The 135,138-nt window shown below is 43.5% G+C and overlaps 3 protein-coding genes across 8 annotated transcripts; 1 reads left to right on the top strand and 2 right to left on the bottom strand.

Annotated features, from left to right (window-relative positions):
• Positions 1 to 12,368: 12,368 nt before the first annotated feature.
• On the bottom strand, positions 12,369 to 29,547 carry TRMT61A (tRNA methyltransferase 61A; the record flags this gene model as incomplete). The annotated part of the gene is made up of 3 exons (XM_079536774.1): positions 12,369 to 12,697; positions 20,962 to 21,228; positions 29,217 to 29,547. 3 exons carry the CDS (start codon positions 29,545 to 29,547, stop codon positions 12,369 to 12,371), a joined length of 927 nt encoding a protein of 308 aa, XP_079392900.1.
• Positions 29,548 to 36,117: 6,570 nt separating this feature from the next.
• On the top strand, positions 36,118 to 42,840 carry CKB (creatine kinase B; the record flags this gene model as incomplete). Its single annotated transcript, XM_079536890.1, has 7 exons — positions 36,118 to 36,310; positions 37,392 to 37,546; positions 38,416 to 38,548; positions 39,385 to 39,556; positions 41,054 to 41,177; positions 41,910 to 42,099; positions 42,662 to 42,840. 7 exons carry the CDS (start codon positions 36,118 to 36,120, stop codon positions 42,838 to 42,840), a joined length of 1,146 nt encoding a protein of 381 aa, XP_079393016.1.
• Positions 42,841 to 59,030: 16,190 nt separating this feature from the next.
• MARK3 (microtubule affinity regulating kinase 3) lies at positions 59,031 to 117,857 on the bottom strand (the record flags this gene model as incomplete). Of its 6 annotated transcripts, XM_079537873.1 has the most annotated exons (18): positions 59,031 to 59,376; positions 61,256 to 61,300; positions 65,971 to 65,997; positions 68,368 to 68,625; positions 74,018 to 74,121; positions 78,767 to 78,984; positions 79,920 to 80,073; positions 80,829 to 80,941; positions 81,196 to 81,295; positions 82,000 to 82,119; positions 82,219 to 82,455; positions 83,620 to 83,676; positions 88,601 to 88,671; positions 91,769 to 91,834; positions 92,492 to 92,540; positions 99,215 to 99,268; positions 105,189 to 105,380; positions 117,807 to 117,857. In XM_079537873.1, the coding sequence occupies 18 exons, from the start codon at positions 117,855 to 117,857 to the stop codon at positions 59,031 to 59,033; spliced, it is 2,262 nt and encodes a 753-aa protein (XP_079393999.1). The 6 variants fall into 6 exon arrangements, with proteins under 6 accessions (XP_079393999.1, XP_079394000.1, XP_079394002.1 ...); XM_079537874.1 differs by lacking the exon at positions 65,971 to 65,997; XM_079537876.1 differs by lacking the exons at positions 61,256 to 61,300; positions 65,971 to 65,997.
• Positions 117,858 to 135,138: the final 17,281 nt, after the last annotated feature.

Genomic DNA, 135,138 nt, shown 5'->3' with positions numbered 1-135,138 from the left:
CTAAATCCCAGGCATGGGTTTATTGAGAAAAATACTTCAGCCTTGGAAAGTGGTCTCCAAGCCGCTGTCCTAAGTAAAAAGGAAGCATTGCTGATGAGCCACTTGCCACAGTAGCACCTTCTATCACAGCTGTCCAGTTTTATGTTATATATACTCATATTATATTGCCTATCTCAAGCACTTAAGGTAGTATTAAAGCCATATTTCCCCATCCTGATCCTGGCCTGGAGCATGTAAGCTCAGCTGGAGGGTCTGCTCAGAGGTACTCTGCACAGCAGTGAGCTGAATGGGTTATTTTTTGCTCAGTGAGTCATTCCTTGTAGTTAGTACAAGTAACTTTCAGGCAGAAGGAGTCCACCTGCTGTGGTGCATGGTACCATGTACTGCCACTGTGTCACCTCGAGCTCAGGCACCGTAATCGCATGCGCCTGGTGGTGCAAGTGGATTTATCTGCTGATAGGAAGTATTTGCATAAGGCAGAGAGATTTTCTGTATACATCCTGATATATGAGGAAATTGGTTCCTGAAATATTGGCAGAGAAGTGGAGAGATACCATAGTTCCTATGTCATCCCACACTGACCTTTAGTCTCTATCAACGGTACTGCCACTGTTGGAAGGGCTGGAAGGCATTTCAGAGAGCTTGGGAGGAGGGAACAAGCAGCAGCTGAAGGTTATGAGCTGGTAATGGCAGGTCTAGCAAACACTGCACGTCACGTGCTCACTTTGCAATTTCTTTGCTGCACGTGAATTCAAAAGCCTTTGAAGGTCAAAGATAGAATTTTCTGGTAGGCTGAAGGTGAAGGACTGTCTGCAGATAAAGTTTTCATCAAATGCAATGCAACTATAATATCAAAGTCCTCAAGGACAACAGGCATATAAAGATCTTATCACTGTTAACGATACTACTGTTGCTCTTCAAAAGCACTGAGCAGGGTGCCCAAGAACAGAGGAGTGACATTAAAACCTACAAATAATATGACAGTTCTTGCTTAGAAAAAAACTAACTGAGAATGCCAATTCCTCATCTTTTTGCAGGCAGGCAAAATGCAGAGAGCTGTCATGCAGGCAAAGTGCGTTATCTGTGTTACATGATGATGGACTGAGCCTTAAAAGCAGAAGATGAGAGAGAAAGCCCAAAATGGCTTAGTGTGAGCTGAGTCCCCCAGGTATGATTTCCAGGGGTCCCATATGGTTTCCATTGCTAGTGCAAACTGGCTTTCACCTTCTTCTGTGCGCTCTTCCCCTGCTTCTGTGTAGGTATTTCCTCATAGCTGCTGTTTGGTAGTTTGTTGGATTTGCCTTGGGGTGAGGTAGGTGAAAGGCTGTGTTCCTGTGCTCCAGGGACTTAGGAGGGAGGTGGAAGGAAAGCAAGCTGCGTCTCTGAAGAAACTCAAAAAAAACGCATTAAAAACTGTTACTTAAATACGAAGTGCCCAGCTTTTAAAAACAAGGCATTGCTATGAATGAGAGACGCTCATTACGATTTTTTAACAGTACTAGCTCTAAGGAAGGGACATTTTCATTCACCTGTGTGCTGCAAAGAAAAGTGCCTGAGGTTCTTGACACGTAGATTGAGAACAAGCTATGTCTTAGGAAGATCTGGAGATAAATGACCAAACAATTTTTTACATTTTTTAGCATCAGACATCAAGACACCTGGATGGGTGAGCCAACCATGTGAACTCCTGCCTGGGCAGTGGAGATGCCATGTGCCTGTGCCCATCACACAACCAAGAGCATCAGAATCCAGGTTGGACTTTAAGCTCTTTACCTGGCCTGACACAGTGGATGGGGCTTGCCACGCTGTGCTTTACAGCTCAGTTTTGGTGCTGCAGCTCTGCTTCAGAGACCTCCGAGTGCTTTGCTTTCATGTTGCTAAGACTACAGAGTATGGAGAGCGTATTTTGCATGGAGATGGGGTTAAATTATAGTGGATCATTCCCTGGCTTTTAAAAAGCTTGAACATAAATCATAGGTCTGAATGACGCAATGTATGGCAAATCCTTGTTTCAATGTACAGAGGCATTCTGAAAGACATTAATTTACTGAAAAAAGCACCAAAAGGCTAGTTTTACAAACTACCCTTCTCTTTGCCTTATGTATATTATCTGTCATCAGATCCGTGAGGCCTTTGCAGAGCAGAAAGCAATATTATAAAACAGCACTTTGGAAGCCTTAATGTGAACAACAGCGGTGAGCACACGGCTCCTCCAGCAGGACAAAGCCACGTCCTGCTGTCCCCTGAGGTGCCAGGGCACAGCACCCTGCTTCCCACCCTTAGCTTTGCATGGCTGTACCCACACTGGAACACGTTTATTTGTGCGAACCTCTGACCGCTTTGTTTTCCCCAAATAAAGCCTTCACTGCAAAAGCCACCCTGAAATCATGTCTAAAGTGGCAGCATGTGACGTAGGTAGGGCTGGGGAGGTGATTAAGGAGATAAAGTAGAGGCTGCTGACTGCTTTGCCTTCGTACGCCAAAGTGCCAACATGCCTCTTGGGGCACAAACCGACCTGCCCTGCTCTTCGAGGACACGCAAAGACATGAGGTCATTGGGGAATCTGTCCCTGAGTTGCCGTGGCCACAAAAGCCCCACAGGCCCTCCTGTGCCTGGCAGCAGCCTCAAAGCACTGTGCTGCCTGTGGAGGGGCACATGAAAACGAGCCCTGAATGAAAAGCTATGGGTGAGCTTTCAGTTAATGCTTCGGAGTTGCTAGAGCTTGTGCTTCCAAATAATGTGAGATGGGGTTTTGAGCTCTTTGCCATGTTGCTAAGTGGCTCTTTGGGTAAATGGAGATGAATTCCAGACGGGGTTTAAGTATGAGGATCAGGAATCTCTGCTCAGCCCACAGACACGCAGCTGTGCTGCCTGATTTTGCTTCAAGTCCCAGAGAGGTGAAGGAGGGATGTGTCCTGCCAAAGCTCTGGCCAACACGATGGTGAATGCTCTCACCTCCTGGCAGGCTCTGAGGCTCTTGGGGAGGATGGTGAGAGAAAGGAATAGCCAGGCTTAGTGCCAGCAAGCCCAAGCTGGAGGTTTCACATAAACCTGGTGCTGGTGGGAGTAGGTGGGCAGTCTGTGAGTGTTGGCTGGCACCAAACTGCTGCTGCAGTCCCACTGAGATTCAGCAAACAACGTCACACTATGCATGATGGATGTGATTCTGGAGAGATCTTCCCAAGGACACTCATGCTACTCCTTCAAGCAAAGGGATGGGGAGCAGCATCCCCCAGGACCAGCACTGAACCACAGCATTTGTTAGGCACTTGGCTTTCAGTAGTAGCTGTAGGACAGAGCTTAAGTGATGGGGTCATGCGAGTTTACTCCCAGCCCTAATGCTACTATTGCAGTCCAGAGGCTGGGTTTACTTCTATTCCGAAATTCTGTGAATTTTGGACTTGATTCAAGACTGAGCAAATCAACTGGGGACTTTCCATTGTTTGCAATGGTCTTCAGAGCAGCTGTTATTGTTCTTCATCATCTCCTGGAACATTTGGTGTAGAGTTATTGTGGTCTCTTGAGGAAACTCTGAGAAAACTCTCAGAACGAAGAAGCCTTCACATATTGGCAAAGCAGTTTTTGGGTTTGTTCCCAGTGCAATTGTCATAATCTTTCCTTTTTGCTGTCGTCACAGCTTTCAGATGCACTTGGACTGGCCATGGCTGAACTCAAGATTCATCTTCACAGCTTCTATATTTTCCTTTTTACCCTGGGGTGGTTTATGTCTACAAGTTCTAGGAGAATCACGTCAAATTTCCACAGAAGAGTGAATTAAAATCACAAAAAAGGTCTTTATTCTCAAAATGTGTTAGGAAAACACAGAAATGAATTGCTGATGTTTATTATCTCTATTTGTTGTTGTTGTTCTTTTTTCTTTTGCAAAGACTTTTCACACATAGCTACATCTGTAGCCATTTTGCTGGTGTGTCTGGGCTTTGTCTCCCTCTCCATGTGGGAATGCTGGTGGCCACTGTCGGCTATTTCCAATGCTGTGCACTTACGAGATCCAGAAATCTACTAATTAGTTCGTGTTTAATCTGCATGATCTGCAGAGCACTTCTGGAGTCTTGTAGATTTGTTCCAGCACAGACAAATTATGCTGATTAGATTGGTAAATTGCCAAAAAAATGCATAAATAGCAATTATTTTAAACAAATTCCAAGCACATAAAGACTGGTTTTAGTCTCGGCTGTGGAAAAAAAAATCATGTAAATTGCAGTGTGTGTTTATTGCATTTTTTTTTTCCTTCCAAACCAAGTGTAAAAGCCGGACTTCGGGCTGCTCCAGCTGCCTGGCAGAGGAATGGGGCTGCAGACACCTGCTCACAGCTGAGCCCCGTGCTGGTAAACCAAGAGCCAAAGGTACATGGCAACCGCATTTATCCCAGCTCTGCATCGTCAGCTGAACTCTGCTAGGAATGGGCTCTTTTTGGGGTGAAGAAAAGAATTGCAACGCAGAACTTAAGAGCCTGGCCCTTTGGTTCATCACAGATTCAGGGGTGGGAGCCAAGAGGTTTGATCCCACGCTGCAGGTAGGAGGCTGCTCCCATCCTGGGATCGCAGCATCGCTGCGTTGGCTAAACAGCAACAAGCAGACTAGGAGGGTAAACATGGGTGAAGAAAACAAATCAGGAGCAATTTGAATGTTTATGGACACAGCTGAGCAAGCCCTTTGCTTTTCAAAGGCTTTCCCATGTTTAGGAAACAAAGTCATAACAAACACCTCCCATCTCACAAGTGGGCAAACTGGAGTTTTGCAACATTAGTCTAATCACCGAGGTCAAAAACACAAGTGGAATTGAATCTGATATGCACCCAGCAGCTCAGAGGCTCAAAGCAGCTCCCCAAGCAGGAAGGGGCTCACCCTGTCCTCTGTCAGGATGCAGGGGCTCATCCTGACCCAGGCTATAGTGCTGCTGAGTTCTCATCTTCGTCCTCCCAACACAGTGTTGGCATTTCTGTATGAGCAGATAGGGGTACTGCCCTCACCTAAGTAGCACTTTCCATTTACCCCTAGTGCTTTGCTGTCCAGTCAGTGGTAACAAGGTCTCACCTGTAAGGCTTTTCTGTACTTCCTTACAACCTGTCCTTCCCTAAAAATAGCTCTGTCCTACCACCAGACTTCCTTGGCCAGCTGCTCCCCCCTATTTCTGCGTCATTTACTTTGAGTTACACCAGGATGGATGTGGCAACGCCCGATGCAACTTCTGCTCCCCCCCAGCACTTCTGCTCTCATCCCCAAGGGCATCAGTCAGCCTTACTCATCTCCCACCTACTGGCTCCAAAAAGCACCTTAATTCTATTAGATCCCCTCATGTATGCAGGGCTGGCTCTACAGCCTTGCTTATGTTCTTTTAATATTATTTTGGGGTTTATAATTCAATCCAACACTGGTATGTGCTCTGTAACAAAGCGGGGCAAGGGAGGAGGAAACCATGTTTGGAGTAATCAGCAGTCTATGAGCTATGTCTGCTTTGTTAATTCTCACTTGAGGAAATCAAGTGCTGCCTGTTGTTGTATGGAAGCATAACAAAATGTGACTGCCTACTGCTGGCAGCACAGCACTGGGCACAGGCCACCAGAAAGCTGTGCCACTTGGTCTGGCTGGGAAACAATACAGGAGCTACCCACAGTCACTGATGCCCCTAATTCACAGAGGACTTAGGGGTGCTTTTTGTTCAGCTCTGATAAAAGCAATGCAGCACATAAGCCTCTTTGAGTCATCCTCTGCTACAAGATCAGCCATAAACAGCTGATTTCTGCGAGGCAGACATATTTATAGGCTTGGGACAGAATATAGATTTTAAAATGCCACTTTTCTGTTTCGAAGTGATTGACTTGAATTTTTAATCCGTATAAAATTAATTCAGCTAATAAATGAGAATGGCTACAGAGTAAAATGAATTAAAGTTTCAGAAAATCATTAAGATTGATGTGGCTGCATGATCTGATTGGGCAGTGGGTTGTCACTCGGTGAACGCTGTTATCTAACTGTACTTGCATCCAGGTGCTGTGAGGACTTGTGGGCCATGATGTGTTGCCAGGCAAGGGCAGGAACAGCTTTGCTTCAGAGGAGCTTCTTGCTGAGCATTTGCAGAGCAGTGCTATTTAGGAAGGAGCCACAGCCTGCGTAGCAGTGGGGAGGACATGGAGCTTCAGGGCTCTGCTCTCCATCTTGCCTCTGACTTGCACAATGCTCTCGTGCGTCAGTCACTGAGGGCTCATAGTATGATGACTGCGGGGCTGTGTGATTCCCAAAGGCTGAAATGAGTAAGGAAAGCCAATTGGTGCTGGGGCACAAAATGCCTTTGCCTTCTCCCTGCTGTGGATGCAATGAGAACTCACTGGGGGTACAGTCCTATTTACGGTCTCCAAGAAAGAAACCTTAAGGAGCTCACTGTGGCCATCCTTGCTCTGACGTGTTCACAGGCTGATCATCAGCTGCAACCACGTGCATTTCTGATCTCCCACTGAAAAAAGGCACTTTTCTCTCTTTTTTAAGTGCTGCTAAGACCTTTGAGAAAATGTTAAAAATGAATGATCCTCCTGTGAGCACTGGGTAATAAAAACTTGAAGTCCATCTCCCAAGAGGCGCAGTGTGCTTCTGGGTATATACTGTACTCAACTTCTGCTGATTTTCTTAAATGCTTCCACTGTATTTGACAGAGGACACAAAACCACAGAGAACGTGCAGGGATTATAAGTGGTTTCTAAATCCAATTTCTCACCCAGCTAATCAAATATCTTGTGCCACGCTCTTGCCTGGTTGTATACTGAAGTGGGTGATTCTTTTCTGTACTATATATAATTCTATTGTATGAGACCCCCAGTTAACTTAGACAGCAGCGTGGCTTTGCTAACAAGTGTGACACAACGTACATGTAATTCAGCAGGCTGACATGAATGCAGACACTTTCAAAACCTCTTCTGCTCTCTCCCTCTCCCCTTTTCACTCCACAGGTTCTCGAGCTCAGCAATGCCCCTGCCTGTGTGCCATGTTAAAACAGCCTGATTAAACTGACTCAGTAAAACACCAGATTATAGACATCCACACTAATAAGCATTTCTGATCCATGACTTTTACAGGGAACATCTGGAACCTTCTGGAAAATTGCCTCTTCATTGCACAAGTCCAGGAAGCCTTCTCCAATAAATCATTTCTACCTTGCTACCGGTTCTTTCGTTTCTTCCTTTGGGCAGAATTGGTTCTCAGATCCCTACTAATAGCTTGATTCTGACTTAATATATGGAAATAGTGCCTTATGGACAATTTCTAAGGTCATGAGAGACTAATGTAAAAAGCAAGATAGAGCCTATAACTTCATCATCTTCCTCATCCCTCAAGTGGAATAAAAGAACATCTGGCTCCGAATATTCTGGCACCACAAACTTTCATCCCACATGCCCAGCAAGCAGCTAGCCTGAGTGCACACACCTGCATTAGAGGTAATGACTGCCGAGCTTCTTTTGACTCAAGGAAGAAGGCGTTCTCAGTTCCCAAAGCAACTGAAGAGAGGAATTCCGTCGCAGACCTCCCTGTCCTGCACAGTGCCTGATACAAAGGGAGGTTGCTCATACAGCAGTTTCTCTTGGCTCAGAAGGACTCATCACATTTCACGCTGAAACAGTGTCAGTGCTAGCTGGACAAAGATGCAAAAAGCTCTCTCTGCTTGGGTAGCCATGTCTGCTCAGCCAGCATCTCTGGAAGCCCTTGGTCCTGGGCTCTGACAGCTCCTGCAGTTGTCTGGACCCCCTGAGAGTCATTCACAGTTTCAGTGGAACCATTCATGCAAATCTCCCTCTCAAGAACAATAAAGGAATACAAAATTTAGCATCAATCTACTCAGCCCCATCTGAAATAACTTCAGGCTGAGGTCTGTAACAGCTTAAGCGAGGCTGTGCTACTGCCATAGCTACACACCATCTCCATGGGATGCTCAGGGGTGAGGAGCTTTGCAACAGTACACACAGCACCTTGCAGCAACTGTGTCTGTGGAGTCTCTGTGGTCATGTGCCTGAGGTTGGGGTGTCAAATGATGCCTTACTCCTCACTCTGTGGGACAGCAGTTTTAAAGCAAACAGGAAAATGCTGGCGCTTGCCAAAAACCTGGCTGTGCTACCTGAGTTGCTTTGCAGCACCAGGAGGGGCTTGTGCATGTATGCTCTGCTACCTTTGGGTTTGAAGGCAAGTGGGAGATGAGGGGAACAGACCACTTCACTGTATGGAAGGTGCAGCTGTATGTCATCTGTCCTTGGAACCAGGTGAGAAACATGTAGGTACAGTGATCGCTCCCACAGGCCTGTGCTCCCAGCTGCCTTCTGCAGTCATTTCTATCAGCATGTCAGCCAGCTCACCTAGGAGTTCAGAGCTGTTGCCCTCCCTAAGAGAAGAACAGCATGTCCTGAGCAGTCAACAAAAGGACAGGGAGCTCATGAGAGAGATATTCAGGTAAAAGCGAGGACAATTATTTTTATTTGACAATTTGATGCAAGGTCTGTTTGTTCTCTGCATTGATACCGTTGCAGATTCATTCCAGTTCAGAAGCTGTCACACAGGGAAAAGGGAAATAACAGTCTGGCTCCTTTCTCTTGGCATCTGAACAACGGTTCCTCAGGAGCACTCAGGAGGCCAGTAGCATGTAAATGCTTTTCCTCATGGTGACACTGACAGAACTTTCTGGTAGTAGAGCAACCCCCTTCAGCTGCTCACAGCTGCACGTACCTTTGGTGCAACATCATTATGCAACACTAGCTCTCCCACTTTTCTCTCCTTGTGCCTCTCATACTTGCGCAAGCAGAAGCTGAGATGGAGCCCTGCAAATAGTGTCTGAGAGCCCCAGCCCTCCTTTTCTGAGTGTGCCCTGCTCCCAGCTGCATCAGAGGTGAGTTTTAGGCACTGGACATCACTGAACTGCAGCCCAGGAGGGCACAGCTGTCTCCAGTCTATTCAGAAGGAACCTATATGGCACAAACATGTGCTGCCAGTGTGCTTGAGCACCTAATGATGCAGGCGGCTGGGATGTGCACTAGTATTTACAAACAGATCTAGACTTGCTGCATCTCTGAGCCCCCTGCCTTTCTGGGTCACTACGACTTCCGCAATCATCCCGCTCACCAGGACTAATGGAGCACAGATGTACTCTCGAGGGAGTGTGTGAACCAGAACCCTCATCTCTGGAACACTTCCAAGCAAGAGCCATCTCCTCACCATCACGTAGCCCAAAGTACCTAAGGAGAATAGAGCAGGAAATTAGGCAAAAGAGGAAGTTCATACTGCTTTTGCTACATGATCCCTTTCAGTTTCTCAAGCACAATTTATATTCACATCTTCTGAGGAAAAGTTTTGTGCTAACAAGTAAGAAGGAAACAACCACAATGAGATATAGATCTGCAATGCTTTAATTAAAGCACAGCAAGACAGTGAACAACAGCAAGCCTCTCGAGTGTTTCACAAGCCTCACCTGAGTCATTATTGTTTGCCTTGTAGGTTGCAAGGTGTCTGTGACTGCTGGCTTGGAGGGCATGGAGCACATGGGACAAGCTGAACCCAGCTGTGAGGCAGAGGCGTGTATTGGTGCTTGTCCAAAGCCAGGGATGCAGGTGCACAGCTAGCAAGGAGAAGGTGGCCTGGCAATGTGTGACTGAGCTGTGGTAGGGCAGGGAGAAGAGGCGTCTCATTCTAGACTGAAGACTAAAAGTGTCTTAAAAAGAAAGATGAGTCATTGAAAGTGTGGCCCAAGCAGATTCAGCCACTGTGATAGGAAAAACCCATACTTCGGATTTACTACTTTTGACAGCAAAGATTGCCAGAATGTTTAAGTGGATAATCATAAGCAGAACTAAGAGGTGGTCCGTGCTGGGCAGAGAGAGTTCTCCCCATGACCCTGCCAGCAAAACACCAGCAGGAAGCAGTGTGGTGATAGCCATGGCCAGAACTGGCAACAAGGACACAGAGGCCTTTTTAATATTGCAAAGACAGAAATTAAATCCTTCTCCTGTTACGCAATGCTTGCCTTTCCTCAGCAGAGATCAAATCAATATGGGCCATGCAAAGTCAATGGTTTATTTCAAGGGGTTTTGAATTGAGCTTTGTAGGCAAAGAAGCATCAAGCCTTGTTTCAAACTCCGTGAAGACACATTGGTATTTCCATTCCATGTCTATTTGTAGGACAGAAATGTGACTTTGTTCCTCTTTAATCCTGTTGGAATGTCAGAAAAGAATCCCTGAAGTTATTTGGAAGAGGCTCAGAGGAAACCTCATTGCACTCTACAACTTCCTGAAGGGAGGTTGTGATGAGGAGGGGTTTGGCCTCTTCTCCCAGGCAACAAACAGGACCCAAGGAAATGGTCATGAGTTGTGCCAGAGGAGGTTTTGGGTTAGACATAATGAAAAACTTTTTCTCTCAGAGAGTGGTCAGGCACTGGAATGGCTGCCTAGGGAAGTGCTGGAGTCACCATCGCTGGCAGTGTTCAAGAGGCGTCTGGATGAGGAACTATGAGATATGGGTTAGTAGCTTGCGGTAGCAGTGGTAGTGGGAGGATGGTTGGACCAGATGATCTTGATCTATATACAATTTGCAGGTTGTTTCCAACTTTGCGATTCTATGATTCTATGATTATCCCTGGTGAAGGCTGGGGATCCCACTTGTTAGAAAGTATGAATCACCTCCAGGTAAGCAGTCTCATAGCATTAACTTTCTAATTCCTCGTGCCTTCTTCTGGTTTATTTGAGTCCCTCAGCACCACTTCCATGGTGGCAGTTCAAGCACACACAAACATGTGCATATGCACTTATATGTATATCATTACAACACAGCCACCAAACCACACCAACAGTGTTAGCAGTTTAGCACAGATCTGTCTGAAGGAAGTTAACAACAGCAGAAACAGAACATTCACATAATTTCTGGAGAAAAGCTACAATGGTAGGCCTGCTTACATAACTGATTTAGTGCTACAGAATTGCTTTCTGCCTTTAATCTGCTCAACAGTTTATCTTTGCTGTCGTGATCGGTTGAGCTTTCTTTAAACCATTATGGATTAGCATTCTGCCATAACATGTTAAAAGCTTAGCTTTGTTTATTTTTGTCAAGAATGGGGGAGGGATATCAGGTTCAATTCCTCAGGCAGCAGGTTATGGATGGTTATTTTTCTTACAATCAACAAATGAAAGTGCCAAATGCAAGGCACAGCCAAATATTTCCAGAGATGGTACCGGTGGCTGGAATATCTGTGAAATTGTTAAAAAAAAACAAAACCCTACACATTAAATAAAAAGAGGAACTTCAACATTTTTCATAATTATTTTACTCTGTAAATAATAACACGTAATCCAGCATTCAAAAAGTTCATCCCACCCACCAGCTTTTATGGAATACTGAAGAGTAAATGGTCTAAAAACTTAATTAATAAGGCTGATTAATGGTTTTACCACGTTTGCATTATCGTTGCCATTTGGAGACAAGTCCTGCCAAAAGCAATCTTACTGTCATTCAGCTGCAGGAGGATAACTCACCATCGTGCACATAAAACATCAAGCAAACTGCACCTCAGCCACACTGCTCACAAACAGAAGTTCAGGTAACATTCCCCACCTGTTCATGTGCATTTTCACAGTGGGTTTATAACACTGACAGCAGACCTATTAGAAGATTATAATATAAATCTATGCCTGATTTTCTACTATCAATTGACAGCAATACCATTTTAGACCAAATCCAACAATTAGCACACTTATTCAAACTCTGTGTAATCCAAGTGATTTGCAGATGCCAGAATGGAGTAAGAGGCTGTGATCCTGAGTGCTGCCAATAACCCTCTGTGCAGCTCTACATTTTCCAAAGAAACACTAATACTGTGACCTGCCATGCAGGCAACCGTACGGCTCTGCAACTTCCACACCCAAAAGGAAGCAAAGAAGCACTTCCACATTCCTAAAAGCAACACACATGCGCCAGAGAAGTTTGAAAAGAGAACTGTCTCGTGGTGCTGTGATAAAAACATAAAATTGGGAAAGTCATTCAGAAAAGAGGAGGAAAAAAATCCATCTTGTTTGTGATCAGTGTGCTGTCTTACTTTCTTATCAGGAGGAATCTCTATCCCACACATTCCAATGAATGGCCACTTGCTATTACTTTGTCTTTCTGACGGCAAGCGGAGCACCGCTCCAGAGTTCCAACATTCCCTTGGATGCTGCTCTGGTTAATGCTTGCGTGCTATTTAAACAAAGCATATTCCAACTAAATCTGACTATATATGGAATTCCCTGACAAGGAAAAATTTGGATGCCCTACAAAAAAGAACCACGAAAACGGCAAATGCACACAAACACACAAAACACTCCGAACTTCCCCAAGTTGAAGTGTACTAGAAGAGGCTCTTAGTGGCAAAGGTCAGGTACCCAGTGTGACCCACCATCTCCCTCAGTGGCACGCCGCTTTTGAACTGCACCACTCCTTGCTGCAGATTAGTGCCTGGGCTACCTTGGTTTGATGGGTTGCTGCTGTCAAAGCCAGCGCTAGAATTATCCTCAGCTGCTTTTCCAAGGTCAGGGATTTGCAAGCTAATTGTCCTCACATTGTATACTCGGAGCAGAATTTCTAAGGTGTTAATCTCTGTAAAACCGTACTCTTCCATTGCTAGGCAAGTTCTCTGGACTTGTTCAATGCAGGGGGAGAAAGAGCAGATGCGGCCACCTGCAAAAGAAGACAGGTAGTAGATAAGAGGGCAAGAACACAAATGAAGCACTTTTTCTATTTTTTCAAATTCTCCTAGCTGCAAGTAGAATTACAATTAGGAGCTGGATTCGATGATTCTTATGCGTCACTTCCAACTTGGGATATTCTAAGATTCTGTGAATTATACAAAAATAAAAACATTCTGAAAGAAAATCTTCATCAGGCAACTCTGTGGGATCAAAGCGTCAGCATCAAGCAGGGATGATTTCACAAGATGCATCAGACTCTTTGAAAACTGCAGTGGCAAACTCACTCATCTCCCAAACCCAGCGTTGCCCACCATACTTGTTCATGATAAAACTCTTAAAGTCAATCCCCTCAGGGCAGTGCCTCTTTCGGAGTCACTATCCACTGTTCTGGGCCGAGGCACTGCTCTGAAGCTGGCAACTACACAAAGCCAGAAGTCATTCTCCACACACTGTTCAGAGCTGCCTTCATTAGAATCTAAGTGTGCGTGCACACACGCTCCGACAAAAGCGGCTGTGTTTATTTGGGAACGATGGTATGCGTGTACAGAATAAAGTAATCTCTCCAGGCCATAGATGGAGTGCTGTTAAGACTTTACCCTTTTAGTCAAGCTGACTAGCGTGTCTCTTGAGCATTAAAATTTACTGAATACCACATCGGGCAGTTTCACAGCAAATGCACCAAACCACTAGGAAAGGGCTCTTAGTGACAAACTAACACTCACCTCCTCCTCTGCGCATGGCTCAGTTTGGATTCCACATTCAGAACACTAATAGGTTCCCTACAACTTTCTGCTGGCTACAATGTCACCTTAACAGCTGAGAATAGAACGATTCAGATTTACCCTGAAAAGCCACAGCCAAATCAGATCAAAGAATTATAAGGACACTGTCTGCCACAAAGCCAGGGCATGTGCTTTCACCCAGGACACAGTGTCCCACGAGGGACGCTGCCCTTCCTGAAAAGCTTTTGTGCTGGGGGAAGGAGCTGGACAATGCAGCTTCAGCCAGTGTTTCACTTCTTACAATTAGATGAAAATGCGTGCTGACCTAATTTGCATTCTTTCCCAGCCCTCTCCCAGGCTCATCCCGTTGAGTCTCCCAAGCCCTGTTGTCTAAGCAGTTAAAAAACCCGTGCAGCTGAGAGCAAAGCATCCTGCTAAAAATAGAGGCAATGCAGGGGCTACACGAGGCCTGCTTTATCTCAAACTCACTCTTTTTTTTTTCTCCCCCCTTCCTCATTTCTAAAGTCACATCTCTAAAAAAAGAAAGCATCAGGTCTGAGAGTGTCACTATAGCACTCCAGTTACTGCACAGCAATGATGTGCCGGGCACTGATTGGGGAAGAACACCTTCCATGACCATTAATCCACCACACACTAAGCAGGATTTAATTTTAGTCCTGGGATAAAGTCTCCACAGCCAGCAGTTCTTATCATGCATCTTCAGAACAAAGTACCCCAGACAAGCAATTCCCCAGAGTGACAATTAAAGAACAAATCTAATAACCACCTGCAAAATTAATGCTGGTTTGTGTCACTATTAACCAACTCTCGGGATGCCAATTTAATTGCGCACCCGGTCTGTTAGATCCCATGAAATTAGATTTATATGTTTATCAGCACGGTCAGCACTACCAGAACTGCATCCAGCAGCTCTTCCCTTCTGGCCAGGCAGTACACTGCCATGGTTGTAGAAATAAAGGAGAAAAGCTCGAGAAGAAATTTCAGTTACGTAACTAGAAAGTTACTATAATGACCATATGCCATAGAGAACGATGCCATGTTCTTATTGCGCAGGGAACTGAACAAACGTCTAACTTAGCTAAATGTCAGCTCACAGTAACTCTTTGTCTGTGAAGAAAGAATCTGCACTGAGATCTGAGACTTACTACGATTTCATTCAGGCTTTTTATTTTTTGCATTCATATTGAAACAAAAGATGGCAACATATTTACATTTACAACAAACCTGTTCTCCTCATTTACTCTGACTGCAAAGATTTCAAGACGTCTTTAGGCACAAGCTGTGGATTCACAGGGGAAAAGTAAGAAGCCTGCACACAACTGCGGCAACACAAGCTGCAGACCCGCCTACGGCTTTTGTCAAGCCTCCAATTAAAGCCAGAGCAACCTTCATTTTGCCTCAGGATGGTCAGCTGAGCACAGCATGGCAGCACCAAACTTGGTGTTAATTTATCAGGCTGCCTCCTCACAAAGCAGGCTGCTTAGGGAAGCTGGGCTACAGAAAATGGGCTTCTGAGCCACTGCGTAGAGAAGGTGCTTGTGATAGCTGACATCCAGATGGCATCTGTCAAACAGGCGAGGAGGTCTTCTTTGCTGTCTCCTCTCAACATCACCCTACAGGCTGGGTTGGACTCATGGGCTGAACTTGTTTCATTAAGCAGGTGTTAAGAAAAGGTTGGAAGGCTGCAATTAGCAGAAGGCTTGAAGGTAGAAATGAAATTGCAGCTCCAGACTTACAGAGACTGCCTAAAATAGATTTGGGATGCTTCATTTGCCATGGTGTTTTTAGCTGCAAAAAAAAAGTGGACTCTGAGCAAAGGAAAAGCAGCACTGAGAAGGACATGCTCTTCTGCTGAAGAAGCAGGACTTCCAGGTGCAAGCCAGGTTCATGTTCTCTCAGAGCTCTCCTTTTAGGAAAGCTACTGTTCCTAAATTTGTTTAATGAGACCTGTGTGTCATCATAAATGGATACAGCAATTATCTGAGATTAATCCTGTTCACATTGGGAAGCCATGTGAGCTTTTTGATCTGAAGAGCTGTCTAAAAATGTGTTTATTCATGTATAATGCCTCTGACAAGTGCTAAAGTTGAAAAGAAAATAATGAGTCTGTATTAAAGACTTACATTTCTTTTTCCACCTTCAATTTTACAGAGAGTGAGTTTATTTGAAACATTTAATGGAGAGGTTAAATCTGAATGTGTAGGCTGGAAGGTGCCCACACAGTCCTGGCAGCCACTCTAACCAGCAGTGGGGTCAAGAGCCTATGAAAATTAAAGTACAATTGGAACAATTAGAGGAGAGAGCTTAGGGGAAGGGGAAGAAATAAAAGAGAGCATTTGCATCTACAAAGCACTGTACATTTTTTTTAAGCATGGTATTGAAAGTGTCTAATTAATAATCAAGAGACACACCTTGCTATCTTTACTAGAGATCAGTGCCTTGGAAATTGCTCCTCCTTCCAGCACAGCTCTTGGTGTGCTTCTGTGCAATTCCACCAAGCAACTGCGTTTCTGGTTTGTGTGAGCAGAGTAACACCTCTACCAGTTCTACTTACCTAAAATCTGCATGAGGTATCCAGCATGGAAAATCTGGCAGTGCTACCCAATGGACACAAACTCAATGCATCCTCATGATATGAAAACAACATGTGTCCAAGTTACGTGCCCTCTCTTTTGCAGGTTGCTGTATGCGTCACAAGTACTCTGCTAGGTTTGCTCATCATCACAGTATTACTCAGAGGATGTGAAAAGAACATATGTAGTGCAGCACTGCTAAGTTCCTGAGAAAAGGGCCCATAATTTTGGAAATGGTTCTGTGACGCAGAAAATGCAGCACAGCATTTTTATTTCTGGTAAGAGAACACAGCTCTGGGTTTTGGGATTTCAGAGCTTTGTGATAATTGGAAGATTATGTTACAAAGATCCCATGGCATGATCATTATGTAGGGGCGAGGCAGGAAAGTCACAGAGCAGCATCACTATGGCATTTACTCTGTGCTAGCAGGACACTAAAAATATTGCCTCTGCAAAAGGGGACAAAATGTCCTTTAAATGAATGTGCTCGTGGGCGATTTGATGCAGCTTCCTTGACAAGTGAAATTAGAGGATTTGGCTGTTGTTAGAAATTAAAGGATGTTTCTTGATTCAGAAAAGAAAAATTTTTCCAAATCAATTGCCAGCTCTTTAATGGGAGCTTAATGCCATTTTCTGCAAATGTGACCTTAACCTGTGTTTGTAGGTGCACCCTTCCAAAGGAATTCATTCCTACTGACTGCTATGGAGCTGGCTAAAGCATGTATCAAAAATGAAAACAAAAAAAACAAGTTGGCACCAAACTCGTGAAAAAAATCTAACAACTTCCTTTAAGATTCCCTTCATCCCCAGCTTCTTTCTACAAGCTGTGCAAAGTCCAACAATTTTGGACAGCATTCCACAGCATGGATTACAGTGCAGGAAACCTGCTTAGCTCACAACAGGTGAGGGAATCATTTCTGCTTAGGCTGCTGGGCCAGACCCATTGTGTGCAGCTGAGCTAAAAATCCCTGCAACCTCAGCTAGGTTAATGCCTTCCAACAAGATACGCCAGCCGTGCTTAGCTCAGCAAGTACTGCTTGGGAACCAGATGGAATTTGAGAGTTAGCACCTACTTCTGATCCTAGCAGGGCAGCTCTGCGCTATACCAGATGGTCCCTCAACACTGGGAGGTTGTTTCAAACTATCATACAATTATAGAATTGTTTGAGGTGGAAGAGACCTTTAAAGATCATCTAGCCCAACTCCCCTGCAATGAAGAGGATCACCTACAGTTAGATCAGGGTGCTCAAAGACCTGTCCAGCCTGACCTTGATTATCCTCAACTTCACCTTGAGCAAATTCTCCTTCAAATCAAAGCAGATGGCACTAATAAAGGCTGGTGATGATGTTTTACAGACACATATGGCTTCATTCATTTATTCCAAAACAACCTCCTATGGACATGAGAAACATTGATACCATCTTGTGTACCACCTGCATGGGTGGAGGAAGAAAGTCTAGACAGCACACTAGACTGACAGGCTCCACTTCCTGCCCTAACACATTCCCTGTGTGCTCCTGAGGCAGCTGAGGTTCAACCAGCAGCAGCCTCACGTTGCTGCCCTCTCAGCATGGTTCAGCCCGGGGGGCTCCCAACACAGCTGCCATGAAAGTGGCTGAAGATTTCAGCTGCTCCTCAAAGCCATACCTGGGTGGTTTGAAAATGGGACCATGAATAACCTTTAGGGCTCAGGAAAAATAGCCAGTGAGAATTTCTGCACGGAACTGGTATTCCCTGAAAGCACCAGGGAGGAAGGAAGCAAACCTGAATGAAAATTAAATCCTTTACCTACACCACAGGCTACTGGGAGGTTGGGGCGTTATTTATTTGCTTATACAGCAACCGTAAGAACCAAAACTGGCAAGTTAGAACAACAATCAATGGCTATGGTAGAGGAAAGAATGCAAGCAAGACCTGTTTTAAGTCCACTGTGAACTAACAAAACAGACAAAAGACTTTGGAAATGAAAAGCAACTACCTCTAAGAAGAGCAGAGTATTCCTAAAAGGTTTCTTCAATGGAAGAAACACAGAGGCCCATACAGGGAAGTGTTTGGAGGGAACTCCCGCTGCAGGGCTTTTTGGGGAGACCTGAACCGTGTCACTCAATTCAGGTGAGATCACACAGATCACTATTTGACAAACTCATAATTTAGGGGCTTTATGGAGAGAGGAGATGAAGGTTGAACATAAGAAAGAAGCTTCTTTACAATAAGGGTGGTGATGCACTGGCACAGGCTTGCTCAAAGACGTGGTGGATGCCCCATCCTTAGAAACAGCCAAGGTCAGGCTGGACGGGGCTCTGAGCACCTGATGGAGCTGTGGGTGTCCCTGCTCAGTGCAGGGGGGTTGGACTGGATGGCCTTTAAAGGTTCCTTCCAACTCTAACAATTATATGTATATATGTATGAAATAGGCAATACTTAGAGAGCAGAGTAGGTGGGTACAGAATTATAACCAAAGCACTACAGTATTCAGCTGGGAGACGACTGAGTCAAAAGTTTCAGGGTATTTAAGCACTGTAGGATGTGGAGGATATTTCTGTTACCTCTCATTTTTTTCATTCTGTTAAATTATTCTTTTTTAAAAAATCTAGCCTCAAGGGGTTAACAGCAACTTTGCAAAAAACCACCAAGGTCAGATACTGCTATGACTACAGAAAAGCATTCATCAGCAGATGCTGCAAAAGGAAAACAGTGCAGGTCTGGAAATGAAAGCAAGTTCTGCAGTGCAGCAGTGCCTGAGAGATATTACAAGCAGCATTTCTGCTTGAAAGCTTGACTGGTGAAATGAGCACAGAAGGATGCAGCTGAGATGCAAGCCTGAGCATCAGCAGAGCATGTCACCAGAGAACAAGAACCTTCGAGTCAAAAACACTCTGTGCATTTTTATCCCTTTAGCTCTTCACAAGTTGGCAGTGCACTAAACAGGAGGCCAAGCTATCGTAAGCAGCATATTTGCAGCCTACTGGTAGGCATAACGTGAGCGATAAATGTACTCTGTGAAGAGGATCATTAACACTCGGCCTACTAGGAGCTGCAAGACTCAGGATCTTGAGCATAAGTAGGAGAGAAAATACTGATTTGATAAGCATTTTTTAAGGTCGAGAACTCTCTCTTACATGCAATCTCAGCTGAAAACTCCATAAGGAATATTGTGGTTCTAAAGAGGAGGTTAACTGGGTGCTATATATTGAATTCATTCAGCCCTGACTTCAACCTAATTACCTTACGACTTCAGCAAATGAATGACCACTACCTGGCAGCACAGATGCAATGTTTACATTGTGCATCACAATAAAACCTGCCACGTGATCCTGTCCAGATGCATGAGAGAGGATACAGAGGGAAAAGAGTGCAAGGGCTCATTCCCTCCGGTGATGCCTTATCACCGAAATGGAGGTGAGCAGCAGCAGTACATGCACAACCTGTTCTTACTGCAGAAGAGCTGTAACTATTTGAAAACAGCAGTAAGCAGCTTCACCCTCTGCCTGATGAAACGCACACGACGTCACTTTACAGACAAAAAAAATAAATAAATAAAAGCAGGGTTTTAAATATTTTTAATATTGGCTTAGCAGATTAACCTTGTAGCACAGAAAAGTGTAGCCAAAGAGTACTGTCAGTTTGGTACTATGGGACCTTTTATCTGTTTTTCAAATGCTGGAGTGAGACAGGGCTTCAAACCTCGGAATTGCTCAAGCAGCCCTGCTCAGTATTCTGAACATGCACCACTTAAATAATTCAAATTGGGCTGCGCAATGCAGCGCCTTCTAAGCTGGGAAGTCAGCTGAGTGTTCTGCTCACTAGATTAGATAATTTGAGCATGGGAAGGGCATTGTACAGTGCAGTGAACATTATTTTTTTCCCAGGACACACTGGAAAGCAGCTACAAATTCAGCTGTTATCCTTGCAGGTACAGAGTGCTAATTAGTCTCTTTTTATTTATTTACTTTTTAAAGAATGCGTTGTATTGGAAAGCTTCCTTGAAAATTTTCCATGGTAGTGGGGGGGAGCCTACAGCCTGGCTTGGTCCTGACTCAAACACACTCAGTGACCTTTAAGAACAAGCTTAAATCCTGTGATTTAGACCAAGCAATTTACCTAAAGTCAGTACGCTGCTAAAGTCGTGTCCCAGCATGGGCGCTGTTCTGCACTCCATACTCTCTTGATTAGAAAAGTCACTTCATAGCCTGGCAGAAGTTAGCTCAGATTCACAGCAGTGCAGCTACATTGGCAGAATAGCAATCAGGGGAAAACTTATTTCAGGATAGGAGAATGGTTTATTCCCTACTTTTGAATAGGTAAAAGATTTATTACAAACAGACAAAACCCATCCAATCCCGCAGTAGCAGTCTCCACTTGTTGTCATCATCCAGGAGCAGCTGGCACAAGCTGGAACACCCTTTAGGTTCAATTCCTACTGCAGCCAATGTCATACTTCCCATTAGCTCTGACAGCAGAGATTTAAGGTAGAAATCAGCATGCATATTTAAGAATAACCACATTTTCTTTAACATTATTGATGTGGAGCATTGTTAAACTGGTCCAATCTGCAATGATTGATGTAAAGTGATTCTGAATACCTTTTATACAAACACCTTTCCACTGAAGTGCCAAAGAAATTTGCTCTCAGCATTTATTGCTGCTGCTGCCTCCCACACACCCTCAGATCTACAAAACGCACTAGACAAAGGTTCAAACATTGTTTTCTTTTATAAACTGCCCATTAATTGTAGCAGCTAGCACAGACCTGTAGGAAAAAGTTGTTCTGCTCTTTTCAAATCTTTCCCTGCAAACTGAAAACCTCTTTTTCATCCTTTGAAATGCTTAGAGACTTTGAGATTTGAGAACAGCAATCACATAATGGAAAGGAGCAGATCTAACATATAGCTGAGAGGCAGAGATGGTACTTCCTATAAAGAGCTAGTACAGTTACCTTCAGCTTTTAACGCTGCCTTTGCATGTCCAATGGCTTCCCATGGAGATGGAATATCCAGGAACACAGCGTCTGCAATGTCTGAGACACCAAATCCATTCTTGCAGACATCCTGGTTGGTTACCGTGACCAGATGCTCTACTCCATGCTCCCGAAATTCCTCCTTGGCCTTCTCAGCTCTCTGTTGGTGGAACTCCACTGTGTACAGGTGCCCCGTGGGAGCCACTGTCCTGATGAGAGCGTGGGACAGGGATCCGCTGCCTGTACCTAGAAAAGAAAAGCAGCTTGTGAAATGCATTTTGATAGTGCTAGGCACTGCTAGATGGACTAGATGACCCAGGAAACAGTTCTCAGGGTCCTCAAAATGTTAATTAAAAATCTGTGAGTAAAAAACAATGCCAAGGACCAGCAATATATATAGCTATAGCTCTAACAAGGACTACAGAAGAACATCAGGAATTAAATGCAGTGAGAAAATATAAAGAAAATTAACATAGATTTTTTTCTGCAAGACTCTTCTAGGGTAAAAAGAGATGAAGTTCAGCATATTTTCAAAACCTTACACTTCATTAAAACAAGAAAGAGATGTTGCAAGAGCCTATGTTTGAAAACCCTACTGGGATCTATGCAGACAGCCAACCTTCATGACATGGAAGCTGTTTTGCCCAGGCCTCTTGTCACACACCGGCCATCCTCAGCACACCCTGAAATTGCCCAGAGTGGAGGCCCCTGGGCTCCCTGCAGTCACACCAAGTGACCTGACTGCACAGATGGCTTACCTGTACAAGTCTACACTGTCTAGCGAAGTCTAATGAGATCCGCCACATACCCAAAATTGAACATAAGTACGATTACCATGTACAGTCACAGACTAACCATTAGGATACAGACTTTTTCCTGTTTGAGCTTGGTAATTTGGGAAACTTATTTTTAATGATCCATTGGCATGTTAAATACATAATGACTAATAACCAACGTTTTCACTGAAGAAAACAGCCATATACTGACTCGTATTGCAGATTACTCACTGAAGTGGCATTTAGCAGAATAACCCACCAAACTCAAAGCCCCACAGCAACCCCAAATTACCTGTGTTTATTGATTTATAATTCTGTACTTGGAACACGCTTTTCCTGTAGAAAGAAAATCTATTTCTAGCTATCTTCAGTGACTGTTCAGGCTAAATTTCAGCCTGAAGCAAGTTCTTTTAACTCCGCAAATCATAAAAACTACTGCTGAAGGACAGAATCTAAAGAACAGCAGTGGTGGAGAAAGCTCAGAAACCAGCAGAAAGGAAATTAATTAGAAGACTCAGAAGTTGGTATGCAGCCTAATTGGAGCAATGCTTTCCTGACTCGGACAGGAAGTTAGAGTTTAGTGACAGATCTAAGGTCCTTGCCCTCTAGTCACATAAGGGGTGAAATATTGCTAAGGCACTGGATTTGAGCTGACAGCTCTGAGAAGGGAGCCATTCAGACCATGAAGAGCTCAGGGCCCACATTTGACAAGACCAACTGAATGCTCTGCAGAATGGGCACCACTTTCCTGCATCCCTCTGGGAAGGCCCTGACCCTGGCAGGCACAGCAGCACTTTCTCCAGCTTTAATGGGAGGGAGGACCTCAGATTTTAGCACTGGCCCCAAAAAAGTCCAATAGGAGAGTAAAACTGGAACATGAACAATTACTTTAAGTGAAAATTCATGCATCCACACCAGTATTACAATAAAGCAAGCAAAAGACAGAGGGCAGTTACCTGTGCACACGTGACAAATTACCCACTTGCGGTACCAGCTGGCTCTAAATATTGACATAAACTTTTCACTGGTCAAAACAATTAATGGTATCATGGCAGCCACGTGGCTGCAAAAACTCAATAATGTACACACATAGCAAAGAAACAGCATTTCACTTTTTTTTGTAATGACAAAAGCAGGGATGCCCATAAGATTCTACAACGACTGAAATCTGCCATTGTGTTTCACACCAGAAAGCAGGACTGCATGACTGACAACTTCTGCAATCCTACAGAATGTAATTTTTTTACCTTCCTAACAGGCAGTGCTGCTGACTTTTTGCATTGTTCTCAGCTCATCTGTAAGAGTGAATGGGAGGTCTGCCAGCACAGCTGGGATGGACACAGAAGAGAGGCAGCCTGTGCACGTATCCAGTTTCCTTGTTCATATCTTTTACATTTTTAATCTGCTTTTCAAAACACCAGAGAAGATACAGTTTGTCTCCTTCCTACAAAATCCTGTTACACTGTTCGGTTTGTTTTCCAGTACTTTTTTTAATTCATGAACACTCCAAAGCCAAACCCAGCACCAAAAACAGGATGCTGGAAGTCATCGCTTGCGGGCGTGTATTACAGACTGAGCTTTTGTCAAACAAGGTTGCCAGGAATTATTTGTTGTTGACTGGCTACTGCAAACATCAGAATAATACAAACACATCACTAATGAGAAGAGTATTTCTGAAGATGCTGCCTGCCTCCTCCATGACAACACTCTCCAAACTGCAGGAAACAAAGAACAAGGTGGTGAATCATCCACCATTGCAAAATTTCTTCTTTTCTTGAAGTGATCACAGAATCTGAACCCAATCCCGTGAAATGATGATGACCCTCGGCTCTCATATGCCTGACAGTTAACACACTTGTTGTGGTTCATCAGTCCTCACTGGGGTCTGGCACAACTCCTAATGCTGTCTACAGAAGGCAGGTTCAAACCTTTATTTCTCTTATATTATAGAAGGGGAAATTAATGTTTATATTCACCTCCTCCCCTGCAAATCTGCAATATTTAACATCTGAGCTTTCTCAGCACCTTCTCAACTCCTTTTTCATTTCTCTCCATCCATCTCTGACACCTCTAAGCTCAGAGGAGTGCTTCTACCCTCTCCCAAGACAACAAAACCAGCACAGATTTAGAAGGATTTATATCCTAACGAGTGGACACCTAGATGAAACATTAAGGCTGAGTACCTATTGATACCTGTTTCTGATTTACAAACAGCAAAGTACTGATCGCATGAACAACCCACCAATTGCCCTGACCTCAAAAAGGTTTGTTCTTTTCACCTTCTGCTGATTCAAGAGACGTTTTCCACAGAGAAGCCTCCATGCACCTCAGCATCATGAGACAGCGTCCACACTAAGATCATTCCTCATTTCAAGGCTGCAGCAGACAACATCTGACCCCTTCAGAAATAACACCTGCTACTTCAATACTGTGTAGATACACATCAGGAGAGCAGCCGAGAGAAACACAAGCACTCCAACAGCATCAAATACAGCACTTGAGGGCGAGCTGAATAAGAGGGAACACACTTCCACTGTTTTCTGTTTAGTCTGGTTTTCTAATTTGCTTATCCTCCTGGAATCCCACCCATGCTGCAAACACAAGAGACCTGATTTTATGTTCCACTATGTTTTCTCTATGCTTGCCTGCCCCCAAAGTTTCCTTTCCATGGGCTTTCCCTTTTTAAGAAAGGAAGTAAAACTGTGATTTCGAATCCATAGATGTTTACAGCTGCGCTTATTCAAAATATTTGCCAGGTTTATTACGGCAGGTTTGTAATCCAAACTAAAGCTGAGGAAGCTCTTAAGTGCATACATTGGTTTATATAACACAAAAACAGGAAAAGTGGTGTCATTAATTTCTGGATCGATGCAATATCTAGTAACATTTTAATAGAATTGAAGTATCTGCTGCAATATTTGGCTACACAAGATACTATAAACCGGTCAAATAGGAGAAAACAATCAGTGTTGCTCTATTAGTCTCCTAGCTACCGCACTTAAACCTAGCAAATAATAAGACGGGTCATGAGTCAGCCATGAGAACGGATGGAGCCTCAAAACCAAAGGAGAATTAATCTTTAGGCACAGCTAAAAACTCCACAGCCAGTATAAAGAAACACAGCGCAGAGGAACACTGCTCACTGTACATGACAAGTTTATGTAATGGGAGAAACGTTTTAGTGAGTATACGGTGAGATCTTAAGCATCTGATAGTTGTAACTCAAAAGTCATTCTGTGAGGGCAGTCAGGCACAAATCATGGTGAAAGGTGAGAAACTGCAAGATCAGGGACAGGCGGAGGCAGGAGGAGAGGGAAAAGGAAATGGCCTGGCTACTGCAGGAGGAGATGGTGCATGAAGCACTTCCCCTTACAGATGACCTCCTACTCTTGCATTTCTGCTGTGGACATGCTGCCCAAATGGGCATTTTAGGAAGCAGGCTGGAGCCCAAAGAAGGCCACTGTTCACTGGATGCAGGAGCTGGGGAAGGATGGCATGGAAGTTTTCAAGGCTGGCACTGCCTACAAAAGGAATGGGAATGTGAAGACTGAAAAGAATTTGCTCTTAAGTGATTCAAGAGGCAGAGTTCTTTAGGGAGGGATCTTCTGCAAAATGGAGGTGATACTGTGAAGTTCAGAGCTGCATGAGAAATGCACTTTGTGGTCAAACAAAGTGGTAAGATGAAAGGAAGCCCGGAAAGCCTGGAAACAAGAACTTCAGGGTACCAACAGCATTCCTCAGCCACAGGGCTGCACCCAGCACAGAGATGCCTCATGTGGCCACAGTTCTACTTCAGTTCTTGGTTATGCCGAGAGAACACTGTACTCTCTGATGTTAGTACAGATGAGGCTTTTCTTCTACTTCAGAAGGTGTTATAAAGAATCACATATTCGAGTTCTTCTCTTTCTTACCTGCTAAGAGGCAGATATGGGAGACATTATAAAACTTAATTAATATGAATATGTCCCAAAATTGAATTAATAGTTACAAAGCTTTGGTGTGTACACAAAAGATACAGCTGTAGAGTTTACACACACTTATGCCAAAGAGATAGTGCAGACATGAGCAGTCAGAAAAGTCACAGCACTACAACTGACTTGCTGGGACTCCACAATAATCTATTAATCATTTATTAAGTATCAATTAATCATTAAGTCCTCCTTAATTTTTTATGAGTGTACTTCTAACAAAATCTACACTCAGACCATGAGTTTGAAAATTTCATAACTGTTCTGGAGGAGCTGCAGTGTAAGGCAAGCTGGCCACAGGCTCTTGTTACCCGTCCACAAAGGAGCCATGGGAACCTAGAGGACTGTTCTCAGTCTTCACAAATCCCATCTGTGGCTTTGGAACCCCATTGCTGTGTGGCAATGAACAGGGTTTAGCAACTTTTAATTTGGGACTTAGCTGAAGGGAAACAAAAATCCAATTAACATTTTTGCTCATGTGAGTCTGATTTTGTCGAGGGCTGAAGGATCAGTGGGATACTGGTCAGAATACTTTGGACTAAATTACATTTTGTCTAAATACAATGCTCTGTTGAAAACAAAATATTTCTTAGATTTATCAGATTAAACGAGGTTGCACAGTACTGCACTACATTCCCTGGGCAATTCTGAGAGTAAGGACAGATACTTGTTTAGGCTTCACCAGGGAGAAAGGACAGTAAAAAAGCCCAGATAAGCAGGTGCTGGAATAAAAAAAAGAGGTATTATGTTTAGCAACAATATCAGAAAGGTTTCATATTTATTCCAATGTAGTTTAAATTTTAAAACAAGCAAAAATTAATTGTCAAATGGAGTCATTACTCTGTAGGCAGCTGCAATCACAGGACTGAAAATAGCCTTGGCTTGGAAGATGGTATAAAGTTAGTTTTGGAGCTTTGGAGAGTGGTGAAACAAAAAAATTGAATGTATTCCTTTACTTAAACAGTGACTGCACATGCAATGAGCACAGGTGAGATCAGAGTTACCTGATGAGAGTGAAAGTTTCACACTACCCACTGCAGGTATTGCAGCAGCTCTCAGGTGTCCTTTACTTCTGGAAAGATCGGGCTGCCAAAAACTCTTTTCAAACTGGTGAATTCCTCAGGCCAGGGACCAGTACTTTCAAGAGATCTTAGCTCCACCAGCAGTTTGTGAATCTCAACGTACTTTCATAAATTAGAGATTAGCAGGAAATGGAAAAAGGATCATATTCCTATGCCTCTATCATGAAACAACAGGCAAATGCTGAGTCTCCTTACAGCCTCAATAGAGTTTGCTGGGATGATTTTAATTATGCATGTGCTGCTTGCTCTTTATGTATTTATTAAAAACGATTAAAAATGGTAAAATCTGTATTAATATGCTTGTATTGGTTATGACAGATCATTATGAATCAATTTAAACTGAACAACTCAAGTGATATACAATTAAGCCTTACTTTTTAAACTAATTTTTCCTAACGACACATGTAAGATAATACATACCAGTATTCACAACTTCAGAACATGACGCAGAGGGCATTTCATCTTACTTCACCCATTCTTTCTATGTACACTTGTGCAGATTGCTCCCCAGTTCTGCTTGCTCACCCCAGCTAGGTGCAGGACACCTGCCACAGCCCAGCAGCAAAGAAAGGGGAGCCTGGCCTGTTTTGCCTCTCCAGCCCCACAGCAACTATGTGTATCAGTTCATGGTCAAATAATAAAAAGACAGACTTCCATGCTAATTAATGCTCAAGATACATCTATAGACAGCACTAACAGGAAGCAGACTCAAATGCCATTACTAGACCAGATTTCCTGCCTAGTTTCTGTTAATCACCATTGGCTAGCTCCTCCTAAGCCACACAAGGTTAAACAAGCACTACTGATTTTCGATTGCTGAATGTGGCCTAATTTTGGATGGCACCAAAGTAAGTTACATCATCACACTGGAGGCTCGAGTTGTCAATACATGTAACAGTTTTTAATTCAAATCACCAATTCTGGTCAGTTGTAAGCAGACATGCAGTAAGAACTCTTGCTTTAAGATTAACTCGTGACTCAAGCCACAATACTCCCTCTTTCTTTGTGAACAGTGAATCTTTCAGGCAATACAAGCACAATGTTAGTAGTAGAACTGTTTGCTTTCCCTAGAAAGCTGAAGTGAAAACACTAATTAGGACAGCACAGACATTAAAATAAACCTGGAAAGAATTTTTCATTAACAGAAAGGATTGTCTGTAGCTACAAACAATGGCTTTTGACTCACAACATTTCTGAGAATGTGGATCAGTTAGCTCATCAAGCATTTCCATTTCTTAGCTATTCAGATAAATCAGCTTTCAAAGATCTTCATCATTCATCATTACTGACAGCAGTAATGATGCAGCTCTGTCCTTTAACATTCACCTACCCCAAGAAAGGGGTCAGGAGCTTCTACATGGCCTTGCCAGCTTCCAGCATGCCCATTTATGACTTATTATGGGTACAACTGGATGCAGATAAGCAGCACTTCAGTTGTGTTGGAAAGCAGCCACAATACCCCAAAGTTGCCCAGCATCATGCTTGGGTAGGCGCAGGAAATGTTAAATGCAAGTTAACAGTGCAGTACAACCTTGTCACACTGATCCTCTGCCATATCTATGCTTCAGAAGGAAGCACATAAAACTGCTTCCTAAAGAGACTCAAAGTAAACAGGCAGAAAAAATGAGGACAAACTATCTACAGTTCACATTTTTGCAAACTACTCAAACGAAATCAAGCAAGCCTCATACTGCCTGCAGTAATAAAATCATGAAAGTGTTATTATAAACTGTATCTAGCCATGAAAATGTATATCTACATGAAATGTAACTCCTCCTTACTTAAAAATTATGTAAAACTATGGAAATGGTAATAAGTTAAACCAAGTTTTGAAACAATGCACAGCACTGTGATGAATGCATCATCTGTTATACTATGCCACTGCAGTGAGCTCTGCATGAAGTTGAAATGCTACAAGTGGATCACAGCTGGGAAGAGAACAATAAAATGTACATAATTCTATATCACATGATAGAAACACTGACACTTGATTCCCCATATTACTCGGTCCAGTCCCTCGCCATCTTTCACTAATTCACCTCAATGATGTTCTTGCAGACTGCTAATCCAATGTCTGACTTTTTATTCAAATCATGTTCTCTTAAAAATACGTCTGAATAACTTAGCAGTTTTAGATAAGGGAAAGAAGATTGTTAATATATTTAAGATGAATTAATCATGTACTCAAAGGTATGTGTACAAAAGGCTGGCATACTGAAGCAGCGTTGCTTGTTGGAGAGGCAATAGTTGATAGCATGTGCAAATGAAAGAGAATGACTCCTTGTGTGGGCTGGGAAAATTGTATCACAATGGAAAAAAAAGAGATTTTGCAAAATGTAAAGCTAAGTGTGTTTTCCATGGAAAGTGTTGGTGTTAGTTCTTAATAACAGATCTCAAACTATTATTACCTGATTCGCATACTATGGAGCCTGGCTTCAGTTCTAACATCATGGTGATTACAGAGATGTCAGTGGAATACAGGATCTGTGTCCTGTGTGGAAGATTCACAGTCCACAGTTCTGGAGTTGGATGAAGAATAAAAACCCATCCTCCTTTACTGCAGGTCACTTTGGAGCCATACTTCTTGCCTATGAGATCTGTAGAATGCCGGATGACCCCATATTTAGTCTGAGTTACACTGCCTTGCTGGACTTTCACAGGAAACATGGATTCGTGGCCCAAGAACACAATAGCTGTGTCACCATCCTGGATTGTATCGCCATATTCAACAAAACTCATTGCAACAGTCTTGTGGTTGGCTGGTGGTCGTCTCCTAGAAAGGGACAAATCCCAAGACAGTGTTATGGTGTCACGATGAAGCTGTAAGTACAGACAAGTTATTTTATTTTCCCAATATTAAAAAAAAAAAAAAAGACACACCGTGCAAGTAAAATGTTAGCAAGAGAATCCCTCAAGAAGCTCAGGGACCTCCCCTCGATGCACTCCTCACCCAATTAAAATCAACAAAAAGATCTCACTGACTTGAATATAACCACTATTTGTATCATTGTATGGTACATTTACAAGCAAAAATTAGCGAATCTGTTAGCATTTACTCAGCCTGCTCCGTAATGCCACTGGGAAACTTGCAAGGCAGTATTGATTTCAGCAATCTGTTTGGTTCCAGTTCACAAGCTCTCAGAATATGTTGTTAAGCAGTGACTTTTATTTTCTTCTGGTGACTTATCCCTTGGTGATTTTACAGTATGTGACAACTGTGACCTGCCTGGATCTCAATCACCAATTATTAGGACCACTAGCAAAAGTTTACCTGAAAGTTTTCCAAATGAAGCTTTAGAGATAAGATAAAGGTAGTATCCGCATTAATTTAGGTATAAATTTGACTAAGTACAAAGAAAAAACACTGTGGCCTTTAATTTGCCATTGGGGGTGTAATGTGATTGTCTGGGAAGTGATCCATGCTGCAGCTGAACGTAAACAATCTCTTGCCAGCTAGTGCAAACACATTGTATTGTTTTAGCTCCATGTTCTGAGAGCAACAGTCTTAAATGTTGTTGTCTTAGAGAAGAAAACCTCGAAATGAGAAGGCAGCTTACAATAAAACCTGGCGCTGCTTTTCAGATAAGGCAGCTAACAACCTAAGCTGCAGGCTGATCTATTCATGGAAAGAATTGTGTAATGTGGTGATCCCAAAGTTAGAGATTAAAGTCTATGACAGAAGGCTCTGGGAGTTTGATTCCCGGTAGCTGGACAAGGAAATTAAAAGCAGCATTACTTTTCACAGAAAAATAGAATCACGGAATTGTTTGATTTAGAAGAGACCCTTAAAGGGCATCCAGTCCAACTCCCCTGCACTGAACAGGGACACCCACAACTCCAGCAGGTGCTCAGAGCCCCATCCAGCCTGACCTTGGCTGTTTCTAAAGACGGGGCTTCCATCATCTCCCTAGGCAACCTGTTAATGATTTGATTCCAGTGCTTTCATATTGAATGTGTACAAGTTTTGTCCTACTTCTCTGTTTTTACTAAAACCAAAAACCTTTTAGTTCTGAAGTTGTAGTCTATTTTTCTTGACCAAAATTTGTGTTCAATCTGCTGTTCAGCAGCTAGATTTATAAATGTGCTGCTACAATGAGAATGAGAGGCAGACATGCTGGTAGGCCATGATTCCAAAGCGTAAGGCATGCGGTGTCGGTGCTCGTACAGTAAAGCACACCAGGCATGTCTGGACACAGGGTGACACAGCTCAGAAGTGTACACACACCGGACACTGTCAGACGGCAGTGATGAGTTTTATAGCTTGCACCATCGGATTATATCGATGTTCTTAACTCTCCTGTAATAAACACTATTCACGAGTTGTTGTTTTCAGCTCGTATTTAGAACAATACCATTTGGAAGCAGCTCCGATTCCACCTCATCTACACGTCTTCCTTTGAACCCAGCCCCGCACTCACCGTCCCCCACGCCCGGCCCTGCAGTGTCCCCTCTCCTACAGTGTCCCCAGCCAAACGCCTGAGGGCCGCGCGTTGCCGACTGCGAACAAAAGATAACACGCGGTGGCCGCTCGGCCCGCAGCAGCGCAGCGCGGTAACCGCCGCGCTCGGCTATACGCAGCGCCGCCGGCCCGCAGGGCCTCCCCCCGGGCGGGGGGCTCGCGGTCCCCCAGCAGCGCCGGCTCTGCCCGTCCCCACGGCCGTTACCTCCCGCGGCCGAGTACCGCTAGCAGGCCCGGCACGGCTCTCCTCACACGCGGTGCCCGCCCCGCGCCTCCCCGAGCCGGTCGCAGGATGCTGACGACGCTCCGCCGCCTCCGCCCCCGCCGGCCCTGCCCGTAGCGGCCGGTCACCGTGGCCCGTACCCGGCTCGGCCGGCCGCGCTCCCGGCGCCGCTCCCTCGCCCTCCGCCGCCCGCCCCGGCCGCCGTCCGTCAGCGGTGGCTCCTGCGTGGGGGGCGAGGGGCGTGCGGCCGGACCCTGCCTGGTGCAACGAGAGGTCCCTACGGGCGCTGGGAGGCTGGACAGCCCTTCCCGGCTTCTTCCCTCCGAGCACCTCCGCGGGCGCGGATAGCTACGAGCCCGGGGAGGATCTCTCGTTCGCCAAGTGCGGGCGATTGACTTCTGCCCCTTCCCCACGGAACGGCCGTGCCTTTGCCACCCGAGCCTCCGTGCAGGCGGCTTCCAGAACGTTCCAGCTACTTCCCCTGCTGAGCCCAGGGAAAGGCAGCTCGAGGCCAACCGAACTCCTCGTGCCGGTTTCTGGAGGCTGGAGGAGAAACCCACAGCAGAGTGTGGGCTCAGAAGGAGCGGAATCATCGAAACCCCAAATAGCACGGCTCTAACTCCTACTTGTGTCTCGTGTTTAGGATTGCAGTGATGTGGAGAGCCGGAGGTGCCCCGGTGGCGCGGGGATGGAGTCAGGAGATGCCCAGGAGGAGGATATCGCCTCATCTGCTGCTCCAACAAGCCCAGGCCACCTGGCATGGGAGGGCGCAGGCACAGCAGATCTGAGTCACCTCGGACACGCAGGTAACGTTCTGTCTAAATCAGATAATCCTCTGCTGCTGCGTTCACCAGTGGCTTGAGATGCACAGGAGTGGAGAAAAAGTCATTCCTCCATAATCAAGAACACCATCAACGTATGCTTAGCTGAGAGCTGTGTAGATGACCGTTTGTGAGTCTTTTTTATCCATGTGATTTTATCAACTGTGAGGGAAAATTTGCCCATTATCTTCAGTGAGAACATTTTTATGTTACGCTATTGACCCGCCCGTATCATAGTTGCAGAAGTCTTTGTTATTTAGTTATGAAACTCTCCTCCATCTCATCTAAACATAATGTATGCAGTTTCAGAGGTTTCTTAAACTGCAGACTCCTACTCAGCTGTTTTTCTGACTGGCAATCACAGCTCTATTCTGCCTTTATATCTGCACCTACCTTGTTTTTTTTTATGTGTCATTTTTCCACGTCATTTGCCGTAGTTCATATTCTTGTGTCCTTTCTTTCCCTTAAAAAACTGCTGTTCAGATCACTGTGAGCCTGACTGTATACAAGACCAAACAACTCCTAGTCTTCAACTAGGAGTTGAAGCAATTTTCAACAGGACGCTCAACCAATGTGAAAAGGGATAATAACAAGGCAGATATACAGAAAGCAATAAATGGGAAGGAAATATTTGGGAATTTAAGCAGATGCAGCTACAACCAGTTCACCTGTTGATGCACGAGTGTTACGTTTCATTTTCAAGTGCTGTTTACTCAGTAAGTAAGGCATTGGAAACAAGGCAGTTATATGTAGTAAAATGTTTTCTTTTGCTATTTCCTGATTTGGAAATATCCTTCTAGATTTTCAGCATGTTTCCCCTGAATTCTTCAGGTTCATCTTGCTATCACGTGAGCAATTTCAGAAGACACATTCCCTAGCTAACACACATCTCCTTGCAGTTGTACACTGCACAACATTTATAATTAAGCCTCTTAGGAAGTATTCACTGCACAGCCCATGATTAACTTCCCTTCATTCTTCATTGTTGAAGCTCAGCACGCAGATCTCTGGAGTAATCACCCCACCTTTCCAGCCTAAAATGCCAAACTGCATCATAGTTTACATGTCAGTGTGCACTACAATATCGTCCCATGGAAAGGACATGTTGATGCCTTTATCACAGTCTAACAGGCAATACAGGCTGATCCAAGGAAAGTATTCTCTCAGCAGATGAGCTAGATAAAGCAGTTGATCAGAGGCTGTTGACACACAGTACTGCATCTATAATTAAGCCACTAGGGAAGCAGGGATGGGATACCGTAACAGAGGTAGGATCCAGTTTGCACACAGCTTTCAGCAGATCTCAAAATATAAGCTAAGTGTGTATTATAAATTTGTCAAATAATGGGGAGGAAAAGGGCATGAGGGTGCAGTGTTCATTTAACATGTTTGCTAGGTATATTTTGATGGTGTCCCACCATGGCTCTGCTCTGTCTGCGTCTTCTTTCAGACAAAAGCTGTGTGAAGGAGAGATGTCTGTGTTGGAAGTGTGATAATGAATGGCACATTGAGAACACAACCGACTCTTAATAACTGTAACAACTGGTGTTCCCTGTTCGGCAGGATGGGGAGGGAGAGTGTCTCCAGTGCAAAGAAGTGAGTTATTGAGGTAACCTTGATTCCACAAATGTATAACACAAGTAAGTAACAGTTGCTTCTTGTGTGCGTGGCAGTAGATTATGGAACGAGACAGACGGAGCCTTCAGTACCTCTTTAGTATGGGTTTTTTGGGGGTAAAGAAAAACACCAGAAAATAAGCTTGTAAGGTTACAATATGTTCTTAGTATTACTTGTGTTGTTCTTGTGTTGTTCTACATTAAAAATAACTCTGATGAGTGTTTTACATTAAGAAAAAAAACAAAACCACACAACTAGAACTTGGCAAAAAGAAGAAAAAGTGTTGTAACTCAGATCATCCATGAATATGACATGTATTTTGACAACTCTGGGAATGATTTTTACGCTTACGTTCATTGAATACTTGCATAGGAGGGCTTTACCTGTAGTTGACACTGTCCTGAAGAACGAGCATTGCGTGGAACTAGTGAGATGTAGGGGAAGATTTTGTGAGGTTAAAAAGGCAGAGGGGACTTAGAGAGGATTTGTTCTTTGATCCCGGAGATAAGAGACCAGACTTGCACAGACGCTCAGCCCGACTTCTGCAGCTCGTTTGCTCTCACTGTACCTGGGATAACTGGGAAGCCTGGATGGCAGCCAAACACAGTGCATTTTTATTCGAGGCAGTGTGAGCTTTTTAGTTTGTAATGGTTTCCTGTGCATTTTTTTTTCCTGAAGCTGGACAGTTCTGTAAGCTGCATTGGTATCATGGTGCTGAGGGCACTGGTTGCGGTGCTGGAAGAATCACGGTGGGGACGATTCCTCCATCTCTCTGACACAACTCTAACACAGCAATTAAATGCGCAGTCCGGGTGTGGGGGATGAAGTGTGAGATAAATGCACTACAGAGAAAGATAAAGAGACTGTTATGTGAAGGGCAGCTCCAGGTTGCCGTTCACTTCTCCAAAACTGAACTCTGGGCTGCATAAGGTTTTTGGATGAGCCTTGCGCAGCAACAGTCACCGCTGCCTGAATGTGAGCATAGGATGGCTCAGATGACCTTCTGCTCCTGTCCCCACAGGAAAATCAGCCCTTCTTCAATAAAATTCAGGTACTTTCTTTGCACACGACAAAAAGAGACCTTCAGTGCGTTACACAATAAGCCTATGTTCAAATCTGAGCAAGGGTGAAAGCAAAAAGCCGTGTACGCCCGCCTCGGTGCCCAACGGTGCCGCCATGTTGAGGCTGCCGGTGGAACGGATGTACGTGCACGTCTGCGTTCACGAGGTCACGACGCTCACCGCTCCGGGCCCGAGGCAAGCGGGCCGCGAGGCCAGCGCCACCGGCCGCCCAACCGCCGCGCAAAATGGCGGCACGCCTTCACCGGCCAGGAGGAGCCGCTGGCTCCGCCCCCTCGCGGCTCGACCAATGGAATGAATGGGCTATAAATAGCAGCCAATGGGGCGGTGGGTCGCGCTCTATATAAAATGGGCGCGGCGGTTGACTCGGGGCTCCACTCCGGCTTGGGCAGCGGGTGGGTGCGGAGCGGGCGCTGAGGTCCTTGCATTGACTGCGGAGCCCTCGGTAAGTCCCGGGGCAGCCGAGTCGCCTGCAGCTTAAAGAAAAGAAGGAGGAAGCGGTTTAACTTTTATGAGGAAAAAATGTATTTTTAATGGTGCGGGTTGGAGCCGGTCCGGCCGGGAAAGCGTCGGGGGGAGCGGGATGGGGCGGTGCGGGACAGGTGCGTACCGGGTGCGGCCGCAGCTTGAGCCGGAGCCCCGCTCTGAAAGCAGCTTACCCCGGTATTTAGCAGGGTAGTTACATACGCTCGCCCCAGCCACGTCCCCCGAGGGAGCCGTCCGTTGTGTAACGGCTCGGTGAGCACTGCCCGCTCGCCCCGGTCTCCAGCTTAGCGCTGTCGGTACCGGCGCCGGGCGCGGCGCTCCCCAACGGCTGCTCCGGCTGGGGCTGCCCCGCCGCTTTGGTCGCCGCCCTGCGTCCCGGCCGAGCCCCGGAGCGTCCGGACCGGGTGCTGAAGGATGGGGCAAGGCCTGTGGAGCTGGAAGAAGTTTTTTTTTTTTTTTTTTTTGCCTTTTCTTCCTCGCTTGGCCTCGAGGAAGGTGTTGTGGCAACGAAGGTGTGGATTGTGTGGGGTGGAAGCAAAGCCAAGGTGACCTTGTTGGTGCCTGGTGGCCTCCCCTGGTGATAGGCTTCCCTCTCTTCCCCCAGTGACTGCGGTAGGGACAGCCATGCCCTTCTCAAACAGCCACAACCTCCTGAAGATGAAGCACTCTGCTGACGATGAGTTCCCTGACCTGAGCGCGCACAACAATCACATGGCCAAGGTGCTGACCCTGGACCTGTACAAGAAGTTGAGGGACAGGCAGACTCCCAGTGGATTTACGCTGGATGATGTCATTCAGACCGGGGTTGACAACCCAGGTAACGGCTGCACCCTTAGGACTGCAGGGCGGTCTGCTCCCCCTCCTTCCTGGAAGTGCTCCTTGACAGCAAGCCCCGCACGCAGCCAGGGACGGCTGTGCTGAGGAGGCCACGATTTGCCGAGCCCTGCTCCTCGCTGCAATCTGACACAGCGATTCCCAGGCGTTCCTATTATGTAACTGCTCTGCTAAATACTTCAAATCTGAACTAAAAAAAAAAAGAAAAGCAAATGCTCAAATGTGTTCTAATTTTTATGCAACCGGGGGGAAAAAAATTCTCTGAGCTGTGTGGGCTTACCCGGCTGTTCTAAGCTCGTCCTATTCCAAAGTGGTTCTGTAATGTTCTGTAGCACTTCTATGAAAACAAGGGGGAACAGATGCATATATGTGTTAACATTGCAGTATTTATTTTTACTCTAGCAATATCAAAATGGCCCAACTAAATAATCAGAGGCTGCCTCCCGATGAGGAGTACCCGGACCTGAGCACCCACAACAACCACATGGCCAAAGTGCTAACCCTGGATTTGTACAAGAAACTGAGAGACAGAGTCACGCCCAGTGGCTTCACCCTGGATGATGTCATTCAGACTGGGGTTGATAATCCCGGTAAAATGCGCTGAGATATTCTGTGGGAGCCAGCTGAAGTAACCGGTGCTTTTCAGTATGGTGACTTAAGCTAAGCTCGTGGAGGTGGTATTTATGAGCCAACTAGGAAAATGCAGTTCTGTCTGTAGCAGAGCGAACAAAGCGATGCATGCTTGCTCACAGCAAAGCATGGTTGTTTTAAGTGTAGTTCTATCTACGGGTTTGCATTAGCTAGTAAAATTGGATGTGCTGTGCAAAATTGCCCTAAACCAAAGCTTGACAAGAGTGTGGCTTAATGGCAACTGCTATGGTTTCCCATAGCACTGCATTTGACTAACTGGATGAAATGTAAAGTGTAGGGTCTCCCACTGCTATTAAGTGAGTGCATTTCTAAGTGACTAGATCTGCTGTGGAGAAACTTGCCTGGTTAATGCTGTGCTGGAGTATGGCTGAGCATCACCCAACTAAGCTCTTCTGCCTTTGTTACCACTCCAGGCCACCCCTTCATAATGACAGTAGGATGTGTAGCTGGCGATGAGGAATCTTATGAAGTGTTTAAGGAACTCTTTGATCCAGTTATTGAGGACAGGCACGGTGGCTACAAACCAACTGATCAGCACAAGACCGACCTGAATGCTGATAACCTGCAGGTATACGTTTTTGTTCAGTTACTGATACTCACTGATCTGAGGCCTGGGGAAAGCTGTGAGCAATTGACAGAGCCTGAGCAATCTGTTTAGGCCTCTCTCTTTTGCTGTGCACAGGCTGACAGGCACTGTGCCCAGTGCAGTCTTACTCAAGAGCCTGCTGCAGTAGGTTGTTAGTAACTGGGTAGAACCAGGCAGCTGACAAGCAGGACTTGCTTCATGTGCTCTGCAATGTAAGTCATGCCAAACACGTTGAGCATGTATTTCTTTGGGATGTGCTAGTTGTGAAACAACCCAGTCCCAGGGCTGTTAGAAACATCAACTCTTTCTACTGTATGATGATGTAGGCTAAAAATCAGCCAGTGGTCTCATGTTATAGAAGCCATCGTTACGGTTGGAAGTAGAAACTTCTAACCATAATACAGATTTCAAATGTTATTACAGTCTCTGGGAATTCCAGCTGCTATCTTGGTTGGCAGCCATAGGACATCTCAAAAATTAAAATGCTTTGACAATAATAATTCTCATTTTCAGGAGTAAGCACCTACCTAAACGAGGATTTGTCATGTTAATACCTCTAGATTGCAAGTGAGAGGAGTAACAGAAGCTGAGATCTGGGTCTGAGATGGGTGTAAAACTGATGGTATTCTTGTCTTCTAGCACATACTTAAAAGCCCTAGTCTTAACCTCAAAACAGGGAGTTTGTTACTCCCAGCTTGTTGGAAAGTTGGAAAAAATGGTCTTAGGACCATCATGTGTATCATATTACAGCACAACTAGTCAGTGTCAAATAGAAGTGCACAGGACCTGTGTGTATTTAGGGTAAGCATCTTTGCAACAAGGCAGTACTGACTAATTTTCTGATCTTGTAGGGTGGTGATGACTTGGATCCTAATTATGTGCTGAGCTCTCGTGTGAGAACTGGCAGGAGCATCCGTGGATTCTGCCTTCCCCCTCATTGCAGCAGGGGAGAGAGACGGGCTATTGAGAAGCTCTCTGTTGAAGGTAAAGTGTTGAATCAGGCAATGAAGGGAAACTGACCTTGTCTAGGCAAAGAGGCGCTCTGTGCAGTTGGAGAATGGAGGTGTTTGGCAGAAGCTGCTTTCTTCAAGGCTTAACTTGAATGTGGAACCTTCCCTGAAAAAGGCAGCTTGGATTATGGTTGCATCAGTGTTGCAGTTTGTAGCTCAGAGCAGGAGCGCACGTCAGGGAAGTTGGGCTGTATTAAGTTGACCTTTACTGATCTTGAAAGCTTCTTTCTGTGTGTGGGGGAAGAGGTTGGTTCATCACAGCTCAAATCTGAGAAGTAATAGGTATGGAGCAACCCTAGGGCTTGAGTCATGGTTGCAGTATTTTGTGGCTTCTTTTAATTGACTTTCATTAACATTCAGCTTGCTTAGAGGTGTAGTCCAGCTCTGAGTGAGCTCTAGTTCTCAGTGGAACTCCTCAGCTGCAGTTCCTTCTGTTGCCTCCCACTTACTTTAAGCCAGGGAAAGGATACTTTCTCAAGGTGCTATCCTGTCACTGTTCCAAAACTTCTCAAGGGCAGGGTAACAGTCCTTGATGAGAATGCTGCTTGTTGTATTTGTGACCTTGATTCTCCTTGGGAGAAAGCACTTCACTACTACAGTTAAGCAGCAGTAATGCTCCCATACTTTATGTAAGGGAACAAAACTGCTTGTTTCTGCCTGGAAGGTGCACACAAATCAACTGATACAGCCCTAAGTTCTGTAATGCCATGCAAAGTCATTGCCATTACAGATGAAACAAGGGAGGAACTAACAAAAGCAGATAGTTTGAATGCAATCTCTGCTCCCATCCTAAGAGTGCCTGTCTTTCAGCTCTGGGCAGCCTGGGAGGTGATCTCAAGGGGAAGTACTATGCTCTGAGGAACATGACCGATGCAGAGCAGCAGCAGCTGATTGATGATCACTTCTTGTTTGACAAACCTGTTTCTCCTCTTCTGTTGGCATCTGGGATGGCACGAGATTGGCCTGATGCCAGGGGTATCTGGTGAGTATATGCCCAGAGGGGAGAGTTGCATGAAATCCCTGCAACAAAAAAAAAAAACCTCTTGAAATTTTGGTTGTGGCTGATATAGTTGGACAAAACAGCATGTTGTGAACTTATGCTGCTGAATCTAATGAAGAACTTCTGTGTGGTATCCCCTGGGGAAGTGATATCTGAAAGCAGAACTTGCCCCAAGTGTTAGTGTGTACTGCATTGGGCTGGGTAGGAACAAGCCAGCTTGGCTGGCCTATTTCTAAAGCCTGTCCATCAGCACAGGTTTGCAAAGCACCAAGCAATAACTGGAGCAACTTAGGGAAGTAGATAACTTCTAAAAGAGTTAACATTCTGCTATGTTCAGCTCTTGTACCGTTAGTTTAGAATAACTAAGGTAACAAACCATGGCGTGAACTTAACTGAGTCTTGACACCAGATGCGTAGTTGTTCCTTTGTAATCTCATTGCTTCTGCATGCAGAAACTCACTGATGCCAGACTAATGTGGTGTTACCTTATTAGTGATATTTTTTCCCCCCCCCACCAGAGACTCAGTGGCATCAGTTGACTGATGCAGGGGTATAGGGCAGAAGGATTTTCCTTGTAACATGTAGGTCACCTACATAAAACCGCATCTCAGGAGCTTCTGCAGCATAATTAACTTGCTCCCCTATAAGCCAAGGGTTGGTTCTTAGCTGGAGTGCTTCGAGCTCATTATTGTAGCTGTTTCAGTAAACAGCAGAGGAAACATGCTTTGTTTCTGTAGATCACTTTTAAGATTGCATCATCTAGCTGCAGATTGCTAGCATTAGATAGTGCTGTCATCTGAGCATGGCTAATGTACAGGTTTGAAGTGTAGAGTCTCAGTCTGTGTAAATAGCTTTCATCAGATACTAGTTAATTCTTACTGTAATCAAGCTGAGAAATCATCAGTGTGATACATGTTGACCAGCTGCAAGCTAGTGCAGAGGGACCTTTGGTATTCAGAGGTTTTTATGGTATCTCTGAAAAGCCCCAGATCTAAATGAGTAGTGGAAACTCGCCTCAACTCTCTTACAAGGTACAAAGGGCAGCCTAACAATATGATAATTCTCATCAAGTTCTGCTTATTCACTGTCAGCGAGGTGTCTGTGTGAACATCTGTCTATGGGTCTGCTTCAGTGCCTATATTAATTGCCCTTCTGCAAACTCTGAACAGATTAAATCTCCTAAATTTGTGGACTTGAACATAAATGAGGTGAGAAATGACTCCATTTTGATGCTCTAACATTGGCTAATGTCATGCTATTACTTTCTGACATAGATACAGGCCACTTCCAAATACCTCTTGAAAAGAATAGGGTAAAAGTAAAAGCTTAATTTTGTTAGTGCTTGCATGGAGAACAGGAAGATGAATTTCTTTGAAGAAGCAATTATATGAGACTCTTGGAAGCTACAGCAGTAACTTGGTGCTTCTAAATCTGTCTTGAAAATTGCAAGGGAGACAACAAGTTTGTCTTGTTTCCTAGGCACAATGACAACAAGACCTTCCTTGTTTGGATCAATGAGGAGGATCACCTCAGGGTTATTTCCATGCAGAAAGGTGGCAACATGAAGGAAGTGTTTACCCGCTTCTGTACAGGGCTAACACAGGTAAATCAAATACTGCTTGAGCTCTGGGTCTAAATATTGTTAGAGCTGACCATACAAGCTCTTCCAGGCTGGGAGCATGCACACAGGAGATGACATCCTTCTCCTTTGGTTTGTAGGGTGCTGCTTCATGGTTTGGGTCTCTGGGAACATCCTGATGAGATCCTCTGTTGCGAGGGCTCTGAAATGCCTGTACTGGCAAAGCATTATGGCTAAGAAATCTGGAATAAATCCTAATGTGACACCTTTATCAAACTATACTTAAAGGATCTCTACATGATTCTACAAATCACAGCATTTAGAGACCCTGGGTGGGAGGAAAAATTGCTTAAATGTGGATGGATGACATGAGACAGAAGTTTCTAGGCTGCATGCTTTTCTCAGCTTCTGGTCTTGATATCAGCTTGTGCTTTACCAGCCCCTTCCCTAATCCTAACAGGCACACCAGTTTGACATTTAGTAAATCAAGCTTCACAGTAGATAGCAATTTCAGGCTTTGTAGTGTAGCTTGAACTTAGGCTGTCTCGCTGCTGGGAGCAAGATTAAGGCCTTAAAAAGCCCCTCACTGGTGACCCTCTTCTGCAGATGGAGGGGGCCTCTGTAACTGACTGAAATAGCTGCTCAAACTGTTGTGGCTGTTGCTATGCAACTGAAGCTGTAAATGAGCACTTAATGGATGACCTACATGGTTCAGACAGAGAACAATCTCTAAACATCCATTCTCTCTATTTATAGATAGAAACTCTCTTCAAGTCCAAAAACTACGAGTTCATGTGGAACCCACACTTGGGCTACATCCTGACCTGCCCATCCAACCTGGGAACAGGGCTCCGTGCTGGTGTGCACATCAAGCTACCAAACCTTGGGAAGCATGAGAAGTTTGGAGAAGTCCTCAAGAGGCTTCGGCTGCAGAAACGAGGCACAGGTGAGAGGTGGTGATGAAGTGATGCCCCTAGAAGGCTGCCCCTGACCAGACAGCAGTGAGAGCCTGGCTACAGCCGAAGCTAATCTTGGTTTATGCTGACAGTGCCTGACAGACCATCCAGAAGGGACTTTTAATGCTTGGTTGTCCCCAAAAAAGAAAAGTGTAGTTTGGAAGAGGTGGAGATGCTGGTGCTTTGCTTGAGCCTTATTATATCCAGCTTCTGAGCACTCTCAGGCATATCTTTCCATGTGGTGTTGTGAGCATCTGATAAGGTGAACCTAGTGGCCTGTTGTAATCAGGGATGGGATTTCTGATTTTTAACTTCTGGCTAGGATATAGCTACAGCAAGTACTTCTGAGTGCAGTTAGATTACTCATGAGTTAAATTAAAAAGTGGTTCATGTTTCATCACATTCAGCTTTATCTCCCTGAAGGGAAGAGGAGGTGGTGGTAACTTGTATAGAATTGTCTTTCTGTGCTCCCACCTCTTTCTGGTGGGGGCAGAAAGGCAGACTTACTGGCTCAGGCAGTGGTCAGTGTACTCATTAAATCTCTTGCTCCAGGTGGTGTGGACACAGCTGCAGTCGGAGGGGTGTTTGATGTCTCCAATGCTGATCGTCTTGGCTTCTCTGAGGTAGAGCTTGTGCAGATGGTGGTAGATGGTGTGAAGCTGCTCATTGAAATGGAAAAACGCCTTGAAAAAGGCCAGTCCATTGATGACCTCATGCCAGCTCAGAAATAAAGCACTTTATTCTCATGCTTCCTAACTTATTGGATGAATAATAAAATGTCACTCCAATTTCAAACCCCTTGGGTCAGAGCCCACCTAGTTACACTGTAGAGAAGTCTTCCATCCATCTGTGTTAGAGTTTATTTTTTGATGGCTGAAATGTTGTTGAAAACGAAATAAACTGTTGTTTTGGCCTGACCTGTCTTAGATGTGTTAACTGAATGTTTTTGAGGTGCAAGTGATTTGCTGTTCCTGGTTAGCTGAACTGTGCTGGTGTAGTCTACTTGCTGGAGTTAGAAATGTGCTTATAGCAGTGGCAAAAGAGATTGCAGCTGCTGTAAACCTGAGAACTGGTGCTAAACATGAGTCACTTTAAACCTGCCCTACCTTGAAGGCTTCAGCTTATGCATCTGCTCATGATGAGTGTATGCTGTCATTATCCAGAGTAGGGCAAGCCAGACTGACTCCTGCAAGGGAGGGGATCTGGGTACAAAGGGCTGCTGTTCAGAGCCATGTCCTCGTCATGCTGTAGGGCAATGCTCTGAGGTCAGACTTCAGCTCATAATGATACCTATGCTCTGCTAGTTTGTTGGGAAAAGATCAGATCGTAACCTCATGCATGGGGATGCGTAGAGGGTTGAAGTAAGCAACTAACTGGTTCTTTTGGGGGCAGAGTGGGGTAGAGCTTAGACTAAAACAGTGCTTCCAACTAAGCTCTTTAGGTTTGTCTGTTGAAGCGATGAGGGCTATGAGTGAGTTACAGGAAAATGTCATAATTGCTGCTTTGCTCAGCTTGTTCTTGGTGCTCTGTGCTCCAGTTGCCCTATAAACCAAAGAGGCAGAAGCAAGATAGAATGTACCAATTTTTTTTTTTTTTTTTTAGCCCTGGCCTGGCTTGCAAACTCAGGCTGTTCTTGGGGTGTGAGCTTACAGTGTTGCATCGAGTAGATCTGTTCTCTAGGATGACTGTAATTTGTGCACGTATGCTTGCCATGGGGAAGATTCCCCTCATTAATCTGCAGGAGCCTCCCCTTCTTCCAGAAGCAAGCAGTACTGGGCCCTTAGTAACAACACCTTTTGCAGCTCATACAACCTGAGAAGCAGCTAACGTCTGCTCAGCAGCTTTACCCACAGCTAAAATCTGGGTTTTATGGAGAGAACGTGATGAAAGGTTGATGCATAGCTCTGCCACGTGCAGCTTTATATAGCCTCATGTAGATAACTGAAGCTTTCTTTTGTAGAAGCTGTGAGATTTCCAAGGCTGTGATTGCATGCTGTCACTGAGTTCAAGTGATGGCTGCAGTTGGGATAAGCTGAAGGCTCGTGAGAAATCTCAGAGGTGACTTCTTTTAAATGCAGCTCCGTATATTATTCAGGTTTAGGTGGATGGGGGAGAGGAGGCTTGTGAGAGCTGGGGGGGAAAATGGTGCCAAAAGGAGCTGATGAGTTGTGTACCCTTCAGATCTTCCTTGCTGTGCTTCGTGTCATTGTTCCAGACACCATGCAAACAGCTGGTACTGCATCTTGTAATCAAGGAGCACTAATTTAGTGATGCCTCTCTCTGAGATGTTGTTACAGCAGTCAGCAATTATCCAATGTAAGGAGGTGCCTGAAAACTTGTCTATTTTTTTTATGTTGGCTGCACTAATAAGGCTGTGTCTCTGCCTTTGTATCTTGTTTCTCTTACGCCCTTTGCCTATCAGAGCTGTACCTGTTCACCTGGTTTTAGCAGACTGAGGCAGGACCAGTAGCTAGCTGACAAACTGTGGGAATGGCTAACTAGTCCTTAATGCCTGTATCCAACCAGAAAATACTGTTTTTTTAATTGATTTTCTTTCCCACCCACCACCTTAGCTGTGTTTCCTCCTGTCACTGCTGAGAGGAACAAGACCGTGTTTTTGTTTCAGCTTGCAGCAAGCAGCTGGGCCCAAACTTGGCATGGTGGAAGGCTGGACAAGATGTCCTGCTGTGGTTGGTGCTTGCTAAAAATCTATGCTTGAGAGAGAATTAAACCTTCCACCTCCATGTCCTGATGCCATGAGGGAGCAGTGCCAAGAACCTAGCTGCAACTCATTGTGCCCTGTATCAGGGAGGCAGTGGCCTCGTCCTGGGGGAGCAGGGGACAGGCAGCAGTGGTTGGTGTGCTTGGTGCAGGGAGCTGCAATTAACTGTGCTGGCAGAGGCACCTGTCAGCCCAGTGCATGTGAGAGCGGATGGGGGGCTGCAGGCTGTAACACAGCGCTAGCTGTGTTGCCCTGTTGCACAACTTGACGTGTTCTCCAGTCTCAACACGCACAGGTCTTTCAAGGGAAATTTCTTCCTTTTAATCCCCTTCTTTATCCAGATGCTCCTGCCTCCCCCTAAGAGCCCTTGCAGCTGCCTGCTGCCTTCTCAGCTCCTCGCCCAAGGAACTGAGCTTTTTGGGATGCCGTTTACTTCTCACCTTACACTTACTGGCAGCAGGCAGCCCATAAACCTCCTTTTATTGTTTTTATGCCATTTACTGGGAAATTATTCACCGTGTTTTATTCACGTGTGGGCTAAGCCACTTGGGGGGCAGCGATGGGATATCGATCCCGGGCATGGTGCCATGGGGCAGGAAGCTCCCAGCCCTGCCACAGCCTCCCTGGGGCGGCAGCTGAGTGTGCAATAGGGCACAAGCTGCAAGAGACCCCAGCATCCCACAGCGAGCTGCTCAAAGTGGGTGGCTCCTCTCTGTCCTGAAAACAAGGCCTGGGGACAGGTACCTTCACCTGCTGGCTGTACAAGGCTGCAGTGCTCAGCTGTGCCCTATCTACAGCCCAGGGCAGGGCAGCACTCAGCTCCAGCTTCCAGTTTTGCTTAGAAAGAAAAGGAGGCTGCTGTTGCTCAATGGCTCTGACACCCATATGGCAGGAGGGCTGTCGGCACTCAGCCTGCATCCAACACTTGGATGAGTGTTCCCATATTTTACACAACACGGAATAGCTCGAGTGGGAGCGTTGGAGTGATTTTGCTCCACCCACACAAAAATGTGGTGGTGTGGTGGGCAGGGCACACTGCTGGGAATAGAGATGGCATCACAGCCTTTTCATCTCACTTTGCTTTTTGCCCAAGCAGCAGCTGGGAGGCTCCTGTGGCTTCTCTGCGTTCCTCTGGTTGCTCTGCCTTCCCCTTTCCTAAAAAATCCCAGTTGCTATTGATGAACGCAGCCCAGCCCAGCCATCCACTCTCAGTGTGGATATGTCTGCCTCCCCAGGGTTTTGCACATTGTTATTCATCCAGGGAAGGGGGAGCCAAGCCCCACAGTGGAGGAGAGCACCCCACTCACCAAACCTTGGTGAGACTGATGGGAATGAGGGTCCATCAACCCTCATCAAGGAGGAAAATGCATCTGTTGCACCCACAGAGCAGGTCTGATAGGTAAATAGGCAGGAAGGACTTGGGCTGGAATTAGAAATTAATGGAAAATCTGCATTTAGCAGACAGGGTAAAGATAGGTATCCAAACCTACAAAGCTGTTTGCTTTCTTCTGCAAGCACTGCCAAAGAGCTTGAGATACCATATACTATATATATATATGCATGCATATAGAATTCCAGATGGCAAAAGGTCCTGTGCTCAACAGCAGGGAAATGGATAGCAAGAGTACCTGGCAATCCTCAGACAAATAGAAACACTGAAGTGGTTTTTTTTAATCAAAAGTCAAAGGTTTCAGCATAACGAAACTTGCCTGGATTACTCAGGAATGTGTGAGACCCTGGGAGGTGAGCAAACGTAACCTACCCAGAAATCCATGTTTGTTTTCCTTCTGTTCTGAGCAGCCTGTGTGCTCAGAGATCCCCAAGCCATGGCAAATGAATGCTGGGGCTGCTGGCATGGCCAGCTGAGCCCTGCCATGATGCAAGATGGACAGCAGGACACCAATGGGACATCCTCACAGAGGGACGGCGTCGGGTCAGATTGCTGCTGTGCAACTGCCTCCAAGTTGGGACTTGTCTGGGGAAAGCCGACTGCAGAGATACTGTGGGAACCTGCATGGGAAGAGGACTGCAATGGGCACAAACACCCATGGCCCCAGAAAGTCTGCTCCTCGCCCTGGAAGAGTAAAAGCAGGCTTTTTTTGTTTTGTTTTTATAAGCCTTCTTTTTAAGGCAAAGCAGCACCGAGCATCTCTCTTCCGAGCACCCTGCTTCCATCCCTCTGCCTTTGGGATGTACCAACAGCGAGCCGCGAGCTACGTGTTTTCCAGCACTCAGTGGTTTGATCTTTTTTTGGTGCACGTCTTTATTTATTTGTTTTTGCAATGAGCCCTGTGGTTTGCAAAGAGACCGGGCAGCAGGATGGAGAGCGTGCAGCTGAGCGTAGTGGAGCTGCCTGCCATGGAATGCAGCAGCTCGCAGCCCTCTTGGTTGGAGCGTGGAGCCAGGGGCAGCATGGAGCCAGTGCCATGCAAGGGGCTCTGCTGCTCTAGCAGCAACTTGCAGAGGAGGAACTTCTAATGGTTCACCCGTGACTCCTGCAGGCATAGCATACCCATGCTGGCAGCACTGGGGAGCAGAGTGTCATGGAGAAAAACACTGCTGCTTGGACACCAGGAAGATGGGGATGATGACAGACTACGAAGCTGCAGCAGGGCAGTATCCCCAGGCAAAGCTCTCCTCACCTGTGCACGGCTCTTTGCACTTTTTAGAAGCAGACAGAAGGGCAGTCTGCTTTTCTGACGAGGAATCGAGACCCTGGCCCTGGGGCAGTGGCAAAGAGAGGACAGGGAGCAGGCGGTCAGCTGGAGCCCCCGGAGGGGCACGGGGCAGCAGATGGCCCGCATGCCTTTTCCAAATACTTTTACATAATCAGTGTTAAAAACAGCAACGACACGTGTTCACATTTAGCTCATCACACTCAGCCACCATTTCCTGCTGTACCTGTGCACTCTCCTTCTCTCTCCCCACCGTCTCTGTTCTGTTTGCCATTGCCATGGCTGTGTTGACAGTTTCCTTACCACTTAGCTCCAGATTGAAGTCTCCACCCCAAACAGCTCCTCCAGAGAGCCGTCACCTAGATTTGTTCAAAACGCCCTGCTGATGGGCCTTTCAGCTCCCATCATTCACATTAAATTAACACTAACCTTGAGCAGGGATCACTGAAAACACATAATAATTTACGTAAAGGGATTTTGCATTAAGAAGATACAGAGAAGCAATGAAATGCATTTATAAAACCAAGAGCTATTTAGCTGAGCATGGGAATAGTTGTTAAAAAGCTTCATTCGTAACACCAGAAGTGGGATAAAACACTTTGTGCCTGCTGGCTGGATGCTAGGAAATACCTGCTGGTGTCTGGGGAGGGAAAACACTGATGCATGCAACCCCCTCATCCCCACCACTCTTCCAAATACAAGTCCCCACCCCTCAGCCTTGGTTAACCCTCATTTCTGACTTCTGCGTGTGCTGCTCAACACCAGTTAATACTGAGCTTAAAAGAAAACCCAATAAGCAAAGCAGTAATCTTGGGAGCTTGGCACATCGCAGCCCTTGGTGGCTCACTCAGATGTGGCCCCCTGCCTCCCCGCTCACCTCTGGAGGAGAGGATCGCTCTGATCCTCCAGAAGAAACAGAGGTAAAATGAAATGAAGTCCTGCTTTGGCATGGAAAGTTCTCCCCTTTGCAGAGCATCTCTCGTGCACAAACCCACTCACAACCCTGGGCAAATGTTTCAGCCACACACTTTTGTCCCAACAAGCTGCATTTTTTTTATTTAAGCCCCTTGTAGTCTGTTCCTTCCTCAAGATTAAAGAAACAAAAACAGAAGTAAAAATAAAGTAGAAAGTTCCCAAGGGAGCTCAACCTTTCCTTTCCCTGCTGCCTGCCCTTCAGAAATAAAAAAAAAAACAAACCTGCCTGCAGAACATCTCCTGGGACTGAGAAATCTGTATAACACACAGTACGGGAGGTGAAGAGCCCGCTGTGGTGGTCTACACTCTCCTCCCAGCTGGTCCCCCAAAGGTCACCTCCCACTGAAGTGGATGTCACCCTGCAGTACTGACCTTTGCTTTGGCCCAAGGGCTGACGGCAGGCAGCACCAAAGTGGAAGACGTGGCACTGAGGGACACATTTAGTGGGCATGGCGCTGACGGGTTGGACTGGGTGATCTTAGTGGGCTTTTCCAACCTTAATGATTACAGCCCTGGAGCAGGCTCTCTCCCAGCCCCAGCTGCTTTGACCTCAAAGTTTTGTTGTCTTTGGGCTGTGGGACCCCTGGTGCCTCGGTACAGGCAGTGGCAGCCTGGGGCTTGCAGGATTGCTTGAAGCAAGTGGGACAAGCAGCTGGAGCCCATTAAGAACAGCCTGCAGGAAAGGAGGAAAGAGCAGAGACGAGGCAAGGAGAGAGCCATCAGTGGGTGACAGGGCAGTAGGAAACCAATAGCTGGAGCCAGGCTCCCCATCATCTTCTTTCCCTTGTTCTCATGGAAACGGGAGCCATGCCCACCTGTTGTTGCTGCTTGCATGTCTGTTCACACTTTGGCACCTCCCTCCCTGGCCCTGCTGCTGGAGGGAGCAATTTAGGCCGTAGGAAATGGATGGGCAGCAGAGAAGGGGTTAGGCCTCAGTAAAGGGGATGGGCAATGGGGAGAGGGCTGCAGCCCCAACCCCACACAGAGGCCCTGAGGAGCTGGCAGCAACTCCTGCGCCTGCCATAGGTCATGGTCACACTCACTGAGGGCTGGAAGCACAGGCTGGAGCCTCTGCACTGAGCAGACACGGAATATTTCCCACTGAATAAAAATATCTCCCTTGGCTGTGGCACACGAGACAGTCGCCTTTCTACTAGAGACTTACTTCCAAATCAGGGCATTTCGGTTCCCCTTCTGCCTTCCTGCTTCCCCCGTGCAAGCTCTGAATGGGGAATGCTCCTTTTTGCCTGCACAGCTGCCTTTAAGCAGCTGCCCAGTGTTCCTATTAAAGGATATTGTTTACTCTCCAGACTGCCCTGGTGCTCGCACACGATGGAAGCAGAAACCCTTGGCAGCACATCAGGAGCTCGGGAGCGTTTGGAGATGCTCGTGCTTTTGTGAAGGGTGGGGCTCTGAAGCAAAGCAGGGCTGCCCACAGCAGATTGGGGATTCAAACCCCCAACCCACTGCCTGGAGGTGCTTCGCTGTGGCTCAGGCACAGCTGGGCCTGGCCAGCACCAAGCTGGCCACCTCCACTCCTCCTTCCCCTCCTCCCAGCTCCCCGAAGGCAAGGAGAGGCAAAGACTCATCACAGCAACAGATGACTTTTTCCACGGAAACAGATGTCTGCTTCAGTCAACGGGTTGTCTCGGAGCTGAGCTTGATCCCACCTCTTCTGATTGTCACTGCTGCTGTTATCTCCATAGCTGCTTTTCCTCCAGACTTCCGCTGCATCCCTGCTGCAGGAACTCCGCACTTCAGCCCTGCCCAGTGCCTTCAAAAGGCATCCCTGAGACCCGTGCTTCCTGGTAACAAGTGCTCCTTCCCTCAGATCCTAGAACCACAAAATATCCCGAGCTGGAAGGATCACTGAGTCCAACTCCTGGCCGCACAAGGGACCACTCCAAATCCAAACTCTATGTCTGAAAGCGTTGTCCAGAGGCTTCTTGAATTCTAGGGACTCCCTCTGCACTGTGTCACACATGGGAAGCTGCCCAAAGGAACATGGCCATGGACGCACCAGCCTCACAGAGCTGCTTGCTGCCCCCTGAGACCCAGCTGGCACCCCTGGAATCCTCAGGGACAAGCAGAAAGGGAAGCAGAGACCGCTTACAAAGCAGAGGGTGGCTTCACTCCTCTGTCAAAAGAGAAAACATTGGTTGAATTCAAGCGTGTGACAGTCCAAGCAAGAGCCAACGCTCTGTTTTTCCTGGCTTACTGCTGGGAAAGAGATTCACAGAAAAGCTTGCTGTTTCCTTCTGCAGTGGTGGTGGGATGGTCACAGTTATCCAGCCAGAGAGACTTCAGGACACGTCTCCCAGCTTCAAACACAATAATGCCCGGTTTCTTTTCCTTGCCCTCTTTCCCAGCATGCACATGAGACACATCTCTGGTCCTGCAGACACAAGTGGACATGCTGTGGCCATAGCCCAAGCTGCCAAGGAGAAGAACAGCCCGTTTTAGCATTGCTTTCAGCAGCTCCTTAAAGTGAGTTTGCAAGAGACTTTTTGCTGCCTGGAGGCACAAGTGGCCAATGATCTGCTCGAACTGGCTGCAGGTTTACAATCTCCAAAAAAGATAGCTGCAACTGGCCCACGGGGCAGATAAGCATGGAACTCATGACTCATTCCCAGGGATGAGGAGAGAGATGGTGCTTCCTCCCAGTTCTTTGCTGAGCTGCGTGACAGTAATACGAGCTTGAAAGTCCCCCTGACAGTATCCTTGGATTCTGTGAACCTCCTTCTCTTCCCTTCTCCAGAAGAAAAGCAATTTCAGCAAAGTTCACACCACGCCATGAGAAGCTGCTGCTTTACTTTGCTGAGAAGAAAATTTTGCATTTTCTCAAACAACTCTGCTCGCACCTATCAACACAGAGCTCTTGTTGTCCCCCACGCCAGCCTACCCACATTCATCCAGATGACTGAGGCAGCCAGGAAGAGCTCTAACTTCAGACTTAGGAAAGTCTGACTCTTCCTGCCTTGTGACAAACTTGCACAAGCATCACCAATCACTGTGTGTGCAGCCAAGACCTGCCCTTCCTCTTTTGCACAGTCCTTGCACAGGCCAGCACAGAAGGCCCTTCCAAGGCATGGCCACACAACAGCCCTTGGAACAGCATACAGCCAGCAAAAGGAGAAGTCAGTCCAGCAGCTAGACAAGAAACCACAGCTAGGAAATATGCTGGCCCCAAGCCAGCCTGGCCTCGAGCCAGAAAAGAGAAATGAAACCAGCTGAGATAGGAAGAGGCAGCAGCAATGGTTAGGCAGCATCCTCCATCCTTTGGCACTTCCATCACCAGTCAGCTCTCTCGTTACACGCTGTAGGCAGGCTTGTCCTCCACATACCGGGATCACACCGTCTGTGTGCATCCTCCAAAGCGAGATGCCCTGCTCAGAGACCTGTCACCCTGAAAGACAGATTTTAGTGCTTTTCTGAATCCCAGCACTCTGGGATTTTCCGCAATGCAGCTGCTGAGTGTGACTGCTGGCAGGTCTGTGCGTCTCTGATGGCATCAAGGCATCACAGGGCTGTGTTTTAGCTCCTCCTTTAACACCTACTCTCCTTTGCTGTGTGCCCCAGAAATGCAGGTAAAGAAGGCCGCGTGCCTTTTAGTCTCAGTAGCAAATTGTACAACAACATGCAAGTGCAGACGACTCGCCCCATTAAGATCTGAAGAACTGGTTTGGGAGCTCCGTCTGCTGGTGACCACACTATTGGTGAGCACTCCAAAGGCTTCTGCATCAGCACAAGTGATTTGCCAAGGTGCCAGAGAGCGGGCTGAGGTTCTCCTGAGCTGCACAAAGGGCACTTTTACTGCAGAAGCTGCCTGTGCTTTTTCACTTGAAAAGACTGTGTTCCCTCCAACACACCGAAGTGGATGCTGAGAAGTGGAAGCTCCTGAATTTGCCCCCGCAGCTGCAGGGTGCTCAGGCTGGGCAGGGGACACAGCTTTAGGCCTAGGAGTCCCATCAGCAAACAACTGGATATCATTCTCCAGAGCTTTGGCTGGAGCAGGTTGCAGCTTAGCCTTGCAAAGCAAGGGTAAGACATTATTATTTTCTGGCTCCAGGCACACAGTCCTTTCTCTAATGAACTGCCAAGGTTAAGCAGGAGAAAGGAGAGTCCCTGCACAGTGCCTGCACCACCCGTTGTCTATGATAGAATAAGAGGAAATGGTTTTAAATTAAAAGAGGGGAGATTTAGACTGGATATAAGGAAGGGGTTTTTCAGAATGAGGGTAGTAAAACACTGGCACAGGTTGCCTGGAGAGGTGGTGGATGCCCCATCCCTGGAGATAGCCAGGGTCAGGCTGGACGGGGCTCTGAGCACCTGATGGAGCTGTAGGTGTCCCTGCTCATTGCAGGGGATCTGGAGCAGATGACATTTTAGGATCTCTTCCATTTCAAAGCATTCTGTGATCCCTACCAGACCCCTTTTTGAGGTCAGAAGTTGGCCTCGTTTGCCCTCATCTTCTGCAATGCCTTACCCACAGAGTTGCCATATCACCAGTGAATTCAGCAGCACAAACCTCCATTTCTCCACCCCCAGCCAATATTGCATGAGAGCTAATAACCCACACATCCCCTGGCAGGACATTTGTCTGAGCAGTACATAAAGGCACAAGGACGTGTTACAGCCATAAGCACACAGCAGTACAGCCAGCATAACCACTGATTTCAATGCAGCAGCATGGTGATCCAGAGCCTTACTTTCAGGATTTTGGTTTTTCATTAGCAACATGTCTATGTTTGGCTCATTCCAAATTTAGGACTCGTTTTCATGCCCTCACTTCCCCTAACTGGGCTGCTAAGTGAACGACACTCAGCTGTGCAGTCTGAATGCTGCCCAAGTCACACAGAGAACTGGAAAAAGTCATCATCCAAGTGACGAAAGAAGGGAGGGATGAAACGTGCATGATTCTCACATGCAGTTGGACAGGAGGGGAGGGCAGAGGTAGAGATATATGAATGAGATAAGCTGAGCTGGATGTAGGCAGCAGCTGGTTTAAACAGTGCTCCCCCTAAGCTTAGTTCTCATTTTCTTTTTTTCCTCTGCCTTCGATATTTTAAGTCAGCAGGTGCACAAGTGAGCCCTCAGCCCCAGCCCTCTGCAGAACCCATCTGTATTTTACCAGCATCCACCCAAGGGCAGCTCTGCGCTGCTAAGCGGCCTTTTAAGGAGAGCTGCCAGCACCAGGGATCGGGTCCTGCTGTGAGCTTTAGCACTTTCCTGGAGAAACCAGCTTGTGTAACACGCACCGTGTGAGCACACGTGTCCCTGGCTGCAGGCTCTGCCCTCCCTGTGACTTAGGACCTACAAGCTGGCCATTAGCTCTGAGTACGCATCCCTGCACGCCCTGTGAGCCCAGGGAGCCCGGAAGAGGAAAGAGCCTGCTGTGGTGCAGCCCTAAGAGCTGTTTGCACCACCTCGAAGCGCATGGGGAGCTTTACAGCCCAGCAGACGGCTCCACGCACACAATTCATTGCCGTTTCGCACTTCTTTGAGTACCTCCGTCTTCCAGGTGGAAGGAATCACCGCAACAACGGGGGGAGACGCCTCGGTGCTGTGGTGGCGCCTCTCCCGAAGCCGAGCAGAGCCGCCCCTCACAAAGGAAGGGCGCGGAGCCCGAGCTCGGCTGTCAGAACCGCTCCGCACCACCTCTCAGCGGAGCCGAGCGGCACGGCCGCAACCATCAGCCGCTGCCCGAGGGCGACCCCGCGTGGCCGCCGCGGGTATCGCAACGGCCGCCGCGCCCCCACCCCGCGCAACGCCGCCGTCACCGCGCGGATCCCGTGCCTCAGAGCACAGCTGCAGAAGCAGACAATGTGCAAAAACGGTGTCCTTTCGAAATCAGTACCTTACCTGCTAAGCCACAGCCCCTGCAAGGTGTTAACGGCACATGCAGGCGAATATGAACGCGCAGGTGGCAAATAGTGGCATGAAAATGGCTCTAACACACCAACACGGGCTTCGGTGAATACTGAGGCATCTTCTGCTTGCAGTAGTGCTGGAACGAGAAGCCCCGGCTCATGGCAAAGAATAGAACAGAATCAGAAGGCAAAGAAAAAGCAGGAGTGAGCCTGTCCCATTCATTTGCTTCACATGCAATACCGGTTCAGCTTCAGAAGAGATTTCTCCAAGGTTCTGCTCATGTTAGCTGGCCATGGCATCCGGGGGCAGCAGTGCCTGATGGCACGGTAAGAACAGACCAGAAGAAGCAGGAAGATGAAAGCCACAGTTATCCCAGTGACTTCAATGGGGAGTTCGTTCCCCCATTCCAGTCTGTCAGCAGAAAGGAGCTCATACACAGCAACAGCTTACCTGTCTTCTGATCACAATCATAGAATCGTTTTCAGTTGGAAAAGACCCTTCAAGGCCATCTGCTCCAACCCCCTGCACCGAGCAGGGACACCCACAGCTCCACCAGGTGCTCAGAGCCCCGTCCAGCCCGACCTTGGCTGTCTGTAGGGATGGACACCCACCGCCTCTCTGGGCAACCTGTGCCAGTGCCTCATTGCCCTTACTGTAAAAAAAATAAAAACCTTTTTGCTTATATCCAGTCTAAATCTCTCCTCTTTTAGTTTTAATTCATTTCCCCTTGTCCTATCACAACAGAACTGCTAAGGAATGTCTCCTTTCTTACAGCCCCCCCTTTAAATACTTTATTCACTTCTCTAAGCATCTACTGCTGCTGTGAAGCAGGGCACTGATGTGCTTTCAGTATTAAGAACTAATAAATAAGATTATTTCGTTCTTTGAAGCAACAAAGCCTTCAAAAGAAATGCTCCATGGTAAAATCAATGCAGCCATTGACTGCAGAACGGAAGAGATCTGGTCAGATGTACAATGTATATAATGTACAATATATATGAATGTATAATATATATGAATGTACAATATATAGAATGTACAAGTACCCCTAACTTCAGGCTGAGGTTCAGGCGGTGCTGTCTGCTAACACAAAGCATCTCCTTACAGGAAAGGTCCTGGCCTCTCCCATGAAAACTTACAAGATCACGCTGACTTTGGAAATACAGAAAAATTGTAACACTGCATGCTTAAAATTAGCAATCAGCTTTACAGAACTAATAAATGTTTCCTGAACATCCGCAGCATGGAAGTTTTACAACAGGATGGTCCTCCACACAGTAGAAATTACCATCTGCCAACAGGTCTAAGAGCATTTGAGCTTATCGCTGAAGTGGGGAGGTCTGTCTCCAGATCTGCTACAGTCTTCCCCTATGACTTGAAGAACTCCTAAATTTCTGACTTCTTTAACATAAAGATGCAAATACTAATTGTTCGTCCTAATTTACTTGAAGCCTAGTTCATCTTGGCAAAACGTTGCAATTAGAAAGTCAATCTCTTACTGTATTTGATCGTAAAGCTTTACCACAACAGGAGAAAACAAAAGAGCCCAAGTATATTGTAAGGCTCTACATCTCCAAAGTTCGTTCCAGGGGCCACAGCTTGTAAAAAAGAAAGAAGCACTGAGCACAGCAGTCAGACCGCAGCACCCAGTGCCCTTTAACAGACCTCTCCCCATCTCTCAGCACAGCCCAAGGCCTTAAAACTTGCCTCACATCTGATCCACGACATAAAAGAGATGTAGGCATTTTAGAAAGCCTAAGTACAGGCATAATTTGAGACCAACTGTATCTGAATCCATTTGTTCCTTTTGAGTGTTCCGTGGTTGGCTCTGTCCCCTCACCCCTTCCTCGAATGCATCTATTGAAAACCAGAACCCTTTTATTTAAAGCAGCCAACCTCTCCCATAACTCTGAAGACATTGTTCTTAACTAGACCAGCAAGCAAAGGCATCTTCAGAACTGGATGACACGGGTTTTAGCACAGCAGAACTTCACTCACGAGCCTATGACAAACACCCTCCACCACCACGCTCAGACCACAGGGCCCAGGACTCCAGCCGTACGGTTACAGCACACTGCTTGGCTGCCACACGCAGCTCAGGATGCCGAGATGCTCACCATGCGCCGGCCTCTGATTAATTGTAACGCTCGTCTCTTAATGCAGAGAGAAAACAGCCGCAGTGCTGTGAAGCTGGATCAGGAGCAGCACCAACAGACCTCAAAGGAGACGAAGAAACGAAAGGCAGGGGTTGGTCTCTGGTTGCAGATCTGAAGGAAGGAGTTTCCTTTCCAGGCAGCTGCTGGAGGCCTGCACAGTACGCGTGCAGGATAAGGAAATGAGGGTATGTTCTTGCAGCCTGGCTGTTTTGCAGGGCATTGAGGAAGCAAGCTGGTGAAAATCTGTTTGTGATTATCTTTTTTTTTTTTGAGAGAGAGACCTTGAAGACAGATTAACTCTGTAAGAACCCTCTGAAAACACCTTCATACTCAAATACCAATTTTAAATATCCAAAGTATGACACTGGTGCACTTTTTAGAAATAACTACATACTTCAGAGGTGAAGTAGGAACAGAGTATTTCAGAAAACATTTAATATGAAATCTTTTGGAACTTCCATCGAATACAGATTTACATAATTTATCAGAACACTGTTTCAGTTCAGACAACAAAGTGCACTGCCAGGTGAAAAAAAATACATTTGGAGGAGTGCTTGAAGTGTAGGAAGTGAAAGGATAGGTGACTCTTCACCTGAGAAAGTACAACGACTGCCCTGAAATGTTTTATTGCTATTACAAAATGAAGTTTTTTGTGGAAAAAACCATACTGAGCAGCACAGGCACGGGCAGAGCACTGAAAGCCAACTGAACTCCGACCCAACACCGGGAGTTCCAAAGCCATGGCATGACACAGAATATACAGAGAATAAAATGCAAATCCAGGAATATTTACTACATTTAACAACTACGATCATCCTTTAAACTAGCATAGTCAATATCAATGCTCAGGGAAAGAGGGGAAGTCTGCTGCCTTCACAGACCGCGGGTCACAAGAACTAACTTGCAGAACACCACGGATTTTCACCTCGTGTCAGACCTGAACTGCGCACTATGAATAGCTATTAGCTCACTGCAAATTTAAAATGCAAATTTAGGCTCCAGTCTAAAGCACGCGTGAAGTACATGCTGAAGTGCTTCACCAAAATATAACCATAAAACATTAATACAAAAAGTCAAGTAGATAACGCAGGGTTTTATCTACAGAAGTCCTCGATGAAATGAACTGAGTATCAGCAGGAAACAACGCCTGAAGAAAGCTCCTGGTTCTGGTCTGCCAGCCCAAATCCAGCTCACCACAGTGGTGGTTAAGAAGCGGGGACCATCCGACAGCAGCTCGGCGTCCTACAGAAAGCTAGCTGGCCACCAGCGTCCATCGGGGCAGGTTCCACACTGCACGGCACAAGAGAACAGCGGACTCCCTCCTCAGCAGAATCTGGAGACACAGCCGGCATGAAGCCAACAGCAACGTGCCCAGAGCCAAGCAGGAGCATGCTGAAAGAGAGCTGCAAGGAAACTTTCAGCTGCCACTACCTATGGCTGTAGTTAGGCAAGCTGGATGTTACAACAGGGGACATCAGCAGCCGAATTTGACTGGGTTTTGATACTGTGCGCACTCAGAAAGCAAAGGAAAGCACTGCCGTGGCCGCAGCAATACTTCGGAGCAGCACAGACTCGTGTATGGCGACTCGCATCAGAACTATTTGAGAGTCCTTTTGTGCTATCATCAGTCTGACCTAGCCTAAGGCGGAGAACTCTGAAAGAAGAAGCCACTGGTTAGCGCTCAGCACACCACACTGTTCTGCAGAGGGACTGTGGAGCAACGGAAGATTACTCTTAGCTGCAATCAAAACTCTTAAGCCAGAGGGATAAAGATACAGTTTTAGTAGTTTAGCAGAAGCAGAAGAATGGAAGCATTTACCCAAATTTTAATGCACAAATCAACTACATTTTTAAAATTTGATTCAGACTTAAATAATAAATAGGTGGGCAAAATATAATGCAAGACTTACTCGGTAGAAGTGAATTTTTAATAATTTCATGAGCTCTACTTAGAAAACAGGACTAATAATGTTCACAACCGTAAATCCAAACCCTTCACACCCTTTTTTTCCTTAACACAGCAGTGAATTGTAAACCTGCATTTACTGGTTATCTCTTCAGTTATTTTAAATATTAACTCAAGTGTTTCCTCCTTGGCCATTTCAATTTTTAGCACCAAAATTAGCCCAAAAAGAGGTACTGGTACAGCTCCATGTGGTAAATGAATTGTTTACATATAATACTTTATATATTATACACACATACTGTACATTCACACGTCCACACAAACAGGAGGCATATTTAAATGAATATATTCTGTGTTTCAATTTGTTGTCAAAGACTTAGGAGCAATGGAAATAAAGCAGAAGGGGTAATATTTTACATAGTAGGCAACTTTAATGCTGTAGTGCACTTATAAAAAAGTCCAACTCTCCCTCCCAGCTCAGCAGCTTTGTTTTCTTTAATATCACTATTCAGAAGGATGCAGAAGTTATTGCCTAAATGTTATTCTATACATTTCCATCGGAATTCTCAAAACACTTGAAATTGCTAACTAATTTACAACTTAACTATTTTTCTCGTTACAGCTTTAACTCATTGGCAATTTTGGAAGCAATGTTTTTAAAAGCTATGGATGTTCCCGATATCCGCTTAAAGCGAACTCCGTTCAGGGACAGTCTTGGCAGTTTACACACCTCCATCTCCCACTGCACGAGGTTTTCCGCGTGCCCATCTCCGTGGACGCAGAAAAGCAAGAAACGCTCTCTTTGTTCATAGTCACAATTATTGGCATCCAGGACCTTCCGGATTTCCCTCATCATGTCATTGGGATCCATGGAGCTGGTGGTTTTCATGCTCCACGTAAAACGCAGCGAGCGAGGCTTGGCTTCCTTGTTTTCGTCCTTCTGATCCACAGCTACGTTGCGGCTGAAAGACAGCAAGGCATCAGTTAGCAGGGCGAGCCACTTCTCCCGGACAGGTGTCAGCAAAGCAAACTCACAGGCAACACACACTACGAGAGCAGTGCCTGGGGGCCCTGGCAGCACCCCATCTCTCTCACTGCTGTGCAAACACACAGTAAAGATAAAGCGCCAGCCTTCGGTGCTGAAACAAAGGTAAGGCTCGATGGGAGAAACGACTGGAGGTCACTGCAATTGGGAGCGTGAGGGAAGTTACCTCACTGAGGAAAATCACACACATCAGCTGTGATTCGGTTTTAAGTCAAGTGTTGCTCCAAGTCCTACTCTTGAGTCAAGTGCCACCCAGTTCTGGGCTGGATAGCTTTCACGCTACGAGATGTTCACTACAGAGCCACCATACTGTAGGACATTGGGGCTACCTTCAACAGGGAGGAAATATTCTGTCTTTAAGCTGGTCAGTAATTTGTTTAGTGTCAATCAAGTAATGTGATGGAGTCTTTTGCAGATAGAATCTATGCATGCAAGAGTCCTGGAGGCCAAAATGCAGGAAGGAGAGCTGGAAGTCACTATCAAACACAACTTAACATGGTTAGTAAGCAACCAGGGCAAGAGGGTTGCTATTACTGCCACAGTTCTAAAAGACAGCAAAAATATGCCTTTGTATTTCTCATTTCCCAAGTTTGCAAGGTTTTTTTTTAGTTTTTTCTTTAAAGCTTTTCCCTTGGTAAGGAGAAATAAGGTTATACAGGAGAATGGAAAAGAAATGATCCAGAAATTTCTGGTTCACAATAATGCCTCTTCTTCCATTAAAATCAGCAGTCACAGAGCTGAAGAATAAGGAGCTACATTTAAACATTTAAGAAAAAATGGGACAGATTTCCGTTTGGAAAGTCTGCATGCATGGAAAGTCGTACCTTCAAATTTACTTGTCCCCAGGGCAAGTGACTTTAACATACTGACCATGATGCTTTCATATTTTCTGAAAACACATAACCTTGTTGACCCTAAACCACACAGTTCAGGTCTCACACTGAACTTCAAAGCTCAGTTTACAGGTAAGTTAAGCTCTTCTCTATGATATTTGGCAGTGAATTTCTGCTTGCACAATGCTCTCTTCCCTCTCTGAGCATTAAGCAGGCAATTATGAAAAAGTTACATAAAAAACAACAAGGTCAAAAAAAACTATTGCAAAGATAACCTGTTCCATAATTTTATATTCTATTACATTCTATTATAAAGACTCCCAGTAACTGCAAGAATAAAAGGATTATGCTGTCAAATCCAGCTATATGGTTTCTCAGATGCTACATGCTCTTTGATTGCTGATGTATCATGTTTTAACTGTCATGTGTTAAATGTGGTTTTAATTTAATGAAGCTGCAGGAGCTGGCGAAAGGGACAGGAGGAGTAACACCAACTTTTATTCAATGCCGATTTTAGAAAGCCTTTTGTACTTGAAATGGTTGGCAGAACAAATACAAATCCAATGATTTCTAGTATTTTTAACACAAAGATTTGAGGAAGAGTTTAATATGGAAAATATTTGTGATTTTGGAGAAATATATCTTAACACCCTTCAGTGGTTATCCCACACATGTGCAGTCTCACTAGACACCACTTACCTACGGATCTACAAGACAACAGCAAATCATAAATACTAAAATGCAAAAAACACACGAGGGAGAAGGCAACAGGAAAGATGAAGGTTTAGAAACAAGCCAGTCAGTGCTTTAATAGCTGTTCTGCAGACAAAAACGCTTCTTTGTTTAGTTTCAAAGCCTTGAACAAAACAAAAGCTGCTGCCTGAAGCCACTGTGCCACATAATCAAGGGAAGAAAGGTTCAAACTCACCTAAATAACATTTGAAACAAAAATTTTACCCTCACCTTGAGCCCTCAAATCTCCCGTTCCTCTCATATTCAGTCGGGAGCCTCATTGAAAAGAACGCAGAAGCAAAAGGAAGTGGGAAAGAGAAGACAAATCTTACACTACAATATACAATATCTGAGCAGTTGCTAAAAGACACTGTAATCATACCAAAGTCGTGTTAAAATACAAAGCAACAAAGATGTAATGAACTTTCTAGATTAGAACAAGTTCAGAATATAACATCTTACCAAAGTCTATTAGCTATAGTTTTTAAAAGACCCTCAGCTATTTTTGACATCGTGTGCTTACATATTTACACTGTAGAATTCATTAAAGTTTAATGTCTGAAGTGGAAAATGTCAAATTAAAATTAAGTTATCATTTAATAACTAAGTCCTAATTATTTCAAGGTGTTTTTGTTTTGTTTTGTTTTAAAAAAAGTCATCTGGGAATGGAAGAGTACATTTGAAAAGCAAATTGTTTAGGAACTAGTCCAGACAAACTGTGTTTGCACACACACCAAATCTGAAAAATTGGATATTTAAACAACACCAAGCCATCTAAAGCAAATGATCAACACACATATACATTTTAACCAAAATTTAGAGGTAAATCCAAGATTTCCCATGCTGTGCTATTAATTCTCACACTGATGCATCTTCTGTAGCCAAAGCAAGTTAAGCTTCCTATCCTTTTGCACTGCTTAAGGCTACATTGCTGATTGCTAATATCCCAGCATCAGGCAGATTTAAGAGGAAAGTCATCTTTCTTTACCTTCCCATTACTGCAGTACCATGGCTCCACATTATATTTATGTTAGATTGTGTGAGGTGATATAAGGCTTAATTTCCTCATTTTTTTCTTCTGAGGGGTTGTGATGAGGAAACAGGGGTCTTTGAGATCAGTGGAAACAGATAATCCTTGGTCTGTGCAGACTTGTCACAATGGAACATTACAAGAGTACCATGAGGAGCAAAATGACAACACTTATTGTGCAGCACGTGGAGGACATGGACCTGAAAATCAATGCTGCAATGTAAGTATAGGTAAGAAGATGCTGTGTCACTCATCACATTGTTCACCATAAGAACATCCAGCAAGAGCCCTGTACAACAAGGTCCTGCACAGCACACTGTAAGATGGGATCTCTTGTAGGAGACTAATGGACTAATAAAAAGCTGTAACAAGCAAAGATGATAATGAAGATGATGAGAGCACAACTGGCAAGTTCTCACCCAATTCTAGCACTTCAAAGTGTGCTTTATTGGTAGCTATTTTCATCGTAATTTTATATTCAACCTTCTCAAGGGGAAAAATTTCCACTTGTTCCTCTCAGTCACACAGGAGGGCAGCTGACCCAAAGGCTACAGCCCTCCCAATGTTCTTGAGTAGACTGACTGCAGCCCATACTTATTTTCCATTTCTGAAACTCACATTAAGTTTAAGACATCAATAGCACTGATGAACTTCTAGGCAGATAAAAATCAAGTGCTACTCTACTACGATGAACACTGGAGAAGGTAAATACAATTCACAAACCCAAGCTTTACAACAATACTCTAAGACTGAAATGGAAAAAGGCTGGGAGAACCCCTATACCAGCAGAACACAGCTACTCCTTTCATATGTGGGAGAGATCTGCGATAGGCTTGTTTTACTGAGGAAGGCAAACAAGCGTGAATACACTGCTCAACTGAGAAATTAAAGAGTATTTGAGCTTTAAAAGAGACTGCCGTGCTCCTAGAAAGTAAAAACTCATTAAGAGCTGCAAGCATTTAGAGATAATTTTACTTCCATTTTTTAATTTTCACGTTAAACTTGCCAAAGGTTGTAGAAAATGGGAGGGTAACCAGTATTCCCAACAGTGAACACTCTTGTTAATGGAACCCACCCAGAAAAGTTTCAGGAAAAATCCCTGTCTTTTTATGTTCTCAGACCTTTCTAGACTGAACTGTGCAGGTTCTGTAGTTTCAGAATCAAAAATAGCAAAATACACACCACCTTGAAATGACAAACTCTACTTCCTTGAAACCTGTTTGGAAATCCTTCCGTTATTACGTTGTTCCATGCTCCAGTATCCATCCATTCAGCACCAAGAACTGCACTCAGTGACTTATGAAACGCCAAGCCAAGATGGGGAGAGCTGTGCCAGTCTCTCCAGACGCCCATTCTTTCACGAAGGAAGCTGTTACAGTTGAGTTCTACAGCACAGCACTCGCACACTGGGAACATTAACTAACTGTACTGCCAGTATTGTTTGGGTAGCTCTGCAATTCCAATGCAGCCCCTTAGGCCTTCTCACCGCTGACACAAACTCCACTTCTGTGGGAACTTTTGGTGGTTTGTGTTCACAATCTTCTGCTTTTGCTTGTGTTTGTACAGAAGTTAGTTTTATGGGCCAAGATGATCCTTGGTCTTCAGAATGGAACGAATATATTAAAAAAAAGTAGGCTCTCATTTGTCAGGCAATGCCTATGCACAACCTCCTTTGTTTTTTACTTCCTGTTACACAGTTTGTGAACTGATTAATAAAGTAAGGCTATTTCCATATATCTGTCCTAAGTCATACTGCTTTCTGTTCTTTACATCTTTGTACATTCTTTGTTAGAAATTCAGCTAAACAGAAAATTATCTAAAAAGATACTGAAAAACAGCAAAGAAGGCAAGACTAAAACAGGAACTTACGGAAACAAAGAATAGATGCTACATTCAAATTCAGAATACAGGAAGTGATTTCTGCCGTCAGAAAAAAAGTTAGTTTTCCATGATACAGATGTGCAAGCACAGTGCATGGTGTAAGACAAATACACACATACACACAAATATACACACATATATATAGTAGGTCCATGTAGTAGGCAAAATATTAGGAGTAATTTTGAAAAAAGTATGACTAAGAATCTGCTTTTGTTCAGAAGGGTGGAACTAGCTGACCTTTAAGAACCCTTCCAACCCCATCTATTCTAGGATTCCTCGACAGTGACACTGCAGTAATGCATGCACGTGGCTTACAGTAGCTCTTCCAGTACCAAAGAAAGTGAATTTAGGTAAGACTCACAGCATATGAAGTGAGAAGAAACTACCAAAAATATAACATTTTGAGTTTAATACATCAGGTGCTGAGGAATATGATGCACATGTGAAACAATTTAAAAAGCACAGTCTGGTCCTGCGTAGGTGGTGTAAGACTCTGCAAATCTCTTATCCAAAAGACATATTCAATAAAATCTGCAGCAATTATTTCCACTACAGTCTAAAATTCCTGGCCAGCAGTCAAAGGAACTTTTTAAAAAAATAATTAAAGTTACTTTTTTAAAGTCTCAAAGATGACGACTGGCCTTCTAGCTTCAATCTGAACTTCCACTAGCACTTTTCATTTTAGTTCCGAGCAACTGAATACCGAGCTTACAAGCATTCAGTTGTGGAGGTTACACAGACCACAATCCTTTGTTTAAAAATGAATGTGACTACAGAGACAAAAGCTCCTTTTATAAAGTGGTATGTGCTCCATCGCTTGTTACGCATGGTGAGCGAGAACTATTGCCTCTGTTTAGTCTCATTTGTATACCATACTGGATGGTTCCTTTCCGTAGCTACCAGTCTGTGCATGTTCCTCTTCTCAAGAAAGCTGTGACAGTGTTAGCCGATCCAATAGCATCAGTTCTAAACACAGTCATGTTTGGAAGTGCCCTGATAATTATTAAAGCGGAATGGAATTTACTCGGTTAGGCAGGGATAAACCTTTAGATGATGTATAGAATAAGCCCAAACTTAAGTAGCTGTTAACATAGCTGAGGTCTCCTTATTCGAAGCACTTCCTTGAAATGGTCTGACTAATTTCAAATTGCAGAAACATGCGTAGCCTCATAGTCTGGAAGTTAAAACAGATGACACTTTTGGTCAACTGTCGGAAAACGGAAGAAACATTCTTTAAGGAACTCCAAAGCATAATACTGAATATCACAAGATTCTACTGGAAAAATCTGTACGTGGATCACAATTGTATTGCCAACGTTAGCAACTTCGTAATGGACTTAAAATACATACAGAATTCCCAAATTGTAAGCCTAAATTCAATCCTTTGGACTCTAAATGTAACACTTTTCAGCTTTTTCCCTTAGTTAAAAAATTAACGTAGACGTTACAGTTTATTTGTAACTCAAGTGCTCTGTTTGCAGGTCAGCTGCAATTCACTTCAGCTAAGGCATCCCATCTTAAAATAAAAATGCAAACATTTCACCTTCTTTCAATCTTCCACACAAAACAAGCTGCTGGATTCACAGCCACATTCAGTTTGCTTTCTCCTGTATCAGCTACAGACAACACATCACAGTGACAATTTAAATACCACAGAGCAGAGAATGTCAATTTCCCTTCACTTACCTTTATTTGCTTGTAACCTTACGTTTTGAAACTTTTATCACTGTTATCAAACACCTCATTTTTCAAACATAAGCATGCTAAGTGTATTAGTACATAGAACAGAATTACTTTGGTGCTACCAACTCTATCAAAGAAAGAAGAATTCATAAGGCATGCTTAGCATCTTGTTATTCAGGTGCTGCAGACTCTTAGATATCATCACGAGTTAATGCATTGATTTATGCTTTCCTCTCAAGAAAGACAGTATTTAGTTCTCAGCAGAAAGTTTAGTTGTCAGAAAACCAAGGCTAGAAAGCCAAATCTGTTGTTAATTGCAGGAGCCACTTTTTTAAATATAAATAAATCCTACCTTTTGATAAACCTGAATGACATGTTTCTAAAAGAAATTAAGCCAAAATAATAATTAACAAAGTTTTGTACAAAGTAAACTGAAAAATCCATTTAGAGTGAAACATGCAACAGACCTCATTTAAATGCACAATGAAATTACACTTCAATACATTCTGAGATTAGGCACATGACTTAAGGTCTGAAGAACTTTTTGTTTTTTTTTTAAAAAGCATTAATGTTTCCAAACTTACTTGTTTCTGGGAAATGCACTGCCAGCAGTTACTATGAGTTACTATAGCAGTTATGAGCATATACACTAGTTTCAGAACACTTGAAAACCAAAAATATGCAAGGTCACATAAAAAGATGTTTCTATTTAAAAGGAGTTTAAATAGAAAGCAAAAACTGCAACTCCAACTATTAGTAGACCTTCAGAGCTAGGTTTCTTCCTCCCTTCATAATGCTGCCCCCCATACTGTGCTAAAAACTGCCTCAAATATTTGGCTAACTTAATGACAAAATCTGAAGCTAGTGCCTACATCAGGACACAAGCAGTTAATTATCAAAAGGATTCTGATCTCCTACAGAGGAAACAAGAATGAAAAAGCACACTTTAATGTATTTATTTCTATTTAAAGAGAAAAAACAACTGTGTTCTTTGATGGCACTGTCTTCTCCTAGTAGTTTGTACCTAGCATAGCAACACCAACTGCAAGAGGTCCTCCAAGTGCACATGTAATCGCCCGTAGCAGGGCTATTGTGTTAAAAATGCTTGTTATTTAATCAAGTCCAAATGGAATTCCAACTATTGTGTAAAGCACTTGGGGAAGAACTTCTTAAAGCAAACTGCACTGCAAAAGTTGAAAATGGAGGTAATGATAGAAGTTGGACTGCTGTCTGAACAAGTGAGCGTCACACTGAATGAAAAATAGTATGTTGCAGCAGCACAAGTAAAAAGCTTTACATGTTCACAGTTTGAGTGTCCACATTTGGAATGTCAGAATGGAAAATTTAGAGTATAACAAACAAAAGTACAGAACAATGTGCCAAAAAGATGTGTCTGATTTAAAACCTCACTTGACAAAAAGCAGAAGACTTTATATTAAAAAAGTAAAAATCAAGTTCATCTTTAATCTCTAAAGAGAAAAAGAAAGGAACTTTTCACAGCACACAGTCTCCCAGAGAAGCATTAGCTAAGAGTGCTGGGCAGGGTAAAACATTTACCAAAAGGCAAGGCTGTTCTGTTCAAATTTTTCCACGCGTTTATTTATTTATTTAAAGAAAATTCATTCCTTAAATTGTAATCAGCCAGCTGTGAAAAACTGGAGTTTGGCTGGACATTATTTTGTATGGAAAACTATGAAGAAGTTACTGGGGAGCAGACACGTACAGTCCCACAACAGGAGGGAAATGGTTCAACACCATTGCCATAGACCTAAAATAAAAGCAAGCGTGCCAAGATTAGAATGATATATTCTACAAAATTTCATGAGATGAGGAGGGTACAGAAGCATTGAGATCACCTTAAAACAAAAGTAAAGAAATCCTCACTTCTGCAAACACAACTGGTGTGGTACCTGAGTGGTCTGAAGTAGGTAATATACGAATCCACAAGTTTTAAATGCTTAAGGAAAACACATGATATTTTCTCCCCTCCTACTCCAGTTCTAGCATTTGTGGGAGCTAATTTCAATCCTACACCTGTTTGAAACTAGGAGTCCAATTAGAACAAAAACAGTCAGTACAGGAACAAGCACCTGCTTACGCCAGGCTTTGGCTGCAGTAGCACATCGTCACACCAACATCAGAATCTGCATGAGCTAAGTGGTGAAACAGGATTAAAGCTTTCAGGCCTAGCAGACTACTGCCTAGACAGAAACTGCAGTACTGCCATTGCTTTAGAATGACCTGTGCTAGCACTGCTGCTAAAATCAACTGCTCTTTTCTGCCTCTACCCTTTCACCTGTGATATTTCTACCTGTGTGGAAACAGCCAAAGAGAGAAGGACCCTGAGCTCCTAACACTGCATTAAATATCAGGACTGATATTCTAGTTTATGCCTTCTATTGAGAGATCATGCACAGTGAGCAGCTTTTGAACTGAGCTGCAACATTTCGGCTCTGCAGCACTGGTGCCGCAGACATGAAAGCAGTGAGCCCAGAATAATCAGCACAGATCGAGCCTGCGTCAGTTTTTATTCCCAGCTGATTCAATTGCTAAAAACAAATGGCTTTCTGCACTGAAAAGAACTATGAAAAAATACACCATCACCAGATGCATCTTAAGTTGCAGACGTAGTTAAATTATTGACCAGCAACTGCCGACAAAGCCTCCTACATAATGAACTTCTAAATGTTTCCATTCTCTGACAATAAAAAAGCGTTCCTGTGTAGCATCACCATTTTAAAAGACGTACCTTCTTGTGAGTTTTGAAGTCAGTTTGCTGAACAGGTTAGTGGAACCCCTGGTTCGAGTCTGAGAGAGCGGCGTTGCCTCGTGGGACAGGCTGGGGGAGGCCGGGGGCCCGTTGTAGGTAGCGGTACGTCGCTCACGGAGCTGGCCGTGGAAGGTGCTCCGACTGGCCGTTCCTCTGGGGAAACGAATACGGTCAGGTGTGGTTGCACTGCTTATGCTGTGAGTTGAAGCGACAGGCGTTCTTTGATCGGGAATAGTGCTAGAGCAGAAAACAAAAAAAACCACGCTAGGACTTCTTCACGGAAGCACGACGGTTTTTGCAGGATACACAAAACACTACGTTCTACAGTAAAGCATAAGCAGACACTTCTACATTGGCCAGGGTTGGAAATATCAGCACTATTACAGCACTGTATGGAATCAAAATTCATAAGTTAGGATTAAAAGGCTGCTGAAACAGAAACCTACGTAGGCAGAAAAACGCAACATAAGTATCCTGGAGAAGACCAGATAAACTAGGCATTCAGTGTTTCACTGAGAGGACTGATAAAAGAATAGATGAGTAAAGTTTCCTTCCAGGAAAAAGAAGCAATAGATAACTTCAGTATCGCTCCCTTCATATTCTGTACATCTTCCAAAAACTCGCTTATTTGAAAATGTCCTACAGGAAATTCTATACAAGCGAACGGCTCCAAGCAGTGAAGTCCTCCTGAGTACAGATTACAGTCTCCCACAAACATTGACAATAGGGAATGTCCAATATGCCTAACACTAAAATAATTAGCATTTATTATTGCAGGATTATGTCACAGACAGCCTGACACACCACAAGACAAATGTAAACAAGACTAAAAATAAGGAAACACACATCTTGTGGGCAATATATACTAGAACACTCTAGGACTAAAATTCCACAGCACAAAGTTAAGAAGCAGTGGGTATAAGTTAGTTTCACAATGATTTCAGGTTCTTACATAGGCCTGAAGTTATCTGCGCCATTGTCTATTGGAGGCAACATCATCTTCGTGTGCACAGAGGCTGACATGGACATCGACTTCTGATGTCGCAGCCGAACACTGGAGAAGGATGTAGTACAAACTGAAGCAGGGCTAGCTGCGTAAGCGAACATTTCTGTCAGGCTGTGAGGGGGTTTGGGTTCAGGCAGAGGCAGAAAGAAGAACGTGATGGACCAACAACAAACTACTGCATAGAAAAAAGCAAACTTTTCCTTCTATTAACCAATCTGTGAAAAGAACATGAACTCTAATGACCCTCTTCTATGTAAACAACAGTAACTGTCCTATGTTCCTCTTAAATCACATCCTTATTATACAGAGCACTCGACATCTCTATTAAGTAATAGTTCTTACCAGTAGCATTAGGTAGTGATGACACCCTCCCACACTGCAGTGAAATGCCCGCTTCCAGAAATTATCCATGTTTACAGAAATCAATGCAAGTTGGACACACATTCAAATCTTGACCTACCTAATAACCAAGGAAACTTCATGGCAAAAAAGAAACAGTATCATGACATTTAGCAAGTCCACAGAGATCCAAACAAAAAAGCTACTATTCATCAGCTGGCACATATAAGAAGAAAAGAGTAATGCTTAGTGTTCTCTGAAAGAAAAGGTGTGACTACTAGAGAGCACCTCATATTGCCTGGCTGTGAGCATCAAGCTCTTCAAGTAACCATTCAGGATTTGAAGGAGGCTATAGAGCTGGCCAGTCATCTATCAGCCATATAGTATGTTGAAATATAAAGATTTAATCTTCCTTTGGGCTGAAACATTCTTCTCAGCTTTTGTATTATCTAGTAACGATGGGAATGGGAGAAATCTGAGAGGCACATTATATATTGGACCTGCAGGGCTACTGCACCATAAATCGTATAGCTTACATTTGCTTTTGGAGTATGTCAATTGTAATTCCAAAATTACGTTGGAGGTTAAGAAATCAGCTTCATGACACTGCATGCTCGTTTCCAAGTGACTTCACTGCTTTATATACTGACATTCATGTCCTGTTATCTCATTCTGGTATGTCTGGCTTTGGAGAAGATAACGTTAAGTTCAGCTACAAGTATAAGATAACCCATTTATTGGGCTTAGCTCTCAAGGTTCTACTGGAAAATGCTGTAGAATTCAGACATCAGAGCTTGCTAAAACAGCAAAATTTACTGCTTTGTTGAGTCTGGAAAAGTTAAAACAGAAGAGGAATTTCACCTGAGTCATGTATGCATCTCTTCGCACTGCTGAATCTTGTAAGATGCCAACTACAGTCTGCTAAAACCAACCTTGCAAAACAGTCCAGCTTTTACATTACACCAGAATATTAAGAAATTCTGAGGAAATGAGCATTCATCCCAAAACAATACACAAAACTGAAGTAATCCCCAAATGCGGTCACGAAGCACTCGAGCACTGCACCGCTCTACCTACTTTCCTCCTGCTCTGTTGTAAACAATGAAGGAGAAAGAATCTTTGCAACATGAGACTCGAGTTTTATTTAGCTTCATAGTTTTAGTCATCTGCCTCCAAATAAGTGGTAACTAAAGGTATCAATCGGGTACCAGAGCACAAACTAAATCATGAGAATTCTTCATCTGAAGCTATGTTGGAAATCAGCTTCCCTGGATTACCAGCCTGGGAACATAGAAACAGCAAGCTAAAATTCATCAATTAGTGCCAAGGCTTATTAAAATCTGAGGCTGTTGTAAAAGCAATTGCCTATCATTATGAAGAGTGTTTCATGAGTCCCTAAGTGCATTAATTAATGCTTAGGGCTTTGGAGCAGAGCCAGAGTCATCTCCATCAGAATGCCTGTGTCAGCCACACAGTGTGTGGAAGTAGGGATGTGAGATTTGAAAACTCTTTTCTATCAATCTGGCTTGAGGTCTTCAAGCCTGTTTTCTTGGACATGAAATCCACTGACTATTGATTCTTGAAAGCTACCATGCTTTCAAAACAGTGCCTCCTAAGGATTATTCAACATCTAAGATAAAAACAGAACAGCTAACACTATTATTTTCACTACAGAAAGAACAGAGAATTTAAAACTGTGCATCTTGCATTTTAAGGCAAATCTCCCAAGTCTTCACCAGGTCACAGTCAATATCTGCCTGGCTACAGAAAATCCAAAATCCAATCTGAAACAAATAATTTAAAGTAACTACTCTTGCCTTTACTCCACAAACAGACATTTTGAAAGCACAGATATTTTTTTTTTTGTTAACAAAAGGATTTTGACAAAGCATAGGTCCTACTTCAGGTATTACTTCAGAAGGAAGAAAAAACATTACAAGTTTCTGAAGTTACTTTTTGCCAAGCTGATACAACAATGATATTAGAGATATAACAAAAACACACCTGAAGAAAGGCAGAATTCATTCTGAAGAGCCAGTCTCATCAACAACCATGCTTGTTTAACCTGCATTAAAGGTCTGCATTCCATGCTATCAGCCAAGCCTTTACCCAGTTAAAGCAACAAATGTCAGACTTAGTTCTGTAAATCTCCACAAAAACTCAGAAACTGAGTCAAAATTAATGTGCACTTCAACACCAAAGCATTTCAGACAATGAGAAGTCTCTGGTTCTAAAACAATTAGCAGTTCACTCTCACGCTCTTATCTTGTTTAACCCTATATGAAGAGTCGAGGAGGTAGTAAGCAAAATACTTGATAAAACCTGTGATGACCTTTTTCCCAACAGTCAAAACATAAATGCTCAGACACACCAAGCGATCCAAACAGAGGTAAAGTTTGCAGGAGAAGCAAATGATGTTTTAAAGCCATTTTTTACTGTCAGTACAGTATATAAGTTACATAAGGATGACCAAGTATGCAAAGAAAACAGAATTAAAGGAAATGTCAAATATACAATGTCAACTCTGAACTTAAAACCATTACATGACAAATTAGAAAGACAATTTGCTGAGAAAGTCAAAGCTAGAGAAAAAAAAGCATCTCCAATAGACAACTCCTTCACACTATAAAATCACTCTTAAATTAAGGCGATACCTGAGTTTCAAGCATTCCTGGTAAATAATTACTCATAAGAATCATAAAGAATTTTTTGACAAAATATTGTAAAGATATCAGTTTAAAGATGAATAAAAGCGTTATTAACAAACCAAGAAATCAAGTAACCAAAACTAATCAAAGCTATCCTGGACAGCAAGATTTATTTCCAAAGTGAGTTGGGAAAGAAAAAAAAAAAAAAACATTTCAAATGAAATGAAGGATGGTGAACTTCAATCTAAACAAACTCGGTAACGTTAACAAGGACTAACAGATGAGACAGACACACTAAGAGACAGTACCAAATAGCTGGGCTGTACTTCACAAGACAGTTGACTGTAGGCCCAGCCGGCCAGCTAGACTTTTGGCTCTCTTGAAACTTACACTTGACTTTTTCCTTACTCACTTTCAGTTTGCAGAAAGCTAGGAGGAAGAGACAGGGTCAATGTCATGTTCTTTGCCCTAGGCTACATGGGTCAAACACGAGACGGACAGATTTTGCATTCAACATCACAACTTCACCACTCTCCCTAATATGCTTTCAAAAGAAAAGGGAGAAATTCTGTGCAAAAATTGCAAATCTTTCACCAACTTTAACATGAGCTAGAAGAAAAAAAACCTGTTTTCTCCCTATATTTCATAATGTATCCTAAAACTGGAAAGAGATAGGGAAAAAACTGGTAAGAGTAGGGGAAATGTTATACGCTCCTCCAAGCTTAAGCATTTTTGTTGGTTACTAGCAATCTCAGTGTTCTCCTGGCAACAATCAACTACTGAATTGTTACCACCTTTCAAGACTAGCAAAATTCTGTGAAGAACAGTTGGCTGGAACTTAAAACACTTCTGCCAGCCAGGAAATCTAGTAGTATTCTTCGTAAGTGTTACTCTGCAGTTTATGTTCACAGATACTTATTTCCTGCAACTCTCTACAGTCATCAATACACAGGAAAGGACAGCACGAGACGTGGCTGTGGTGCTGACACGTGAGTTAGGTGACTCCAATTCCGTTGCATATTCCAGTTAGGCTTCCAGTAAAGTAATGGTAAGCCTGTTTTCACTCCAAGTATGGAGATGTCTGTGCTTCCCTTTTTGAAGATGAATTCCGTAAATACTGGGAAGCAATGAGACTACAAGGATATTGGTACTGAATATTATCAGTCCAAGACAATGGCCTGCCACTGTTTTCATCTTTGCTTAGAGAAGATTGATTATCTCCCTAAAATCTTACAGAGGAAAAAGATATTCCAAACAATCACACCTGCAAGTGCAGTTTAGAATGAAATATAAAAACAGAATGGTTCGAGAGATATACTTTTATAGTTTGCAAGTAAATAAGCCTCTTCTGCAAGCTGATGATATTTAACCACAGGAGTTGACCATCAATTCAAGAAGAAAGCTGCACAAATATGAAACGTATTTAACTGGACATTGCGATCATTCTGTGCATAAAGACAATAAGTATTAAGCATAAGGAAAAACAAACACACAGGTATTCCACAACCAAAGATCTGTACTCACCTTTCTTTATGAATTACACTACAGTATTACTGATTTTTAAATTAGGCATTACATTTTTGGGGGGGAAATGTGAAGACAAGGGACGTACACCATAGGAAGACATTTCATATACCTGTTCTCCTTGCCATTTTGTATCACTGAATGCCTATCAGCAGTGGTTCTTTCACTACAAACATAAGTGTTGCGCCGTGTCATTGCTCCAGGGGCAGTATTATTCTACAATTGAAAAAAACATAGGCTTGTTACTCCCCACAAAAAGACTTTTCTGGGATTAAGGCTACATATACTTGAAGGCTGTTTTATGTAATGCTACTTCTACACAGTTCTAACACAATAATTCAGTAAGTTAACTAGTTAATAGACAAACACATCCAAGAATTTTTAAAGAATATTGCAATTAAAAAAAACCAGTTCTTGTATTTCATGTTGATGTCTCAAAATTAATATACCATTTAAATTACCAGTGTTCTGAAATCCAAATTTTCAGCATGTATATAATTCATAACAATAATTCATAATCATTCATACTAGAGAGAGTACTACATTATAGCCTATTTTTGAGGTACTTTACCATTTGGATAATGTACATTTCCCTTTAAGTTAAAAATAATATCCTTAGACAAGATTGGAAAAGCAAAGATTTAAGAAACAGGCACGGAAAAATTCAGTGGGAAGGTAAACATGGACTTTCAAATATTCAAATAGTATAGAACACTAGACAAGTTTTGAAAAACAGGGAAGAGCAAGTCAAATTAAAGAGACAAATCGTAGAGAATTTTAGTAAGACATTTTAAAAATACACATATAAATACAAGCATAATACATTGAGGACAAGAAAACCAGGGGAACTTAAGCTACAGACCTTATTTTAGAGGGGAGAAAAGAAATAGAATTACTTTGCCTCTGTCTTTACAGAGAAAGAGGGTGGAGATATGCCCAAGTTGGCGGTCAATTTTCCAGGAACGACTGAGAAGCTAGGTAATTCACAGATAACAGAATTATAAAACGTTAGATGCAATTTCTTTAGGAAAAGCATGGTGGTCCAGAAAACATGCACCCCAGGTTGTAGAGGAAGTACAAGCTGGCAAGCCTTATAGCTTTTCCCCACCCCAAGAACAGAACATAACACAAACTGCATACGATTGGAAAATAGAAATAAACCTTTTAAAATTTTTCTTTAAAGAAAAGGATCACAGGGTAAAGCAGGAAGCAAAATACACTATTGACTTTAAATGTCACTGCTGGGGAATATCTTGGAGGCTAGCTTAAGGGAATGACTAGTCAGCACCTGGATAAGCACGTGTTCAGTAAGGATGGCCACCAAGAGTCAGGCAGGGGGACTTCATGCTCAACTAACCTTTTGGAGTTCTTGAAGAATTACAGCTATGATAGGCAAGGGAAATTCAGCGGACTTTTAAAATAGCATTAAGAAAACATGTCATGAGCTGGTCACAGTAGAGCATCACGGGAAGAATGGTGAAAAAAGAAACTGAGGGAAAGGTAGTTTGAGCACAAAAGGAGAGGAGCCAAACCTTTTTTGTTTCCAAGCCTGAAATAAAACTGTTAAGTAAAATACTCTCAAGCAAATGCTCTTCCAGTGCTTTCTACACAAATGGCTTTTGCTGCTTTAAGGAAAAAATACTGGCTCATACAGTCAGTGAGTCTCAAACAGCACAATTCCTGAGTTGCAGATTTAACAATGAAATCATCTTGTCAACTTAAAAGACAAGTGACTCGTTAGACATCTCTGTGAATGTACCAATAAAAACGTAGGGCTGAACCATGCAATCACTTGGCATGAAAATGTAAGAAGAAAGACTATTTCAGATGAGCAGAAAAAGCTAGTAGAAGTCATCATACGTATTTAGTTGTTTCTTGGGTTTTGAAGTGTTCTTCACCAGGTATTCCTTAGGGATAGGCACATGCCAATCATTAGAAGTCCTCCTCCTATTGCTGGTGCTTCCCTTTATATTATCCCTTATATGTCCCTCATCTTTTTTTTTTGTAAAATATTGATTCTTAAACTTTGTGCAGTCACAGATGTGGGAAGAAACTCCTCCCTTCTTCATTAAACTAGCCAGCAATGAAGGCTGTACATCTACCATGAAGTTCCATTTGCACGTTCACAAGGAAACGGAGTGCAAGTCACTTTGTGCGGCCCCCGCCAAGCTATGGTACATTCAATTACTGCACATTATTTGCATATTGTTGTTTCTGCATTCCTGAAGATATTAAAGGAAGCACCAAGAATAGCTGATGCTTTCTGGTGGGAATTGTGCACAATAATGGATAGCTTCCTTCTATCTACCTGCTGCCTTAGAACATTAAATCTTGATTCCCTTGAGAAGACATCACCGTGCATTTTAACGTTACATGACGTTGCACATGTGGAAAGTCACAGAAGTCATCTGTACTGGATCAAACCTTAAGGAAATGCATTTTGAAGTTTCAGAGTGGGCATTTTAAGTTTCGGTTTTCATAACTGAAATTACAGAGATCTAAAAAAGCACTCAGATTACAAAGGTCCTGACCGAATACCGGAACATTCTGAGCTTCCACATTTCAGTTTCAGCAAGAATGCAGTCCTGGTATGGGTGCCATTACCCTTTCTGGCGTACAGCTTTTATGATTTGATCTAGGGAGTTCTTCAGCTACGATTTTTTTGTTCGGTCAGGCTGTATATTGCTGTTCTCTTTACACAATTAAATTGCACAGGTGCACGGCACAGGACATCTGAAATTAGTGTCAACAGCATCACACTGATAGACTGATGAGACAGAATTGAGCTAAGTTCATCCTGACAGCATTGGGTGCCTTCTTTTCAGGTGATGCAAAGTGCATTTTGAGGCTTCTGAGCATACACGAGGTCCCATACGCAGCATAAAAGATGCATTTGTGGTACAGAGTCGTCCTCTTTTCGCATAGCAAGTTTTGTGCCCACTGTTTAGATGGGTAATTTTCACATTAGGAGACAGCAAGGCGAGGACTGATGAAGAATTTTCCAAGAATCAGCTTCTGACTAACAACAATGAACCAACCTATTTACCAATCTGTTTTGGCAGGTGTTTTTTTTTATTTATTTATTTTTATTTTTATTTTTTGGTTCTAAATAATTTTCCAAACATGCCATGCATTCTCCTTCCACTTTTCTAAAAGCTACACCAAGGGTTCTAGGGCAGCCTTATGAGGAAAAACCCAAAGCTGTGAGTAGTAATCAAGGAATTATTAGCTGCTGCTAACTATGCATCCTCTGTAGCAGGTCTTTGTTATTAATTTGGTATTTCCCTAATGAGCCTGAAGCTCACTGATGCACACTCCCTCAGTTTGCAGGACTATTTAGTTTGCAAGAGTTCCATGCTTTTTCAGCTTCAGAAGAAGAGCCTGGAGTCCTAACTTCAACACCAGACTTGGTTACCTACTATAAGAGAGTAACTCTTCTCCTTAAGTGCATACTTGTAAATTTTGTTATTAAATGAGAAGCACAAACTGCCTAAAGATCTTAACAATTCAAAACAGAACATGAGTCTCCAGCGAAGACCAGTTCTACTACTTCTGCTGTATCTGTGAAAGCAGTAATTATTTTTAAAGACAGTATTTTTCTGTCTGTTCAGTAATTTTCTCATCACATTACTGATTTTAGGACTTAAATGCTCTGCAAGAACATAAACTCCTTCCGCCTCAAATTTCTTTTCTTTTTCCTACTTCAAGACAATACGGTAGCTCTAAAATCCTTTCCACTCATCTCCCCCCCTTCTTTTAGACACTTATCAATGCTACAAGAAATAACCAGTTCCTGGAACTGTGAAAAAGGACTTAGTGCTCCCCTCTATCCTCAGTAGCCAGAAAGCAAAAGACTGAGCTCTAGCTGGAAAATAAAACTAAAATTTTGCACAGTCTGACATAAAGCACTATAAGTACAGGGACAATTTTAAACTGACATCACAAGTCGGGTTACATGTTCATTTTGTAGCACTGCTCATAAAAGATCAGAGTTGGAATTACACACTAAATCAGAAGAGATAATATCTTATTGCTGTGAGCTCATTTTGCTGCCATTGCAGTAGAATGAAACTGGAAATTTGGGAGTGGTGCAGCAGAACAGATAAAATACTGAAGATGCCAAGTGGAAAAACATAAATAATAAAATATATATACATTGAATGTTACAGAGCTCAGGAAATGCTACTTGAAATGAGATTTCCAATTTTGCTTCACAGGGAGGCACCAGACTATACAAAACTAAAAAACTAAAACCAAGCTAAAACAAAACTGAAGTCAACAAGAATTTTCCTAAACTTTTTATCCTTTTTACTGTCTATTACTTGAGACCCCATAAATTCATGCTTTTGTTTTCTTGCTGTTGGAGGAACGCCCACATTGACAAAGGCTTTTAAGCATATATTGAAATTGACCTCTGAACACTTTTTTTAGAGCTGCCTCAATCTGGAAATCCCACTACCTGCAACTATGACTTGGAACAGCTTGTTTGGGATTGAAGATAATCTGGCTCTTTCAGCATACAAAGTATAGAAGTGCAAACTGATTTCATTCTTCTGTACAAAAGGTGAAGAATTTCATACTCATATATTTCATATTCATATATTTCATTTCAGGAGATGGCCTTCAATTTATTTTTTTCCCCTTTTCTCTAAAGCTATTAGTGCTAATTACTAATACCTACTAACTACTTCAGGAACAAATAACTGAACAGCTGATGGATGCAAGGAAAAAAAAGCCATTATATGAGATACCTAAATTTACTCTATGTGAAAAGTAAAATCAACATCACTGATAAATTGCTAGATCAGTACTCTCTCTCAAAAACATCTTGTGGTTTTGATAAATAAGTGCTTCTACTTACACTAGGGACAGCTGAACTTTTCTTACGTTCAGGAATATCAGCCTTATTTGGATTGCTGGCATTTCCAAGCATTGGACTAGCTGGTGCAATTCCTCTTCCTGCAACAGCGCTACTGCTAGATTTTCTTGATTGAATTCCTTCCTCTTTTAGGTCACTGTCTGTAGTACTAGTTTGGCTTCTTTTGGGATATGCCACTACTGGGGGGATGGATGGTCCAGCTTAAAAAGCAAACAAAAGAAACAGAAAAATGATTTTTCTTCTCAGAGGTACAGTTGCTATTTTTCCCTACAATAGAAATGCATTCACACTCATGAAAATTGAAATAATGAACACTGAGAATCAGAGATGCAAAAAGGTCATTCTTGAATTATTAAACTATGCATACTTTAGAAGACAACAATATATTTAGAGAGCAATAAACTCTTACTTTTTAAACACTTGTGTCTTCACATCTGCTTTTTCCTCTTTGGAAGAAAATATGAAGAAAGCTTCACACTCCCCCCCCCTTTTTTTTTTTTTAATAAATCTGGCAAATTTGACACTCAAATCACCTCTGGTAAGGTCTTCCTTTGTATAACAATTCAAAGATACATAACACTCTTCATTTCAGCTCGCTAAAGACAGGGAAGGTCATAACAAACAATCATTTGAATTTAGTAGATGAATTTACTACTTGATTTCAATGTAAGAATTGAGAACTTAATGGAGTCTTGGGGTTTAACTACTGACACTGGTTTAGCTTGCAAAGAAAAAAGCCCCACACCCTGAAGAGTCATCTAAGGCCACTGAACAATTAACTGACTCATTCGGATCAGAGGAGACCCTTCACTAGCATATACCCAATGTACACTGTGCAAGCTAGTGTCTGATAAAAACGGATTTCTGAGACACATACCTGGAGACATAACCCCATGCTGCCAGCAGTACTAATGGCCTGCAGGCTATGTTCAGCCTGAAGAGCCAAGAAACTGGTTCAGTTTGCCACTAACCTCTATTAAACTATTAAAGTGATAAACTATTTATCACTGTACAATTAACTACATTTCATTGTCAGGTCATTGTCCTCTTAATCTTCGGGGGATGGAGACAAATTCAGGAACTGAACAGCTAGCAGTCGTTACATGCCACAGCACTGCAAATGAGAACTGCTCACCATGATCGCTGTAGCGCCGCTGTTTCTGGCTAGAAGATATGCTTCTCTGAACTTTGTGGTGGGGAGATTGTCCAGTGCTATTATTAAGATCACTACTTGGCCGAACTTTAGCAAGGGAAAGATTGCTGCTGGAGCTTGAATCACTTGCATCCAACTGCAACATAAATGAAAATGTGAAACAACACGTGCAGACAAAACAAACGCCCACCAAAATGCCTCCAGCTTGCAAGAAATTTTGTGACAGCAAGAACCTGCTTAGAGGGGCAGGCAACAATGCTTAACTATGCCCAACATCGATTAAGTTCTTGTGCAACTGCCTTAGGTGAATCTCAGCAGAATTTGAAGCCTCTGAAAGGACAAATGAAAATCCATCTCTATATTTCCAACCCTCTCCCTCCCCTCAGTTCCATAAGATTTGAACAAGAAGATTCGAACTTTTTCAGCAGAAGCCAACTCCTCCAGCAGAGGAACTGAGAGCAGTTCACTGGTGCCTTGCTCACTTGGTATCATATGGGAAAGTACTCTGCAATGTGAGAACATTTTTAGACTAACAGGCCCTATTCCTCAATTCTCTTAAAATATTTACAGCAAGCACATTTGCACTTGAGCTCTTAGACTAGGCAGGATAGTAACTGGCATAGAGCCCTTACAAGGAGTCACTGCTGATCAAGCAGGATAGTTCTTGGTATCCTACAGAAACTAGTTTACTGAATCAGACCATGCTGAGATCACTTACAGCATCATTCAGAGAGTTCAGCTGACACTGATGATTAGAAAAAATTGATCTAAAATGTACTAGAATAGCATGCAGGAATGCAGTGCCTATAGTTACTGATTTAATATTTGCTTCTGATTTTTCTACTGACACTAATACATTCGGTTCTTTGCATTTAGAAGAGTGATCCTCACCTCTGATGATTTCCTTCCCAGCAATAAGTATGTAGCTGTGATTTCATCATACTTCATTTTACTAAGGGATTCTTGAATTTCTTCTTGAGAATATCCCATTCCTACCATAATATCTAAAAACAAATACACGCTGTAAGCAACAAACACTTCGATGCTTACACTTCTTGTATGTTCAACTTGAGAAAGAAGAGAAAGAAAGAAATATTCAAAGAATGAAACAAAACAGTTAAATATGAGAACAAAAAAGCCTAATAAGACATCAAATTAAAAGATTAGTTACTTTGTCCAAATGGGAAAGAAATACAGTGTGGTGCAGAAAAAATACATCATGAGAAACAGTAACATATTCTGAAAAATACTCAATTACCTATTCTTTTCTGGTCCGAGATGTCTAGTTCTGGTTCAACAAAAGGTTTAAGTTCATCCTCCTCATGCCCTGCATTGATCCACCTGTCCTTCATAATTTGCTATAAGGAAAGGTTTTTGTTACTACAACATACTTAGTAGCGAAGAAAGTGAGCTGTGGAAAGAATGATTCCCCCATCTAACAAATACTAATGCTTGCTCACATTTGTCTTTTTCAGAACAAGCCCCAGCACATACTCAGTTTTGCCGTGCTCCTGTTACAGGAATCAACTGTGCACATCAGGGTGAACTACTGCCCAATCAGCACTATTCTAGCACACAGCTGAACAGTGAAAGTCCAGTACACAGACAAGGAGCACCAGCCACCTCTGACAAGTCATAGTTGGCTACAGAAGTCTACGGAAGCCAGCATTATTTTGGTCTTTCTTCTCCACAATGGCACAAAACGCAAGAAGGCAGCAACCAGACCATAACCTAATAGTGAATATTCCCACATCCCTTTTGTTCAGTTTTGGTTGATCATCCATTAGCACAGGAATCAAAACGCTTGCTATCAGGAAAAATTTGTCTGATGTGTGCAGTGTAAAGTCTCATTCATTTTGGAAGTAATGAAGAGTTGGTTGTCTTGTAATTCCTGCAAATGAAACTGTAAATAAAAAAAGCTGTGTCTTCTACTGAATTCCCCTGGAACCCACTCCAAATAAACTATTCATGAACAGCATGACAACAAGTTACTGACCAGCTCAAAAATAAAGCTTGCAAAAAATGACGACGAGCTTACTAAAACAGTTAATTTTGTCATTACCTCTAGAGTGCCTCTTTTTGTTGGGTTTAGCACCAGGAAACGTTTGAGGAGGTTTTCACAGTCTGTGGACATGTAGAAAGGAATCCTGTATTTTCCCCTTAGTACTCTTTCTCTAAGTTCCTTGGTAACAGAAGCAGAGACAGTAAGTCATAAGCAGCGCGTAACCAAAACATTAGGAAACATGCCCCCTGAAGGCCAACACTCCTGCACAAAGCTCACCTTTAAGTTCTGTCCATCAAAAGGAAGAGATCCGCTCACGAGGGTATAAAGAATAACACCTAAACTCCAAACATCTACTTCAGGTCCATCATATTTTTTCCCTTGAAAAAGTTCTGGAGCAGCATACGGTGGGCTGCCACAAAAGGTGTCCAGTTTATTTCCAACTGTAAACTCATTGCTAAAACCAAAGTCAGCTATTTTAATGTTCATATCTGCATCTAGCAATAGATTTTCAGCCTGAAAGAGAAAGAAAGGTTCATAAAATAAAATACTAGATTTAAGAGGCTACTGCCCGTTTTAACTCATTCTTAAAATGGAAATAGCTGGAACATCTGTTAACATTCCCCTTTCCTGCAAGGTCTTTTGATATACTTCTGACTGTTCAGATATTCTGTTTTAAAATAGTCTATACAATGGCTTCGGTCTATGGCAGCTGTTGTGATAACTGAAAACTGTGCTATTTTTTTGCCATCTGTTTTCTCCATGGAAGTACCGCAGCTAACATTTTTAATCTATGAAGATTAAAAAAAGAATTCTCTCACTACTCCTTATTCACATGGCACTCCTGCAGAAGTTTGATAGTACGCACAACCTTTAAATATTTTTCAAGTTGGACTGGTGCATTTTGTTGTGCTTTTAATTTAGAAAGCTATGATACATTTAACATGTTATGTAGCAATATATTAATACAAAAGGCACAGTTTCAAGAAGGGACAGGTCGAGGCAGTATGGTATTAAAGAGGGGAGATTTAGATCTGATGTCAGGAGAACTGACACAACAACTGATTTTTTACTCAAGGGTGGTGAGGCACAGGAACAGGATGCCCAGAGAAACTGCGCCAGTTGGATGGGGCCCTGGGCAGCCTGAGCAGGTGGGGGGCAACCAGCACACTGCAGGAGTTGGAGCAGAGTGGTCTGCAAAGTCCCATCCAACCTAAGTCATGTTGTGCTTCTACAATCACAATTTTGTGTCAAGTGACAAAAAAAAAAATTCATTTTTTAGTTTTGTCATCACGATTGATCATTGATTCTGTCCAAAATCAACACTTGTCACAGCTCTATCAAACTAGGTTTGTGGAGTGTTTTTCTGTTTGTTTGTTTGCTTGTTTTTGTTTTTAAGACCTTGCAGCTAACACTGACCTCTAACAGACTGAAATCTGATCAGAGAGTAAAATGCTATCTTTCAAAAGCCATGAGATTTCAGTATTGAGAAGCATAACAAATCCTTTTATTTGAAATAGTTCTATATACTCTAAACATTTACCAAAATCTACTATAACGTAAGCAAAAAGAAACCCTACACCCCAAAGTATATCCTACATTTTATAGGCACCATAAAGATCACACCCACAGGTACAGAAACCAGTTGTTGCAGACACACACACACTTTTCCCCACTCACCTTGAGATCTCTATGAACAATATGCTTTTGATGGCAGTACTGCACTGCAGATACTATCTGGATAGAAAACAAGCCCAATTATATAAGTGGTATCTCAAAGAAACAGTTTTAATCAAAAAGTTCAACATTTATTAATTACTAATGTGGACAGGTACTTATCAATTCAGAGCTATATATGCAACTACTCCAACATATTTACAGGAAAGCTGATAAATAACTTAGGTTATTTAGGTGTTTGTTATTTAATCTATTTGGTTTCTACTACATTTGAAAGAGAATTTTGTTTTCTCCTGTATGACTAATTATAGAACAGTAGAAGCAATGTCTTACAGAAAGGTTACTGAAGTATTTCCATTCCACTACCATATACAGCTATAAAAACTTTCCCTTTAGACTGAAGTTTTCCAGCCCCTGTCCAAAGGTGATTTTTCATGCCATAGTATGGAGAGGAAAGGCTAAGAAATGGCATGGCTACTGGAGAAATTACTGGGGGAAAGCTTGTCTGGATAAATTTCAATTCTGCACTGAGAGACAACCATGTATCTGACAAGAGCTGCACGTGCTGTTTCATACACTGTATGAGAGTAGCAAACAATAGAAAAACTATATGCAGAATAATCCAGAGTAATTTCTTCCATCATAATTTCCAAATATCCTTGGTTTTTCCTGCTTTATGTAACTAACTATATAAGCTACTTACACAGCTGTCCCAGTATACTGCTTTAGAGCTACAGGCACAGAACTTTACACGTAGAGAAAAGCTGGATAAGGTCATACTGTTACATGATCACAAATGCTGTCAAAATACATTTTAATGTAATGCACGTATGTTCAGAATTGAGGCAGATATTATAACTTAAAATATGTTAATTGCATGTAAAAATAATACACTGTAATAACTACACTTAAATACATGCATTTCCATTCTGTGTTGCAGATTAACATTTCCAGTACAGAAAGATGAGATGACATTAATGCTCCCAAAAGTAACTCATTAGAAGGTAACCCAGCTTAACATAACAATCCTCCTGCATCTGTAGGAAGCAATGTTGTGCACTCTATTTAGAATAGATGAAAGCAAGGCTCTTGGCAGGTCAAAGAAGTGTTCTACCAGTCATTTTGCATTTCAAGCTTCAGTAACTTGTCTTAATCTTTGTGCCCCTGCATTACTGAATCATGTATATCTACAAAATGTCACCTTAGAAACCAAGTGTTCGATGAAAAGTTGAAATACTTCTGTTTCCTGCACTTCCATTCTGCTTTTGTTCCTTTGTGCACTGACAAGACTCCCACTTCAGCTTCTGCCAGCCACTAAAGCAGGTGAGCTCTCCAATGCCACCACCTGCACCACCCATGAGGTTCTCCCTCTCCTCCCCACTACCATTCCCTTGCACCAGTCACAAGCTCCCCTTCCCCAGATGCTCCCAGCCTGCCAGCACCACAAACCCCTCATGCTTTATTCAGCACTGCAGAGAGGCAGCACGATACTGCTCGCTTCTGAGCTGCTTTTACTCTAAGAGCAGGAAGTCTAGCAGATTATCAATCAGCTGCTTTCTCCAGGGATACTTCTGAACTATTCTGCACCGCAACAGGATAGCACAGACTGCAGAAGCAAGCCAAATCCAAAAGGAAGGGAAATAATGTAACGCATGTAAGAAAGATTAACAACAGTCATAACTGAACAAGGAACACAAAGTATGGCTTCACTGGGTCGAATTCCTTGCCTTCCACGTTCTGTCACTCATTCATTAGCAGCCCCCTCATTCCCACCTATTAGTGTGAGAAACTTGCTGATACTTGGTAGGTGGAGATAACAGGGCAAGAAACAGAAGGCTTCTAGCTGCAACAACAGGAGCACTTCAGTGCATTTCTCTGGAGGAATTTTTAAAAAATCCATATAATCACAGGATTTTAAGAACAAGATGGCACACGTGGAACTATTCTTTGTAAGGGTTGGCTGATTGAATAGAACAACAAAAGGACAGATAAACAACCTCCCCAGGTCTCTTCCACAGTGCTAAAATGAGCATTTTGTTTCTTAACTGGAATATACAACAGTAATATGGATTTTGTGGATTTTTTTTATTTTCTAAGACGATGTCCTAATATATACCACTAACACAACTCAATGAACTGCTTCACAGGAAAGAGTGGGAAGACTGAAGGAAGCCAGATCTACTCTGATACAGTAGAGGAAGAGAGGGACGTAATACATATTCATTTTCTATTTTTTTGGTGGGAGGAGAACACTCATTCACCTTCCTCTTTACCTGACTCCCCATTTTTGCATCAATTCCTAACCAGACAGGCAGATTTCTGTATGGAGTAAGGATGGTGAGACTGAACCAGAACTGTCTGGAAATCTGTAAAGGGGAAATTAAAACTAGGTGACATTAAGAAAGCAAAACATTCTGGATTTGAATTTCTCATACACATTTCTCATACACAGTTGCACAAAAGGAAACCGATATGGAGAGCATTGAACAGAGAAATGGACTGCAGAGCATGGCTGTATTTTCAGTGTTTGCACCTTCTCATGTGTTCCTTTTCAAGCATGACTGGAATAACTTGATCACTGTCTTTGTTTTTTTTTTCCCCCTGTTAAAAGGCCCAAGTATGCATAACAAAATGGACAAAAGATATATTTGTATATAAATATATCTTTAAACAAGTAAAGATGGGAGAACTACCAAATCCTGCTTCTTGTCTGGTAGAGAGAGAAGCTGAAATGCTGCTTCTGATAAAACACAAATGTTTTATGCCTAAATTACGTCTATTGAAAGAAGAAATAGGATCTGAAAATAAGATATAATATAATGTATTGTAAGTACTAAGCTCAATACCATGGCACAACTGTTTCTGCAGTTTAAAGAGGCCCCTTTCTGTTAAACTAGTTAGTGAATTAGAAAAAAAAATCCCTATTATGTCCTAAATCCATCTAACATTAGGACAGCTGCACTGAATCAGATAAAAGTCCTACACAGAGCATTCTCCCTCTAGCAATGGCTAAAAGCTATATGAAGCTATTGTGAGACTTCAGTGAAGTAAAAATGAATGGTTTTATGACCCACAAACCCAGTAAGATCTAGTTTCCTCTCACTGTCCTGCAGTCAAAGTCCTGGTGTTGGATAAATGTCAAGCTTTGATCAAAGTTTTCTGACTTCTGTCCCACATGCATGCTCTTTTCTCCAGCAAAGTGTGATGAGCTCACACTATAGCTTCTATCCTTAGGGTATTACTATGGTTCTCTTTTTTCCCCAGACACTCAAGCTTTTGTTGCTCTCAACAACCTATCTTTGAGATCAAGATCCTCTACAATTGGCTGAATTCAGTAACCAGTAAAGTCAGCTATTGAGGAAAGACAGAGGCAGCTGCCTATTCCAGGTTTCTGAAAGGAAACAAGACTTACAGAAAGAGAATTAACACATATTGCAGTAGACCGAAGTGCAGCCACCCATATATCTTTATGAACAGCACTTATCCTACTGAATTACAGAAATAAAGCAGGGAAGAAGTAAAACACTTAATGGGTCAAACATGCAGCTTAGCAGTTTTATCTTTTCAATTCTTTTCCTTTGTTTTTTGAAGAAGGTGGGGCTTTTTTTTTTTGGAAGTTGCTTATATCCCACATTATATGTCTATATTTCATAGACATATTATATTTATGTCTATATTATATAAACACATATATTATGTTTTTTCACAAGTTCTCACATAAAGGAGAGTTGAATCCTTGAGAGAAAAAAAAAAAGGTAAATGTGCAATGGAATTACTGCAAGATTCATTTCCACACAACTCCTGCTAAAAGAAAGGTAGCACGAAGATCAGAGAACCAGTTCTCAGCATTCACATGTGAGAAAGAACAGCAAATTCTTCGAAGATATTCTGAAGAACTTCAGGTGACATTACAAAGACAAAGGAAATGGTTTGGGATTTAAAGACAGCTAAAGTGGAAATGACTGCTCCACAACACAGCACAGTTGATCACACATATCCCAATGCACAGCAAAGTACATAAGAAGTACTTAATCACAAAGGAAAGTGCTCTACCTGAAGGAATACTGAATTTAAAGGTTTTGTTACAGAGGTAGAAAAATTTTCCTTATGCTAAAGCTCTATATCAGTCCAGTAAACACAAATCTCATCTCCTGAAGTCTGCAGCTGCCTTTTTTGTTCTTCGTTTCTTTTAATCTTCTGCAAAACTAAATACAAGACTTCTTTATTAATTCTCACAAATTCATCTAAGTTATCCAATGTGATCGTAATCACATAAGCACAAGTTTCTGCACAAGAGCAGAAAAGAGAGTACACTAGGCCAGTGAGATCTGCAAATGAAACACCAGCTACTGCAAGAGGATCTGGATCTTTCATTATGCAAAAATATTTATGTTCAACATTGCTTTATTGTAGAACAGAAATGCCTTTCTAAAGATGAATGAAATTCCAGCATTTTCACAAGTTCAATTTATCCATCATAAAGAAAACTATAAACTACCAAGCCTAGAAATTATTCTTCAGTGATGTTTTAGAGCAGCTGTTAAATTGCATCTTTTCATACAAGTGCACGGGTGTGAACGGGTGCCTACTCCAGGCACTGCCCATGTTTGCTCCTGCTCTGGTTTGCAGTGTGTTATACTTGAACAATCTCCAAAAGGTTGCAGACCAGCTGAAATAAGGACATATGAAATCAACCCAGAGGAAATGAATTTTGGAACAGAGTCCACCAAAGCAGTCACTGTGTTCTGGCACTCCCAGACACCCTGGCACGAACACTAAGGAAGCCAGCACTGCTGAATGGACTGCTAACCCCTCCAAAATACTGCTGAAACCCAAGTTTCCTCTCACTGAGTGTTACGAGGGCTACAAGTCCACACATCCCAGTGAACATTGCTAGGAGTCAAACACAAAGGACAGCTGTTTCATCCATTTCAGCATTAAAAACAAGGTGGAAAAAGCTGATGTATAGGAACGTTATACATACCTGTCTAAATTTAGCTCTTGCTTCCTTTTCCTTCATTCTTCCATGCGCAACCAGATAGTCAAACACCTCCCCTACAATTTAATAATGAGACGCATTAAAGCCAACTCAGAATGCAGAGTTCCTCTCTAGCAGTTACCCACAGCAGCTTCCCTGGAATGACTGTATCACAAGTTGAACTCGAGGTTAAGGTTGTAGGTTAGCCCAAGGGAACAAGGCAGAAGAGAACACAAACAACATCGTCTCTTACAGAAGAGAACAATAAGGCTTAATGAAAGACTGGATATAGACAAAAACATTTCCTTCCAACTGTTCATGACAGAAAAGCAATGGCAATACTTCTATTTTGTAAACACAGGTGACTTGTACTTCACAGACTTTGTCACAAGGATACCTTTTGCACTGCAAAAATAAGCTTCATATATGAAAGCGTCTGATGATACCTATAAATATTGTTACACCAGCACCGTAATTTTTCTTTGCACAGGCAAATGAAGTATCTTAACCAAAACAGAAATCTTAGACGTAACCTAGGCTTGAAGGAGACATTCCCAATGAAAGCTGTAATAACGAACCTAGCAGGATACTGAGATGACCCATCACACAAGCATGAGGTAAGGCAGCAATGTTACAGAATCACAGAATGGCCAGGGTTGGAAGGGACCTCAAGGATCATGAAGCTCCAACCCCCTGCCACATGCAGGGCCACCAACCTCCCCATTTAATACCAGACCAGGCTGCCCAGGGCCCCATCCAACCTGGCCCTGAACACCTCCAGGGATGGACGGGGCATCCACAACCTCTCTGGGCAGCTGTTCCAGCACCTCACCACTCTCTCTGTAAAGAATTTCCCCCTGACATCCAACCTAAATCTGCCCTCCCTCAACTTAACACCATTTCCCCTTGTCCTGCAGTTATCTCAGGATAAGGTATCTCAGGATACCCTCTCAAAGAGTTGATTCCCCTCTCCTCTGTAGGCTCCCTTTAGGTACTGAAAGGCTGCAATGAGGTCACCCCGCAGCCTTCTTTTCTCCAGGCTGAACAAGCCCAGCTCCCTCAGCCTGTCCTCATAGGGGAGGTGCTCCAGTCCCCTGATCATCTTTGTGGCTCTCCTCTGGACCCTCTCCAACAGCTCCCTGTCTTTCTTGTATTGGGGGTTCCAACCTGGATGCAGTACTCCAGAGGGGCCTCACAAGAGCAGAGCAGAGACACCTCTCTGTCCCTGCTGGCCACCCCTCTTCTGATAGTGCTCAGGATACCATTTGCTTTCCGAACTGAAATGTACAAGCTGGACTACCCCTGAATGTACAAGCCCAATGTTGTATGGCTAATGGAGTGGATGTCTAAAGGAGACTACCAAAGTAGCACAAAAATCTGTGCTTTTTTAAAAACTTTGTTTTTCACTGGTTTTAAGCCAATCTTGCCATTTTGAAACATGTCAGTACAGTCTACATTTGAGCTCAAGGCACAGCCAACAGGCCCATGGAACACTGGTGTGTTGCTGAAAGCACAAATCTTAACTAAAAACTGACAAATTAAAAAAAAAAAAAAAAAAAAAAAAGAACTCCCAACAGCACAAGTTAGCATAGTTTTTAAGATTCTTCATCAATATGCAAGATTAATATTAATTTTAGAATTTAATCAAATACTTAAATATTCTCTATTGAGCAAGATACCATTGTTTTGCAGATAACCAGCTCACAAGGAAACTGCTGAGTTAGAGAAGGAACTCCAGCAAACTGAAGTAATAAAAAAAGCTAGAGTTATACAGCAGAAAAAGCAACAGCTGAGCATTCTGAGGGAACGTGAGGATTTTCTACAGAAATCCTTGCTTCCCTCATAGCATTACTACTTAACACCCAAGTCAGAAAATTCTCTCGGGTACATTTCACAGCCATTTCTTCAGAAAATTTGAAGCAGCAAGGCTGAAATGCTTTCAGAATTTAGGTAAAATGATGCCAGATAAGGAATTATAGTCAATTTACGCAAAATACTGCAGTTACTGGAATACAGTTCCCCTCATCCTCCAACCAGGGTTCACACAGCTCATGTGAGAGCAGTCTCTTGAAAATAGAAAATTGATCTTTGTCACTCAGAAAAGTGGCCATGCCTGCTTTGAACAACAGCACATGTGCACAGGGCACTGCTCACAGCCTGTCAGTGCAATATGCATTTCTCCATTACTCTAAGATCTCATTACTTCAGAGAACTGTTGGCCCTTCTACCTTGTGGAAGCCAATCACTAGATGGCAACAGGACTTCGCTTTTAAGTGTAGCACCATCGAACTGCAGAGATGCCTCCACAAATGTGTACTGGCCAATATCACAAAAGTGTTTTATAATGCTTGTCTCTGTTTAGACAAAGCTTGGCTGAACATTCAGGGAATTGCTAGAAAACAACATGGGCAATCTGGGGATTCTTTACACATTTTATAATAATTATCTAACCTTCACATAATCTAACAGAATTCAATGTCGAAACTTATCTGAGACGGAACTCTATTTTCCTCCCAAAGCTGAAGAAAAGGCTCAACTATTTGAGATTCCCAGATGCTGATGCTAAAGGGTCACATTGACAAAGAAGGGACTATCAGGTTTTAGCCAGCCAAGAGTAACTTAAGCCCAAATACTTTATCTAGCTCTGCTGAAAATATCTGACACTGCACGGTGCAGACTTTTTCCCTCCTCTGCAATCAGGAATAATTAAGTTCCTCCAAAACTTCCCTCCTGAAATGGACATAGGTAGTATAGTAATATTTGACAGCAGAATGTCTGTGACGAAGGTATGTCAAACACCACCACCATCTAAAAAAACTGAAGTTGCAAAACTCTTACTTTTGACACATCCCATCCATGTTTTTACCAAGTATCTTATGCAAAAGAAGGCACTAGTCCTGGGGAGCTGAACACAATAAAAGGCTGACATTTGTTATAGACAAAATTTAAGTTGTAAAACAAAGCAAAAGTTACTAAATTCCAGTAAGCTCAGAATGAAGGTTTTCAAGATATGAAGACTGAACAAGTTCTTGAGACTACTAAAGACTGCTTAAATTTGTATCCTACCACGACATTAATATTTGCTAAAAACAAAACCAAAGCATTAAACTAAAAAGTGCTTTCTGCCACTTGGCAATTTGTTTACCTCTTGGCTCTAATAACAAACTTACTTACCCCCACTTGCATATTCCATTATTAAATAGAGAGTTTTTTCAGTTTCAATGACTTCAAATAATTTCACTGGAAAAGAAAGCAATTTATTAATCAAATAGCTAGTTGCAGAAGTATTCAATTAATTCCATAGGGAATTCTGTTGGAGAACAATAATTTGCTTGCTGCTTGACAGTATCAGAATATTACTCTAGAGATGCTTTTTTTCTCCAATATCTCTAAGTGGAAAATACTCCAACATATTTGCTCATGTCATAAGGATCAACATTTTGTCATGAAACAAGACTGTTGGCTACGAGGAAAAAGCAAGTAACTTATGCAGAACTTCCACGAATTTGAGTGTCAGCACTGAGCATCACCAATAGCCATTTTTACACACTGTCCTGGAACACATTGACAAGTCAGTTATCAATCAGTTTGCTGACAGTACTGTAACAGCAGTGCTTCAACTAAGCAATCCTGAACAATTTCTTGACCATTTCTTGTGTTGGTATACAATTATTTTAATGAGAAATTAAATTCAGTAAAAATCATTATTCTACTCAAAAGATGTGAGTTATCAGTAAGCTATGGAAATTGCAGTTTCATGTAAAAGGGTCAGCATTTTTTGCTTTGTTAAACAATTATGACAGTGTATTTTTTTTTACTGCTATGTAACAGTATATTAACCCTCTAATGCAGAACCTTCTTTTAAACTTAATATATTACATGAAATAAACAAGGTACCTATATTTGGATGATTTAAGATCTTCATTATTCTTACTTCTCTAAAGAGCTGAAATAAACATAAAATATGAAATGTTAATGAAAGTAATAGGCAACATCTGTTCTTCCTAAAGCCTGATGTGATATACTTAGCTAATTTTAAACACAGAGAGCAAACATTACTATTAGCATTTCAACAAAGGTCATTAAATTAACCATGTACTGGAGGGAAGAGCTAAGTGCCTCCTTGTTTTAAGCCTGCCCTAAAAACCTGAAAACACCCGCAAAGTGCTGCAGGTAGCTCAGGAAACAAGTGATCTTAGCTCTGTGGTTCTCACACCATGGGGCCCCAAAGACCACTTTAAGACCACGTAGCTCCTCGCAGGCCACTACACATCTCACACACTTTCACATCTTCATAGAAAAAGCTTGGTTTCAAGCTTGGTTTCAAAGTTCTACAAACCCCATGCAGAGCACCATTTGAAGACCACTATATTAGGTTACTGGTATGAACTCTTCACCACTTTGTTGGAGGTCAGCCTTCCACAGGATGCTACAGAAATGCTGTGGCGCATGACAGGAGCTTGGAGGTGAAAAATCAACTGCTTATCTCACAAAACCCACACTGCTCAATGAGCAAGTTTTAAGCACGGATAAATGGTCCTGTGAGTCTCCTCCTTGGGCCTTCAGAGCACTCCTTCAAGACGCCTAAGGCACAAGAACATCTAGTTCAGGCCTTGGTAGCATCGCTTCAAGAATTCAAGGCTGCTGACCCAGCGCACAGACTGTACTAGCCAGTTCATGGGGCAAAACTCCAGTGGATTTTTCCTGACTAAACAATCCCTGGTTGAGAGAAGATACCACAATCTGAGGGTAAAACCTCAAAGGGATCAGCCTACTGCCACCCACTCCATCATGCACGGGCCTGCTGCCTTCCTTCACTCAAGCTCTGGGGTTAATCTGAATTGATGCACAAGGTCAAAGCATGAATTTTACAGGAAAATCTTGCCAAAACCAAAACTCCTTCCAAAAATACATAAGCCTTCTTCTGCAGCTCCCTTACCTACCCCAGCTCATCTATTTTAGCTGAAGGGATGGGGGCAGAACGGAAGCCAGAGTACAACCACCTCTTTCGAGCACGGCATGGATTCACTTCAACTGTGTTGTGTTCACAGACCACTTACTGGCTCTGCAGGGCTTCTTTCCCTAAACCCTGACAACAGCAGTCATGGGAAGGGGGTCTTGCTTGAATAGTTACTTCCAAAGAGTTCAACTCTGCCTAATCAAACAGAGTACACTCTGTCCTCCTGCAGGGGGACATGCAACTGCATTTAACACATAACAAATGAAAGCCAAGCTTGCTCCTGATCAGCCGTTAATTATTTTCACCTTTGAAAATTCTCTTTTGTAAAAACCAATTTAAAGAGGCACAATAAACACAGTGCAATATTAAGAATGCCACAGGTGTTGTTACTGCAATATAAAATGTTTTTAGGATGCTTGTTAATAGTAGATGAAATAATAGTAATAGAGAAGTCCCATTTCTCCTCCCAGAGAAGACTAAAGATAAAAAATATTACAAAAAAAACCCAAGTGCAAATACTGTTGTATTCAGATTCCTTCAACTCTCTATAGCCACTGTTAAAACAAACAGCAACAAATAAAACCCACAAAGAATGACCTTTTTAGGCAGCATGTTACACGGTAGCCATGCGTGTAACATCTCTTCCTCTATAGCTCCCCCCGTGCCAGCCCAGGACTCCAGATGGCTGACATTCTTAAGCCTTGATTATTTTCTAACAGCATGCTTCAAAATAAGGGAGTAATTGAGTGGTTTTATTATAAATCTAACACCAACATCTACAGGAACACTAGTAACATAGCAGATCATACTGAACCTAATGTAAAGAGACCAAAGCAGAAAAGACAGACTCAACAGGAGTGCAGACAAGGGAAAAAAAGAAAGCATTTTCTAAAGCAAGAGGTAACAGTGTTGTTGCTAACAGTAAGAAAGCAAAAAGTGCTGCTATTAAGATTCACCTTCAGGTTACATTTCATGTGAAAGGGAGATATTTCATATGTCTACATCTATTACTAAGGACTCAAAAAATCTGTGTAATTACTCAATAATTACCAAATAAATAAAGGCAAAACAAAGGAAACAAAAAACAACCAAAAAACAAACAAACAAAAAAAAAAAAACCCAAATCCTTCCACCTTTGTGTCTTTTCATACAACAGATTGGAGAGCAGTCTTAACCTTTTTCTGCTTTCTGATGTTTCTGTCACGGCTGCCATCTGGGTAGCAATCTTCATCAAACTGCCCCAAAACCTCTGCCCTCTATTCTACAGCCACAGCTGTGAATGGTTTGCTAACTGAGCACCAAAATAAAACAAAACTGCTTTCAAATGGCTTTCGTTATCATATAATCATTATCCAGGTCTGTGCCGGACACCTCACTAGATGATAACGCAAAATCTATTGGGTCACAATAGGCAACACAGAAAAATACAGTGAAGGCATGAGGCTAACATTCACAGCGTCATCATGTAAACAAATGCACTCATTAATCTAATCTTTTTATAAAGAATGCTGACATGGCTGGAGCTGGCTACTTCCTCCGTTGCAGTTTGATGGTCTAATGCGATAAAGCCAGGCTACATTTTGGGCTGTTCTAAATATATCATTTGTCTACAAAACTACTACTCTGCTCTACTCACACTATTGAAGCCTATCAAAAAGTGATTTCTACATATGAGCCATTCGTAGAAGTGGGTGACTGGAAATGAGCTTTTTAAAAATGGTTATTCTTGCCTTAGGGAGAATTGAAAATAGAAACGCTTAAGAGTAGGATACAAACTCCACCAAATGTTTTATTATAATTTTAGTTATATAAATTCACTTTTGGATTGTGTTCCATAAACAGTTTAAATGTTATGTTTGGCATTTTGACACATACAGCAACTTCTACAGGGACTGACATTGTATTATACTCCATTTCTATAAGGAACAGAACATAAAACATGATATGGCTTTCACATACTGTGCTGAAAGAAGGTTTCCTGGATTTAATTCCCCCACAATACAACGTACATCAACCTCTGGTAAGTGCAGTATTAATTACTGCCAGACTTTCTAAAGCCCACAGCACAATTCATTAACAGCCATAATTGGCTGTTACAGAAGGCGTTATACCATTAGAAGGGGTAACATTAGGGTTCTCCACTCCAAAAACCATTTTCTTAGTTTCAGGAACTTGTCACCATGTGACCATAAAGGCTGGCTATCAGCTGCAAACAGTGCTTATCAGTTTAATTTCTAATACAGAGATTAAAAACTACTCCCAGCATATTGAATAGCTCATTTTCCGTCAACAGGAGCTCTACAAATGTTTCCAGGCAAAGACAAACATCCTAAGTCTGCCAAACAAATGGCTTTCAGCTTTGTTGTGGTCTGGTCCTTTGACTGTAAGTTATGTTAGATACAGGGAAAGAATTTAATGCTGCCAGGGGACAAACAGCACGAAGAAAATCAGCAACAAAACACAGACACATACCAAGTAACAATCTTGAAGCAATTTTACTTGAACTTTATTGTGCTGATACATCTAAAACAACACAGATTGAGGAAATGGGGAGCCAACTTTTAAGCCAACTCTTTGAATAAGCTGAAAGACAGATTACAAGTGTTCCTGCATTAGCTATTGCTAGAGTTTCAGTAACAAAGGACTTCAAAAACACTGAAAAAAAGTTTGCTAAAAAGCAAGTCAGTACGCTAGTCAGATGCAGAGCCCATTTCCTGACCTCCTTCCCTCAAAGCAGGGAGGCTTTGCACAAGATGTTCTCCCGAGCCACATCAAGCTTTAACCATGTGTTAGGCTCCTCCTGATAACTGCTCACTGAAATACACCCGATATATAATTGGGAGCCTCAATCAGGAAGGCTTTACGCAGCACACATCAGAATCAACTAAAGAACAACATGAAAACAGACACAATACACATTAAGAAACAAAAATTCTGTGCATTTTAAGCTCTCATACTTTCCCTGTGCTTTTCAAAACAGACAGACCCAAGGTCAGAAAGGACACAGTGCACATAAAAACTTCTAGTTTAAAAGCTCTAAAAAGATTTTAGGAAAAAGGTCTGAACACAAGCATTTGGCTGAGGAGCCAAGTTCTAAAAAAGGAAAATGAGAAGTGATTTTGTGCTATTACGTGTGCTTGGTAAAAATAAAAATCTTGCATATAATGGCACTGCTAATTCAAAACAAAACAAACTATTTTTTTTGGTCTAGAAGGAAGTGAGCTACTGTAGCATCAACACTTGTTTCCAATGAGACCGACAGACCGATATTCACTGGGACTGGGTACAGAAGTACATTTTTGGAGAATAATGACTATGACTAACAGCAGTAGCATGGGAAAAAAGCTCTAAGAATTCCCTTTTCTTTTAGAGCAGGGAAGTACTGACTATAGTTTCCTCTTCCCTAAGCAAAAGTGGCAGAGCCGTAATTAGCTCCTGAAACAAGAGCTGGAGTAGCTGTTGTGTCTCCCACAGGCCGCTCGCTCCCCTGAAGAGCGGCACTGCTGAAAACTCAGCGGTCAAAGCTGCAGCCGCAGTGAGAACTGCTGCTCGAGGGGGTGAAGCACCTCCAGCAAGGGCAGCTCCTCCTGCAGCTGAAGGATGGGTGTGGACAGTGTAAAGCTGGAAACCAGCCTTAATTCCCTTGTTTCACCACCTGAGGATGAGCAGACAAGCAGGCGGCAGCCCGTGCTCCACACCCCACCTCTTCTCAGCAAAGCCCTTTCCTCCCCACTGAACCTCAGTAATTCATCACTCCCTCCACAAGTGCCAGCCCAGAGGCTTCCATCTCAACTCACCCTGAACCCAGGGTCATGCACACAGTTTGCTTCCAATGCAGTGCTGACAATGCCGGAGTGGGCAAAAGCTTTCAGAAAAGCTTTGACAAAGCAAAATCGATAAGTAATGCACTGCGTGCTTACTGTGCTCAACACTAAGCACTCAACATTAAGGAAATGACTTTCCACTTCTGAACGGAGAGCATGGACATACCTTGCTAAACCTTCTCTGCTCATGTAAAAGTGAGCTTGGTTAGAGAAGAGAACACACTGGCAATCTCAGTCTCCAAATCCCATCAAATTTCTATCCTGCTATTTTATACTGCTCCTCCAGACTCCCATTTAGGGAACCTACTGGTAGGAAATACTGACTTACAAACCACACCTTAATGTTATACAGCCTACATAAAAATGAAATGACAGCAGAGCCTGAGAGGTGAGTGCAGGCCGAGCAGGCAGCAGCCAAGAGCTGCAGGGCTGCCATGCACACCTCCAGCCAGCCATTGCTGAGTGAGCTCCAGCCAGCAGGGAAGGGCAAGCTCTGCACCTGGCTTTTAGCTCCAGCACTAAGCATCTCCAGGTAACACCACTGGAAGGAGTAAGGTTTTACTTTTTCCTTCCAGAAACGCTGCCTCTCTGCTTTTCTCTGACCATTTCTTCCGTGTTTGCTGACCCCCTCCTGTTCTTATTACAGCTTCTGTTTCTCTTCCAAGTAGTTAGATTTTTTTCAGGTATTCCAATTTGCACAGATCCGCAGCACAAATCCTCTTCATCTAAATCGTCACATTATCTAATTTGCATTTCATTTCCTTCCTGCTTTGCCAGAAATTAATAATAACATCACAAATTATGCTGAAAAAACTCTGAAAAAACTGTAACCACATTACCTACTTTCATCCCATCTGCAGGGGCAGTGGGGAGCAGTGACATCATTACTTGCTAAGATGATGCTGCCTTCCTCCTGCGGGCTGTTCTTTCTCTCTCAAACAAACCACAGAATGCAAGAACTTGTGTATTTTTCCAATTCACTTTTGCAACATTAATTTTGATAAGAACGATTTCATCACGCAATCTTTTTAGTATTGGCATAAAACCCAAATACGGATATTCTCCAGTTTCCTATTATTCTATAATTTAATTTTATCTGCTGGTAAGTTCTGCATATTCTCTCCTTCAAACAGAGATATTCCAAGGAGCTCAAATAAAAAACCTTTTAGTGCAGTGCTCAAAAGGACAGAGTTACAGAAGTCCTAGGTAAAGTGACATTTAAATGTACTTCCTGCAGGCACTCCGAAGCAGATTGGCTCGCCTGATGAAAGAGTAGGATTTATCACTACTTACTAAAATAGATAAGGCGATACAACTGTAACAGCACATTAAACACTTTAAGCTAAAAGGAAGAAACCAGAATAGTCATGCTCTGAGTTATTCCATAAAACTGTAGCACCTTTTCAGCTGAAAATTGTGTGAAAAGCATAGACTGCCTGGCCTTCAGTTCAGAGGCAATGTTTTCAAAGCCAGCTGAGGAGGACAGGACAGAACACACTTTCTATTTGTAGGCTCGACAAAATGACCAGCATGAAGGAGGCACAGGGGCGTGACACCAAACCACAGACGTTCTCACTTGTGGGAAAGGAAGCAGCTAACAGCACCGTTTTCTCAGTTCATAGCTCCATACGAGCTCATGTGTAAACAGTACATGCATTTTGAACAACTGCTCAAAACACATCTCTTACGAAACCAGTTATTAAATACAGTAGTCAGGCTTGTGCAAGGTATACAATGCTTCACATTCTTCAGCACAGGCATTCAGGATTTATGGTAGGAGGTGGTAAAAGGAAACAAATTACAATACAAATGGAAAGATCAAATGCAAAAACCTACCTTTTGTAGACTAGTTGGATTCAGCTGTGTTTTGTCAATTATCTTTATGGCAACCTGAAGGAAGAGATCAGGATCAGTATTTTCCATGTGATCAACTGTCAAGTTACAACAAAATGGACAAATCCAGTAGCAAATTGAAAATTACACAAAAATACTTGAGTTTTGTTAGAAAATTATGTAATAATTTTAAACTGAAAGCATTTGAAATTAACGACTTTATTATTTATTTCTACTTCAAACTATAAACAGGAGAGTGGAAAAATCTGATATTTTAATGCTATTAAGAAAGAGAAAGTCACTTAGTCTTTGACTTTACACTAAGATCATTACACATATTACAGTGGAAATTCTGATACCAGACTGTACCCTGACAGAGAGCAGGGTGCCTACAGATGATATTTACACAGCATAATTACACTATGGATTATGCAGAACTGACTGTGCATTGGCAATTTATGAAGATGCTTCTAAAAGCAAAGCTTTCAGAGCAAATCGAAAACACCACAAATTCTGCAAAAACTAAGTTCACCTTTGGAAATTCATTGCATATTTGTATCACTTTGCTCCCTGATGGATACAAAATGAAAAACCACTTGTGTGTCATCAAAAACCCATTGGCTGTACTGCAGCAATTTGGGAAAGTTCATCCCTTTGCCTTTCTCACCTTCTGGGTAAATACTACACAGAAATGTTAAAAAGAACAGAATGAAAACTTCACAAAATAACCAGAAGAAATTCAGTACCATGGTAACTAGTCAGAGCCTGAAGATTTGAGACAATGAATAGGCAGAGATGAGCCTCAGTGCAATGCAATTTGGATACAGGCTGAGTTAAAACAAGGAGGAGGAATCTTGCTAGAATTACGTGCCAATTGGTATTTTTCCCTTCTAAATTATAGGCCAAACATACCAGAAGAAACTCTGCAGAAGCCAAGGAGATGGTGCCTCTCACAGAGGCAAGATGCTGCAAGTCAGCTGATTATAATACTTTGCTGGTACAAAGAAAGGGCTCTCAGTTCCCCTTGAATTTTTGGCTCAAATGGTAGACACTATGCCACAGCTCCCATTTCCCTGCATCACTCTGAGCCATCTTTGTAATCTCATCAACCTGGGCTTGGCAGCATATGGGATATAGAAAATCTTACACCAAAGCAAATTTGTTTCCCCGCATTCAAGTGCAAAAACACATGGGTAGTTATTATGAAGGAGAAGGAAGAGGTGAACACAGCGTTCAATGCCTGGGTGTGTCACTGACTTGCATGATCCATGTGGTGCTTTCTGAAACTGAGATGCAAGATTTATTTTGAGCCCTTCTAGATGCAAGATACTGTGAGATGTCACCAAGAAACTATTTAAGAATAGTTCTGCTTTGAGAAATATCTTCAAAAGGTATGTTACCAAAATTACAGATCACTGTTTCCTGGAGCAAAATTCCATTACAAAACCTTGAGAAATCACTTCAAAAATACAAACAAAAGACATACACATGAAGCAATAGGCATTTTTATATTGGCAGCTGAACACAAAACCAAGAAAGATGTTTATCTCTACCTTCATGCCTGTTGAACTCTTCTCATGCAGGTAACAGTAATTTACTTTCTGGAATCTCTTAACTTCAGATTGGATGTAGAGTGACCACTACCTTTTTCAAAAGCAGAAAGCATTACCTGAAAGCCATCTGCCCCAAGACCACCGATGCCACAGAATACAGCTGTTTCCTTAAGTACACTCCAGTCAGGAGAAACTGCATTTGCATTCTGACCCCTGCTATTCTGATCAATCTCTTAAAGATTTCAACTTGTTTCAAGTCTGGAGGCACTGGGTTTCAGCAAAACACAGCTCACCTCTCACTCTGCGTGGTGTTGCCAACCAAACTGAGAGGTCTGACATTGGCAAACAGATTCAGCCCTGGAGATACAGGGATGATACACACCTCAATGTTCTGAAAGGTAGACTCACAGGATTGTTCAGCACGCTAATTATAGCCTTCAAGGCAGGACTGAGAGCACTACCCACATGAACACTAGCAGTACAGTATGCCAACATGGACTACGAGAGCTTGAACTGCTCAGAGAACAGAAGACAATTTCAGGCTCTTTGATAAGGTCCCCAAACCACAAACAAAGGAAGGCTGCCCTCAAGAACATTTTTCATGAGCTTGAAAAAGAAAATCCGGTTTTACTAAGCACAGTTAGTGAAGCATCAAATTGCCTCCTAAAGCAGAGACTTTGCTTTCTACACAAAGCAAGTCTGGAACAATTTCAAGCATTGTGTGCAGCGGCCAAGGCTGGAAGAATGAAAGTTTACCTACACCATTATGTCGTTGTAGCAGCCATGATATTCTGTGAGAGTATTAGCAGGATTACAACTGCCTTTGCTTTCGCCATACACACTGATAACGCGAGTTAAAACATCCCTCCTATGTGGCTTGAACGAGGCACTTAAAGCAGTCAAAAAAAGCTGAAACAATAAGCAAAGCAACCAAACTGCATTCTGGTTATTTTCTCCCTCTTCAATTTCACTCTTTTTTCCAAATGATGAGCAAAAAAGACAATGGACTCCTTGGAGTCAGACTTGGATCCTGAAAGAATTCTGTCCTAGTAGGAAACTTTAACTTCCTGGCTATCAGCTGAATACTGCCTTTACTGAACACAAGGGTCCATATGTTCTTGGCTGTGATTCCAACCACCTTGGAAACAGCAAAAGGTAGTTTTATCTTTTAGATTAATTTTGGCAATGTGGCAAATTTGTCAGAGGAAATAATCTCTGATAATTTACAGCAGCAAATATATGGCTTAAAGTCAAAGAATTAACAAAAGCAGATTTACAATGGAGATTCTTGATTTCAAATAGGCAGACAGACTACAGACAATAGTCTCCTAGACAGTGGATCTGGAAGGAGTACATCTAAACACCAGCTCTAGTACAAGGAAGCCAACTCCCCCCCTCCTTACCTCCACAGGGAACAGGATATTCACTCCTTGGCCAAATTCAACCCCCTAAGTTGAACTGGTGTTCTGATCTCCCCCAGAGGGCTGCTCATTTTTCCCTTCCTGTGATTTGAGTGTAGGTTCTCATTCTGAACCTCAACAGATACATTCTGAAGATGGAAATGGAAAAAGTCCTTAGATTTGCTTCTGTTAGAAATATGAAAGCTTTCACCTCCAAAAAGAAAATTTTAGGGAAGATGAAAGATGAATAAATACCCTAGAAGAATGCTTGAGCAAATACACCCACCTCACAAGAAGCGATCAGAAAAGTGCAGATTTGCTGCATGACTTAGGAGTTACTCAGTACAGAGACATAAAAAAGGAATAGCTGTAAAGTGAAATGGAGCTGGCATAGCCACACAGGTAAAAAGATGATGAAAGTAGGGTTAAAATACAGCAAGGATGTGGGAGAGACAAAAACACGTTTAAGAGCAACTCCCAAAACTAAGTATTTTATTTTAGGTTTCAGTAGATAGGGTGGAAAAAGGAACAGGAAGAAAGACAGGACAGACAGCAGGAATGAGTGTGTAAAGCAGGAAGTCACAAATTCAGGAAGATGAGAGCTGTCTGCTGAGACCAGACCAAGAAAATTATTCCAGGACTAAGCGTGGTTTGAAGAATCACCTTTCTGTTGGTAGCAACAGCGACTTATAACACAAATACAAAATGATAACATAGATTTAGAAATTGAGAGCTGTTTGGTTTTGGTTTGTTTTTTTTCCACAAGGGAAGAGTGAAGAAAGCACCTTATCAGCCTTCTGGCAGAGCCATTTACCACCAAATTCTTGAGCTCAAAACTTGCAAGGAAAAAGCAGGAAAACAGAAAGATGGGTTAAATACAACAAACTTTCCCACTGCTAATTGTGCCTGATGGAAACACGCCATGCATGCCTACCTTGGCTACTGCTAAGCCTCACTTAGGAGGACAAACAAATTACTGTACTAAACAAACTGGAATGTGCACAGGTCTGTTAATTAGATAAACAACTGGGTGAAGAGATACTAGGTTGGAAGTAAATAAGAGTTAATAAAGAAATAATAAAAAAGAGTAAATACTCTTTTTAATAAAAAAGAGTAAATAAGAATCAGACCTGTGACCCATCCTGTTTAATACCTGTATCAGTGGCCTTCATCACTATGGTTTGACCTCCTATGTTAAGTTTGTTGAAGGAATTAAGAATCAATGTCAAAGACAGTGGAGAACAGGTGTAAAAAAGCTTGGAGATGAGAATTAGTAATGAAAACAAGATTCAAAGTACAAAGTGCTGATGATGATCATGACCAAACCAAACATAACTGCTGTGAACAAGGTAACTGTAATCTAAGGACGGATCCAATAACTTCTGTAAGGGCAAGGGCAGACTAATGGCAGGGGGAAACTGTCATCCAGTATGTTGCAAACAACGCTGGCCACATACAACTAACATAGGAAACCACTATCAATGCACTATAGTTCATCTAGCAAGAAGAAAGTCTTGCACATCTCTCCTACAGGAAAGGAGAAACAGTTCAAAATACCTTCAAGTTATTCTTGCGAAAGTAGCTTGTTTCCTTCAAAGGAATGCACTCCTTTAGGTACCCTGAACCAATGGCCAGATCCTTGGAAGCACTCATGCTTTGAATTGACTGAATGGCATCTATCCCATGAGAGCTGCAAAAACTTAGTACCTAAATCTTTCCAAGTTTGGCCAAAGATTTGATGGCATCCCATGATTTGCTGAAATCTCAAACAATAACAGCACACAGCTGTGTGCAACTAGAAGAAACCATAGCTGTATTTTTGCAAAGCAGTGTGTCACAAAGGCTGCAAATAGGCTCTATGATACTTATCTCCAACACTCATTACCTACAATAATAGCAAAGAAATACTAAGTATGTGTATTTCCTGTGTTAAGAGCCAGTACAGAGGGAAGGAAATTTAAGGGGAAAGTAATTAACTGAAAACTTTTTCTAAGAAAAACCACTAACTTTAACACCAGAAGGCAACCAGAAGGTGTTCTGCTGACCACCAGAACTGACAGCTTTGAAAACCAAACCAAAACAAATAATCCTTCTCAGCAACTCTTGCAAAGTGATGCCTCCTCAGCTCTTCCCAGTGATATTGGATTGGATTCCATATTAACTCATAAAAATAAATTCTCCTGAAGTACTATAATCAACTACTTAGTATTCTTCAAAAATTTCTGCTTTAATCAACATTAATTACACAGGTTTGTCAAGAATAGGTCAACAAGGAGTTTCTCTCTCTTTCAGTATGTAGTGTTGCTACTAATAAGATCAGCACTAAGATACACCTTGCTGTAATGAGCAAACAGCAACATAACTTTCCAAATCAGAACCATCATTAGGTAGAAGTTATTAATTATGTTACAGTGGCATGCAGAAACTAATTGCAGGGCTGAGTTAAACACTATGTAGAGATAGGAGAGTAAGCTTGTCTGCACCACACAGCAGAGCAGCAGACTCACAGAACAAACTGGAATGTCTTCCCAGAGCTGCAGACACTGGCAGAGCTCCTAGGAGACGCATCACTCCAACCAGAAAATGCTGTACTGGGCTATCCAGACCAAGCAGATCACCATAATCAAGGGCATGGATTCACTGCCTTTTCTGACTCCACTTCCAGTATAGTCCTGAGCTGTGCTGGTTAGCAACACCAAGAGGCAATCTTCCTATCAAGCTTATTTGATTACTGTATATTCAGCCTGTTTTCCAGGAACGGAGAATTTAGACACAAATTCTGGTACCAAGCCTGAATGTAATTCACATGCACAGAGATTTGTAGAAAATGCAAATTTAAGAGACCTTTTTCAAAAGAAGCTATTTGAGGATCATTAGAACTAAAAATGCAGATTTTATTTCTGGCTTTTTTCCTAAATCAGTGTTAATATCTCTAGTAAAAAGTTCACAGACTCGGATAGCATTATTTTAAGAGATAATCCCAATGACAGCAATTCACTGTTACTCATTCCCATACCACTTTACCTCTCTGCCTGTGAGGATGTGCCTCGCCAGCTTTACTTTTGCAAAATTCCCCTTTCCAATCGTTTTGAGGAGTCTGTAATTTCCAATATGTGGTTGCTCATCTGCACAGGAAGCTATAGAATTCCTGCAACGAGCTCCAGAGCGCCCAGTTCGAGAGGAAACTTCCTGTCGTCCATCTCCATGGGACGTGTGCTGCAACGAAAACATACACACATAAGGCTGAGAAATAAAGAAAAAAAATCATATCAATGTTGAGACAGTTTAATACTATTGATAAATGAAAATTCTTCTCCAAAAGGGTTTTTTTCTTCTTGTGCTGAGATGCCTGTTCCTACAAAACTTCATGTCTGGAAATACACAAGACAGTCTGGAGAACTATGGAAGAAATCTTCACATATATAAAAACCACAAATATTAATAGGTATAATTAATAGTAATTAATAGTACTTCTTCATCTCCTGGCAAAGAGCTTATTTCTGAAAGAGAAGGTTCCCCTCACATCCCTTAGCTCCCAGCTCACGCCTGCAGTCTATACACCATTCTCATCAATTAAAGCATTAGTCACATACACTCAGTAGGCTGCAGATGTGGAGCAAGTGCTCAGCTCCACATAAGACAACAGGCTAAATTTACTGCCATCCCAGAATTCCTACATTGTGCTCTGTCTAAAGACATCCAGAGGAGGTTTAGGACAAAAAGCAGAAGGTATTCTTAATTCTCCCCTCTCAAAATGTTAAGATTTTCTGCTCTCTTTGCTCACTCTTTTTGCTGATTATAGTTTTCAGAAGCAGTGGCATTCATCAAGAAGTTAAAGCATTAGCCTCAATGAAATCTTTGCTATAACCCAATCACAGAGAAGCTCATTTTTCTGTTCAAACACTACTCAAGCATGCAGGTCAGCTTAGGAGGATAGAACTTCAAGGTTCCTTCAAAAGCACAACCATAGAATGGTTTGGGTTGGAAAGGACCTTCAAGATCATCTAGCTCCAAATATGTAAGTACGTAGAGGCTTAGCTATCATTCCCTCTGTTTCAGCGTCTCAGTATCAAATACCCTTTCACTTACAAAAACATAACCGTTAGATATCTGTTACACCAACAGCCAACAAGGACTTGCAACAATGTGCTCAGGTATCTGTTTAACATATTGTTTGTAGCTTCATCTTTTCCATAAAGCACCACCTTTAGAAAGGGATCTTCAAATGTATATCCCATGGGTAAATCTACTCAGTTTCTATTGGAGACATCTATCTTGTCATCCATTGGCAGAATGGAATAAGCTTTGTTTCATATATTTTATACTGCTTTGGGAATTTAAGAATAAGGATTAGGCTTACCATATTATAAATACAAAAAGCAGCACATATACAAGCCTCCAAGAAAACAACGTTCAATCAAGGATTTAGAAGTATGTTTTCTCTCAAGTAGTCTAAGTATACTGTTCTGTTTCTTAAGGGAAAATTACATTTTCTGTATGACTGAAGTACAATTTCTGCAATATAATGGTGTTTATTTTCCAAATAATGCAATTGCTTTCTCCCTCCTTGAAGTCTGTATCATATAGGGCAGCAAGAAGTTATCTCCATTTATCCCGCATCCCCTTCTGCTCTTTCCAACACTTGCCATGCTGTTTATTTGAGCCCCAAAGGGCCCCATCCAGTTATCTATCCCTTCAACTTCTTCCTGCATTAGTTGTAGCTTTTCTACTCTTGCTGAAACCCGACAGGGACAGCCAAAAACCTGGCAGACAGGTTTCAGTCTGAAATCACCACAGCAAAGGGATGAGAGATGATAACTGAAAAGTTAACAACCGTGGTACAAGCACAAATGAAAAAAGAAAACAAAACAAGAACAAAACACATGCTTGCATGGCACTTGGCAAGTTCATGCACTATTTAATAACCTGATGTAACCCTGTGACCACATACTCTGGCACCTTACGTTCCTCGGTTTGTTAATTTGAGTGCAACAGCTGTGATCAAATTATTTTTAAAAAGCCATTTGTTTCATTTACGAAACACTACTGATAGGAAGGCTAGATCAACCCGCAGAAATCTGTTGCAATAGTTACTATTTAAAAATAAAAAAATCAATGGTGGTGCATATAATGTTTTAGTGTCAATCTGGCTTTGGCTTCTCTTTATGGCCAGGCCATTGTTACCAGATTTCTACTTCCAGTGCAGCACTTAATTACTCTGGTCACATAATCCCTTCACTTTAATAAGATACATGTAGCCTCCCTAAGCAGCTGCTGTAAGAATGATTAAAGACTAGGAAATGTTTCTTGTAGTTCTTTTCAGAGCATTCCAATTTCTCCAACACCTTTAGTGGGGTTCATGCTTGCGCTGCGCACACCATAGCAGCAGCTGTTATAGTTGGACAAAACACAGAGACTGCATTTGTATCTGACCACCCAACAGTAATCCCAACTCTGTGAATTACTGCTTCCCAGTCCCTTCACAAGCACAACTCTCACTCCTGGTTCTTCACAAATATTACCTTACCTTTGGCTGCAGTGCAATACAGTTTCCTCACATGTACCTTATTACATGTTCCTGATGATTGGCCCATCCTGACCTACTTAGTAGTTTAGCAATCTCCTCCTAGTTTTTAGGAATGGCAGTATACATGTCTTCCAAACCACTAACGGCACAAGAACCAAAAGCGTAAGAACCATAACAAGATCTACATTCAAGAGCTTGATAACAACTCCACATTTTCAATTCTATCTCAAGATCTATAACGACTGCTAAGTGCTTACCAATAGAGCATTCTCAAGGAGAGGATCAACACGACTACCTGCATCCTCTCCAACAGCTGAAGGAACTATTAAAGCCAGTGAAATCCTGTTCCAACAATTTCACTGCTCTGCATGCCATTAGTGCCAGGCCAATGCTGGATGTCCAGGATGCCCTCTTCATCCCCACATGCAGTGGCACAGCAATGCCAATCCTTTATACTCCCCTAAACTTTGACTTCCAACACACCTTGTAACAGGTAATGCAGAGAATTTCTCTGTCAGCTCCTAATACCTTCAAGTGTCAAGTCATTCAGACCTGCTAGAAAAAAAAAAGCAGCAACTGCTAATGCTAGATATTAACACCCTCCTAAACTGCTATCCCTTGCAACCAGGGGCTGGGATGTCCTGCACAGGATCATGAGGATATTTCTTGGATGCATTAGAGGAAGGCTCACTTTTAATTCACGTACAGCACTCCAGGAATACAGCTGCCCTATTTATGCGGCACTACACTGAGCTGATGATTTACCTCAGAAAGGGAAGTAAAGCAGAACTAATTAGGTGACAACCTTTCCACATCTGGGCACGTGGTACAGGCACACACACTGCCTGAGCTGCCTGACCTACCTCACGTGCAGTTCAGACATGGGCATCAGGTACACCGTACTCTCAAAGCAGAGAACTTGCGTACAGTCTATTCATAACTCATCTTCCTCATATTCTCCTACTCTGTATAAGCATTATTAGATAAAAAACAGATACTTACATATTCTATTTAATGTAGTAAAACACTTCAGTTAATATGTTTTGAGAGCCTCATTGTCCTCTGTTGAGGAATGACTTCTTGTGTCCTATCATTTTCTTCATGCTTTCTAGCTTCGCACTTAAAGGCAGGAATTAACAGCTGTGAACTTATTTGGATGAGTGTTGATAAATTTAACATAATCTCCTTGTATGGAGGTTTGCATTTCCACCCTAACTCTGATTATTTCTTTTCAAAAACATGACCTTTTTCAGTTGTGTTTTTGGAATATCAAGCTGTGTGTTCCTAAGCAGTTCAGTTCTCTCCAACTGACTCGCTCAGAGCTTGCGTTCAGCTCCATAGAAATCTGTCCATTTACAGCAATACCTAATTTCGACTTCTATTTCATCTCACATCAGTAAATCTATCAGCAAGTCCTTCTTCTGTCAAATACAGAATTATACTGAACAGAAGACAAGCTTTCTAAAAACTCCAGAAACAGGTTTACAGTTTCAACGTGGGTTCTTTTTTTTTACTGATGGAAATGAAGGAAGAGAAGTCGGTAGCATACAGTACTAAAAGGTGCAAAGTCAAAAAGCCATTTCTTTGAGCCCCAAAGGGCCCCGTCCAGTTATCTATCCCTTCAACTTCTTCCTGCATTAGTTGTAGCTTTTCTACTCTACCCAAATCATTTTCAAGAACCCACAGAAGAAAAGCTAAATGGTGTAGGCAAAAAGTACAAATATAGCTGGTCCAGGAACAGTTCATGCCAGGCATTGGATTGTAAAGCATTTGACTACTCAGCTTCCTAAAGGCAGCTTCCTCAGCAGCTACTTTGATGCAGCAAAAAAGCATCATTGCAGTCTATCAGCTCCTATCCCCTCCTGAAGAAACAGTGGTGCAGGGAAGCCTGCTATCCTGAAAGTGGAGATCTGAAGGAATGGGACTAAATGCTATGAGTGGGCTTGTGGACTAGTCAGTGCTCCTGCTTATTTTAAAATCAAGGTTGCCTGAATACTGCTTGTGAGAAGACAATGTTTTCCTCTATATTTCAACAAGCATCAGGTTCAATTTCTAAATCTTTTAAAGACTTCAAAGGCTTGCTTTTGTTTGTTTTGCACATGGTAGGGAGGTCCTCTAAGAAAACCTGTAAGTTTCCAAGCCAATTAGACCCCTGTCCCAACACCACTCTGCTAATACTCAACCCATGACTTGGAAACGCAGTAAAACATCTCCACTTGTGTGACCTTACTGTGAGGGACTGAGCCCAACACTAACTGGAACTGGAACACAACACAAAACCCACCTTTTCACAACAGCCTTCCCCCAGTGATGAGCTGACATCCTTTCATAGCCAGACAAATTAGCATGAAGAGAAAGAAAAAGAAAAGTAAAAAGCAAACAAAGTATGAATGTGCTGGTTAACTGAAACTGCTCTGGTAGGTGTAAGCTTTATCCAGTATCTGTATGCTTAGAGAGATCTTAACATTCCGAGCACTGAAACCCACGTGGCAAGGGATGACTACTGTCAAAGTTGTTGTAATACTTAAAAAGGTGCCAGCAGCTAAGGAAACACCAGGAAGAGACAGAATCTGATATTCACTGGAAGAGCTGAAAAAATATGAAAAAATCCAGCACGGCGAGGACATGCAAAAATACCATATGATGGTCAATAGGAAGCGTTTTTTCTGAAACAGGGAGGACAAATGCTATCAACATTTTTATTTAAAGTGGTCACGGCGCACAGTGTCAAAAATTACTTTCCAATCAACCCAATGAACAAAGAAAAATTAATCTTACAAAAATCTCCAGGAACGTTTACCACCTTAGCTGTCGTCATGTCTGCATGAAACACTACGCAGAGACGTTAGAGAGCTTCTGGGAGAGCTGTCAGACCAGCAAGAACCGCGATAGTCTCAGCAGATTCACTATTTTTAATTATAGCTTAAAAAGTTACAGCCTCATCTTTACATACCTAATAACCTAAACATTCCAGGACACAATAAACATCTGAGACACTAAGTAGATCTCTTCATTACTGCATTCTGTGTACATGGCATATAAACACATGGGAATTTCTCACCCTCCACATCTTTAACAGCAGTAACTTAATGAAAACATATCAGGACATACATCACAGACTTTCAAAGCACCCAAATATTTTAAGTTATATATTTTAAGACTAACTTCCCTGCAACTCTTCCTAACAATCCGATGCACTTTACTTCACATTTATTGTTAATACATTTTCGAACGCACAGACTGCTGAGTACTACTCATGGTAAGAGAACAGAGATTAGCCCTAAAAATATTCACAGAGGGAGTGTCTTATTGTGCAGATATACCCGTGAAAAAGCAGAGTAAGGTATCCTGTGACTGCTTACAAAGGAATTCCGCCGGCAAGTCAAAACAAAGACCTCAGTTTCCAGTAACGACTGAGGTTTCATGGCAAACACTTGGCCATAATTATCTATATAAAAACCAGTATTCAATCTTTAAATCATTGTTTATTATAAAATATCACATTATTTTCCTGTATTACACAATGGAAGATAGCAGTAAGGTATTTTATTCCCTTGCACCATTGACCAGTGCACAAAGCAGGACATGGAGGGGGATGGACCTTGTCAGGCCCACTGTGCTGTGCTTATGTATGCATAACTCTTGTGCTTCATCACATATCTTTAAAAGGTGGTTTTTAAATTAGCTCACTACATAATCAATCTTAAGGAACAACGGCCATGGCTTCCATCTCATGAAATTTTAAATGCTGTCTTACAAAGGCAAATGCTATCCAACATGGCACTCAGTTATCAGCCCACGACAGCAGATTTATTCACTGAGCAATGGCCATTGTGGCTGCTGGGATCGAGTGGAACAACTGAGAGGGTCAGGACTCAGCAAGAAATAAAGAGACTTTCTGTAAATACAGTGTAGTCAGCGAAGAAGTGGAAATGCTAATTTGGATGCTTCCACTGTGAAAAGGTGGAGGACTTGCTGCACAGTTCTTGGCCTGCTGTCGTACTCATTTATTTATCTGGTATGACACTTTGGGAAAACGAATAGCCAGTTTAATTAGGTCACATTTGTCTGGTTTAAAGAGAACCTTAGGAGCAAATACAATCTTTGTATACCTCTTGACATACATTCCCAGTTCTGCCTACAGGTGTGAGTGGAGGACAGGAAGAAAGGAGGGCAAAAGCCAGCAGTGAGAGAGGACAAGGCAGCGACAGCACAGACTAGCACAGCAACTTCCTCCCAGCATGGGGCAGCACACAGGCAGGTGGCACAGACTGATGCACGATAGACCTCCCTACTTCACAGAGGAAATATTGCTAATGAGGGGCTCGCACTCAGCTCTCAGACACTTGCAAATTTTGGCCATAGCCAGCCTGTGCTAAAGGTATGTGACAGAGCTGGACACCACCACCCTAGAGATGAGGGTGGGATAGAGCTGGCAGCCCACACTACAGCCTTTGGCAAGGGACAGAGCCTGCCCTTCAGACGTGCAGGTTTCAGCCTAGAGTTCTTCACCTCTCACCACTACAGGCTGTGCTGATGCATTTGATACTGTTTGGGTCATACTCCATACAATGTATGAAAGAGGGAATTTGTAATTCCGTGATTAGCGCTGAACAACAGCAGTGAAGAAATCCTGCTTATACAATCAAAAAGATAAGTCTGGGGCCGGTCAGAAAAGCTTTTTAAAAGCTCTTTTGTTGCCTCACATTATCAAGATCTGACATTTACCATATCTTTCAAGCCAAAGTTTCTTTACTGCTGATTAAAACGGATATTTATTGACATCAGCCTGGGGAACAGTAGCTGAAGAGCCAACCATATTCTAACCTTCATCAACAATACTGCCAACTAAGTCGTTTCCAGAATCATCATTGTCAGTAATTACATGCTAAACAAAAAAAAACCTCGCAGTCAGTTTTCAAAGACCACACTGAGCTTGCAGATAGAGAATTCTGTTTAGGCTTTAACCCTGCAGGAACAAATTTTATTTGAAAGTTAATTTCTGTTTATATGTACACAAACACACAGAGCTCAATGAGCTGCTGCTTTACGGGCCAAGAATTCTTATTAACCTGAGGGCTTCACCGGGAGGCTGACAGCAGTGTTATCACAGGTGTGCTCAGCACCTTTCAGGCCTATGCCTTAGCAGCAGTAGGCCTCTACTCCCCATACACACTCAGTGATTTTTAGAGGCTGATGATCTCCACATTAAGCAGAGCCAACCTCGACATGACACAAGCCAAAACCAAAGCTACCTCCATTTCTGATCCGGCTGCCACCAACAAGGCAGCATTACTTGGCGGAGGAGGAAGTTGCAGACGCATGCTATTTAAATATCACATGAAATGGAGATTAGGGAGACAAATGCCTCCACTCTTAGAATTCCTCAGGCTTAAGTCACCTGTGATGTGTGGTCACTGGGGATTGTCTGCTCACATCAACAGGAATGTTCCCAACTAGAATTAAAACAGAGAATCTGGCAGGTGAGTGAATTGGTAAGAAATCTTAGGAGGAAGTCTACTAAGTTTTGGATATTAAAAACCAGATCTGCTCTTTCTGTTTTCTTTCAGTAATTTCCATAGCTGCGTTCTGTTCTACAGACTGCTTCTTCTAATAAGCCACACTGAGAGGTATTAATAAATAAAACAAAGGAACACCAAGTCTGATTTTCTAACTAATTCTGGCATATGGTCCCACGTTCTGTTTTTCTGAGCTACTGAAACAATGTAAAAGATCAATAAAATGTGAGCTTGTAGTAGCACGAGAACACAATCTGAATGGTGCACCACTGCAGTCATTTGTTAAAGAGAAAAAACAACCCTATTTTAAGTTGTCCTAGCCTTCAGGCTGGCTTAAATCAAATAGAACCAAAATTCTAAGACATGTTTCTAGCCTTTCCCATCTGAACTGGATGGTCCTCTTTTCTCCTTTGTGCCAGTATTTACAGCCACACAAAACAGAAATAAAACCACTGTTTTAAAGGATTCATTTCAGTCAGATCACACAGCTGACCAGACTTGTTGTACAGCTCCGTGATTATCAGCGCCAACACAAACCACGGGTGGGAAGGGGCAGCCAAGGCTGATTCCTGCAGCAGCCTTACACCAGTGGAACTGACAGTGATGAGATGATACAGCACAGGTTGTTCAGCAGGGCAGAAGCATCAACTGTCCCCTTTTGACGGCAATACTACACAGCCTAATTGGTTTTTGTTGTTGTTGTTGAGTACAACCACCATGGTACTGGGCTATCAGGTATCCTAGGCACTAAGAAATGTACAAAAAACATTTCTGCTCTTGAAAATTTAAATAATATAATAAAACAAAAATAAAAATACACCCCAGATGAAGTGATAAAAAATATTTCATTTCTAGATATTCTTCCACCTTTACCCAATTTAACTCAGAACTTCTATACTGGTGAAAAATATGAGAGAACTGTCACAGCTGTCCCTGTAAAAGAAAATCCAAGACTGCAGAGCACAGGCAATGCTGCCCTCATCATCCCCTTCTTAAAAAACCACACCATGGAGGAAAGCATTCTGATTACGGATCTACCCGTAATAGGAGAAGTCTGATAAATAATATATAGAATAATGCCTGCTTGTCTATTGTCTGCAAATGCTCTAATGCATTTCATACCTAACTGGTAATAATAAATCAAGAGGCAGCACTAAGCTTTACAGTACCTTAAAAGTAAATTTTTGAATCTATTCTCAACTTTACAAAATCTTCTTTAAATAAAAAATTCAATGGGACACTTTTCCTGCACAGAATCCTTTTGTACAGGCTTGTACAAGCACAGTTGCCATCACACTGGCGTTGTTCAATAGCAAATTTTTCACATTAGACACAGTCGTGGAGAGAAGAGCATATTTTAGTCTCGCTTTTACTCAAATTACTTACATTTGGAATTCAGAACGGTCTGCAGCACTGACATTACCTTCTCTTCCCCTCAGAAACACAGCTGTGCAACTAACAGAGGTTCAAATTAAATACTTTAGTCTAAAACTTTGCTATTTCATGCTCTTAAAAAAAATTAAACTAACCTTCCACACCACCTGTATTTCCTTCTTCCTATCGACACTATCATCTTGCCATTCCTTGGGAATTTTTATGGGTATTTGTCCTGTTCTCCAGGACCTCACTCCTCCTGCTCCTATTTCTTTGTTCCTGGTTGTCCTCCATCCTGTCATATGCACAACCCTCTGTGGCTCCTCTTTTCCACCATCTACCATCTTTCCACACTCTTTCTTCCTCCGTGAATCTTCTCTCCTCTCATCACTATTAAAATAGGATTGCTCATCCTTTTCTCCCTAAAAGTCCTTCTTCTACATTGACCCTTCACTTCCAGTTTTGGATGAAGGTCTATGCCATTTCTCTTATGTGCAGGACACAATTCTGCAGATGGCAGAAGAGAAGGGAAGACAATTCTGAGAACCTCTCCTTCACTTGTGTCCCCTGAGCAGCTGGCAGTCACTGCTGTGAAAGACATCACCAGTGAGGAGCTGTTCCACCTTTGTGGTGAGCAGCCAGCTCATTTGCAGGCAAACAGCCAGCTCCCAACTGCCCAAGTGTGAAGTTCCTATGATCACAGATCATCTGGAATGCCTTTCCTTTCAACACCAGGTGACTCCTCGACAAATTCTTTAATCTGAGGCACTTACAGCTTGATGGCTGCCAGTGGCTTTGGGGGAAAGTCACTGTGACAGCATTTCCACTTCAGCAGTATGTGCATGATGAAGCACCTCAGTGCTATCCACCACCTTCAAAGAAAAAAAATGAAGTGCTGACAATTAGACCTTGTCTATTTAACAGGAACTGCCAAGTACTGAACGTGGTTAACTGCAAGTATAGACAATAATTTACGTGCACCATCATTCTGGAGGCTAACTCCACATTCAAAGCTGCATGTATAGGCATGGATAAAATATGATCAGCTTACTTATACCACATTCAGCACCAGCCAAGGCTTTCTTAGCAGTGGTAATCTTCCAAACAGCATTGAGAGGGTCCACCGCCATGCCCCAAAGGCTGGCTGAACACCTTGGCACTTCTTAAGCCATCTGAACTTCAAAGAGTCCTATGAATATTAACTAACTTCTCTTAAGTGGAAGAAAATCAAGGGTTCCGTTCACCTGTGAAAACACAACATTGGGCTTCAGGCTGGAAGAACAATTAGTTGACGCATCAAAAATGCTACATTTTGTATTTAAAAATAAAACAGTTAATTTTGTATCCATTTCCAGCCTATGGGTAACTCACCCAGACTAAATGTAGATTGAAATTTTAAAAAGGCAAAGCAAGTATCCATTTTGGTGAAGTCCTGGATCACCAACAGTCAGAACATGAGAGAGGGCTTCTCCAGGGCTGCAGCACCTTACTGTGGGATCACTGCAACGGATCTGGAAGCGACTCATGTTGGTTGCTTCCTGCCAGTATCACTACCTACAGGTATTTCTGTGGTCGCCAGCCAAAGCACGGCAGTTGAAAGATATGCCTTAATCAAAACCTAAGGCGACTCATCTGCAAGCCAGACAACCCCTGTATGTTAAATTATGGAGATGACTAAAGAGAAGTGTCAGACCAACGTTTTGAAGTGAGAACAAGGTGCCTTGAGTGGAAGATATGTAAAGCCTAACTTCAAGTGCTAAAACACTCTGCTTGTGAATAATGCATTTCATTAAGCACATGCTAAGTCTTTCTACCATTAAGCTATCCATAGCGGGGTTGGAGTTAACCACACTGGAGAACCTTATCTAAGCAGCACCTAAAAGGATTTACTGGAAGGCCTCCATGCGTATACCTGGAGCTCCAAAGTCTCAGTAAGGTTTATCCACAGACAAAATAATTATCTGAATAAACTCTGTATTTTCTGGAGTGTGCTGCATCACCTCTCCCCACGGCATAGGAAGAGTCACATAGCACTTTAATTATTTTCTTCCACAAGGCAGGAAGCTCACTGAGATTTTACAACCAAACATGCTTAGTTGGCTTTTTGTTCAATGCAGCCCTTAGCCTGCAGGTTGCATCTAGTGCTAAAACAAATAAAGATCACAGAAGTTAGAAGTGCCTATTATGTCAATAAAATCCAAATCCCTCATAATGCAGTAATTGTTCCACGCAGCGTGTTTTCCAGTGCTTTGTCTGGTCTTGTTTTGAACAATGGGGCAACCATCACCTTCCTTAGACTATTCATGGGCTGAACAATCCAACAGTTTTTCCTGATCTGTAACCAAAGTTTCCACCTTTTATGTCAGACACATACGCAAGCCCTCACAAAAACCCTCCTCTGTCAAGTTAAGAATCTCATCTCTATAGAGCCCCTGAGAGCCTTTACAGAAAGCTCAATACCAAGTTCACCCATCGACTCATTTCAGGCTACAGCAACTGACAACTCCCTTCTGCACAGCCTCTGCATTTTCCCCCAGCAATGAAAGAGAAAAACGCTCAGACAGGATTACCCCGGGATCAAGTAAGTTTTCATACAGAAGAAGCACAGCTCTTATTTGCAAAAAGGGAGGCTCCCACCCAGCTTCATTTTTGGCTGCCTGCTCATGCGGTACCACCTCTGTATTTTTTCCCCTTTAGCCTATGACCTGCGCGATTGTTAACACAGCGGCTCGGCTCGATCTCGTCAATAAAACCTAAGAAAAACATAATTAAAAAGGAACAGGCTCTCTGGATCGGAAGCGGATTTCAATAAAACGGACCTTTCCGTGCCATCGGCACAGGTGACGGAGCCCAACAGCGTCACCGCCGTGCAGAACCCCGCACACCAGCGGGGAAGAGGCCCATTATGTAGGTCACCTCGCCCACCCCTCCCGACGCTCAGCGCTCGCCATCTGCTCGCTCCGAGGCGATGCGGCCGCTCCGGGCACTGAGCGCGCAGCACCGGGGCGGGATTCCTCCTCCTCCCCGCCGCGTTAGGGACCCGCGCAGCCCCGCTCCTGCGAGACGCCGCGATGCGGCGGCAGAGCCGAGCAGGCCGCCGGGTGTGCCGGGAGGCACGCGGCGCTCAACGGGCTAGAAAGGAGAACAAACGTAAGGATAAGCCGGCCCGGGGACGGAGGCAGGCGGCGCTCGGGGCGACGTCCCCCCGCCTGCGGTACTCACGTTCTCGGTGTCGCGCTCGTTCACCGTGGGCAATGGAGTCCGAGTGGACATTTTCCCTCGCTCGGGCACCAGCGCTGCCCGCGGCGCGCACTCGCACTCGCACACCACCCCCGGGCCGGGCCGGGCCGCGCTTCTGCTGGGAGGCGTCGGGCGCAGAAAGCCACCATGAAGGACGAGGTGCCGGGGGGCGGCGTCGCTCCGTGTCCCCCCGCCTCCGCGGCCGCGTTAGATCCCCCCGAGGGAGCGGGGCGGCCTCTCGCCCTCCGCCTGCCGCGGGCTCATCCTACGCTCAGCCGGGCCGGGCGGGGGGCTCAGCGGCGGTGCCTCATCGGGCGGTGACGGCGGGGGAAGGGGACGGCGGAAGGGCTGCCGGGGAAGCGGAGCGGCTCGGCCCGTTTCGCCGGCCCCTCGGCGGCTGAGCGCAGGCCGCCCACCGGGTGGGCTCCCCGCTCTTTGCCCCCGCTTCACCGGGCCGCCACCGCTCCTCGCATCCCGCCCCGCGCCCGGTTAAGGCCGGCACCCCGCGGGCCGCCGGCGGGCTGGGGATGGTGACTGCCCGCCCGCCCGTCCGCTTCTCCTTTTCGTCCTCCCTCCCGCGCTCGCTGCCAGCCGCCCCCCGCCCCTCCGCCGCTCCCTGACGAGCCAAGATGGCCGCCCGGCTTCCTCCGCGCCGAGCCCAGCTCCGACATGAACCGGAAGGGCCCACCCCGCGCCCGGCCGCGGCGAGGAGGCCGGCGGCGTGTTGCTAGGGGCCGGGCCGGGCGGGGTGGGGAGGGGAGGAGCCGGGCTCTGCCGTTCCCTGTGCGGCTCTGAGCGGGCTCCTCCTCGGCGCGGCCTCGAGTGGGACTCTGGAGGGGGGTTGGGGTGGCTGGGAGGGCGAGGGTGGATGGAAGTGGTGTGAATGGAGGGAGCGTGAAGGAACATCGGTGGAAACGTGTCGCTAAATAGGAGCCCTCGTCCGCAGAGAGGCTGTGGGGATGTAGGGTCGGGCCCACTGCCCGTTTGTAGGCAGAGCAGGGCTGCTCACGGTCAGGGAGCTTCCCTGCTGTGTGTGCAGAGCGGGTTTGGGCCTTGAGTGTCTTGCTGCCTTCCTGCTGTGTCTCTGGATCCAAAGAGGAGCGTGTGCGTGTGATGAGGGCAGCTCACGTGTGCTTGAAGCCTGGGGCTGCTGCAGCTCTGAAGGTTCACTTGATGGAGAGTGGAAGCCTGTGCCCTCAGAATGTGCTTTTTCTGCCCAGAAATCACTGCAGTCACTGTCAAGAATACGAGGAAGTTCATAGAACTGTAGCACCGTTGCAGTTGGAAGGGATCTTTAAAGGCTGTTTACTCCAACCCCCCTGCAATGAACAGGGACACCCACAGCTCCATCAGGTGCTCAGAGCCCCCCCAGCCTGACATTGGCTGTCTGCAGGGATGGGGCATCCATCACCTCTCTGGGCAATCTGTGCTAGTGCCTCATCATCCTTATTGTAAAAAACATCTTTTTGTTTGGTTTTGAGTTTAAATCTCCCTTCTGTTAGCTTGAAACCATTTCCCCTGTCCTATCACAGCTTAAGATCTTGATATAATCATGAGTGGATCTAATAAGAATGGGAAAAAGAAGTAACCTTTGTGTATTTAATATATAGCTAGTGTATGGGAACTGTTGATCACGGCCTGAACCTCTGATTGACCACCTGAGGCGAGGAATCAGTCAGCCACGGGAGCACAGCTGAAGACAATTCACCTCTGCTACCAGAAGGGATGGAGCCTGGCTCCACCTCTCCTAGATCCCATTTAAGTGCTGACTGTCACTGAGGAAGGTTCTCTTTTTGGAGATTGCTCCTTGGGGAGTTTACTGTGAGCCTATGCTATCAGTGAGCATTTTCATTTGTTTTGATTAACTTTCTGTCGCAATAATCTTACTAACCTTTGTACGCCTATTGATTATATAGCTAGCTTAGAAACAGACATATTTCTGTTATTTTTTTCTGGAGAAAAGGCAGAAGAAAATCTCTACAGAAATAAACGTGGGGTTAGATGGGATTTGTAGCAGTTTGTCATTTCTGGGGATCCGACAGCATAGCAGTAACGTTTTGTCTTTCTAAAGCCTAATTTATCTGGCAAACTTTATGTCTTATAAATATTTACTAGCTTAGCCTTGAAATCCATCCTGCAATGTAGGTGATATTTTCCCACTTTCAGAGATGCTAGCAAGGATTGGTAGCCTCTGAGTACTATCCAACTAAAAAGTTGCTTGTCTTGTTACTTTATCATGGAGGCTACCAAACTTCACACACATAACCAGTAGAAGGAGAAACTCAGTAGATTCATGTCCTCCTTGGTCTCAAGCCAAGCTGACACCTTCTTTTATGTCAGTGACAGGAATTTGGGGTAATTTGAAGAATATTTATCCTTTGTGTTGGTGTTTCATAGAATTGTTAAGCTTGGAATAGACCACTAATCCAATCATCAACCCATCATGTGTATGCACATATATACATATCTATCTATCTATCTATCTATATATATATATATATATCCATGTGCATATATGCTCAACTTATGTGTAAGAGCTGCTCTCCTTCTGTAGCAGGCAAGACCCTTTGTGTTGGAAACAGAGAGTGAGTTGTGTCTATCTGATGTGCCAAGGTCAGTCACAGCAGAGCCGGGAGAAGTATCCAGATCTCCTGGCTTGCTGCTTTCGCCACAGGGCAGCTGCTTCTTCATTTTTGGCTGCCAAAAGAAGGTGTTCTTTACAATTTCTTTATAAAGAATGGTAACTGACTTACGATAGAGTCAGAAAAAGTAAAAATAGGTAGAGATTTACTTTGGTTGTTAACCAAATGCTTTCGTCCTGCATTGGTGGGGACTGCAGCTGACACAGGAGTGCTGAACTGCCAGCACCAAAGCCTAGGAGTGGTTTTCAGAGTGTGTGTTGAGTTCCCCTGTGCTGTTAGTGTGTACAAACATACACCAAGTGACACTGAAGTATGGGGCTATAAAAACTTGTATTGCTATATATTGCTATATATGCACAGATAAATCCAATCTATCCCATTATGTGTGGTCAGGTGAAAGTCCTAGGCCTGTCTATCCGATAGAAGTTCTGCTATTACTTTGGGTAAAGCCCACATTTAACACTGCCCAAATTAAACAGAGCTGAGAATGGGTGGCGAAGGAGGGGAGGTTGTGGGGAAAGGAATTCTTGTTTCTTTCAGAGTGATGTTTCTGACTGGCAAAGTGATATTGAAACAAGAACTTTTGAAGAAAGTGCTTGAGACCACAAAAAAATAACAGCAGCTCATTTTGTTGTTTTATCACCAGTAATGGGAACCATTGATTTGTGTTGGCAGTTCCATGTAGCAAAACCTGCACAGGGGATAACAAATGACACAGCTTTATTGTTTCATTTAATTCTGGCTGTATTCTGCTTCTCATGTTCAGACAGGTGAAGCACATAAATTTTCTTAGAACTTCGGACATATTTAAAAAAATTAAAAGAAATTGCGTGGGTTTCTTATTTCTTTGTTGCCCATAAGTACTTACTTAAGCTGCGTTCATAATCACAAGGTGATTTTTCCCTATCTATAGGTTCTAGAACTCGGGAATCTGATAATCCAACTGTATTTTCCTGGTTCTCGTGGCATCGCAGGCGATAGTGACAGTGCTTTCCTCAGTGGAACTCCAATGACAATGTTTGCACGTTATCCAGGATAAGCTGCAACTTGTGCTTCGAGCTGCACAGCCGCTACAGTGCTAGCAGTTGTAAAAACTTGTTTTTGTCAGCGGATCTGGAGAATATGACTCAAAGACACACAGGAAGCAGCTTAGTTAAGGTGCTGCTTTTATGTCACTTTTTTGGCTATCGCCACACACAGAAAACAAAAGAAAACAATGTGATTCAAAACAACATCATTATGATGAAGCATTTTGATTTTTTTTTTTCTTCTGAATGCTGAAAGTCAAGTCATTAAATCTCTGAACAGAACGTTGCACATACATAGTGAATCCTAACTTTAACATTGTGATCAGAGCAAAAATGATGGAATTGATTAAAAATGCTGGACAAAATGCAAGGATTAATTTTAAATTATTCAAATGCGTGAGGTTTCCATCTTAATTCTGCAAAAAGGATTACATACGCAGAATTGACTTAGGTAATTATATTCCCCTCACCTCACTTTAGAGGCTGGGGACTGGCAGACATCAGCTGGTAGAGGCAAGTAGAGGATCAGCTAATGTAATTGTTAGAGCTGCCTCATCCTGCACTGCAGCTATGGCAGAATACACCACCTGGGAATCTGTTGAAATATGAAATCATTTTCATTTACACAAAAATACCAGTTTAGGCTGATAATTATTAACCCTGATGTCACTTGTGTTTCTTCAAGTCTTTACAAAATGCATTTTAAAAGCCACAGTAATGTACCTAGTATTATTCCTTCTTATTCTAATATCTTGTTGTTGTCAAGTTATCATTATGGTCCTTTTCAATTTTGATTCTATGATTATGTGAAATTCTAAAATAATTCCATGCAGTGAATGGTTTTCAGGACCATTTCATCATCAGGGTTACCTCTGAAACTGATATCATTATTTGTATTTGTGTTTCAAATTTTTAATTCCATAGAATACATGAAAACATAACAGTGTTTTATAGTAGGAAGGAGGAATGTGCGACTTCGATAACAGTGATGACAAAGCTATTGATAGAAAAGTACTGATTACTGTCTGTGAGCTGAATCAATAGTCCCTGCTCGTATAATGAGGCCCAAGTGCAACCCACTGCAAGGCCAGGCTGGTGTGTGGTTTTGACAGAAGAGAAAACAATGGAAGGGGAAAAAATCTTCCTTCTCAATGTTGCATCTATGCTGTCGTGCCAGCATGCAATGAGATCCAAAAGGTGGGATGAGATTTAATGTGTTAACTTCCTCTTTTCATCCGTGCAGTTTTCACTTCCAATCTTGCCTTTCCCTTTGGGGTCTCTGGGGACAGCAGGTTGGCTGTGGCAGTGCAACTGCTCGTTGTTTCTCAGGCATCAGAGAGCTCAGCCACTGGGCTGTGAATGTGAGAAAACAGGAGTGATCAGTATTGGCTTCTGGATTGCAAGCTTCATGTAATTCCTTACCTGTCAGGCCAGACAAGCAGTGCATGGCAGAGCCATATAGCATAATGTGTGAGTTGTGAACCTTCACGATGGGATTGCTGTCCAGTGCATGAGCTGCACTATTTCCACCACTGTTTCCATCCGCATGGCTCATGGGATCTGAGGCAGAATCACACTGCTCCAAGGAGCTGGGTGAGAGTGTTGTTCTGGTGGCAGCTGGGTTAGTGTTGTGAAAAGTGAAACGAAAATACCTCCTTAGCTTTCCGTAAACCTGATGCCTTGCGGGCTATGAAAGAAACAAGGAGAAGCAGTCGGTTGGCAGCCATGCTCTGAACTTGACCGTATGTTTGAAGCTAGCCTAGGTGTTCTATAACAACCTCTTCTGTTCCTGCTAGTGCATAACCCCAGCAGGGCTGCATCTTAAACACAAATCCTTTCGGATGCCTTGCCATTTGAGTCAGGCACGTTACTGTTCCTCCTACGCTGTTTCCTGTGTGGTTAATACTGAATCAAAGACTGCATTCACAATGATGGGGAAAGAATAGATGACTCCAGCACACGTAATATTTTCAAGAGCAAATTAATAATTGGTGTGCCTGAGTGTCAGTGGGAAGCAATTGTTTGGTAGCGGGGAGATAAATCCCAGGCTTTTTGGGCACAGGTTATCTAAAAATGAACAAGCCCACGCTTGTTCAAAAAGGAACATCTAAAATTGTTGACAGGCTAGTGCAAAGTACGCAGCTCGGCTGAAGTTCCCAGGGCCTGCAGTCAGCCCCAAGGGCTGGGTTTTGCCAGAGAGATTTAAATTCTGGAGGCTGTCACAAAAACAAATCCTATTCAGTTCCCTAAGTGTTAGCATGCACATTTTTCTATGATTCGTTGTCACCTTATCAGTCTGTTTCTGCCATGGATACCAGACGTGAGCATGGTATTCTAGCTGTAATAATGCAAAACCAAAATACAGGTGTGAAATAACTCATTTGGCTGATGCCACAGTTGAAGAACCCATTTAGCCCTTTCAGATAAGTAACTGAACTCTGAAAACTCACATTACTGTGACTCACATGCCCTTTCAATATACTGACTTTCCCCTCCACACAGAGTCCCCCATCTTGTAAGTATGCTTTCTTTTTCCTACAAGCAGAATTTTTAACTTTGGCCATAATAAAATTCGTGTCACTTACCCAAAATTTTGCAAAGTTTTGTTCTGCCTCAATGCCATCTTTTAATTTTCAACCCTTTCTCCATCCTGGGGGCAGCTGCAAGGCTTATTGGTCAATCTTTCGTTCCCTTATGCTCCTTGATACAAACATGCATCAGTGCAAGCCAAGAACCAGTTGTGCTGGGCTATGGTCCTGCGTTACGTTTTTCTGCTGATAAAGAGGAGTTGCTACCTTGAGCGTTCACACAACATGTGGCCTGGGGTGGGGAAAGGCTGGAGGGAGAACAACTCAGAAAAAAACAGCTGGAGGTTGAGCAAAACATGGGGTGCAATGACTGAGGTGTCGAAACAGGGCTGGGGGCTGCTGAGCAGACAAGGGGTCCCAGCACCTTTCCAGGACACTGCAGTGAAGCAAGGGCGAGCAGTTTGATGCTTGATGAATGTCAGTGTGGTTTCCATAGCTGTGGTTTCTCAATTGACATGCTCTGCTGCAACAAGTTGAGGGCCTTAAAGGAGCACGGTGTTTTTCATCAGCTTTGTTATCTTTATCACTCAATCTTGCACGTTCCTCTAAATGATAACAAGTCTGCTAGAAAGGGTCTCTTCCCATCAAATCCAGTTGATTGGCATTAATTACATTTCCCTCCCTTAACTCTTTGTTAATCGAGATCCATATGAGTCATTTCATTATGTTGCTGGGACTCGTGTCAGAGACAAGCCTGTAAATAGTCATATCTTTCTTTCCCCCTTTTTCATAAACTTCCACATTTGCTTTCCTTTGGAGCTTCCCCAGAACCCAAAAAGTCACCAGTGCCCGCACACATCTTCTGCCTTGCCTCGATGCGTGAGGGAACACGTCCTTGATAATTACCTGACAAAGCCAAGCATGGGTTAGATTCTACTGAAGCTAGAGGTTTTGAACAAAGAATTGATGTTACAGTCACAAATAACCTTTGCAAATGCATGGGAAGATTTACTTTTCCTGTTCATCTGTGAATTTCTATATTACAGTATAGAGCTATAACTACAAAGGGTCTTTTAAAAATGTGTGCGTGATGTAAAGAAAAGGATTTATGGCAGACCAGGTACAGGCTGCACAGGACAGACAGGTTTGGTGCACTGTCCCCAGCATGGGGCTTCACAGCACTCTTGTTCTTCCAGTACTAAACCACCTTTCGCTTCTCATTCTCCTCAAATGCTGACAGCAACCCAGGAAATGAAGAAACATCCCCACCGTTACAGTAGATATGTGGTAACATCATCACCTTTTTTTTTTTTTTTTAGTTTCAGAACATCGAGGAGATGACAAATACATAACGTACTTGGGCTTGTTTCATAGGAAAAGATGAGCTGCTGCTTTGAGGATGTCTGATAGGAGGTCAACAGCTTCAAATTGAATTGGAAAAATATCAAATTAATGCTGTTGCCACAATACTGATTAGAATTCACATCACACAAGAACATAAAAACACTTTTAGAGAGAGAGAGAATGTTTTATCATCCAAGCACGGCACTTTTTTCAAGATGCATAGAAGAAAAGAGCAAAATGAATTAGGAGTGTTTTACTGTTATTGAAATAAAAAGAAGCAATTGAAAATTAGGACTGTCCCTCAAACAAGCACAAAAAACATCAAGCATCAAACAAGCCTTGTATCCTCTCACAAGTGTATTAATCTGTAGGGGTGTTGGAAGGCACTGGGGAGGGCTGGATCCCCCCCCTGCTGTGCTGCAGTGAGCACAGCTGAGCAGGGCATGGTGCTGGTGCTCCCAGCCTCAGGTTTGGAGCAATGGGACATCCTCGGCCCCAAATAGTGCAGGCTGCAGCTCTGTGTATGCCTGGGATGTAGTGCCAGTCACAGCACAGCACTCCTTCACTGGTGGCAGTGAGCATTTCAGGATGAGCTCTGTGGTCTGCATGAATCACATGGCTCTGCATGCCTTGCTTGAAGTGCTCGGTGCTATATAAACCTAAGCCATGAATCATGTCTTCTGGCAGCGAGGTCTGTGCGTGCTGCAGGTATTCTCTGTAGAGAAAATCTACCTCTGGCATAGAACTGAAGAGTTTTCTGTATATCTTATATATCAATTTTCTTTTTACATGTTATTTGACTTTGCATGATTTATGGGCAAGTGTGATTACAAACATATTACCTTAATTACCATTCATTGCTGTTCTTCACTCCACTCTCACCCTTCCTTGTTTCAGCCTTCTACTTCTGGGACACAGCTGACCACCTTCCCCTGTCAGCAGCCATAAGTACACCTCTCCCCCGGGAGAGATCTTCCACCTACCTCCACCCACTTCCTCCCTCCCCTCTCTGCAGCACAGCAGTAAGTCTTGCTAGCAGGACTTACCCTTGCAAGCATAGGATCCCTCTGAGCCCATAAATACTTCCTCTCATTGACCAGGATTGCCAACCATAACATTCCCTTACCCATTTATAGGAGCTGCTGCTCACGGCATTAATATGGCCATTAACACCCTTACTGTTTCTCCCACTAACATCTTGTGCCTATAAACAAGTTTTCCTATTTTCTGTTCATTCTGGTCTTACTGCATGCCTGCTTCAGCTTGAGCCACCTGATCTCTGAGGAGATGATCTTTTAACTGCTTCTAAAAACATTCACAATCATTTTAGATTTTTCAAGGTGGTTTTGAAAAGCAAAGTGATATTGCTTTGAGAAATTTGGTGGTATGACCTTTAATGCTTTAGAAACCTTCCATATTTTTGTTTGTTTATTTTGCTCTTTTTCAGTAACAATGTGGGGAAAAAAAGAAGAAGAAAGAATCAAATACCCATGAAGAAGAGCAACCAGTAGTTGGAATATCAACCTTTTGTAAGAGTTTTTGAATGAAGGAGAGATTCCTCACTCTGGAAGTCAGCAGAATGAAAGGGACATTGCAAATTTTTGGAAGTTCAGCAAATGTTTGTTCCTATTTTCAAACAATTCTGTTGGAAGCACTTTTGTTCATCTACAATGGCTGCTGGAGTGGTTTCAGCCTCTCCAAGGCAGCACTAGGAATAGCGAGCCTCTGCAGTGCGTGGTGCTTGTGGGACAACTGCAGTGGGGCCGGGGGTGGCTGGGGACAGCAGGGAAGGAAGAAACATTCGGGACAGAAGGGAAGATCTGACAGACAGGAAAAACACACGGGTCTGAGGAATGGGGAAGTAGCTGATGGAAAAACACCCAAACACTGACCCTGAAGAATTTTCCTTTTGAGTAATTTCATTCCTCTCATAAGACGGAACAAACCGATAGCACCTACGCAGGGTATGACCCTCGATGGTTTAACTCTGAGTTCTTATTTTCTAATGTTGGCTGCCTTCAGCATCCTTCATCTAACCTGCCAGAGCTCTGGTCCCCAGGGGATGATGCTGAAGGACCAAGGCATCAGCTGCAACCACCTGAGACCAAGCCTGAGCTCACCTGGGCCTAAGTCCGACTGCAGTCTGTGGAGAGCAGACCTTTGGAGGACATTCAAGGGCCTGGGCTGCCAGCTTTTCAAAAGAGAGCCAGAGATATTAAAATCAACTTCTAAAGTATTTGTTTCAAGGCAGTGAAAACATGTTGTTGCCATACACTGGCTGCATGTGTGCCATATGCTGCCACATCCTGTAATTGCCAGTGGCTCTGTGTCCTCCATGCTCCATGTCCCCTGTGAAGATGCAATACAGACCCCCATACAGGGCTTTGGAAATGCACGCTCTGCAGAGAGCAGCACTGCTGAAAAATGCTACGTAAGAACACACGCATAAATATATTTATATTCCTCTGCGTGCATACATAACCTTCTTGCTGTCTTTGCTAGACAGCAAGACCCTCCTGCTACCTGCAAGTATCACACTCATACCCCTTAGGAGCCCATGTGGGCTGTACTGTATAACAGAGGGGGATTTATCACCTTCTCTAATACCTAAGGAAAAGTCTAATACTATTTTGTAAAGTACTGCACTGATTTTGGGCTCAGCTCCATTGCTTTTAATATTTTATACATGTGAATATGATGTACTGCAATGAAAATACCCTTACATCTTCTTCCAGTAAGTGCATCTATCAAAACAAGGAGCGATGTCAAACGATAGAGAGGAGCTCTGGGTCTGGAAGGCACAAGAAAATGCATAAAAGATGAAGCTCTATTTATGTTGCTCGTGCATGCAAAAAAAGAAAAAGAAAGAAGAAAAAGAAAAACCCAACAACCCTCCTACATTAAAGCTCTCAAAGCTACAAAGTAAATCAGCCAGCATGTGGCTTCTGTGCTTGTGCATTAGGATCCAGGCTTTAATTACAGATCCCATTGCCTTTGCAGAGAAATCCCCTTTGTTTAGCTACTGGAGCTGACAAGGCTGAGAAGAGTGAGGGTGCAGGGGACTTGTTCCTGGGCACAGGGACTCTTTTGGACCCAAATCTTGCCTTATTTCTGTTCCCCAGCTATGCTGCTTCATGCCATCATAGCTGGGCTCAATCCGACAGCAGCCATGAAGCCCTGTGACACTGAAGCCCGAGGGAAGTTTGTGTGACCAGCTGTAATTGCAGGGCAGAGCTGGCATGTTGGGCAGCTTGGAGAAAGGAGAACGGAAAATCCCAGCGCTGTTCACAGGGATGCGCTGGTGGTGCTGAGCTGAAGCCGGTGTCTCTACCAGGAGCAATATGCACGCATTAGCACAATGGAGTGGGCTAATTTACCCTAAGCTCAGCAGTTAAACTGCTTTAGGGCTCACAAAGGGCTACTTCAGGTCTCTCTTCAAGCCAGATTTTTGCTTAGCAGTTGTTCTGCAGGTGGGCGCCATCCATTTTGTGCTCAGTGAGGAGCGAGGATAGGGAGCCTTGGGGAAATAATGAAATGAGAAACATGCAGAGATAGCCTTCCTCCCGCATTTCCTAACTTCAGAGTGGCTGGCTTGGTAACCTCAGTCTTCTCGAGGCCACTTGCATGCATGGGCACTGCTGGGCTACAGGGAAACAAACAGCATTAGGGATTTGCCCAAGGAGGTTGTGGATGCTCCATCCCTGGAGGCATTCAAGGCCAGGCTGGATGTGGCTTTGGGCAGCCTGGTCTGGTAGCTGCGCATAGCAGGGGGTTGAAGCTAGATGATCATTGTGGTCCTTTTCAACCCAGGCTGTTCTATGATTCTGTGATGGGACTGGAGCACAGCTGGAGCACTGAGGCCATCACACAGAAGCATGATGGGAGCCAGCATGGGGATTGTCACAGCAGAAGGTTGGCATCCTCAGCGTCTCAACCAACACAAGATATGGGACCAACGGACTTCAGCTGATGGCAGAGGAGAAGTGCAGATGGGAGTATTTTTTTTTTCACCTCAATTACTGTGGGGGACACTTCTGATTGTGGAGAAGATATCCACCTTCAGTCCCATGCCTCTGTGTCCCTTCTCTCCTCTCGTGGCTCCTTCTGCCATCTTCCCATTCTCGATCCAGCCCACTCCATGAGGCAGCTGGCAGTCATGGTATGCTCATGTGGATCCATTCATCAGGGCTGCACCAGCATAGCTGCTAGAACGCCACGTGTGGGTCATTCTGCCTCGTTCATCCCAGCAAGCAGCCGGCTGGATCCTCCTCACCACGTCCCAGTGTTGGCTGCACTGGGCTCCCAGCTGGCAGATGGAGCTGTGTGTTGGAGTGGGCACTTCTGCTGCTTTCTACCTGGCAGCTTTCTGGCCCTGCAATTCAGCTTTCCTTAGGAGACTGAATGGTCTTGTGGGCTTGTAAGATTTTGTAACTTATTAGCAGGTCATATTAATTCATCTTTTGGTGCTCTGTCTTTTCTCCTTAGAAAGATGGAAATCATTTTTTAAAAATAAAATGCTGCATATGCTGCGTGTGGGAAGTGGTGATTTCTAGCTACGGACTGAGGGGGCAAAAGTGTGTAATTTATAACTGTATCATAAATAATGAGTCTGATGCCTCTGTTACTGTGACTTTACACCAGTCTAAAAGTGGAGTCCAAAGCTGAGAGTCAGCCCCAATATGTAATCCCTCCACTGCAGAGCAACTGAAAGCTGGGAGCTGGATCCTTGGCAGGCACAAACAAGAAGAGTTTCATTAACTTTGTGTTTCCTTTCTGCTAATAAGCCAGGCTGTGGATCCTCTGACTCAAACCGAGCATTTTTGCACCAGGAGGTAGGCTGGGGTAGGTGTGGAGCCCTGGAGAGGAACCAAGAGCTGGCAAGACACCAGGAAAATATCTGCTCATCTTCACTGCCTTCGGTGCAGCTATTCTAACTTGTCCCAACTGATGATCTGTCCCTGGAGTCACAAGGAGCATTTGAACAATGCTTTCAAACATAGGGTTTGGATTTTGGGTCGGCCTGTGCGGAGCCAGGAGTTGGACTCGATGATCCTTGTGGGTCATTGAGGTGGCTGTGTGCAGCCCCGCGGGCTGCCTGTCCCACGGCTGTGTGCCTCTCCGAGGAGCCTGCACCAGGGATGTGGGAGCTGCGTGCCGCAGCACGGCGTGTGAGTCACCCAGGGTGCGTGTCTTACATAACCCTGCATACGTTTTTGAAGCATGCTGCAGCTGAAAGGGCTGCCAGGAGTCCTGACAGGGGCGGGGAGAAGCAGACGGAAGATAGCAAAGGGTGCTTTTCCTTTGCCCCCTTAAGTATGACCCCTCTGGTGCAGGAGGCCACACACGGCTGGAGGCCCTGTGGTGTGTAACCACAGCTGCTCTGGGACAGAGACTTCACTGCAATGCCAGGTCCAAACCTGAGACCTTCACTGACAATAAATGAACCTCCGAGCCAATGTCTCTGCTTCCAACCTGTCTCTGCCCCAGAGCTCCACAGAACACAGGTGAGGGTCATTCCAAGCAATGGGCTAAACTGCCAGTGGCTTTAACTTCAGACTGAACACATCTTTGTAATAACCCTCCTGCACCAGGCTCTCTGTCTCATGATGCAGTCACTGGGTGCATTTTCACCAGTGAATACTGATTTGTGAAAGGCAAAATGCTGAATGGCTCCAGTTCAGCTCAGCTCCCACCCAGCGGCCCTTTGGAACAAACCCAGGGCCAGAGCAGTGCAGAGCTCCCACCGTGCCCAGACTGGAGCATGTTCATGTTGTCCTCACAGCCTGCTCAGCTGTATCACGGGTGCAGGATTTTAGGATAGAGGTTGAAAGCCACAGGGCAGGTTCCCAGTGATGCTTCCTCCAGGCGTGCACCCTAAGCAGCACCTTCCCTGCAGAACTGATAGGAGACCAAGAGAAGCCCCTCTTCTCATAGTCCAGGTGCTGCTGCCATGCAGCTTGCCTTACTGCAGGGCTGGAGCCACGGTGTCTCCTCCCCACTGAGCAGTGAATCTTTATTTGGTACATGAGTGTCAACAGGTGTTGTGAAGAGAAGAAGGACGAGGGGATATGGGTGCAGCTGGAGGAAGTATTTATAGCTGCCTTTTATAAAAAAACCTATAGCTCACATCTCTGTTAACGTATGTAACGCAATCGGGAACCTGAGCTTTTCATGATCCCCTGGCTGCAGGATTTCCTGTGGAATCCTCTACCGGCCACAAAAACAAGCTAAAAATAAATGCATTAAAAATGACACACATACTGAAACCTGCACATGCCTTTGCCTCTTTGCTGGATGGTGAATTGAGTGGCAGCAATGGGAACAGGGAAGGAAAACTGGAGAACTCCCTAATAGCTTGGCTGGTGCAGGTTGAAGTCCCCAGGCAGCTCCAGTTGTGCATGGGTAAGAGCATCTGCTATGGACAGGAGTTCAGCCCCCCATAGAAAACTGAGCTTCGAGCCCTCCAGTCAACCCAGGATGCTGTGATAGATGAATGCAGCCTCTTCCCTTGCTGCTGCTCCCAAGCTGTTCCTTGGGAACACGGCTTGCAGTTTGTCCTTACAGAAGCTCCTGACTGCTGCCATCCGCTACCACTTTGGATTTTTTGTAGTATGAGGCTGACTTCTCATATTGCAGAGGCACCTGCAGGAGCGTGGGCTCTTTGGAGTGCAAACGGGGATTTCTGTTGCTTTCCATGAAAACTCTCTTCCCAGCAGAGTGTCTTGTGCAGAATGAGCTACAGACGTAAGGGCCAATTCCTGGCTTCAAGTTTTGGAGTGATTTTTAAGCGGTACCAAGAGCAGGGAAGCAACTGATTGAGAGAGAAATGGCTTCACTCTTCCTTTTCTGATGGGGATTGAAGGCTGTTGTCTATCCAGGCTCTTGCTGCCAAAGGAACAGAGCACCTGTAGCTGCAGGCAGAGGACTGGAGATACTCTGTGGCTGCCTTCAGGCAGATGCCAAGGGATCAAGGAGTGACAATTCCCAGAAATGCGAGCCTCCTGCTCACAGGCTCCTGCTCCATGCTTGGTCCCAGGGTGCTATGGCAGTGGACAGTGAGGCAGTGAGAGTTCCCCCTCTTGCTTGTCCAAGGTTTGGAGTGCAAAGTTGCCCAAGCTCACCCCCTGCTGAGGGCAATCCCTGCATTCACAAAACAAAACTGAGAAGAATCGGCCACAGAACATCCCTCCCTTGGGTTGATAAACTCCAAACAGTGCCAGAAGCCCTCAGAAATGCAAGATGCTATCAATACTGATGGGAAGGGAAACAAAAGAATGTTTTTCAGGGCTAGATTAGGGTTTTTTTTTGAATAAGAAAGACAGACTGGAGTCACTGTGTGGCATTATGCTGCTACAGAGGTAGCCACATTAGATAGTCCTTTCCCCACCTTGGCTGGATACATTAGGCATGATCCTGTCCTCATACCATTGCTGGGGTTATTTTTCTCTGGGGTTAACCACAAAGGTCCTCAGCCCAACCTCCATCCTCCATTAAATCCATTTGCTTATGACATTGGAGACAACCTGCTGGGGAAGAGAAGTCACCAGTCCTTCTCCTTCTCCTAGCCCAGGAGATGCTCCCCACCCCAGGGTTAGCTTATGCTTCACTTCTGTTTGTATGCTTCACTATTTTCTGCAGAAAAGAGGAAGGTCTGAGCTGCCTTCGAGGAAGACTGCAGATACACAGGGAGTTAAAAAAAAAAAGCTATTTCTTTGGAAGTCATTTTCTCTTAAGAAGTTCTGCCTGCATTTTTTATTAATAATACAACACCCTGGATGTGTCAAAAAACATGAAAATACATTTCCTGGTGGGAGCTCCAGTCTCACAGACCCTGGCAGTACGGCTGGGTTGTCATTTGCTTCTCAGAATTTCATTTCCTAATCAACACGTCTCTGAAATCACTGTGTTTTCAAAGTCTGGCTTCCACAGCTGCTGTGATCAAAGCCGGGGAGGTGGGGCAGAGTGGGCAGGGGGAACCACGCTGTCTCCATCAGCGGCAGAGGGAGGAGAAAGCCCACGTAGCAGAGAGAGCTGAGACAAAGGGGTTTGATGTCCCCACGTGGGTCTAATATTTCAGAGGCAAATAGGAAAATAAGAATCTAGAGACCCATCCCTCGGTTCTGGCATCCAGCTGGTCTCCACTTGAGGGATTTTTTCCTTGATATTTGAGTTTCTTGGCTAGCAAGAGGCAGAGGAGCAGGGGCTCTGTCAAGTTGCCACGATGGCAGCCCTGAGGAGTGCCACGTGCAGGGAGCACCCAGCTCCTGCAGATGCCAGGGTGGGACATGAGGGCGAGTCAGCCGTGCCCACACAGCAGCCACACCGCTATCATGCCATGCCGAAATACGTTGAAATCACTGAATTGGAGTTAGACTATCAGGTTTTGCTTCTCTGACACCGGCAGGGCCATAAATTCAGTGCTCTGACAACCCAGGAGCCCTCCCTGGAAATGCAGGCCATGCTTGTTTGCAGAGAGCTTAGAAGGATGTGAATTTAAAAAAAAAGAAAAGCTTTTAAATAAAGATACCAAACCAAACACAACCCAAACAACCCTGCCGTCTCCATCTATCATGAAGAAGGATTATCCTCCCGTTTCCCAGAGCCTCACAAAGACTCCACCCGCTGCCACCTGAAGGCTTTGCCTGTTTTGCAGGATGCTGCTTCCCTGCTGGGCCTGCCTGCCCTCACAGTGCCCGGTGCGGGCTGCAGGGATCAGCCTCTGCTCCTAAGGGAGCTGAATCACAGAATCACAGAATGGCCAGGGTTGGAAGGGACCTCAAGGATCATGAAGCTCCAACCCCCTGCCACATGCAGGGCCACCAACCTCCCCATTTAACACCAGACCAGGCTGCCCAGGGCCCCATCCAACTTGGCTTTGAACACTGCCAAGGATGGACGAGGCATCCACAGCCTCTCTGGGCAGCTGTTCCAGCACCTCACCACTCTCTCTTGTAAAGAATTTCCCCCTGACATCCAACCTAAATCTGCCCTCCCTCAACTTAACACCATTTCCCCTTGTCCTGCAGTTATCAACCCTTTCAAAGAGTTGATTCCCCTCTCCTCTGTAGGCTCCCTTTAGGTACAGAAAGGCTGCAATGAGGTCACCCCGCAGCCTTCTTTTCTCCAGGCTGAACAAGCCCAGCTCCCTCAGCCTGTCCTCATAGGGGAGGTGCTCCAGTCCCCTGATCATCTTTGTGGCTCTCCTCTGGACCCTCTCCAACAGCTCTCTGTCTTGTACTGGGGGCTCCAGACCTGGACACAGCACTGCAGATGGGGCCTCACAAGAACAGAGTAGAAGGGGAAATCGAGTCCAACCCCTGGCTCCACACAGCTCCACTCAAATCCAAACCCGCTGTCTGAGAGCACTGTCCAAACGCTCCCAGAACTCCAGCAGCTCGGGGCCATGTGCTCTACACAGGGCAGGCTGTGCCATGCCCACATGCGTTACAGGGTGCAGGACTTTAAGGTCATCCATTCCTGCATGGCACAGCACAAGCTGCTGCTCAGCGAGCAACTCATTTACACCTCCCAGAGGGTAATTCCTTCCGATTCATAGACTCTGGGTGCTGCAGGAGGAGCTGAATATTGGAGAGGGAACCATTATTTTATTTTATCTTCATTTTATTTTATTTTACTCCCTGCCGCAGCCACACGGGCGGCTCTGGTTCACAGGCGCCCCCTGGCGGCTGCGCCGGGACCGCGGAGCCGCGCAGCGCCGTGAGCCCCAACCCGCGGTCAGATGGCTGCGCGTCGGCTCCCGTGGGGAGGGTCT

Source organism: Tetrao urogallus, assembly GCF_951394365.1.
Source record: "Tetrao urogallus genome assembly, chromosome: 6".
NCBI classification, from domain to species: domain Eukaryota; kingdom Metazoa; phylum Chordata; class Aves; order Galliformes; family Phasianidae; genus Tetrao; species Tetrao urogallus.
Note: the sequence above shows the minus strand (reverse complement) of the source record. Positions and strands in the feature narration are given on the sequence as shown.